The following is a 126,847-nucleotide window of genomic DNA, read 5'->3' on the forward strand; positions in this document are numbered from 1 at the left end:
ACTACCGATCTATATCTATCTATCTTAGCCCATATTATTGCGGAAGTCCATCAGTCACAAACACGTCGGACTGTGTGTAGGCGGATGGGGATGTAACCAGGTCACTGGGGTTCAGACTTTTATGATTTGATAGATTAGACATAATCAACATAAACTTGCTGCCCTTATTACTGGACTCTGAGTGTTTCTCTTTGGGGTCACTGTAGTCGTGCAGCAGCGTGTTTTCCATCCAAGGTGGCTCTCTTCAGGTGAGTGAAGGTCTGAAAGGTCAAGAGGGGAACCGGAAGAGGACTGTGATAGAGGGAACACTGTGGAGGAAGAGGGAGAGGGGAAGGATAATGGAGGTGGAGGTGGGGGGAGCAGACAGGCCTGCATCTGAGAATGATATTCGTGAGGGAAGTGAGGAGAGTGCCTATAAACAGACATCTGCTGTTTCCTTTTGTAAGCCTTGAAACTAAGTGACAAGAGCAGAGAGAGAGAGAGAGCGAGATAGTGAGAGCGAGAGAGGGGGGAGGGTAGAGATAGACAGAGTGAGAAAAGCAAAATAGACAGAGAAGCAAGAGAACATGCAGACACAAGACCGACAGAGACGGAATCTTTCGGTCTGGAAGAAATCGAAATTACCCCGGGCATTTAGAGCTAAACACAAAGAACCGTTTTTTTCTAGGTGTCTAGTGCTACTATATGTTTGTGAGTCCATTTAGTTTCCATTTAGAAAAAGACTCATGCAACATGAAGAGCAACATGTTGATGTCATATGGGAAAGTCCACTACAAAGAAGGAAACATATTTTTCTAAGGAGAACAACATGTGGTAAGAGCTAGTGAACCATATTCAAATACAATCTTTATTTATAGACATCTTCATCTGAATGGTACAATAAACAGCAGCACAATCCATTACAATTCAAGGACAAGTAGTTCACATTTACAATATAACAAATAGAGGACTAATACTCTTTTCTTCAGGGATATGGTTCATAATCTGAAGAGATATAAACATCCAATTATCAATCATTAATGAGCACAGATGGTGTCACATAGGCTGCGTTTACACGGGCAGCCAAATTGTGATCTCTTTTCTTTAACTTATTGTTTTTTTTTACTAATCAGATCAGCTCTGAAAAAGAGCTGGTGTGAAAAGATCTGAAACATTTCAGAATTGGGCTGCCTGTGTAAACGCAGCCATTTGTGACACTACTCCTTGTGTTGACTTACAAAACCTGGCTACAGATGGCTTTTCCTTGCAGTGTTACATCCTTGTGCTACTTCGCCATAAACTCAGAAACGGTAGTGAGTATATATTTTTTCAACGATTGATCCACCCACATAATTCGACTGAATACATATCAGTTACAAAATCGTTTTTGATTCAGTTAGATGTTAGAGATGTAATACAACAAAGATAATATAACAAAGATAATATAACTAAGATAACATTCAATGAGCTCTTTAGAAAACAAAATAATCACTATAGGATAAGCTATTTCTCAGAGAGGACCCTTAGATTTTTCTTACTTTTAACTCCACATTGTTGGGAAAGGGCTTGTAAGTAAGCACTTCACGGTAAAGTCTACACCTGTTGTATTCGGCGCATGTGACAAATAGCATTTGATTTGAGGCATAAAAATACAGCAGAGAGACAGGACATTCGTATTTCAATTTAAAAAGATATGCCTTACTGTGTTTTGTTCAGCATTACATTTTCAGTGCACGTACAAGAGGATTTGAAAACTGTAAACATTGTAAACATACGGTAGTACAACAAGTACAAAAGCACATGTGGCAAAGACATGGTCAGAATACACCAATACACCAGACCAGTGCTGACAGCTTCACTCCTCTTCCATGGATTTCTCAATCTCCTTTAGCTTCCTCACAAACTCCTGAGCCTCTCCGTCTCCTGTCCGTGCGTCCAAAATCCTCATGATTGGCTTCTCTGGATGGAGAGAGCAAACAGAGACGTAAGTGCATCCATCCAATGCCTGCCACAATTACCTTTAGATTGTACAGGTCGCTAGGTAAGATTACAGAAGTAATAGGAAACCTTTCCCAGACTTAACAGGCTCTCCTCCCTGGGGGCCCATTCCCGCTCAGTGAGGAGTAGAGGGGTGGTGTTATGTACTGTAGTCTATCCGGCGGACTGTCCTACCAGGGTTGGGGTCAATTCCTTTCAATTCAGTAAATTCAGGAAGTAAACTGAAATTACAATTCAAATGTTCCTAAATTCTTTTCAATGAGGAAAACGTGGAATTAGAATATGGGTTTACTTAATTAATTGACTGAATTGAAATCAAATTGACCCTAACCCTGCTCCCTACCGCTGGGTTTGCTCCGGGCCAAGTGCAGAATGGTCGGCTGGATGGTCTTTCCGGCCGCTGAGGCGTTGGGTCTCCCTGGCCAACAGAAGTCACTGAGCGGGGCCAAGGCCTCCCCGGCAAAATCGTTGGTGGACAGCCAATCATAGTCCATCACAGTAAAAGTCAGACAGGCAAACCTGTGCCTGTACTGCTCTGGGCTGACATGGCTGTGGGACAGCAGATGGAGGAAAATGAGTCAAACTGAAGTCTACATCTCCATGTTTTGCTTTTCAATCTAGCTGCTGTCAAGAGGGAATTATCATATCATCCACCAATTCCAACATTTCCTTCTATGTTAGTGCATACAGATGGCGGATTAGACACTCACAAATAGAAGAGCTCATCAAATACTGGGTGCAGGGTCTTGAGCTTCACTTGGGTGCGCTGGCTCTTGGCCATGGGGAAGAGGTGGTGGGGACAGAGCTCCACGATGACAAAGGGGTCACTCAGCCCTGTGTGGCACCAGAGAGAGAGAGAGAGAGGAACAGGAACGAATGAGGGGCTCATACAGAAGATTGGTTTGGCATTCTTTCTGCATATGGAGCTGCATGCCAATGGAACTCTGATATTTACCGTTGGCGTCCAAGGCAATGAGATCGGCAGCATGCAGGATCTCCACCGTGAGTCTCTGCTCAGAAGCATCATAGTAACACTTCACACTGACGCGGCCAAAGCGGGTGTGCTTCAGTGTTCTCTGAAAGGCAGATCCATATTATAAATCATACATAAACAGATGATTGATTGGATTGGATTGTTATACATCCATTCAGTATGATGAATCCTGGACATCAAATCACATTCTATTTGTGACATATACACGGTTACCAGATGTTAATGCGAGTGTAGCGAAATGCTTGTAGTAAGTGGACATGCCTGTAAAGTTGTTCTGGTGTTGTAAAATAAACCCGCTGTTACAGAATACAGCTAGCGACCACATTAGCATTAAAGAGATAAAGAAAAAGAAAATGTGTTGTGGTCTTTCAGCTCCTAATCAACACTCCCCCACTACACTAGCCTGGGGGTTAGAGTCACATGTGGCAGCCCAGCAGGCTGCAGACTACCTGCTGAGAGATCTTCTCCAGGAAGTACTGCTCGATTAGCTCAAAGGACGAACACTTGTTCAGCCTCAGCTCCTCGTCAAGAGCCTATAGGAACAGCAGTAAAGAGGGGGCTCGTCAGGAACCAGCTGAACAACCCCCACTAAAAGACGCTCTCTACCACGGTCAGGCATTAAGTAGCTAAATGGTACATAAACCCTTGATGCTCTCACCTTGTAGTCGACATGGTTCTTCAGATCTTCTATGGCGAGTCCCTCTCCATCAGCATAGAAGAACTGCACCAAGGCCTGAAAGGAGCATTGTGGTGGGGAAAGTCTCAGTTTTCAGGTTACATGTTCCGATACTCCGCTCTCTTTGACTGGCATGGCTAGCTAATTAGCGGTGGTAACTATAAGTAACGCCTTTGGTTGGAGCATATGTCAGAGGATATTAGCAGACCGGTATGTATCCTCGCTGACAGCGTGAAGCCCCCAGAAGGAGAAGGAGATCACCATGGAACACACCACATGTTCTACCCACGCAGCTTTGCATTTTCAGGACTTTTCATCCAAATCTGTCCTGTGTCCCTTGCCAGCTCTATGCTCCATTAGAATACAGGAACTGTCACATTGCCATTCTAGTGGGGACTCTCCTCAGCAGGGACTGAGCAGCCAAGAGACCTGATGAATACCAGTGGTATGGAAATTATACCACACAAGTGATTAGCAAGGATACAGTATCTGATGATGGTGAAAAGGAGGAGGAAGATGAGGAAGAAGGGGAAATAGGCCCCTACTGTGATTCTCCCTATCTCTGGGGTCAACTGAGAGAGTGAGAAAGAGAGAGAGAGAGACACACACACAGACCACTGACCTCCACAGTGTACTGGAAGCGGTTGTAGAACTCAACCTGGACTCCCATGTTCTCTGCCACCGTGTCGAGGATCATTCTGAGGAGCAGCTCCCACATGCCGAGGAGAACTCTGTGCAGAACACAGTTAGACAACAATCCGCTGTATGTCAAGTGATCCTAATGGCTAGATAATGACCAGTACTACAGCATGGTGTGTCAGAGGGGTATCGTTATTGTGTGCATGTCTAAGATGCTCATCTAGATAAAGACGTGACACAGCAGGTAATTACCTAGCCAGATTCTCCTTCACCAGAGACTCGCTGAGGATGACTAAAGTGTCACGTAAGTACTTCATGAGGGGGGACACGGCCTGAAACAGAACAATGTCACAGAACAGTGTCCCGTCTTAGGGGGAAGCCTATAGAGGAATTGTCTTATCATTTTACATTTACATTTTAGTCATTTAGCAGACGCTCTTATCCAGAGCGACTTACAGTAGTGAATACATACATTTCATGCATTTCTTTTTTTGTACTGGCCCCTGTGGGAATCGAACCAGAAAGGACAAAGAAAGAAAGCAGAGAGGTTGCTGCTACATAACAGAAGCAGAGCACAATGTACTGTTCAGTCTTACATCATCGTTGTTGATGGAGTCAGGGGACAGGCTGATGTGTTGGAGGTACCTCTTCAGCTCTGAAAACATCTAGACAAAAACACACAATATCACAATGCACTGGTTTACCTCTCTGTTCAAACCAATGTGACAATGGTTACCAGGCAGGACCCAATTTGAGTATGCCATATCATACAGTATTATGTAACCAGACCTGGGTTCACATAGTATTTGTTTTCTTTGAAATACTTTAGCTGAGCTGGATTAAAGTTGCCTGACGCAATGGAACCAATGGAATAGTCCCAAATGTGAAACTCCCGAACGTCTTGCACTCCAAACAAGCTCCATCAAACGTCCAAAAAAAACAAGAAAACAAATACTATTTGAACCAAGGTCTGTATAATTTATGTAACCCGTTCTCATGGAAACTGATATTGACGTGCATGACTGTGTCCCTTGCCTGTGTCAACATTCACAAGACCACAGGGCCAGATTGATTACCAGGACGTGTACTGCAAGCATGCGCTGACCAACTGGCAAGTGTCTTCACTGACCCTTTCCAGTTGGTCAGCTAACACTGTCGTAGTCCATGTGGGGTCAAACGACATAAGGAGGGTTAGCTCGGAACATTTGAAAATTGATTTTAAAAGAACTGATTTTAGCATTAAAAGACTCCAAAAAATGGCCAATAATTTCAGGTCCAGTACCATCGTTAGGCAGCGGGTGTGAAAGATTCAGCTGACTGCTGGCATTGCACATCTGGCTAAAAGACTACTGTAGCTCTGCTGGGGTCACTTTTATTAATAACTTTGATACCTTCTGGAAACAGAAGATACTCTACAGGAATGACGGAGTCCATCCAAATCATCTTGGCTCCTGGACTCCTGTCCACGCATTTCAAGGCTACATTGAAACAATAACTGGTAAATGATCCAGGACCAGCTCAGTTAATCCCTACCATTGTGACAATGAGTCATCATAATGCTGCATCAAATGTACATGATCTTAGGGGCATTGGCAAACACAATGTAAGTAATTTAATTTATGTACCCCTAATTGCACCGAACACATCTGTTTATCCTACAGCTATTGTAAGCAGTAATCATGAGCCTATAAACCAGAGTTACACTGTTAGCACTGAGGCGGTGTGCAATAGTAGGAAGGCCAATTTATGCAGCTCACCCTGCACTATCAGCTCCAATGTAAATAACATGAGTAAGTCTACCTCTGATAAGCTTCCCAGTAAAGCATTAAAAACAATCAAGCAACCCAGAGAAGTGCTAAAAATAGCCCATATTAACATATGTAGCCTAAGAAACAAGGTCCATGAAGTCAATAACTTGCTTGTAACAGATGACATTCATATTCTGACTATCTCTGAAACTCACTTAGATAATACCTTTGATGATACAGTGGTAGCAATACATGGTGATAACATCTACCGAAAAGACAGAAATGCCAACGGAGGCAGTGTTGCTGTCTATATTCAGAACCACATTCCTGTAAAGCTTAGAGACGATCTAATGTTAAATACTGTTGAAGTAATATGGCTACAGGTTCATCTGCCTCACCTAAAGCCCATTCTTGTGGGAAGCTGCTATAGACCACCAAGTGCTAACAGTCAGTATCTGGATAATATGTGTGAAATGCTTGATAATGTATGTGATATCATCAGAGAAGTATATTTTCTGGGTGATTTAAATATTGACTGGCTTTCATCAAGCTGCCCACTCAGGAAAAAACTTCAAACTGTAACCAGTGCCTGCAACCTGGTTCAGGTTGTCAGTCAACCTACCAGGGTAGTTACAAACAGCACAGGAATTAAATCATCAACATGTATTGATCACATTTTTACTAATGCTGCAGATATTTGCATTAAAGCAGTATCCAAATCCATAGGATGTAGTGATCACAATATAATAGCCATATCTAGGAAAACCAAAGTTCCAAAGGCTGGGCCTAATATATTGTATAAGAGGTCATACAATAAGTTTTGTCGTGATTAATATGTTGATGATGTAAAGAATATTTGCTGGTCTGTCGTGTGTAATGATGAGCAACCAGACGCTGCACTTGACGCATTTATGAAAATACTTATTCCAGTTACTAATAAGCATGCACCCATTAAGAAAATGACCAGTACTACATGTAAAAACTGTTAAATCCCCTTGGATTGATGAGGAATTGAAAAGGTGTATGGTTGAGGGGTTGAGGCAAAAGGTATGGCAATTAAGTCTGGCAGCCCAACTGACTGGCAAATGTACTTCAAATTAAGAAATCATGTGACTAAACTAAATAAAAAAGAAACTACACTATGAAACAAAGATAAATTATATAAAAAAATGATAATAAAAAGCTTTGGGGCACCTTAAATCCATTTTTTTGGGGAAAAAAAGCCAACTCGGCTCCTTTATTTATTGAATCAGATGGCTCATTCATCACAAAGTCCACTGATATTGCAAACTACTTTAATTACTTTTTCATTGGCAAGATAGGCAAACTTAGGGATGACATGCCAGAAACAAAAGCTGACGCTACACATCCAAGTATATCAGACCAAATTATGAAAGACAAGAATTGTACTTTTGAATTCCGTAAAGTCAGTGTGGAAGAGGTGAAAAGATTATTGTTGTCTATCAACAATGACAAGCCACCAGGGTCTGACAATCTAGATGGAAAATTACTGAGGATAATAGCAGACGATATTGCCACATCTTCAATTTAAGCCTACTAGAAAGTGTGTGCCCTCAGGCCTAGAGGGAAGCTAAAGTCATTCCGCTACCCAAGAATAGTAAAGCCCCCTTTACTGGCTCAAATAGTCAACTAATCAGCCTGTTACCAACCCTTAGTAAACTTATTGAAAAAATAGTGTTTGACCAGATACAATGCTATTTTACAGTAAACAAATTGACAACAGAATTTCAGAATGCTTATAGGGAAGGGCACTCAACAAGCACAGCACTTACACAAATGACTGATGATTGGCTGAGAGAAATAGATGATAAAATGATTGTGGGGGCTGTCTTGTTAGACTTCAGTGCAGCTTTTGACATTATTGATCCTAGTCTACTGCTGGAAAAACTTGTGTGTTATGGCTTTACACCCCCTGCTATAATGTGGATAAAGAATTACTTGTCTATCAGAACACAGAGGGTGTTCTTTAATGGAAGCCTATCAAATATAATCCAGTCAGAATAAGGAATTCCCCAGGGTAGCTGTTTAGGCCCCTTTTTTCAATTTTTACTAACGACATGCCACTGACTTTGAGTAAAGCCAGAGTTTCTATGTATGCCGATGACTCAAACTATACACGTCAGCTACTACAGCAACTGAAATTACTGCAACACTCAACAAAGAGCTGCAGTTAGTTTCAGAGTGGGTGGCAAGGAATAAGTTAGCCCTAAATATTTCTAAAACTAAAATAATTCTATTTGGAACAAAACACTAAACCCTAAACCTCAACTAAATCTTGATAAGGAATAATAATGTGGAAATTAAGCAAGTTGAAATGACTAAACTGCTTGGAGTAACACTAGATTGTAAACTGTCATGCTCAAAACATATTGATGCAGAAGTAGCTAAGATGGGGAGAAGTCTGTCTATAATAATGCAATGATCTGCCTTCTTAACAACACTATCAACAAGGCAGGTCCTACAGGCCCTAGTTTTGTCGCACCTTGACTACTGTTCAGTCGTGTGGTCAGGTGCCACAAAAAAGGACTTAGAAAAAAGGAAAATTGCAATTAGCTCAGAACAGGGCAGCATGGCTGGCCCTTGGATGTACACAGAGAGCTAATATTAATAATATGCATGTCAATCTCTCCTGGTTGAAAGTGGAGGAGAGATTGACTTCATCACTACTTGTATTTATGAGAGGTATTGACATGTTGAATGCACTGAGCTGTCTGTCTAAACTACTGGCACACAGCTCGGACACCCATGCATACCCCCCAAGACATACCGCAAGAGGTCTCTTCACAGTCACCAAGTCCAGAAGAGACTATGGGATGCACACAGTACCACATAGAGCCATGACTACATGGAACTCTATTCCACATCAAGTAACTGACGCAAGCAGTAAAATTAGATTTTAAAAAACAGATAAAAAAAACACCTTATGAAACAGCGGGGGCTGTGAAGCAACACAAACATTGGCGCAGACGCACACACACACACACACACACACACACACACACACACACACACACACACACACACACACGGATTTAGTAATGTAGATATGTGGTAGTGGTGGAGTAGGGGCCTGAGGACACACAGTGTGTTGTGAAATCTGTGAATGTATTGTAATGTTTTAAAATTGTATAAACTGCTTTAATTTTGCTGGACCCCAGGAAGAGGAGCTGCTGCTTTGGCAGCAGCTAATGGGGATCCATAATAAATACAAATACAAAAATACTGACATTTTCAGCCTCTCCCTGTCTGAGTTCGTAATACCAACATGTTTTAAGCAGACCACCATAGTCCCTGTGACCAAGAACACTATGGTAACCTGCCTAAATGACACGTCTGTAGCCATGAAGTGCTTTGAAAGGCTGGCCATGGCTCACATCAACACCATTATCCCAGAAACCCTAGACCCACTCCAATTTGCCCTAACAGATCCACAGATGATGCAATCTCTATTGCACTCTACACTGCCCTTTCCCACCTGGAAAAAAGGAACACCTATGTGAGAATGCTATTCATTGACTACAGCTCCGCGTTCAGCACCATAGTGCCATCAAAGCTCATCAATAAGCTAAGGACCCTGGGACTAAACACCTCCCTCTGCAACTGGATCCTGGACTTCCTGATGGGCCGCCCCCAGGTGGTAAGGGTAGATAATAACACATCTGCCACGCTGATCCTCAACACAGGGGCCCCTCAGGGGTGCGTGCTCAGTCCCCTCCTGTACTCCCTGTTCACTCATGACTGCACGGCCAGACACGACTCCAACACCATCATTAAGTTTGCCGATCACACAACAGTGGTAGGCCTGATCACCGACAACGACGAGACAGCCTATAGGGAGGAGGTCAGAGACCTGGCTGTGTGGTGCCAGGACAACAACCTCTACCTCAATGTGATCAAAACAAAGGAAATGATTGTGGACTACTGGAAAAAGAGGACTGAGCACACCCCCATTCTCATCGACGGGGCTGTAGTGGAGCAGGTTGAGAGCTTTAAGTTCCTTGGTGTCCACATCACCAACAAACTAACATGGTCCAAACACCAAGACAGTCGTGAAGAGGGTACGACAAAACCTATTCCCCCTTAGGAGACTGAAAAGATTTGGCATGGGTCCTCAGATCCTCAAAAGGTTCTACAGCTGCACCATTGAGAGCATCCTGACTGGTTACATCACTGCCTGATATGGTAACTGCTGGGCCTCTGACCGCAAGGCTCTACAGAGGGTAGTACTGGGGCCAAGCTTCCTGCCATCCAGGACCTCTATACCACACGGTGTCAGAGGAAGGTCTTAAAAATTGTCAAAGACTCCAGCCACCCTAGTCATAGACTGTTCTCTCTGCTACCACACAGCAAGTGGTACCGGAGCGCCAAGTCTAGGTCCAAGAGGCTTCTAAACAGCTTCTACCCCCAAGCCAAAAGACTCCTGAACATCTAATCAAATGGCTACCCAGACTATTTGCATTGCCCCCCCCCCCTCTTTTACTCTCTGTTGTTATCATCTATGCATAGTCACTTTAATAACTTTACCTACAGGTACATATTACCTCAATTACCATGACTAACCGGTGCCCCCGCACATTGACTGAATATAGTCTCGCTATTGTTATTTTACTGCTGCTCTTTAATTACTTCTTTCTTTTATTTCTTATTCTTATTCAATAATGTTTATTTTATTTATTTTTTAAGCTGCATTGTTGGTTTGGGGCTCGTAAGTAAGCATTTCACTGTAAGGTGTTGTATTCGGTGCATGTGACTAATACAATTTGATGACTGGTTACTAAGTATGACTGACAGAGAGGACTGTTCAGTGAGATGGAGGGACCTTGTTTGTGAGGTGGGTGATGAGGCGCTTGGCCTCCCTCTGTAGGTCCGCATCCACGTTGTAGAGCTGTCCATTCAGGGCCTTGTTGACCTGCTCCTTCCCCTCCGCCCCGCAAGACTCCTCCATGGCCTGCTCCACGCCCTGCCAGTCCAGGTCCCGAGGTAGGTGGCCCAGGAACACACGCACATGCTCTGTGTTGTTCAGGGCGATGCACAGCTAGCCCACAACAAGATCCAGGAAGTACATTAGTAGAGGGAAGAAGAGAAAGCCAGAGGAAAGGTCGAGAATGGTTGAAGGAAACAAAGGACGAAAAAGAGGCAGGGCTAAAAAAAGAGGCAGGTAGGGGATTGGGGGAGGGAGTGAATGATTGACAATGAAAATAGGCAGGATGGTAAGTAGACCAGTGGAGGCTGCTGGGGGCTCATAATAATGGCTGGAATGGATTCTAATGGACGGAATGGAGTGAATGAAATGGTATCAAACCCATGAAAACCATGTTTATGATACCATTCCATTTACTCTATTCCAGTCTTTATTATGATCCGTTCTCCTCTAAGCAGCTTCCACTGAAGTAGACCAAACATATTACGCTACAGACAACCCGCTGAGGTCTTTGTGTTGCCAGGGAAAGAACACTCGCTGACATTTACTTCCCACGTCATCCTGAAGCCCCCCTTCCTTCCTGCCTTCCCACAGGCGTTACCTGCACTGTCAGGCTCTTGATGTCTCGACCCTGCTGGCTCCTCTCAATCTTGCGCTTTATCATCTCTGAGTAACACACGGCCTCGCTGCAGAAATTCTGCAACACAGACAACATCTCACTCACCATCATCATCATCGAGAGTGAAACCCTCAATTAGCATTATTTTCTTTCTGCTCTGGTTGTTTGTGATTGTGGCTTGCCACCTGTAGAGCTTCTTACACTGTCTCTAAATGTGTAGCGTGTGTGAAAGCATGCACTTGTGTGTGCATGGGTGTGTGTGTGTTTGTGTATGTGTGGCGGTGGCGGTGGCACTCACGTCTGTCAGGCGGGTGACAAAGATGAAGGCCCCTGCAGAGTCTGGCCAGGACATCTGTTTCCAGAACTCCCGCACCTGGCTGAAACATGCTGTCACATCCACCGCCGAGGAGCTGTGTTTGGCCTGCTGTACTGGCTCCAGCTGTCCAGTACACACACACACACATTCTATGAACAACAACTTATAGAAAGTCATACACATGTACTGTACTAGAAATACACTGACACACAGGTACAGTACACAGAAACAAACTCATATTCAGAGTACATTAGATAGAAACATCATGGTGGGTTACGGATCATCAGTGGGTTCTGCAGAAGAAGTGTAATGGATATCCTGATTGCCGTATGTTTTCATGGAAAATCAATCTCTACAGACACTTCCATAAAACGCCTTTCTCACCTGGTCCATGTCTACTGCTCTGCGGATCCTGTCACAAGCCTTGTCATGGACTATCTGCAGCCACTTGTGGATAGACGTCTTGAACCAGTTGTGATAGCCAGTCAATGCCATCATCTTAGCGTCCCTGAGAGAGAAATACTCATTAACCACCTGACATTTAGCTAATCTACTGTATGTTCAAGCATATGGAGAAGTTCAATGCAAGATCAAATCACCAAGCAATAACAACATCTAATCCATTTTTCTGTTTTTCTAAAAGTGCAATGCAACCAAGCTGAACATCCACCATCCACCAGTCTGACCGGGGTGACAGGGTGTTCAAACTCACCTGAGAGGGAGGAACTCTCTGAAGCGTTTGAGTATTTTCAGAGACATGTAGAGCTCTAACAGAGTCTCTCCCATGGTCTGAGTTAGCCTGGAGCTCTCCTGTTCCAGAGTGCCACACACCTTCTCCATGGCAACGCTCACGTCGTCAGCGACCTGGGGGAGCACAGGGGTCAGTCACCCCATTTCAGAGGTCAAGGGTCAACGGTGAGGATACATGCATGTTGAACATACAGGAACACTATATGCATCAGTATACTGTATCGGGGCAGCTTGGGGCAGCAGGTAGCCTAGTGGTTAGAGCGTTCGGCCAGTAACCGAAAGGTTGCTAGATCGAATCCCCAAGCTGTCAAGGTAAAAATATGTTGTTCTACCCCTGAACAAGGCAGCTAACCCACTTTTCCTAGGCTGTCATTGTAAATAAGAATTTGTTCTTAACTGACTTGCCTAGTTAAATAAAGGTAAAGATAAATGTCATGTGTGGATAAAGATGTTGGCAGGTTCTATCCCTTTTGGTTTCAAAGGAATTCTCACCAGTTTCTCCAACTGTCTATACGCGATGCTGAAGAAATCCACTTTCACCGCACTGGGGGGTTTAAAAAGACAAAACAAAGAACAGGATTCACTTGTTATTTGACATAATCAACAGGATTCTACTTAAAAGTCAAGTTCGCCCTGTCACCGTCTTCAATTAACACAAACTGCAGGGACTGTCTGTGTACCTGTAGAAGAGCTTGTTGTAGATGTTCTGTCCCCTCTGTACATCTGCACACACTGCATCCACCACCTGGACCAGTCTCCTCAGCTGCTCCTCTAGAGCCTATAGAATCAACACACTACAGCTCACACACAACCCCGACGGGCCCACCCATGTGTTACCCAATAAATGACTGGGAGTTTATATATAGAACGCGCGACTCTCTTTATTTGGATGACTTTGTGTGTTATCAATTCTTATGGCGTCAACTTACCCCCTCCTCTGGTTTGAATTGTGAAATTGTGCTCTCGTACCACTCCACTGTACCTTTCTGTTGAAATCAAAGACTGCAGTCATTCGAGTTAGTCAGGCAACAGTGCTAACACTAACAGGTCTTCCTTATATTTACGTTGTACCTTGACAACAGTGGCAATTTCCAAATGCAGTTCATTTCGAAGGGGGCACACAGTCTTGAAGGCCGGCATGGTCTGCATGTGTCCTACACCCCTGAGTCACAAACACAAAGGGAGAGAAACATGGGCCTGTTATTGTAGCCCAACAACTCATTACTGAGTAAAAGACAAAAGGCACAATGCAAGGTGATTTGTAGGTAATCAAAACGACTGTTGGACACAAATGTTCCAAATGATTGCTGGAACAGACAATCCTGACTGACCTAACCTGTCATTTCTGTCAGCCTTTTAACGTTAAGGTGACTGACAGCAAGAACGATTAGTATGTGTTTGAGTACATCTTTTTTTGTGTGTTATCTGTGTCCACAATACACAGAGATCTCGGTAGGAGTGTCAATCACTGGGCAGACTTTGAAATCTCATTGGAAAAGGCCCTGCAGGATCTCGATTCATCTGGTCTGTGCGACACAGAAGTACAGTGCCCCGTGGGGCTGCTCACAGAGAAAGAGCATAGCAACATGAGCCTCAACATGAGCCTGCTTTTATTGGCACAGTCACCACCATTCAAGTAGAAAAGCCTCCTATTGGCTTGACTGTTCTAGGTACTCTGTCTGTGGTTTTATTCTAGTGACTTGGTTGAGTGTTTGGTCTGGTATGACAGCGCTGGCGAGTGTTTGATGCCGTGATATGGTGAGAGACGGGGGGGTGGTGGGAGTCACAGGTGGCTGATGACACCTTAATTGGGGAGCACGTGCGCATAGTAACGGCTGGAACGGAATGGTATCAAACACATGAAACACATTTTCCATATGGTTTAATGTGATTCCATTCCAGCCATTACTATGAACCATCCTCCCCTCACCAGCCTCCTGTGGTATGAGTTTACCTCAGCATGAGCTCGCAGCGTGTGACGGCGGCTGGACTGGCGCAGGGGAACACCTGGCGCATTCTCTTCATCAGACACAGACAGTGGTCCGTGTACAGCCTGAAGCTGTCCGACAGCTGCCGCTCCTGAACACAGGAAGTACATCATCACATCCCTCAACCTCACAATGATCAATCTAGCCAATAACAGCACATTCAGACAGACTTCTGGGCTTCAGTCTAGTTTCCAGAAAAACTATGGCACCGAAACAACCAGGTTTTGATTGAATAACAGATCCCTAGGTCATAGGATGATGGATGTTGAGTGGTGAGTTAATGAGGTGTCCTAATGCCAGACGAAAGGTGATTGTGAGCCAGAGGGGAGCTGTGAGGAGACAGTAGGCCTACCAGGTCTCCCTGCATAGCTTGGGGATCCCACTCTGCATCGATGGTCCTCAGCAGCCTCAGCAGCAGGGTGTAACACATCCTCTGGGACCGGTGGTGGCTGCTATAGCACTGCCAGCGACTGCAGACCAGAGCAATACATACTACTATACATCTACTGTACATAACATGACCCTCACCTCTCGGCTGAGATGAATGGTTTCAGACCTAAAAGGACTAGGAAGGAAAAGATGCAACTCATAAATAAAGATGTGAAACTTTATTGGCACAGGCTCCACCAGCTTGGCATAACTTAGATTTTCTCATTTGGACCACCGCAATACCTTTGGCATATGATCTACATTGAAGTGTTACTATTGTAGCTACTTACATGATGGCCTGTTGCAGGGGTGAGAGGTCAGTTTGCACAGCATGATGGGACAGCACAGTCCATGCTGGAGGACTCACCTGCCCATTCCAGTTATAAGGCTCTTTCTGGAGAGAAAAACAAGATGATTTACATGGATAGCATAAGGAAACCATCCAGAGCCATTTCTGTCATTTCACTTGATAATAGGATGCACTGTATAGTAGAGTTTCACCTGAATATGAGCATGCTCGTACTCCAGAATCTGACTCAGCATCTTCTTATGAATGACTTCTTTGGATTCCCTCTTACTCAGTGTAGTGTCTCTCTGGGGAACAAAATGAAATGATCAAGAGACTTGGGTAGACTACACAGGTACTGTGGAGCAGAGAGACTGTAGTAGCTACCTGGGTAGTGAAGAGCCTCAGAATCAGGTGACATTCTCCCTGGACCTTGGAGGCACTGGACCGAGGCTCCAGCTTAAACCACTTGTCATATCCCATCACAGGAATCTCCTACAGGCGAACAACAAACAGGCTAGACCAGGGATTGGCAACTTTGATGAGGGTGGGGACCACAAAAAGACTGAACTCATCATGAGGGGCAGCAGTTGCTCGCTGGTCTGCGTACCCACATCCTGTTTCACAGCTAATTTCCTGCAATTCTACACATTCTTCCATGGGGTGGAGAGAAATGTTAGCAGTTTTTAATATGATATCTGAGTGAGACTGATAAAAAAGTTTAGATAGCTGGCTGCTAAGCTAACTTAGCAATCTACATTTTTTTGCAGAAATGGGCTAATTGACTTGACTATCAGTGACTGACATAACAAGAGAAAAATTGCCAAAGTTCGAAACTGCACTTTTTCTCAACAGTAAGTTGAGACCCCGACTGAGTTCCTAAATATATATATATATATATATAGAGAGAGATTTTTTTTATATTGATCCGAGGGCCTGCCCATGGGCTAGACACTAAGCCAGGGAAAAAAGGGTTTTGTGCTCAAACAACTGAAACAGAGGTGCTGCCTTAAATAATAGTGGATTTCTTTAGAGGTGCGACACTCTCTCCATTATAAAACGATCATTTATTCTAAATCCATTAAAACCGAGTGACGTTCCGGTCTGATGAAGGTGAAGACCGAAACTTCACACTCTTTTATGATGGATTTACAATAAATGAATAACGGGTGTTTGCGCCTCTCTGATAGACAGTGAGCCAGGAATTAATAAACGTTAGTTAACACTTATAATACCTAATAGATACAAATATTAGAATAAACTGCATCAAGTAAAATGTATTACTACTGTATAAAATAAGAAACATTACCAGTAAACAGCAGTTGGGAAGTGAAAGCACTGTAACTTTAAAGAATTACATTCAGTGGAATGTTGATGCAGCCCAGGAAGTCATCAACATTGTCCTCAGATGATCCTGATGACGACGTCCCATTGGACCGCACCGATTTGGCAATCTGCTTAAAATACCTGGTGGGATAAGGCACTGATGAATACATGAAATATAACACAGAGCAATCAACCAGCACTGCGTCTCAATGACCTGACAGTCAAGACCTCCATTCACTATATTGAAGGTCCTATTTCACTGACTTTATAATTAGCAAATAGAAGCCTGTTCTACCTGCCCATTCCTCTAAGTCCACTGACTTCATTCAGTTTTTTGCAGGCCTCTGCGACGGAGACGTCATCGTCATGGTCCCTGAGAAGAAGAGGAAAGGTTAGTAGGACAGTTGGTTAGTAGGATGTTTTCAGGAATCTGGAATTTGGACTGAAAGTGGAAAGGCCCACACTGTGTTTAATCTTACCATATGTCCATATGCAGTAGATCACCGTGGACATCATCAATGTCACTATTGGAGGAAAGAAATAGAATAATTTAACATTGTTTAAACAAACATTGTTACCGTTAGGGCTCTGAGACACATACAAATGTCAAGCATTCTGCCAACAACTTCCAGAGTCGGCGTACTGTCAGTACTGTACTTACAAAACAAAGTGCTCATTCCAGACTGGGTTGAGCGTCTCTGGCTTGACCTCAGTCACCTGGATGCACGTGGCTGCTAGAACCTCCTTGGTACTGGACCTCTTCTCCAGCTTCTCCTTCCTCTTCCTGAAGCTGAACTTCCTCTCCTTCTTCTCCTCTGTCTCCCGGGGGCTCTGGCCCAGGAGGATTCCCAGCATGCAATAGGGGTCGCTGTACCCTACCCAGGCACAGTAAGGGTTAAACTAATATAGAGACACACTGAGATTATACTGTTAGAACGACGGCGATGTACCTTATTGAGGTTCAGGAATCAAAAGCAATTGGTCTGCTAGTAATAGCAGCCTGTGTCCTTTTAGACAAAGTGGTCCAGTGTTGTCTAAAGTGGACAGTGACGTGATGATGGTTCTAGTGTCTTGGTTGAACCACTGTATCATCAGAGGTTTTTATTTTTCTTCCAGACGGAAAGAACAATGTGTCTCACTCAATATAGTTGATCTGAAAATGTTCTAATCTTATTTCAATAATAAACAATTGCATTCATTGTCAATGGGGTGTTGGAGTTGGCAAATGGACACGATGACATTTCATATCCACGCACAGAAAACAAATGCTGCTTCCCATCAATAGCAGTAAACGAACACAAACACCCCTCACCATTTGCATCCTTTGCCATTAGATTTTTCCCTTTCATGACAGATACTCTCAGGGTGAAACTGGCTCTCTGCAAAACAAAGTGCACAAAGTAACAGTAGTACACAGGCTAAGAGTCATGCATTAGTGAGACATCTCGCTGAAACGATCCATAAGCACGCTGCATTCCAAAACCGGGCCTTGAACATGGCATAGAGTGCACTTTGAAAACAACAGCTAGTCTGTGAACTTTATTTTTATTCGGATTCTTTAACTCGACAAATACACTTTCATCAGTGGTAAACAAAATACCAGCAATCACTGCAGCGTGAGACGTGAGTCTGTCAAGAGAGAATAATCAATGTGTGTTTTCTTTGTCTGGTGTATAATGCTAGGGCTTTGTGTGTCACTAAGGTGGAAAGACACTGCTGTGCCGGCGAGAAACAGAGATCATTGTAGGATGGAACATTTAAATGGCACAATATGTTCTTCTCTGCACACAAGCTTTCAAGGAGTCTTGCAGAAGAGCCCAGCATCTCTTTCAAACTGACATTTGAAAGGTTGCTGGTAGTCAAGGGCATCATACAAAGTGGGCTTTCACAGATCATTATGTCTCCTGGTGCACAGTGAGCCTCACTATGGCTATCAATACACTCCATCAGCAGTCTCTCCGGGTACATAGGGCTGTTAGTGCTTTCCATGCATTTCAACCTTGTGAATGCAACGTGCTATACACTGAGTATAGCAAACATTAGGAACAACTTCCTAATACTGAGCCCCCCCCCCCCCCTCCCCCTCAGAACAGCCTCAATTCATCGGGGCATGGACTCTACAAGGTGTCGAAAGCGTTTCACAGGGATGCGGGCCCATGTAGACTCCAATGATTTGACACAACTGTGTCAAGTTGGCTGGATGTCTTGATACACATGACAAACTGTTGAGTGGTAAAAACCCAGCAGCGTTTCAGTTCTTGACACAAACCGGTGCACCTGGCACCGACTACCATGCCCCGTTCAAAGGCACTTAAATATTTTGTCTTGCCCAATCACCCTCTGAATGGCACACACAATTCAGTTCTCAATTGTCTCAAGGCTTCAAAATCCTTCTTTAACCTGTCTCCTCCCTTTCATCTACACTGATTGAATTGAATTTAACAAGTGACATCAATATGGATCATAGCTTTCACCTGGATTCACCTGGTCAGTCTATGTCATGGAAAGAGCAGTTTTGTAAACTCAGTGTATATCTAAACACAAAAGAAAGGCACATTATATGGTGCAGACTTGAAGATCCTCACAGTGACAACTCAGTGGTGCTATCTTGTTCATACAGCTTACATGGCCTGTGTCTGCGGATGGGAGATACAGGAAGTGACAGGAGAGGAGTCAGGAGATGGAAATTGACAAGATGGGAGTGGAACACAGCATCTCACCTTGGATTCTTGGACTCTCTGCAGAATGATGTCATGTTCCTCCTGACCCATATCAAATACCTAGGAGAGGGACGACAGTGGAAAAGGGTGCTCTTTGCAAGAGAGCCTCATAGGTCTGTGAGCATATTTGCAATACACATCCAACTATACTCCTGCCTGCATTATTACCTGTACGCTTTATAAATCCCATTATAACTTTAAAACTATTTGAAACAATAATACAATGATGATAAGCATTACATCCCTTGCCAATGATTTGCGTTCTCATAAGCCCGATCCAAGATGGCTGTACAGGTTCAATCTCACTATCTTCAAAAGTCCAAAGTGAACCAGGGGTCACTTCAAAGCATGGGGACATGTGCCCCGGTCCACCACCTCAAGCAGAGAGCGACAGAGGAAGCAAGGATGCAGCTTTGGAGTGACAGACTCTGAATGGATGTAATATTACAGCTGAACATCAAAACTCAGTGGGCCTGGGCTTTGATGTTTAATCAGCTCTAAGCCAAAGCACATCTGCTCAGTCTCCTACAGATGTCTCAAAGCAAACAAGGCTCTCTACCGCCAGACTGAACCTCTAGGATCAGTTGGTGAGGACAGAGATTAGAGGAGGGGTTTACAACAGGAATCACATGACAAGACAATCTGATTTCTGCTGTTGGTTTTCTAGGACAGTAATTATTTCAGCTTACTTGGCTCTTTCTGGTCTTGTCTATTTTATTAGTCAGTATTTGAAGTGTAAATTACAGCACACTAGGGTGCGTTCATAAGTGTGTGTGCTTATGTGTATGAGAATAAGTGTTTGTTGGTTTCTGCCGTGATGCGTGAGAGTTTGGCCAGGTGAGCTGTTCAGTAAACGGATTTAGCCGATCAAAGGAGTGTGTGTACCTTCAGTAGATAACTGAAAATGTCGCCTTCATTGGTGACGTACTCTGGCGAGGGCACGCCCACCCTGTTGACTACCGTGTAAACGGCCTCTTCATACAGGAGGTCCAGCTGGAAGAAAACAACCTCAGTGAATGCCTTAACCACCGTTTTTCTTTCTTAAAGCAGGGTCACTGCTAAATAAGAGTTGGGAAACATGTCTCTGTCAATAGAATGATGTGACCTTACTAGAGGTCGACCGATTAATCGGAATGGCCGATTAATTAGGGCCGATTTCAAGTTTTTATAACAATCGGTAATCGCTATTTTTGGACACCGATTTGCCAATTTCTTATTTATTTTTTTCACCTTTATTTAACTAGGCAAGTCAGATTAAGAACACATTCTTATTTTCAATGACGGCCTAGGAACGGGGGTTAACTGCCTTGTTCAGGGGCAGAACAACAGATTTTTACCTTGTCACCTCGGGGATTCGTTTTTGCAACCTTCTGGTTACTAGTCCAACGTACTAACCACCTGCCTTACATTGCACTCCACGAGGAGCCTGCGTGGCAGGCTGACTACCTGTTACGCGAGGGCAACAAGAAGCCAAGGTAAGTTGCTAGCTAGCATTAAGCTTATCTAATAAAAAACTATCAATCTTAACATAATCACTAGTTAACTACACATGGTTGATGATATTACTAGTTTATCTAACGTGTCCTGCGTTGCATATAATCGATGCGGTGCCTGTTAATTTCTCATCGAATCACAGCCTACTTCGACAAACGGGTGATGATTTAACAAGCGCATTTGTGAAAGAAGCACTGTCGTTGCACCAATGTACCAAACAATAAACATCAATGCCTTTCTTTAAAATCAATACACAAGTATATATTTTTAAACCTGCATATTTAGTTAATATTGCCTGCTAACATAAATTTCTTATAACTAGGGAAGTTGTGTCACTTCTCTTGCTTTCCGTGCAAGCAGTCAGGGTATATACAGCAGTTTGGGCCGCCTGGCTCATTGCGAACTGTGTGAAGTCCATTTATTCCTAACAAAGGCCGTAATTCATTTGACAGAATTATGACATAACATTGAAGGTTGTGCAATGTAACAGGAATATTTAGACTTAGGGATGCCACCCGTTAGATAAAATACAGAACGGTTCCGTATTTCACTGAAATAATAAACGTTTCGTTTTCGAAATGATAGTTTCCGGATTCGACCATATTAATGACCAAAGGCTCGTATTTCTGTGTGTTATTATGTTATAATTAAGTCTAGTATTTGATATTTGATAGAGCAGTCTGGCTGAGCGATGGTAGGCAGCAGCAGGCTCGTAAGCATTCATTCAAACAGCACCTTCGTGCGTTTGCCAGCAGCTCTTCGCAATTCTTCAAGCATTGCGCTGTTTATGACTTCAAGCCTATCAACCCCCGAGATTAGGCTGGTGTGACCGATGTGAAATGGCTAGCTAGTTAGCGGGGTGTGCACTAATAGCGTTTCAAACATCACTCGCTCTGAGACTTGGGAGTGGTTGTTCCCCTTGCTCTACATGGGTAACGCTGCTTCGAGGGTGGCTGTTGTCGATGTGTTCCTGGTTCGAGCCCAGGTAGGAGCGAGGAGAGGGACGGAAGCTATACTGTTACACTGGCAATACTAAAGTGCCTATAAGAACATCCAATAGTCAAAGGTATATGAAATACAAATCGTATAGAGAGAAATAGTCCTATAATTCCTATAATAACTACAACCTAAAACTTCTTACCTGGGAATATTGAAGACTCATGTTAAAAGGAACCACCAGCTTTCATATGTTCTCATGTTCTGAGCAAGGAACTTAAACGTTAGCTTTTTTACATGGCACATACTGTACTTTTACTTTCTTCTCCAACACTTTGTTTTTGCATTATTTGAACCAAATTGAACATGTTTCATTATTTATTTGAGGCTAAATTGACAGTATTTATGTATTATATTAAGTTAAAATAAGTGTTCATTCAGTATTGTTGTAATTGTCATTATTACAAATAAAAAAACGTGGGGGAAAAAAATCGGCCGATTAATTGGCATCGGCTTTTTTGGTCCACCAATAACCGGTATCGGTATCGGTGTTGAAAAATCATAATCGGTCGACCTCTAGACCTTACTGTAGCTAACAATGTGTGAGGTTTACGCAACAGTGTAGCTAGCTACAGCCGTGTGAGGATAGAGGCAAACTGGGTCAGGACACTAGATTCTAGTTGGGGAGCTAGATATGAGAAAAGGCCAATAACAAGTAAAATACACCTCCATCGCTAGAGCTTAATGTTCTACCCTAGGGAGCCCAGGCTACTCACCTCTCTCCTGCTGGACCGCTCTGGAACGAAGGCTTGGTCTACGTGCTCTGCTGGTGGTGCGGCTGTGTTACCTTCCCCTTCACACTGCGGAGACACACAGATAGATAACTTTAAACCTCAGAGCCACACAATCTCCCTTAAGCAGGCTCCATCACCATGACTGCTTCAATAAGGCTTGGAAAGGGTTGTGAGGTTAAGTCACAATGAGCTGTTATCGCCAACCAAACACTTTCGCTTTCAATCGCGGCACACAAGCAGACAGAGGCAATGAATGCATCATTGATTTTCTTTTGGTTCCCCTTTCACCACTTTAATAGCTGAAGAGGGTGGAAAACAAGTGGTCTCAGATAAACATCTTAATAGCGCCCCATTCAATCCCAGTCTCTTTCCTCTTGTGTGGGAAGTGAGGGGGTAGAGAGCCATGGAGAGCAGCTTCTTGTGACAGCTGAGCCTCCAGCCTTTTGAGCGGCCTTCTCAACCTTGTCCGTCTGTCCCCACAGCCCACTGTGTAACACAGAGTTACGAACGTACCGTAAGCTAGCTCCACAAATAGCTTGAAATGTACCAGACCGAGGGATCCAGTCGGTACCTTTTGGGTGGTTCAACCCATTGGAACGTTGTTAAGGAGGGCAGTCACATGTTTTGCGAAGCAGAGATCGTTGGTTCGAGCCCAGTCGGACAGTGGACGAAGTTAAGCTGTTAGCAGCACATTAACCCCCGTTACATAGACATAGCAGAGAGGACCGGCGAGAGCAAAGTATTTGTATAGCCTTTCCTCTATAGTCTCCTTAAAAAAAAATATTTTCATTTTAAGGAACTTCCTGCTTAAAGCCCCCATGCAGTCTTTTTTTTTTTTTTTTTTAAATCATCACTGTATGTCTAAAAAATCCCTGTGTGTGGTTACTTCATGAAAATAACTCCAAATATACTTTTTATCATTGCTCAATCTGATTGTGTGGGTATGTTGACACAAATGTAAATATATTTATATGCACAGCCCTGACTGGCAGATAGGATCGTCTAGACTCTAGAGCCTACCCCTTCAAAGTAAGAGAATACATATGCAAATAAAAGATGACTGGTCATTGGTCAGAATAATCAGATCAGATTGTGATGTCATGCTGTGGGCCAAAAACTCCATCCCACCTGAACAGGCTGAAATTCCAGTCGTTTTTTGTTGTTAGTTTTTTAAAGCTCCAAAACTAAAATGGCCTGTTATTTCAACCTCATAGCATGGAAATGTCTAGTTTTTTTTACAAGAAAATCACGTTTTTGACTGCACTGCCCCTTCAAATAAACATAAGGAGGTTTAAGGTTTACCTCAGCCTGGGCAGCACGCAGCAGATTCTCTTGTTTCTGGAGGATGCCATTCATACGCACAAAGAACTCTCCATTCCCCTCAGACAGCCTGTAAAACATACAGAGGGATAACACTGTCAATTAAATTCTCATTTGACACGTTCTGTTAAATATGATTTATGAATTTTCTGTTAAGATTATAGAAAAAAAAACTGTCCTAACGGGTTTATATAGAGAAATGCTTTCTTAACCCCTCAGTAAACACTGTTACTCACAGATGCTTCTATCGTCCTTAGTAAATGTGGATGAGCTTTATTATGCCTGGTTTCCATTTAGCAAAAGACTAAAGGAGACCTAATGCTGAGCTGTCAATCACAACCAGCAGCACATACAGTAGAGTATCATGAACAAACTGTTACATTATACATGATTCAGTACCCCTGGTCTTTCACTAGACTAGACAGACATTCCTTCCTGCAGCAACAAGTCTGAGGGGAATTGTCTGTCATTGTTTAACGGGTGGGTCTAATCCTGAATGCTGATTGGTTAAAAGCGCATTCCAGACGGTGTCTATTCCACAAGTTACCACCAGCGAAATCTATGACATTAAAATGCTTATTTACTCTGATCCATCTGACTGCGCAATCCACTGTCTCATCAGCCCAGGCAGGGAAGTTATACACTTGATCTCCACTATAAAAAGCATCTAGACATTATCTCACATTTCTTTTAGACTAACATTTCGTTTTCAACAGAGGAGATTTGTATAAACCAACATTTGCAACATTGTTTCAATGTTCAAATTCGATATACAACTGTCCCATAGTAATGAACGTGTAGGGGTCGGGAGTCGGGACGAGAGAGAGAGGCAAGCAGCGTTTCTCAGCCAGTCTAAATCATGAATCAGCTGGCATAATTTTTTGTGGATATTTACAAAGAAATGTCAATTGAAAAAAGGTCAAACGAAATGAAGTGCAGCTAGTTTGCAGTCTTTCCAGCTTCAGTTTCAAGTTATTGTCTTAGCTGTGTTGTTGGCTAGCTTCTCTAAACAACAGAGTCCTAACGAGAGAGCACATTTTCTATGCCAGCGAAATCGTGCCTCATTAACTCATTGTTAAATGTCACTAGAAAACAGTATAAACAAATTGCTATTGTTATTCTGTCTGCACTGTTTGACGTGACTGTAAGCTAGTCGTAGTTGGTTAGCTAGCAAGCAAGGGATAAGAACGTTGCCAGACAGTATGGCAATGGAACATTTAGAAAGAACGACTGGGTCGCGTCCATAGATACAGGACTGAATGACTGGGTCGCGTCTCTGGCAACCGAACCAATAGAACTAACGACCAGCCGGCTTGGGTAGCAACCCTAGATTTGTTTCGGGACTATATCTTGTGGAAGGATGAAATAGTATGAATAAATTGATTTTAATGAAAATATGTCAATTATTATTTTAATATGTTGGGAACCCGTTGTATAAACAGACTCAATAGTCTTGGTTTCTCAAATGATTGCCTGGCCTGGTTCACCAACTACTTCTCTGATAGAGTTCAGTGTGTCAAATCGGAGGGCCTGTTGTCCGGACCTCTGGCAGTCTCTATGGGGGTGCCACAGGGTTCAATTCTTGGGCCGACTCTCTTCTCTGTATACATCAATGATGTCGCTCTTGCTGCTGGTGAGTCTCTGATCCACCTCTACGCAGACGACACCATTCTGTATACTTCTGGCCCTTCTTTGGACACTGTGTTAACAACCCTCCAGACGAACTTCAATGCCATACAACTCTCCTTCCGTGGCCTCCAACTGCTCTTAAATACAAGTTAAACTAAATGCATGCTCTTCAACCGATCGCTGCCTGCACCTGCCCGCCCGTCCAGCATCACTACTCTGGACGGTTCTGACTTAGAATATGTAGACAACTACAAATACTTAGGTGTCTGGTTAGACTGTAAACTCGCCTTCCAGACTCACATCAAACATCTCCAATCCAAAGTTAAATCTAGAATTGGCTTCCTATTTCGCAACAAAGCATCCTTCACTCATGCTGCCATACATACCCTTGTAAAACTGACCATCCTACCGATCCTCGACTTCGGCGATGTCATTTACAAAATAGCCTCCAATACCCTACTCAATCTATCACAGTGCCATCCGTTTTGTCACCAAAGCCCCATATACTACCCATCACTGTGACCTGTACGCTCTCGTTGGCTGGCCCTCGCTTCATACCCGTCGCCAAACCCACTGGCTACAGGTCACCTACAAGACCCTGCTAGGTAAAGTCCCCCCTTATCTCAGCTCGCTCGTCACCATAGCAGCACCCACATGTAGCACGCGCTCCAGCAGGTATACCTCTCTGGTCACCCCCAAAGCCAATTCCTCCTTCGGCCGCCTCTCCTTCCAGTTCTCTGCTGCCAATGACTGGAACGAACTACAAAAATCTCTGAAACTGGAAACACTTATCTCCCTCACTAGCTTTAAGCACCAGCTGTCAGAGCAGCTCACAGATTACTGCACCTGTACATAGCCCATCTATAATTTCGCCCAAACAACTACCTCTTCCCCTACTGTATTTATTTATTTATTTTGCTCCTTTGCACCCCATTATTTATATTTCTACTTGCACTTTCTTCCTCTGCAAATCTACCAAATCTACCATTCCAGTGTTCTACTTGCTATATTGTATTTACTTCGCCACCATGGCCTTTTTTTGCCTTTACCTCCCTTATCTCACCTCATTTGCTCACTTTGTATATAGACTTATTTTTCTAATGTATTATTGACTGTATGTTTGTTTTACTCCATGTGTAACTCTGTGTTGTTGTATGTCTCGAACTGCTTTGCTTTATATTGGCCAGGTTGCAATTGTAAATGAGAACTTGTTCTCAACTTGCCTACCTGGTTAAATAAAGGTGAAATAATTAAACGTGATATTGCCCTCGAAGCCGGTGGTTGGAGGATATATTGGCACAGTTTTCCAGCCCCCGACTTCGTCTCGGGCCTAACAACACCCGTGCCAATACATCCTCCAAATAACGGCTTCTCTGGCATTATCACTTAAATAACGCGTGTGTCTGGGAACTTATGGTAGCCTAAGACCAGTATAAACAGACAGTGGATAGAAGGTGAGACAGCAGCCCATCTATGTGGTGAATCATTCAATAAGAATCATCTCACTGCACTACCTTTAATATGAAGCTCAACAAAGATTCAAAGCCACCCTACCATGTCTGCCATAGAACGTTATTCTAATCTAGGGAAGATACAAAATACATTCGATTTTTTTCTCTCTCTGAGCTGGTCAACTCCTGGACTCCTGCCACTTGCTAATTTCATAGCCCCAGTCGCCATGGTGATGAGGCACATTCGTGGTTGGAGGGATTCACTGGCACAGCTGAACACCTTGGGAATACCCCCTCCCCCTCCCTTTCTTCCCCTCCCTTTCTCCCCCTCCCCTCTTTTCCTCCCTCCCCAGACTAGAGGAGTGTTCTGGAATGAGTTGTATGGCAGAGCACCAGGAGCAACAATACAGGCCTGACACCTCCACCCCACCCCCCTGTCCCCCACCTGTCTCCTAGCCCAGACCCCCTGTCTCATTATGCAGAGAGAGGACAGAGGAGCTGTCCACATGGCCCCCTCTCAGTCACGCGCCTTTATTAACGCTGCCTGTCACATCACAGTGGGTGCGTGGCAGTCTGGTGGCAGCCGACACAGTGCCCACTGATCTCCCCATGCATTGCATTCCACGCCCCTGTCTGAGTCTGAGACAGTGTCTCCAGGGAGCAGGAGGTAGTGGGTGGTAACACCCCTGATTATTTGTGGCCATGGTACGTTTAGTGTGGGACGAGGATGACAGAGGAATGAGAATGTCTGTCTGTCTTGACAATGGAAGCTTGACAGAATCCCCAAAGAGCTAAAATACCTCATTTCTGTACACATCTAATTAATGTGCATGAAAAACATTCCTTCAATACAGTGACAAAATTGAAGGTACAGATATTTTATTTATGTTAGAAAATGGTAGTCTTGTAACATGTCAGCCCCATTAAATAGGTACTTTCATATCTGACAGCTAGCCTGACATTTTTGTGAAGGCATGCCAAGCTTGTCTGCTTTGTTACCAGGTTGGTTACATCATGAGTCATATGGTGATTAAATAGGTTATTTGAGTCTATCAACATTTAACACTATGTATCCAAAACAAGACTTTGGCTCAATGTTTAGTGTACCACCGGCACCTTTCGCTTTTAACCTTTGTAATTGTATTTTCTGACGTCTGGATTCTCTTTGCAGATTTGTGATTAAGAAAAACCCACAATCACAAATTATAGGGGTCTGTGTGAGTCAGTCAATCTCTTTCTCTCTCCCTCCTCTCTCTCTCCCTCTGTCTCACTCGCTCTCTCTCTCTCTCACACACACACACACACAAGCACGCACACACACACACAATTTTATGTTGCTAGGAAACAGCTTCTTCCAATACAGTTTATTATTAATATTCCATTTTATTTTGAATATTTATTCAAAAGCTTTGCTCATGTTTTGCTGTCTAAAAGGTGAATTATGAGATGAAACAGGCAACTAGACATGCAGACTCAGACGAACATATACAGATGAATATAGAGGAATACTTCATGTGTTTGGGTATATGCTGAAACATGACAACAACAAAAAAATGTTTACAAAATAAATGTTTTCTCTTACATTTATCTTACATAGTGTCTTACATATCTTACATAGTGTGACTTCCGCCGAAGTCGGCTCCTCTACTTGTTCGGGCGGCGTTCGGCAGTCGACGTCACCGGCTTTCTAGCCATCGCCGCTCCATTTCTTATATGTCCATTTGTTTTGTCTTGTTCCCTGCACACCTGGTTTTCATTCCCCAATCACACTACATGTATTTATTCCTCTGTTCCCCCTCATGTCTTTGTGTGAAATTGTTTGTGTTACGTGTTTTTGTACGCACTCTCCCGTGTTATTTCACGAAACCTGTTTGTATTGTTATACATTTGATGTTTTGTGACTGTTTTGCGCGTTATACACTTTGCCTTGTTGGCTGGAGGTTTTTTGACGCAGCTGCGTCCGTCTGTATCGCTCTCCTGCCGAAATAAAGTGTGCGCCTGTTCACAATTCTCTGCTTTCCTGCACCTGACTTCACCACAAGTACGCACACGCCTGACTGAATTTCACACCCACCATGGGTCAGCAGGAGCAGGTACCCCGGTCAGAGGAGTCGAGGAGCGCGTCCAGGAACACTCAGCAATGCTGCATCATCTCGGTGCCATGATGGATCGCGTTGTCCAGACTATGGACCGCTGGGAGAGACAGGAAGTCTCTCCAGCGCCTCGACCAGCGCAACCGGGGTTACCTCTACCCGTCCCGTCCGGATCCAGTTCCAGTGGGATGCGTCTCTCCCTTCCCAGGGAGTATGATGGTTGTTTCCTTGAGTTTTGCGCGCATTCCCAGCATAAGGCGCTCGTCGATTCAGGCGCAGCTGGGAATTTTATCAACAGAGCGTTAGCCCTTAGTTTAGGGATCCCCATTATTCCTGTGGTTAGACCTTTCGCGGTTCACGCTCTGGATAGTCAACCTTTAGGGTCCGGGCTAATCAGGGAAGCCACCATCTCCCTGGCCATGGAGACGCAGGGGGGTCACGAGGAGAGATCGGAGTGTCCCCATATTAATAGACATCATACGGGTTATGAGGATGCCGTTTCAAAGCTTCAGAAAGTATTTCCCAAAACACCACATAGAGAATGTTTGCTAGGTGTGAGTGTTCTGGTCTTTACTCCATTCTTAAATTTTATGATAATGAATTAAGACATTCAAATCCCTCTAATGGTGTTACAAATCAATGAGCTGGGAATAATTCGGTAATGCCTGAATAATTATGGCCCGTGTTTAAGGTGAGGACAGGACTTTGAAAAGAGCAAGTCATAGTCATTAGAAAATACAATCACCCTCAGGAAATGTCTGTCTATTGGTTAATAATCTCCTCTTCAGGGTACATTTCCTCACTGGGGATCTACAGTACTTCCTACATGTGATGTCTCTCTACTCACGACTAACATATGACTTCCTTCCAACCATGGATGAGAACCTACATTGTGATTATTTAGTTCTGACTGAAGAAACAACTGCGTATAATCTTTTCCCCCATGTGTGTTTGTCTCTGACCTGGAACTGACGTTACGTCAGACGCCCATCTGGGTAATTTACACACTGGGTCGTCTACACTGGGCCGGGCACTGGTGCTTTAGCCATGCCCCATTTGCATCCTTGGTATTAATGAGCGTCAGTGTGGATCATAGGTGTCGGCTCTCTCTCTATCCCTCTCTATGGCTAATGATGGACACAAACAGGCTTTCATGCAACCTAATGATGAGTGTCCAGCGGCTCAGTCAGACTTCACTCAGGGTTCGCTCTAGCAGTCTTCAGTGAGAGACGATGACCATGGTTGCTGCCTGCCTGGCAGAGGAAGACAAGTCTCTCTCTATCTCCTTCCTCCATCTCCCTCTTCCGCTCCCTCCTCCTTCTTCTCTCCGATTGGTGATAGAGTGAGTGATCGTTTAGAGCCATCATGGTGACACAGGGGCCAGGTCTAATTATAATCTCTCTCGTTGCAGTCCAGGTAGGTACAAAATGATGGATGGATGGATGGAGAATGTCACATTTTCAGTGCAAATCAATGGGTCAGATTGATGTGATACTGATCCAATTCATCTCCCATAGCTGGGTTGATAAAGGGGAGACGGGTTGATTGTCATACTTATTTTTTACTCTTGTGTGTATTTCTCAACATCAGTACTGTTAAGGTGTCAGCATGCCTCGGTCGAACCGAACGAGTGTGCTTGCATACTCCCTTAAAAGACCTTTGCTTGAAAAACTTGAAAAAGTGGCAATAGTACTGTTTGTTCATCTTGAGACGCCATAGCCAGTATGCACTTCCTCAAAATAACTCATGAAATGTGTCATACATTTTTTATTTTTGTTGAGATTTTAGATCTAAGACGTTTGGTGCAGTATTTCTCAAGTGAAACAATTTGCATAAAAACGAGTTGTCTCTCGTTGAATGACAACAAACACTTCATCGAAGAATCCCTACTGTTGACCAATCGCTGACAAAGGGACGTAGACTTAGGCTACCGACTTCGGCTTGCCTCGAGAGACATTTTTGTGTGCACGAACAGCCCAAAAAAACCTGTGCAGATGACCAAATGAACAAAACATCACAAAATGTTGTCATAATATATATAAACACACTGTTCCCAACCGTTTCGGATGGGAAGCATGCAGATGCCTTTACAAGACTTGTTTCAATATTAGGAGAAAGAACAATGTCTTGGGTTGAAATGGGGAGCCTTTAAAAAAAATCTTATTCCAATATGGAGTTAAGCCATCAAACACACTCAGCCCCAACATGGGGTTGGATGTCACAGTATGAGGTCGGTTGTTCGCTACTAGCTCATTCCTTTTGTAACAGGAAATGAAGCTATATAGGATACAGAGTCGAGTCCTAGAAATAGCAAAGCCTTTCTTTGAATTAACAATGTTCCGAACAAAATGAAGCTTTTTATGCCGTGAGAATACCATATGACATTTTAAGTAAATGTATGCGTGTGTTTGCACATGCATGTGTGCGTGTGTGACAGAAAATATATTTGTGAAAGAGGCAATGAAGGAAGCTAAAAGCACAACAACAAAAAAAGCACAAAAGAGCTTGGGATGTATTATAATGGAGTTGATAGTGACAACCCCCTTCCCCCCATGTAAATCAGACAGACAGACTTTCACATTTTGTTACGTAACAGCTTTATTCTAAAAATGATTACATTGTTTTTCCCCCCCGCATCAATCTATACACAATACCCAATAATGACAAAGCAAAAACAGGTTTTTAGAAATTGTTGCTAATTTATAAAAACGTTTAAAAACTGAAATATCATACTTTACTAAGATTATATGAAGACACTTTCAATATTGCAACACCTACTAGTGACTGTATACTAGTGATTGTAGTGCCCTTGACAAAAGACTAGTATATTTACATGGGCTCTGGATGGGCCACTCAAGGACATTCAGAGACTTGTCCCAAAGCCACTTCTGCGTTGTCTTGGCTGTGTGCTCAGGGTTGTTGTCCTGTTGGAAGGTGAACCCTCGCCCCAGTCTGAGGTCCTGAGCTCTCTGGAGCAGGTTTTCATCAAGGATCTCTCTGTACTTTGCTCCATTTATCTTTCCCTCGATCCTGACTAGCCTCCCAGACCGTGCCGCTGAAAAACATCCCCACAGCATGATGATGCCACCACCATGCTTCACCGTAGGGATGGTGCCATGTTTCCTACAGACGTGATGCTTGGCATTCAGGTCAAAGAGTTCAATCTTTGTTTCATCAGATCAGAGAATCTTGTTTCTCATGGTCTGAGAGTCTTTAGGTGCCTTTTGGCAAACTCCAAGCGGGCTGTCATGTGCCTTTTACTGAGGAGTGGCTTCAGTCTGACCACTATACCATAAAGGCCTGATTGGTGGAGTGCTGCAGAGATGGTTATCCTTCTGGAAGGTTCTCACATCTCCACAGAGGAATTCTAGAGCTCTGTCAGAGTGACCATCGGGTTCTTGGTCACCTCCCTGACAAAGGCCTTTCTCCCCCGATTGCTCAGTTTGGGCCGGGATGGCCAGCTCTAGGAAGAGTCTCGATAGTTCCAAACTTCTTCCATTTAAGAATGATGGAGGCCGCTTTGTTCTTGGGAACCTTCAAACCGGCAGTCATTTTTTGGTACCTTTCCCCAGATCTGTGCCTCGACATAATCCTGTCTCGGACCTCTACGGACAATTCCTTCGACCTCAGGGCTTGGTTTTTGCTCTGACATGCACTGTCAACTGTGGGACCTTATATAGACAGGTGTGTGCCTTTCCAAATCATGCCCAATCAATTGGTGGACTTCAATGAAGTTGCAGAAACATCTTAAGGATGATCAATGGAAACAGGATGCACCTGGTTTTGCTTTGTCATTATGGGGTATTGTGTGTAGATTGATGAGGAATACATGTAATTTAATCAATTTTAGAATAAGGCTGTAACGTAACAAAATGTGAAAAAAGTCAAGGGGTCTGAATACTTTCCGAATGCACGGTAGGTAGGTAGGTAGGTAGGTAGGTAGGTAGGTAGGTAGGTAGGTAGGTAGGTAGGTAGGTAGGTAGGTAGGTAGGTAGGTAGGTAGGTAGGTAGGTAGGTAGGTAGGTGCACTATCTATCTTCAAGGATGACACAAAAATGTTTGAAAACATTTTTCCATTGTGGTCCTCTTAAATAAATGGTTCAAACATTTACAAACAGACATAGTAGGCTTAGGCTACTAGGCATATAACACATATAACACATAACAAAACAAAAGACAGAATGACAATGTCATAGCCTAGAACATTGCATACAGACATCATGTTTTCTATTGGTCGAATGACGTTATGGTCGACATGGCTTTGAGTTGCTGTGGTAGCTTGTTCCACTCAACAGCGCCAGGATATAAAAATGTGTTCTTCCCAGATAGACTCTTACATGTAAAAACGATTTAAGATGCTAGTTACCACATGGCTTGACCTAGAAACCTTTACAAAGAAAGCACCAATATATATACGTTTTGATTTTACCTATGAAAAACACATGAATTCCCCTCACCTTAATGTTTCCTTATGCTGACATAAATTGACCAGGTGGATGAGTTATTTTATACAATTCACACGTTACTCTTAAAGATATTAGATTGGGAGTAATTAGCCATTTAAATTGGGAGTAATTAACACTGTGACAACCAACTCACGATACAACCAACCTATGATACAACCAACCTAGGAGATAACCCACCCCTGAGACAACCCACCCCTGAGACAACTCACCCCTGAGACAACTCACCCCTGAGACAACTCACCCCTGAGACAACCCACCCCTGAGACAACTCACCCCAGAGACAACCCACCCCTGAGACAACTCACCCCTGAGACAACTCACCCCTGAGACAACCCACCCCTGAGACAACCCACCCCTGAGACAACCCACCCCTGAGACAACCCACCCCTGAGACAACCCACCCCTGAGACAACTCACCCCTGAGACAACCCACCCCAATCTACCCTGTGTATCAATAGGGTTGGGTCGCTGTAGCGCCTCAAGTCTTTTAAAGAGCCAGTGTTTAATAATTCAACAGATCAAAGTAATAATTACAAAAGGTTCTGCTCAGAGCATCACAGGTGCTTTTCTACCTCGCAAATAAAATAGGCGCCGTCATTAACAATCTAGCTGTTCATATTTTAGGAGCAGGCTGTAACAAACAGACGTTGTTGGGTTGCTATAGAAACCTCAAGGTTCACATGCCCATTACTTATGGCTTTGACATTCAGCTGAAGAGGAATCAAAACAGAAGACTCGCTCCAAAGGATGAATGGAAAAACAATTGATTTATTCACCTGCGCCTGTCAATTCTTCTGCAAACAATTCATCTGCCAATATTCTTAGGATGACAGCTCATCACAACCATCTCAGTTTGGGGTTAATCAATCAAATAAATGTGTTAATCAATAACATAAGAAAATTCTGTTGACACGTATTGGATTCATTTGGTTCGTTCTTTTCCGATAAAAGTTCTGAAAAGTTCTAGAGTTATATATTAAAGATAAATGATAGACCATTTAATTATTTCTAAGTGTCGTTCCCCCCTAAAAACAATGTTCCCAATTCACTGAGTGTCTGACTGTGCATGTAGCTGGTGGTATTTTGGGATGTTTGATGTCTCCTTGGGGAAGACCTGCCTGATCGAGGCATTTTAGAAACAGGTCCCATCTCTGGAGTAGAGGAGAGGGACACATTAAACATATTGGGTTTGTCCAGAATATTTATAGTCCCCAGCACCAGACTAGGCCTTCTTCTCAGAAACAGAGGAACCTTTCCTTCATCCAGTCTGAATGTTTGTGTGTGTGTAGCTGTATCTGTCAGACTGACTGTCCCTGGCTAACCATCAATACCCCTCTCTCCACTCAAGCTACACCAGAGACTGACTGCCTTTTCAAACTGCCTATAAGGCTGACAAGAGACAGCTTTCGCTTTCCATTTTTTATAACTAGTTTCTTTGCAAGAGCTTTGAGATTCTATGTTGTAATGAAAAGTGCTAAATTATTATTATTACCTGAGTGAGTGAGTGTGTGAGTGAATATCTGTGTTAACATGCAAGTGTGCGATTATAACTTCTGTTGATTCTGTGTGCCACTGAGCCTCACCCGTGAGGTAGCTGGTCAGGGCAGAGTGTGACTCACCCCTGAGATAGTTGGTCAGGGCAGTGTGTGAGACTCACCCGTGAGGTAGCTGGTCAGGGCAGTATGTGAGACTCACCCGTGAGGTAACTGGTCAGGGCAGTGTGTGAGACTCACCCCTGAGATAGTTGGTCAGGGCAGTGTGTGAGACTCACCCGTGAGGTAACTGGTCAGGGCAGTGTGTGAGACTCACCCGTGAGGTAACTGGTCAGGGCAGTGTGTGAGACTCACCTGTGAGGTAACTGGTCAGGGCAGTGTGTGAGACTCACCCGTGAGGTAACTGGTCAGGGCAGTGTGTGAGACTCACCCGTGAGGTAACTGGTCAGGGCAGTGTGTGACGGGGACGCTGCTGGCTGCTGAGGCTGCTGGCTCCCTCCTCCCCCTCAGAGACTGGCTCCTCTGCACCTGCCTCAGAACACTGCTCTTCAGGTCCAGCAACGTCGTCATGCTCATTCACTACCTGGGGTCACAAGGAGAATAATTCACATGAACATGAACCTAAAACAAGTGTCAGGTTGTACAACAATGTTCAATAAATGTCTGAAAATCCTTGTAATTGTATATCCCAGTGTTTATTTGAACTATAGTTGGATATACAGTATCTACCACAGTGTTATATCCACTTGAGGAGCTTCCCTTTGGCTACATAAACACAGGGCTAATCACAGTAATCACACCCTCTTAACTCAATTATACTCAACCCATGGCAGAAGGTACGTGCTATTTCTGTCCAAGGCTGACTGATATCGTATGCTGGGTGATTTCATCATAGACTTGCTGGTTGGCCACTGGTGTGACACGCCTACCTGCAATAACTCTTATTAAAGCAATGCTCTCTCAAATCCTCCTCCACCGACCCCCGTCTACTGTAGCAGAGAGAAGTGCTGCTAAGATAGAAGTATCATCACCACAGATTCATCCCTGACTTTGTTCTTAAGGGTCCTACAGTGGATATAAAAAGTCTACACACCCCTGTTAAAATGCCAGGATAAATCATGTCAGAACTTTTTCTACTGTTAATGTGACCTATAATGTGAACAATTCAATTGAAAAAAAACTGAAATCTTCGAGGGGGAAAAAAGAAAAAGAAAAACCTTACAATAACCTGGTTGCATAAGTGTGCACACCCTCTTATAACTGGGGATGTGGCTGTGTTCAGAATTAACCAATCACATTCAAAGTCATGTTAAATAGAAGTCATTACACACCTGCCATCATTTAAAGTGACTCTGATTAATCACAAATAAAGTTCAGCTGTTCTAGTAGGATTTTCCTGCCATTTTCTTAGTTGCATCTCAGAGCAAAAGCCATGGTACGCAGAGAGCTTCCAAAGCATCAGAGGGATCTCATTGTTGAAAGATGTCAGTCAGGAGAAGGGTACAAAAGAATTTCCAAAGCATTACATATACCATGGAACACAGTGAAGACAGTCATCATCAAGTGGAGAAAATATGGCACCACAGAGACATTACCAAGAACTGGACGTCCCTCCAAAATGTATGAAAAGACGAGAAAACTGGTCAGGGAGGCTTCCAAGAGGCCTACAGCAACATTAAAGGAACTGCAGGAATTTCTGGCAAGTACTAGCTGTGTGCTACATGTGACAACAATCTCCCGTATTCTTCATATGAATGGGCTATGGGGTAGGGTGGCAAGACGGAAGCCTTTTCTTACAATGAAAAACATCCAAGCCCGGCTAAAGTTTGCAAAAACAAACATCAAGTCCCCCAAAAGCATGTGGGAAAATGTGTTATGGTCTGATGAAACCAAGGTTGAACTTTTTGGCCATAATTCCAAAAGGTATGTTTGGCGCAAAAACAACACTGCACATCACCCAAAGAACACCATACCCACAATGTAGCATTGTGGTGGCAGCATCATGCTTTGGGGCTGTTTTTCTTCTGCTGGAACTGGGGCCTTAGTCAGGGTGGAGGGAATTATGAACAGTTCCAAATACCAGGCAATTTTCGCACAAAACCTTCAGGCGTCCGTTAGAAAGATGAAGAGGAAGTTCACCTTTCAGCACGACAACAACCCAAAGCACACATCCAAATCCACGAAAGCATGGCTTCACCAGAAGAAGATTAACGTTTTGGAATGGCTCAGACCTGAATCCAATTGAACATCTCTGGGGTGATCTGAAGAGGACTGTGCACAGGAGATGTCCTCGCAATCTGACAGATTTGGAGCGCTTTTGCAAAGAAGAGTGGGCAAATATTGCACATCAAGATGTGCCATGCTAATAGACTCCTACCCAAAAAGACCGAGTGCTGTAATAAAATCAAAAGGTGCTTCAACAAAGTATTAGTTTAAAGGTGTGCACACTTAGGCAACCAGGTTATTGTTAGTTTTTTATTTTTCCCCCTCAAAGATTTCAGTTTGTTTTTCAATTGAATTGTTCACGTTGTAGGTCACATTAAAGGTGGAAAAAGTTCTGACATGATTTATCTTTGTCTCATTATTTTACATCACAAAAACCTGGCATTTTAACAGGGGTGTGTAGACATTTTAAATCCACTGTAAAACTGTGATACGATATGAGATTTCTAAAGAACAAGGCCATCGTTAGGTTCCACCTCTGAGTATGAGTCACTCTCCAGCCTCTGCCAGCTTGTATGGTGGCTGACACCAGTAGACGCAGTAACAGTACAATACTGAGGTAGAGAAAAAACTAAAAGGCACTAAAAGACAAGAAATGACATGGATGCAAGAGAGAGGGTTTGATTGACGGCAAAGTTTTTTCAGGGGACTGATATACACTCTTTTCATCAGCTGACAGCAAATGTCTTTCTTTTGTCACATCTCTGAGGGAACAGGAAGAGAGACAGACTGGCAGCTCTGTGTTCTGCCTTCTTTTAAAACAGTGAAAGTGACACATTAAATAACAGCTAGCTAGACAATATATTTGTAATAGGAATTAACTCAATGTAACTGGTCGAGGCAGATAGTGCGCTTGCCTCGTACTTTTAGTTAGAATGCCAATAGTATCATCGATGTAGGTATTCATATGTCTATGATGCCACCAGTGAGGAAGGTTCTGGATTGCAGTGTCCCTTGGATATGGGTCAAAAGAGTTACTGCCTATGAATGAAGTGGGTTTGAATCTCATGCCACTATTTCCTATACAGTGACAGCATGGTTAAACCCACATGATAAGAAGTACTGTTTTCATTTCACATTTTCATTTCTCAGGGGAGGCTTTTGTGAGAGAGATTTGTTCATATATTGGTCAATTGTGTGCATCGTTTCATGTTTCCCCAAGGTCATAGACACCTGATGCTGTTTTAACCGAGCAGACTACTAACACCAGATACCTGCTTGTGTCTCAGATCCAATACCTGACTGTTAGGTATACACTTGCAGCTCTGACTGGTGATAGTTAGCAAAGCATCACAGTCAGGGAGAAGCCTTCTTCCAGGTGAGCAGCTTATTTCAATTAGACGTGGCTGGCCTCCCAACTGGATGTCACGCTGTCTCAGTCATCAAGTCCCAGTGACAAAAACGGGTCAACGTGCCAAGGAAACACTCACAGCCAAGTGAATATCTCTTTGTCTCTCTCTCTCTCACTCTCTCACACACACATATATCACAGGTGCCCAAACCTTAACAGGGACTGACGGCGTTGCTCAACACTGTATTTCTCCTGTGAGAAGCCAGCGAGCCCCGGCAGCGAAAGGCTCCTTGCTGTTAGGGGATGGAGGGGTCTCTATGGTAACGGTGGAGGGAGAGAAAGGGGTTGGTAAATCCAGGTAGACAGAATTCTACCGAGGCAGGCTGCATAAATAATCACTTGATGTTATTATATCAGTCTTCCCCTGGCCAGGCTAGCTTAACACACCACAGCACCAATGAGGCAAAAGTGGGTCCCGATCCCAGCTGGATTCTCATCTCCTCAGCTCCATATTCAGGGAGGCTAAAGGACTGCAAATGCCCCATCATCAGACTCCCAGGGAGCCAGAATGACACGCTTCTTTCCAAAGCTAATTGTGATGGAGATAAAAATGGATTTATGACTCATATCTATAAAAAAATCTCCCATTCTGTCGCCGGGGACTCATCCTGCCGCTGATGTCATTATCATCCTTATAGATTGGTTAACCTACTGGTATCTATCAAATGACATCAGCCAGCCTAGACTGCTGCTGTAAAGTGTATCCATCAGTGGGACCCTGGAGTCTCACAGCAAGCTTTCTTGATCTCTTTTCTTCAGGCTTGAGTGAACAGATTCTGCCATGATATCATCTTCAAAATAGAGGGCAGGCATTTTTAGAAAATGTAATTTGAATGCCATTGTTATCAATTAGTCCCCAAGTGTTCTCTATTTAGCCATGTTTGGTGACGGTCCTCCCAGTCCCTCGGAATACAGATTGTTTAAATGATCTCGTTGGTCCTATGGGAGATCTACTTGATTATGTGCATGGACTGTACTGTATACGGCCTACTGTGTGTGTGTGTGTGTGTGTGTGTGTGTGTGTGTGTGTTTTTCTTTCTCTTATCCAATTGTATTTTCCACAGTTGTCATTTCTCAATATTATTGTGGTTTTGGGACATACACTGGAAGTCATTCTTTATATTATTTATTATGTTATATATGTTCAGGTTGCTATACAAACCACTGAAATGTCAAGAATCTTTTTCATTAACGACTGGCAATCAAATGGACATTCTGCAAAATGATAATTAAATAAAGATATCCACATGTTGACCTTCCGCTTTGTCAAAATGTAATTACATTCAAAGACACACAAAAACAACATCATTATGGAACAAACCCAATTAACAACTATCTATTTGATTTATGAATCCTTTGTGTGTGGGCCAAACAAGTGGTCACTCAGGCCCACAGACTGAAACCTGTGTGAATGGCTCATCTACAGATAATCAGGGAGGAAAGGACCTTATTGATTTGACAAGGGCTCACTTATGTCCAACACAAACATAACAGCTATACTAGAGTCCTGGGCATTGTGACATGGCAGACAGAACGTGTTGGGCTGGGAGCTCCACATCAAGCCTTTACGGCTCTTGTTGAACATGGAGAGAAAATTCCTCACATGGAATGGGGAGACATAGCAACAGTATCATTGGGATCTGTGTGCATGTCTAGATAGATAAGGGCTCTGATCCCCTCCAGGCTTTGGAAGAACCACCGGATGACAATCAGAGGTTCCACGGTAGCAGCTTATTCTCAGCAGCCCCTGCAACGCCAATGAGCCAATCTGTTAGGGTGATCAGCGGGCGCTCAATTCAGGATTGACATAAGACTGACACTTTGCATCTGAGATCGATAGGCAGTGAATATTTGTCAGTGTTGGTGGGAAAGAGTCTAGGAGCTGTTTTACAGCCTGGGTAAAGGCTTTCTGTTATAGTTAGGCTATACAAAGCCACAACCTGGCAACACAGCAGAAACTACTTAGAGAGCCACATGAACAAGGGCATACTGCAGGGAGCAACAATTCTCTATTCAATGACAATTCACTTTTATGACTATTCTCTGAATACACTGGGTACATGCAATGCATTACATGATATGTAAAACAATACCGACTGGTTATGTTATGTAGATAAGGAAGGTCTCCTCTCTATTCTACTCAACTCAACTCTCAATACAAACACAACCTCAAACACAACACAATATCAACCATGGTGACTATGACAGGATATACTATATTATATGAAAGGTTGCATGATGGTGAGGGTAAATGCTTATGAGCTCGATCCTTTACAAAACCATGATCCTGTGTGAAGTGACAAATGAATGATTCACGGCGTGTTCGTCTCTCTTTAGAAAAAAGGACCAGGGAACCCTTCAACCAACATAATACGGCCTGGATCCTTAGAATCATAGTCATAAGTAGGCCTACTATAAGGGCCAAATTGACATACGGACACATCAAAATGAAGTTACTCTCTCACTCAACCTTTTCACAAGTTGCTCTTTGGATGTTTAAGGAGAGAGAGAGCGGTGCGGGGAATAGACAGGGTTAGCCAGTGTTTTTATAGCACCAGTAGTGCTGAGAGAGTGACTCATAGGGCTAGACTCTAGAATCAAGTAGCCTCTAACCTGCAGCAGGAGGCTTTCTCAAAGCTCTGAGGGAAGAAACTGTACCACACAGACAGATTTAAACTGTCAATCAATAAGAGAATGGAATTTCTTTATAGCCATAGATGTAACCATAGATGTGGGAACAACCATTCAAGTGACTGTTGTGTTTAGAATAACATCTCCGCAACAGCGATTTCTAATCAACCGTGTTTTTCATATCTCAAACTGAAGTGACCGTTACAGAACCAAGCAATCAAACAATCACGTGTTACAATACATTAGGCATAACCCAAAAATAACAACACTTTCAAACTGTGTGCTAATGTTACTCTCAATACAGCACTGAAAATGCACTGTGCAGACAGAAGATGACTATACTGTAATTGTTCTCTTTGTTTAAGATTGAGAGACCTATTTTCTCAAGAGAACTCAAGGGGGACTTCTAAGAATTATGTGAAACAAAATGGTCAAAGAAAATCGGATTCAGCGTTTTCTGTCTTCTGGGACATTACGATGTGTGTCCAGAGGCACATTTTGTTAAATTATTTTGATTAGTGTAATATGATGCAGGATTAATTACAGGCTATGAGGCTACTCATGTAGGATAGGCAAAATTCAGTGGAGGAAATAATATTTTCTTCACTGAATGCATCCACTGGGTACATGATGATGAAATGTAATTCATTATTACAACTCTAAGTGATTACTTTCTAGGTGCAGTGGAAATACAACAACACCTGTCTGAGTTATTTGTCTCCTTAAGATACTTAACGAGCTCCTTCTAAGTGAACACTTAGGACCCCGCTTGTTTTTGTTTACCTCTAAAGAGCTTCATTAAAAAAGGAAATCATATTCCTGCAATCTGCATAACAGTCGTTCACCTCTCTGGTACATGCAAATCCTCTGAGCGCAGAGCATATTGCCACAAAGACCAGACTGATTATGCATCAACCCTCTTCATTGAAATTCACAAATGAGGGCCAATATCGCACAATAATTGGAGAGAGACCATCGGTACTTTCAGAAGTATTGTTAAAAGTTAAAAGGGAGGTTACCAGGAGTGATTGCTATAACGAACACATCAACCAACCCTACATCAGGTTAGTCAGTTTCCAAGACAACTGCATGATATATACATAAGAAAGGTTCTCTTGGCGAATACATCCCTCATGCAGAAAACTATGCTTCATGACAATTTAGCAGGACTGGATGATTGGGGAAAAGTATGCTCTACAAAGGATTCTGATTGTACAGTAATGGAGATTTGTTGAGAGCACTAGAAGTGTAACTATGCAGTTATTATCAATTCACACATCTAGCCTTTAAGTGAAAATAATAATTGATATACATACTTGTGTATTTAAAAAAAGGTGTGTGCATCTCTGCCTGTCTGTTTCTTAAATTATTTCTACATGCCAAATAAGAGTTTCAGTTCAGCAAGGTTGGGTTGCCTTGACCAATGCAGGGAACAGGTTGCAGCTTTTCTAAACGTATCAGTGACATGAACAACTAAGATGGAACAATAGGATGAAATCCTTTGAAAGATCACATGCAGAGTGCATGTTAGAGAACACAAGATCCTCTGAAAGATAGTCGACTAATTATAGCCTACAAATAAATGACTGAATAATATATTTGTGCGTACCATTACCCAACATCTTGTTGAGGAAATGAAATCACCTGTTCGTACTTTTTTTCTGGTCAATAATCAACCAACAGATCAACCAAAAGCATCATGTATAACTAGGATTTCATTTTAAAACCGAAATTAATATTACTGGATTCTGAGGGGATGGATAAACAACTTTTTCTTAGAATAATAAACTAGCAGCTAACAAAAAGATAACAAAACGACATTCATACACATAAGATTTACCGTGGCATAAAATATGTATCTGTCAACTTATTAAAATATTCGTTGATTATGCACGCAAGTTGGTTACAATTAAAATCAACAGGTATGAATGAAATGTCCCCTCCAAAATGTTCACATATTGAAACAGAATAATGCAAAGTGCTCTTTTCATCTTTAAAACAGACATGGAATAGAGAAGGTATACGTGCAACTAAATAAAGTTGAAATGCTGTAGATAATGAAAAATAATGCTCACCTGTAGCTTTCTCATTCACAGTTGCGATGTGCGTATGTTTTTGCTTGCGTCTCTGAGTTCCTGTTTTGGCACAACAAAATCGACGGAAAATACGTGCTTGTCTCTTTAAGATAGGAGATAGTCATCGGCCGCAATAAACGTTAATTTATTTTATTTGATCACAGACAAACGCTCTCATTTTTTCCCGGAGCCGTTTTCTTCTTCACTCATGCTATACCGGTGGTCTCCATATATAGTCACAGGAAGTGAAGGCACACTTTCGCCGCCTCGGGCTGTTGCGGAGGGATGTAAGAAATACACTGTGAGGAAGAGGGTAGATCCACCTGTCACATTTAGCTAGCTCTACCTGTGTCTACTGTCATAATCATCTGCTATAGCTTCAAAATTATACAATAATAAAGGATATTTTTGTTCAGCCAACTACACCAGCATTAACACAACAGGTTATTGTTTATTTGGTACAGGGAACAGTAGATGGAATACTTACCTGAAGTCAAACATTATCAAGTCAACCTGTAAACGGGCCAGATTTGGCCTGCAAGTGGTTTTATTATTAGACATAAAAGACAGTAAAACACCATGAAACCAACTCCAAGTGATTTAAATTTTGGAAATCTGTTCCCAAGTATTCCCACGCATAATACAGAGAAACATGTAACTGTACACAGATGTAAGCAAGGTTTGAAATGATTGTTTTAGTCAAATATTGTATCTGTTGGGCTTCTTGGGGTCAATTTGCGGTCTACAAATTATTTATAATTATGTTCCGGCCCCCTGACCATCCGCTCAAGAAACAAATCGAACCACGACTTAATATAGTTGATGATCCCTTCTGTGAATGATGGACATTCTAAATAATAGGCTATAACATGACAACAGGTATTGAGGTGGAACTGTCTGCCTCCCAACCAGATCCAAAATATACAAATTCTGGTAAAAGCTTACAAAACTCATGATATTCAAATAAGTGTGTACCTCAACTGAGTGAAGATGCCAAATAGACATCTATGGTATTTGTATTAAGGTCTAACATGGTGATTAACTTACAGGCTTGACATTTCTCAAGGTTGCTCCTTGTACTTAGACTACTGAGAAGAGGTGAGATCCTACAGAATTATACTGAAGACATTCATTAAAGGCATTGGGAGAAATAAAATTGACTGTGAGTTTGTTCCCTCATAACCAAACAATGAGTCAGGCAGAAAAAAAAGTGTTTTGAAATGTATAACGCAAATAGCATGACACAAGGTAGGTTCAGCGATGTGCACACTATCTATGGAATAAAAATATATCTTTCAGGTACACCAGACAATCTGACCTTAATGGCAATGTGCTGTTATAATCTCCAACTGGCACAGCCAAAAGAGGACTGGCCACCCCTCAGAGCCTGGTTCCTCTCTAGGTTTCTTCCTAGATTCCTGCCTTTCTAGGGAATTTTTCCTAGCCACTCTGCTTCTACATCTGCATTGCTTGCTGTTTGGGGTTTTAGGCTGGGTTTCTGTATAAGCAGTTTCTGACATCTGCTGATGTAAAAAGGGCTTTATAAATAAATGTGATTGATTGACAACAATTGTGTGGTGCAAAAGGAGAGGCAAGAATCAGAAGCATGTTTGACACAACTCCTAGGTCTCGCAAAAACATGTTTCAAACTGTCTATCGATTGGTTCAATAGTTCAATTTACACATCCTAGCATAGACCCCAGGGAATGAACCCGGTCATGAGGGTCAGGCTGAAGACGATCTACAATCACTCTGAATGACTGTCACTCAGGGGGTCAGAGGTTCCACCCCCCAATGGGATGTAATATTGAGTGACATGGAAATGTACTGAGTTACAAATATATATATACACTGATCAAAAAAATAAAGGGAACACTTAAACAACTTTACATAGTTGAATGTGCTGACAACAAAATCACACAAAAATAATCAATGGAAATCCAATTTATCAACCCATGGAGGTCTGGATTTGGAGTCACACTCAAAATTAAAGTGGAAAACCACACTACAGGCTGATCCAACTTTGATGTAATGTCCTTAAAAAAAGTCAAAATGAGGCTCAGTAGTGTGTGTGGCCTGCACGTGCCTGTATGACCTCCCTACAACGCCTGGGCATGCTCCTGATGAGGTGGCGGATGGTCTCCTGAGGGATCTCCTCCCAGACCTGGACTAAAGCACTCGCTAACTCCTGGACAGTCTGTGGTGCAACGTGGCGTTGGTGGATGGAGCAAGACATGATGTCCCAGATGTGCTCAATTGGATTCAGGTCTGGGTAACGGGCGGGCCAGTCCATAGCATCAATGCCTTCCTCTTGCAGGAACTGCTGACACACTCCAGCCACATGAGGTCTAGCATTGTCTTGCATTAGGAGGAACCCAGGGCCAACCGCACCAGCATATGGTCTCACAAGGGGTCTGAGGATCTCATCTCGGTACCTAATGGCAGTTAGACTACCTCTGGCGAGTAAATGGAGGGCTATGCGGACCCCCAAAGAAATGCCACCCCACACCATGACTGACCCACCGCCAAACCGGTCATGCTGGAGGATGTTGCAGGCAGCAGAACGTTCTCCACGGCGTCTCCAGACTCTGTCACGTCTGTCACGTGCTCAGTGTGAACCTGCTTTCATCTGTGAAGAGCACAGGGCGCCAGTGGCGAATTTGCCAATCTTGTTGTTCTCTGGCAAATGCCAAACGTCCTGCATGATGTTGGGCTGTAAGCACAACCCCCACCTGTGGACGTCGGGCCCTCATACCACCCTCATGGAGTCTGTTTCTGACTGTTTGAGCAGACACATGCACATTTGTGGCCTGCTGGAGGTCATTTTGCAGGGCTCTGGCAGTGCTCCTCCTGCTCCTCCTTGCACAAAGGCGGAGGTAGCGGTCCTGCTGCTGGGTTGTTGCCCTCCTACGGCCTCCTCCACGTCTGCTGATGTACTGACCTGTCTCCTGGTAGCGCCTCCATGCTCTGGACACTACGCTGACAGACACAGCAAACCTTCTTGCCACAGCTCGCATTGATGTGCCATCCTGGATGAGCTGCACTACCTGAGCCACTTGTGTGGGTTGTAGACTCCGTCTCATGCTACCACTAGAGTGAAAGCACCGCCAGCATTCAAAAGTGACCAAAACATCAGCCAGGAAGCATAGGAACTGAGAAGTGGTCTGTGGTCTCCACCTGCAGAACCACTCCTTTATTGGGGGTGTCTTGCTTATTGCCTATAATTTCCACCTGTTGTCTATTCCATTTGCACAACAGCATGTGAAATTTATTGTCAATCAGTGTTGCTTCCTAAGTGGACAGTGTGATTGACTTGGAGTTACATTGTGTTGTTTAAGTGTTCCCTTTATTTTTTTGAGCAGTATATATATATATAATTTCACCTTTGTGTAACCAGGTAGGCCAGTTGAGAACAAGTTCTCATTTACAGCGGCAACCTGGCCAAGCTAAAGCAAAGCAGTGCGACAAAAACAACAACACAGAGTTACACATAAACAAAAGTACAGTCAATAACACAATAGAAAAATCTATGTATATGGTGTGCAAATGTAGAAGAGTAGGGAGGTAAGGCAATAAATAGGCCATGGAGGCGAAATAATTACAATTTAGCATTAACACTGAAGTGATAGATGTGCAGATGATGATGTGCAAGTAGAGATACTGGGGTGCAAAAGAGCAAGAGGATAAGTAACAATATGGGGATGTGGTAGTTGGGTGTACTATATACAGATTGGCTGTGTACAGGTACAGTGATCGGTAAGCTGCTCTGACAGCTGATGCTTAAAGTTAGAGAGGGCGACATAAGACTCCAGCTTCAGTGATTTTTGCAATTCGTTCCAGTCATTGGCAGCAGAGAACTGGAAGAAAAGGCGGCCAAAGGGAGTGTTGGCTTTGGGGGTGACCAGTGAAATATACCTGCTCTAGCGCATGCTACGGGTGGGTGTTGCTTTGGAGACCAGTGAGCTGAGATAAGGTGGGGCTTTACCTAGCATAGACTTATAGATGACCTGGAGCCAGTGGGTTTGGCGACAAATATGTAGTGAGGGCCAGCCAACGAGAGCATAGAGGTCGCAGTGGTGGGTAGTATATGGGGCTTTGGTGACAAACGGATGGCACTGTGATAGACTACATCCAGTTTTCTGAGTAGAGTGTTGGAGGCTATTTTGTAAATGACATCTCCGAAGTCAAGGATCGGTAGGATAGTCAGTGTTACGAGGGTATGTTTGGCAGCATGAGTGAAGGAGGCTTTGTTGCCAAATCGGAAGCCGATTCTAGATTTAATTTTGGATTGGAGATGCTTAATGTGAGTCTGGAAGGAGAGTTTACAGTCTAACCAGACACCTAGGTATTTGTAGTTGTCCACATATTCTAAGTCAGAACCGTCCAGAGTAGTGATGCTAGTCGGGCAGGAGGGTGTGAGCAGCAATCAGTTGAACAGCATGCACTTAGTTTTACTTGCATTTAAAAGCATTTGGAGGCCTCGGAAGGAGTGTTGTATGGCATTGAAGCTTGTTTTGGAGGTTTGTTAGCACAGTGTCCAAAGAAGGGCCAGATGTATACAGAATGGTGTTGTCTGCATAGAGGTGGATCAGAGAATCACCAGCAGCAAGAGCAACATCATTGATATATACAGAGAAAAGAGTCGGCCCGAGAATTGAACCCTGTGGCACCCCCATAGAGACTGCCAGAGGTCCGGACAACCGGCTCTCCGATTTGACACGCTGAACTCTATCTGAGAAGTAGTTGGTGAACCAGGCGAGGCAGTCATTTGAGAAGCCAAGGCTATTGAGTCTGCCGATAAGAGTGTGGTGATTGACAGAGTTGAAAGCCAGCTTTTGAAAGCTTTCAAAGATTTTAGAAAGGCAGGGCAGGATGGATATATGTCTATAACAGTTTGGGTCTAGAGTGTCTCCCCCTTTGAAGAGGGGGATGACCGCGGCAGCTTTCCAATCTTTGGGGATCTCAGACAATACGAAAGAGAGGTTGAATGGGGGGGGGTTATCATAGATTATCGTACATGACAATGTTTCCTATCCTCAGGTGCAGTTGGCAGCTGGGAGGAAGTGCTCTTATTCTCCATGGACTTTACAGTGTCCCAAAACTTTTTGGAATTAGTGCTACAGGATGCAAACTTAAATCCTTCCTCACACCATTACATTTTACATTTATCCAGAGCATACATTTTTATTTTTATTTTTCATACTGGTCCCTGTGGGAATCGAACCCACAACCATCGCCGCAGGAAGACGACTGAGCCACACGGGACCCAATGCCAGGCATTGATCTGTATGAGCTGTTAACTCAGAATGTGTGAACTCTGAATTGGTGTGAACTTTGAATCTCCTATACCCAATGCTTAACGCTTAATTGGCCCACATAGAAGAAAAGGCTTTCTGCTTGGTGTAACAGTTGTCTTTGGAAGAAGGAGTAGACCAAAGCACAGCGTGGTACGTGTTCATGATGTTTATTAATAACTTGAACACTGCAACAAAAAAACAAAGTGGAACAAAACGCAACAGCTCTGTCAGGTGAACACACCAAACAGAAAACAACTACCCACACCAACCCTGTGGGAAAAGGCTACCTAAGTATGGTTCTCAATCAGAGACAACAAATGACAGCTGTCCCTGATTGAGAACCATACCCGGCCAAAACAAAGAAATACCATAACATAGAAAAGGGAACATAGAATGCCCACCCTAGTCACACCCTGGCCTAACCAAAATAGAGAATAAAACCCTCTCTATGGCCAGGGCATGACAGTACCCGCCCCCCCCCACCAAAGGTGCGGACTCCGGCCGCAAAAACCTGAACCTATAGGGGAGGGTCTGGGTAGGATTTTCTCCGTGGTGGCGGCTCTGGTGAGGGACGCAGACCGGGGACCCTCGCCGCCGACCCCGGACTGGGCACCGAATCTGGCAGCTCCGGACTGGCGGGCGACTCTGGCAGCTCCGGACAGGCGGGCGACTCTGGCAGCTCCGGACAGGCGGGCGACTCTGGCAGCTCCGGACAGGCGGGCGACTCTGGCAGCTCCGGACAGGCGGGCGACTCTGGCAGCTCCGGACAGGCGGGCGACTCTGGCAGCTCCGGACAGGCGGGTGACTCTGGCAGCTCCAGACTGGAGTCAGGCACAGGACTCAACAGGCTGGGGAGACTTGCAGGAGGCCTGGCTCTGGGCGCAGGCACAGGATTCACCAGGCTGGGGAGACATGCAGGAGGCCTGGCTCTGGGAGCAGGCACAGGACTCACCAGGCTGGGGAGACATGCAGGAGGCCTGGCTCTGGGAGCAGGCACAGGACTCACCAGGCTGGGGAGACCTACTGGAGGCCTGGTCCGTGGAGGAGGCACAGGATAGACCGGGCTGTGGGGGAGCACTGGAGATCTGGTGCGTAGGCTTGACACCACTCTTCCAGGCTGAATGCCTACTTTCGCCCGGCACGGGCGGAGTGCAGGCACAGGATGAACTGAGCCCTCCCAGCGTCCCGGAGACACAGTACACAGAGCCGGCGCAGGATACCCTGGGCCGAAACGGCGCACTGGAGACCAGACGCGATGAGCTGGCACAATCCGCCCTGGCTCGATGCCCACTCTAGCATGGCACTTGCGGGGGGCTGGCCTATAGCGCACCAGGCTATGAGCGAGTATTGGAGACACCGTGCGCTTCACCGCATAACACGGTGCCTGACCAGTATCACGCTGCTTCTGCTAAGCACGGGGAGTTGGGTCAGGTCTATCGCCTGACTCCGCCAATCTCCCCGTGTGCCCCCCCCAAAAAAAAATTGGGGGGCTGCCTCGCAGCCTCCTCCTGCCGTCTCAGCCGATCCTCCCAGAAACGCCATTCCGCCTTCGCTGCCTCTATCTCCTCCAGTGGGCGGCGATACTCTCCCGGCCTTGTCCACAGTCCTGCCCCATCCAGGATCTCCTCCCAGGTCCATGACTCCCTTTTACCACACTGCTTGGTCCGTTGGTGGTGGGTAGTTCTGTAACGGTTGTCTTTGGAAGAAGGAGTAGACCAAAGCGCAGCGTGGTACGTGTTCATGATGTTTATTAATAACTTGAACACTGCAACAAAAAAACAAAGTGGAACAAAACGCAACAGCTCTGTCAGGTGAACACACCAAACAGAAAACAACTACCCACACCAACCCTGTGGGAAAAGGCTACCTAAGTATGGTTCTCAATCAGAGACAACGAATGACAGCTGTCCCTGATTGAGAACCATACCCGGCCAAAACAAAGAAATACCAAAACATAGAAAAGGGAACATAGAATGCCCACCCTAGTCACACCCTGGCCTAACCAAAATAGAACGTAAAACCCTCTCTATGGCCAGGGCGTGACACTTGGGTGATGTTTTTTCCCCCCAACTCAGTTTAGCATAGCTGATGGCCACACGCTGTTAGCTACTTGGCTAATTAATAAAAGGAAAATACCATGTAAAACACATCATACTATGACACTTTCTGTATTTTTTAAGTCAGTGGTGGAAGAAGTATTCAATTGTCATACTTGAGTAAAAGTAAAGATACCTTAATAGAAAATTACTCACATAAAAGTGAAAGTCACCCAGTAAAATAGTACTTGAATAAAAGTCTAAAAGTATCTGGTTTTAAATGTACTTAAGTACAGTGATGGAAAAAGTACCCAATTGTCATACAAGAGTAAAAGTAAAAGTAAATGCTATAAATCAAATCCTTATATTTGTCATGACTCCCGCCGAAGCCGGTCCCTCTCCTTGTTTGGGCGACGTTTGGCGGTCGACGTCACCGGTCTTCTAGCCATCGCCGCTCCACCTGTCATTTTCCATTTGTTTTGTCTTGTTTTCCCGCACACCTGGTTTACACACCCTCATTACTCTATGTGTATATTATCCTCTGTTCCCCCCATGTCTGTGTGTGGTATTATTTTTTGTTACGTGTGTGTCGCTTCAGGCTGGTTTTGCACCGGATATTGTTATAACCCGTGGGTTGGTTATTTTTACCATTTTGTGTAATTTGTGCGCTATCGCTTTGTTCCTTGGGCCGGAGTGTTGTGACGCAGTTGCGTCTGGCTGTTCCTCTGCCTGAATAAAGTGTGCCTGTTCACTCGTCTCTGCTCTCCTGCACCTGACTTCCTTCGACCAGTTGCGCACACTCTGACAATATTAAGCAAACCAGACCGCACACATTTTCTTTTTATTTACAGACAGACAGGGGCACACTCCAACACTCATAGATCAATACTTGTGTTTAGTGAATCCGCCAGATCAGAGGCAATACGGATGACGACGAGTTATATTGATAGGTGCATGAATTGGACCATAATGCTGTCCTGCCTGAGCATTTGAAATGTAACGAGTACTTTTGGGTGTCAGGGACAATGTATGGAAGTACAAATTTTGTTTAGGAATGTTATCAAAAACATAAATAGTAAAGTACAGATACCCAAAAAAACGACTTAAGTAGTACATTCAAGTATTTTTACTTAAGTACTTTACACCACTGATGAAAGTTCTATATATTGAAAACTCGATTGCTAACAAGCAAAACATTTTGGGACTGTATCAATAGTGGACTAACCTGGAGCGTTGGAATTCTCTTCTGATTTCATGGATAGGTAGAATATCCCTCTTGAAAATGAATGTTTTACCTAGACTACTTAACCCAATCCAAATCATCCCGGTCTTATTTTCCAATAAAGTAATAAAATGTTTAAATGGCTGGTTAAGTTCCTTTATATGGAGAAAACACAAGCCAAGACTTAAGATGGCAATATTGCAGCTGCCAAATTCTGTAGGGGTCTTACATCTGGGGTCACACATCAAGTGGTGTGCCCACTTAAGGCATATTACTGACTGGATAACAAATGATGACTCCTCTGGTTAGATATTGAGACTTCTTTTTCAAAATACCCCTTGCAGGATCTTTTATTTTTCAGAAGCTTCAAATCTATAAAAGATAGCTGCAATAATCCCATTACACATAATACCCTCAAAACATGGAATTCAGGGAAGGCCCAAACTAACCTCTGCTCTTACCCCGATTCTTAACAACCCTGATTTTGTAACAGGATTGCTGGATGTTGGCTTTAACCTTTGGCTTAATAAGGGCATAGGCAGACTAAATTATTTATTAGCTGACAAGATTCTAATGTCATTGGAGCAGATGGTTGAGAAATATCAGCTCCCAAAGCAGGACTTTTTCCGCTTTCTACAAGTCAGACATATTTTGAAGAGCACCATCTTGGTTGGCAACCCTGATATGTCTGTCATTGAAAGAATGCATTTTTTCACACAAAGGAAATGTCTGTAAGTTCATTGTATGATGCTTTAAGGCCTTTTTCTACTGTAGACACACAAGGGGTCAAGCCAGTGTGGGAGAATGAACTGTCTGTTACTATTCGACGAGGAGATGTGGGAGGACATTTGGAGATATGCATGGTCCTTTTCCAAATTACAAAGATACTGTTCTAATGTCCTTCAAGAAATTTAACAAATTCTAGTGGTCGACCTAGAATTGGTCCCGGTTTCTTTGCTGTTAGGTCTCCCTTCCTCTACTTCTGTGGGTAAGAGAAGGTTGTAAAACATCCTTACCTTCGCAGAGAGGAAAAACATCCTCTTACATTGGATTGCTGACAAGGTCCCATCTTTTAAAGGCTGGCATAAGATACTATTTCAATGGGTTCCATTGGAATATTTGACTTGTACATTACATTCTAAAACAGATCAATTGTACAAAGTGTGGGAACCTTATCTGAATTACCAATAACCTGATTTATCAGCTATTATGCTGCAAGGATTCTCTTAGAATGGTTGTTTACTTGTCTCATGATTATACTGTACGTTCCATGTATTGGGGATAATTCCTTTATTTAAACCAAGCCTTAGTGTTCAATTTCCATCTGTTTGTTTGTTTTTTATTCTTATTTTATCTTTCTGTTTTATCTCTTAATATGGAAGAAAACTTACAATAAATGAAACAAATACCAAAAGACAGTTTTTGAGTGGTATTTTGGCTCTAGCCTAATATGGGAAGGGCTGCTACTAAACCAGACTTTGGCTCAGAAAATAACCATAGCTGGCTTCCTCCTTGTGAACCTATAACGCACTTGAAGGATGGCCCCCAATACTGCCAGCATGACTTTTAGGGTTCCGTGTTATTTGATGGTGGGCTGTATGGCGTGCTGTTGTGAATAGGCTGCAGGATATCAAATCCCATAATAGGGTAATACATGCTACACCCATCTAAGGACTGGCTCTCTTTTTCCTAGCTTTTGACAGGTTTTCAGATCAGAAGCTTTTTCCCTCTGGATTATGGAGGTTATTTCGCCTGCTTATTCAAATGCTGTCCAAGAGTCCCCGCAGGGGTTCTGAGTCACAGCATGGGTGTTACCACCTCCTGGGCACTGCTCAGAGGTGATCTGTTGAGGACATCTGTGCTGCAACCGTCTGGGCATCCATGCACACATTGTGGGGTTTTGTAATTGGATTATTACAGACTTTTAACTAGTGTACGTGGCCCCAAGCCTCTGTAAGGTCTCTCCTGTGCCTTGAGAGTGAGTATGCCACATTATTCAGTGTGATTGTAGATCATCTTCAGCCTGAGTTAAATGTATTACATGTTCTTCCCCTCAGCCAGGAAACCAAGATTTCATATTGTAATCAGACTTTTTGCAATAGGCCCACAATTACTCTTTTAGAGAAGTGATAAACTACATGAGAATATTGTCAGCAAGGAAAATGTGTTTTTCTTTCACACACAACAACAACACGATGGGAACTTGAGAGGGTCTCCTTCCCAATTCCCATGAACCAGCATGGAGTAAGTGAAATGCACCATCACCAACAACCCTTAGCTTCCCTGTCAGATACTACACATCGCTCTCTCCCTCTCTCTCGTTCTCTTTTGCGCACACATATTAATTACGCGGCTGCTGGGGTGAGGTGCCTCTCCACGTGGAGCAATTATTCCACACACAGCCGGTGAAGAAAAATCTCCAGTCAGGCACCATTTCATGGCACAGGGATGGACACTTCCCAAATAGAACCACTTAGCGCCAGCGGAAAAGCCAAGGCGCAACAGGATCTTGTGATTAGGCTGTTCACATCCATTGACCTGCTGAAGGAAAGGCGATTCAAGGGCACTTTTAATTGACTTCAGTTATGTGGACGGAATTATATTGAACGACAATATAAACACAGCATGTAAAGTGTTGGTCCCTTGTTTCATGAGCTGAAATAAAACATTCCAGAAATGTTCCATACCACAAAAACCTTATTTCTCTCAAATCTTTTCCACAAATTTGTTTACATCCATGTTAGTGAGCATTTCTCCTTTGCCAAGATAATCCATCCACCTGACAGGTGTGGCATATCAAGAAGCTGATTAAACAGCATGATCATTACACAGGTGCAGCTTGTGCTGGGGACAATAAAAGGCCACTCTAAAATGTGCAGTTTTGCCACACAACACAATATCTCAAGTTTTGAGGGAGCGTGCAACTGGCACGCTAACTGCAGGAATGTCCACCAGAGCTGTCGCCAGAGAATTTAATGTTCATTTCTCTACCATAAGCTGCCTCCAACATCATTTTAGAGAATTTGGCAGTGCGTCCAACCCGGCCTCACAACCGCAGACCACGTGTAACCACGCCAGCCCAGGACCTCCACATCCAGCTTCTTCACCTGTGGGATTGTCTGAGACCAGCCACCCGGACAGCTGATGAAACTGAGGAATATTTCTGTCTGTAATAAAGACCTTTCGTGGTGAAAAACACATTCTGATTGGCTGGGCCTGGCTCCCCAGTGGGTGGGCTGGCTCCCAAGTGGGTGGGCCTATGCCCTCCCAGGCCCACCCATGGCTGTACTCCTGCCCAGTCATGTGAAATCCATAGATTAGGGCCTAATGAATTTATTTCAATTGACTGATTTCCTTATATGAACTGTAACTCAGTAAAATCATAAAAATTGTTGCATGTTGCGATTATATATTGCTCAGTACAGTTGTTATTGCTCAGGAGCAATGTAAAGAGTTTGCCATGCCTATAGCGAAAGGAGAGAGGAAAAAAAGAGTGAAGAAGACTGTGGGCAGACAATGGCATTAACAGATGAGTTGGTTATTTTAATATTTCCTCTTTAATAATGAAAATTAATGGCCTGCCCCAGTCACTGACAATTAGAGACTCGGAGTTCAGCAAGGGTTAGACTGTGATTGGACTGTTGCCCATTTAAAGAGCCCCTCTAAACGTAATTGTTTGTCTGCTGCTAGGTGCCTTTCTTCCTAAAGAAAGGGTTCTACCTGGAACCAAAAAGGGTTCTCTAATGGGGACAGCCGAATAACCCTTTAAGAACACTGTTTTTCTCAGAGTGTGCCTGTATCGGAATACATTTTAATGGCTTGTCGCAGCACTTGGCCTCCCGGGTTCCCGGAGTCAGAAATTAGAAATGAAAGCACAGCATTGAAAGAGGATGCAACAAGTCCAGTCAACGGGTCCTCTTAGGCCTTTGAAGTTGCAGCTAGATGGAGCACCTGTACTCCCTCCTCCACCTACTCGTCAGGACAGGTTGTGACTCTCTTCCATTTGCTGATGAACCTAGTATAGTATTCCCTCTCCTGCCTAGTCCCACATCCCAGTTACCAGGTTTCAAAAAGTAAGATTGCTCCACAGCGAATAAGCATGTTTGAATGAATATGCAATTAATTTATTCCATGTTTTATCTGGTTTGTGTTCCATCATGTCAGCTATCCTAACTCTAAATCTGCAGAAGGGAACAAAGGATTGTCCTTGTTTTGTGCTTAGTGATAAGACACAGGGTGACCCTCTGGCCGCTCCGTTTCCACGGCCACATCATTAGTGCACCGCCCCAGCTGGCTGGAACTGTTTGAAGTGGCAGTGGCACAATATCTTTAAAATAACAAGCCCCTTAGTTTAGGGAATAAGGAGGGAAAAATAACTTTGGGCAAAAAATGATTAGCTTAAATCCATGTTTAATGACGCCCCATAAAGCCACCCTGCAGATAGTCATTAACAATCTTCCATTTCACCCAATTTTTGTTCTCACCCTGAAATTATTTTCAGTAGTGCTATTTGAGCTGATCCACATCCCATGTTTTATTAATGTGGGGTTGTCAAAACAGCACAAGTAGCTAACATTGACTTAACACTGACTAAATCAATAGCCATCCACAACACACCACCTTGTCACTGAGGTGTAACCAAGGTTTGTATCATGCTTTTTAACGAGTATGACACCAAGGAGATTTTCTGAAAGTGATTGCCTTAGTGGATGAACTGAGCTGATTAGAAATCTGACTTACAGAATTATGCCACTTCCACTCAAGGAACACCTTATGGCATCGGCTTGGTTCATCAACACAGCGACACTCATTTTGGTTATTATTCATGTACACAGTAAGAGTAGCAATTTGAGGCGGATCAGAGGAAACTAAGGAATAATGGACAACAAAAAAACTTGGCAGTCTGTCAATGACAATCAGACAGAAATGAGTCACTTCAAAACACACAGCCTGATAAACATGTTGGTCATGTAATATCAACACTGATTTGTGTTCCTGAGCAAATCTGGCACAAAACAGGATGTATAGCTGGTGTGCATGACGGTGACTGCACTAATGATATAATTTGCATCACAAAACCAGAAATTTGCATGATGTGTTAATTGCTAGCTGTAACCAGAATGTGAAACGCAATCATAAGGGCCCATGGGGTTAGCGTAGAATGAAGAGGATTCCCTCTTTGAAAAGGTGTGACATGCACACACACAGAAGTCAATTACTATTCCCTAGTTATATTGATTAAAGGGATAAGAACGAGATTTTGGCTATTTTGCCTTTTTCTACCTGCCCAGTCAGATGAACTCATGGATAACATATCTTAGTTGCCAAAATCTCAACGATCCCTGTGTTTAAGGGATAGTGCAACTAGATTCAGTGCGGGATGAGTTTTCCTTGAGCAGATGGTCAGGGGGCCGGAACATAACAAATATTTGCAGACCGCAAGAATCCCAAAAAGACATTTGACAAAACAATTTCAAAACTTGCTAACGATCACATCTCTATTATGCGTGGGAATACTTTGGAACAGATCTCAAATTAAAATCACTTGGAACTGATTTGTTGGTGTTTAAGTCTTATGTGCAAAAAAAATAAAAAATGTACCTAAAAGAATGAATGTAAAAAAATCACAGGCCGCCAGGATCTATAAACCTGTTACATCCACCCTTAAAAGGGTCCCTTATGTAGGGTTACTAGATTGTCTCATAGGTATGGTCTCGTTTGAACGATCCTGACAGTCAACCAAAACCTATTACTAATATAATCCAGTATCCTTACTGTGCACAAACAGCTTTAAAGGTAGACTTTGGGCACGACAAACAGTCCAACTCCTCCACTTTCTCCATTTTCAAACAGAAATGGGGTGTGCTTTTAGTGTTCATTCTGGTCATGCATGCAGAGACCGATGTACAGTTGAAATCAGAAGTTTACATACAACTCAGCCAAATACATTTAAACTCAGTTTTTCACAATTCCTGACATTTGATCCAAGTAAAAATTCCCTGTTTTAGGTCAGTTAGGATCACCACTTTATTTTAAGAATGTGAAATGTCAGAATAATAGTAGAGAATGATTTATTTCAGCTTTAATTTCTTTCATCACATTCCCAGTGGGTCAGAAGTTTACATACACTCTATTAGTATTTGGTTGCATTGCCTTAAATTGTTTAACTTGGGTCAAACGTTTCAGGTAGCCTTCCACAAGTTTCCCACAATAAGTTGGGTGAATTTTGTCCCATTCCTCCTGACAGAACTGGTGTAACGAAGTCAGGTTTGTAGGCCTCCTTGCTCGCACACGCTTTTTCAGTTCTGTCCACAAATGTTCTATAGGATTGAGGTCAAGGCTTTGTGATGGCCACTCCAATACCTTGACTTTGTTGTCCTTAAGCCATTTTGTCACAACTTTAGAAGTATGCTTGGGGTCATTGTCCATTTGGAAGACCCATTTGTGACCAAGATTTAACTTCCTGAATGATGTCTTGAGATGTTGCTTCAATATATCCACATAATTTTCCTACCTCATGATGCCATCTATTTTGTGAAGTGCACCAGTCCCTCCTGCAGCAAAGTACCCCCACAACATGATGCTGCCACCCCCATGCTTCACGGTTAGGATGGTATTCTTCGGCTTGCAAGCATCCCCCTTTTTCCTCCAAACATAATGATAGTTATTATGGCCAAACAGTTCTATTTTTGTTTCATCGGACCAGAGGACATCTTTCCAAAAAAATACAATCTTTGTCCCCACGTGCAGTTGCAAACCGTAGTCTGGCTTTTTTATGGCGGTTTTGGAGCAGTGGCTTCTTCCTTGCTGAGCGGGTTTTCAGGTTATGTTGATATAGGACTTGTTTTACTGTGGATATAGATACTTTTGTATTGTTTCCTCCAGCATCTTCACAGGGTCCGTTGCTGTTGTTCTGGGATTGATTTGCACTTTCCGCACCAAAGTACGTTCATCTCTAGGAGACAGGACACATCTGCTTCCTGAGCGGTATGACGGCTGCATGGTCCCATGGTGTTGCGTACTATTGTTTATACAGATGAACGTGGTACCTTCAGGCGTTTGGAAATTGCTCCCAAGAATGAATCAGACTTGTGGAGGTCTACAGTTTCTTTTCTGAGGTCTTGGTTGATTTCCCCATGATGTCAAGCAAAGAGCCACTGAGTTTGAAGGTTGGCCTTGAAATACATCCACAGGTACACCTCCAATTGACTCAAATGATGTCAATTAGCCTATCAGAAGCTTCTAAAGCCATGACATTTTCTGGAATTTTCCAAACTGTTTAAAGGCAGTCAACTTAGTGCATGTAAACTTCTGACCCACTGGAATTGTGATATTGAATTATAAGATAAAGTGTAAACAATTGTTGGAAAAAATACTTGTGTTATGCACTAAGTAGATGTCCTAACCGACTTGCCAAAACTATAGGTTGTTGACAAGAAATTTGTGGAGTTGTTGAAAAACTAGTTTTAATGACTCCTACCTAATAGGCTGACCACACCGCTCGCATCGCATGCACATTGCAAAATAAATTTAGAAATCTGTTATTCACTTATTGCACACACAGTGCTGGCGCTCATCAACAAGCGTCTGCGGTGCCAAGGGCTAAAATTGAACACCTTTCTATTTCTGATGCAGGCCACGCTGCAAGTTCTGCCTCTCCCATCTCATTGGTTACACCCACGTGGGTGATTGAAAGACAAACTGTTGCGGGGGTCGGTGTGGTAAAACTATGAATGTTTAGATGTCAATCACCATATAAATACAAAGATGAAAAGGCCTGGAAGGACTAGAAACGATTCTGTTGACCATTTTATGTGTGGATTGTCAGAGTAGAGGACCTTGTGCATTTCAGGTAAAATAACTCAATGTTTATATCCAAGGACAAATTAGTTAGCAATAGCAAGCTAGCTAAATAGGACAAATTAGCTAGCAAGTGCAAGCTAAGTAGCTAAATTGCCATAGATGTGTAATGCTTTTTGACCTGTTCCCAAATTAATGTAATTGGTTCTGAGGTTGTTTTGATATTTTAACCTGCGTGTCGTGATCGCGTTGTGTAGGGGGACAAAAGAAAATTATGCACGAAACTATGCACGTGCCCAGCCGGTTTGGGCTCCGTGTTAAGTTTACATAAACTGCCGACTTCAACTGTAGCTGGTTCAATGAGCCAGTAACTCGTCCAGTATGTATTGTCATTTCACAGAATTTGGTTTTTGGACAGAAGCAATTGATAAATGGCACTTATAGCCAAATCTCTTATTCAACCATTTGTTTAAGCATTAAATGACATTGAAAGACTGATTTGATCAGGTACACCGTCTGAAGCCGTTATTTTTACCCAAAGTCAACCTTCAAGAGTAACAAGCATTCAACTGGCAACACAATGCATTGGGAAAGATGGAACCAAGTCCATCGACATGTATTAACACTAGCGTTGTACAAACAGTTTTATTTAAATCTAAATATTTGGACCAAAACAACTTAACAGAGTCTGATGCAGATACACTAAACTACCTTTGAATGGATTCATTGAGGCCTGTTTCTCTATATCTTTATCAGAACATAGAATTATTTTGCCTAACATTGAATACATTAATAAAAATCAACAGAAGTGACTCCCATTTCATACAGTCTTTTCTGACAAGCGTGAGCTCTTGAAAAAGAAATACCACAGTTGGAGTAAAGAAAATCCTTTGTGGTGGCGGCGTAGTCCACCTTCAAATCCAGGACTTCCGAGTCAAAAAAAGCAAAGGGAGTATCAGTATGTGAGTGATGGACAGAAATGGCACACATTCAGTTTTAAAAACAGTCCAGCAGGAAATAGGTGAGCAATGGACATAGTTGGGAGGCAGACAAAAAGGGGGCAGAGACAAAATCCTCAGCAAACCAATTTCAATCTTGCGTAGTCTTGGAGCTTTATGGAGAAAACTTTTTGGCTTGTGCTCGAACCCTTTTTTCATATTCCACTCTGTTTTGGCTGAAATGAAAGAGATGGAGGCATGTTATGAGGAATGGGATATTTCCTAGAAATATCAAGTATCAACTAACAGTTTTTCAACAATGTTGGCAAACAGCTAGACAAACTATTGGCCAGGATGGGCACTAGCTAATGAGAAGATTTTGCCAGCAGCTGTGCGTATCCTACTCCGACTGACATTTGACAAACCTTTCACTTAATTAAAATATCTACTGGCTCAAACCCACCAGTAAATTGTATACGCCTCAGCTTGTGCAGGATCCTGGATATTTGGTTCATTTAGGAGCTCTTGGATTCCTAACAATATCTGTGGATGAAAACAAAGTATATGGCAATTTGTGTTAGCAACCTTCCATGGCTTCAAGTCAATTTCACCAAATAAGTAATCACCATGAAGCCATGCTGCCCTCTGCAGCAAAGCCGTTTACAGTGCAGCCAGAAGTCACCTGTATACATGAGTACAGTTCTTATCCACACTGACACAAAGATCTCATCTAAATGTAGCCACTCCATAAGCATTTGGACAGTAAAGCTAAAATGTTACTCTATAGCCCAGCATTTTGGATTTGAGATCAGTTAACATTTATTTAACTAGGCAAGACCGTTAAGAACAAATTCTTATTTACAATGACTGCCAACACTGGCCAAACCCAGACGATGCTGGGACAATTGTGCTCCACCCTATGGGACTCCCAATCACAGCCGGTTGTGATACAGCCTGGATTTGAACAAGGGTGTCTGTAGTGACATCTAGCACTGAGATGCAGTGCCTTAGACCGCTGCGCCACTCGGGAGACCAATGAGGTGACAGTACAGAAAGTCACCTTTTATTTAAGGATATTTTCCTACATATCCGTTTTACTGTGTATTAGTGAATAATGGTAAGTGCAGTTAGAGGCACAAAGATCTTACCTCTGAAAATTGGTAATCTCCTGTTATTGTAATGGTGAGAGTCACATGTTTTGTTGTAGCCTGACTGGAATCATTATTCATGACTTCTTAAATCATGGCATTCTCAGGATTAATTTACAAGTGTTCAAAAACCTCAACACATGTGGTATTGTGTTTAGATTGCAGATTTTTTAAAATCCATTTTAGAATAAGGCTGTAACGTAACAAAATGGACAAAGTCCAGGTGAATGCATTATCTACGGCAATTACCTCATTCCCCTGCACATCGGCTCTACTGGTACCCAATGTGTATAGCCAAGTTAGCGTTACTCATTGTGCATTTATTAATGCCTTCTATAATTTCTGGATCTTTCTCTGTATTTTTGGAAAAGGGGGTACTAGATAGAGTGCTTTCATTTCTAAATGATTAAAGCAGATCAATATGAAAATACTCAAATAAAATGTGACATTCTGTTCCGTCGCATCATATGAAACATTTGATCTCAAATCCAAAATGCTGGAGTATACAGGCAAATTTTTTATATTAGCTTCACTGTCCAAATACATACTGAGAGGAGTGTATATTACTATTCCTAGGGTTATAGGCAAAGAAAAATCTAAAACCAGAGAAGTGGTCTTGGATGAAAGCTCTTACTTGTTTGATAGTGATGGCTGGCCTCCAGTCTTTGTCCTCCTCTAAAATCGATAGACAGACTGTACCAGAGGGATATACATTTGGATGGAACAAAGGGGGCTCAAATTTGCCTGCCATGAGCGGAGAAAATAGAATTATTAGCACAATATGGAAAAATTCCAGATGGCACTTATTTGCAGTTCATTAAACACCGTGATTTTCAATATACATCTCCCTCTATCCACACTGAGGTTGGAATAATACTGAACATTATGATAATGACCTTTTAGTATAAGAGCGGTTTGAAAAGTGACTGAAATTTCAGCCTGTTTTGGTGGGATGTAGTTTAAGCCTGCCTGGTAAAATGCGTTAAAAGACCAATAAGGAGAGTTCAAACAGCTGGTTTTCTGTTTGCCCCCTACCCACTCACACCACCAGTCCAAGCAAAATTGCTCGCCGCAGAAGCTATTTTGGTTTGTTTTCAATAAAAAATGGCCAACAAGGCAAGAGTAAACATGTCATCCCCACTAATGCAGCACCCCCTAGGGGCAATCACTAATTTTGTAAATGACAGATCCATTTGTCAAGATGCATCACTCACCCAAGTTGGGTCAAATAGGTCCCGTGGTGTCAGATATTGCGTGGGTTAGCTAGACCAATTTCCCTGAGCATGTGTGCCAAATTTCATCACTGAGTCAAACAGCAATAAAAACATATGCCCGTTATAGCGTCAATATGAATGCTCTTGCATATGTTGAGTATTGAGTGTTTGCAACATGCGTACCAAATTTTGTTACACTATGAACATGCTTGACTTGACCGACATGTAGTGGACCACATTCACGTAAACATTTTATTTAACTAGGCAAGTCAAGAAAAAAAGTATTTACAATGACGGCCTACTGCGGCCAACGCTGGGCCAATTGTGCGGCGCACTATGGGACTCCAATCCCGGCCGAATGTGATACAGCCTGGATTCGAACCAGGGACTGTTTGTGACGACTCTTGCACTGAGATGCAGTGCCTTAGACCGTTGCGACACTCAGGAGCCATCAATAGTGGCCATGTTTTAGGTACTAGTGTGAAAAATGTTGCATTGAGACCTTTGGCCATAGATGCCATATCATGTTTCATGGAGATCAGTCATTCGGTGCCATAAGAGTAGCACCTCAGTGGTATCACACATTTCTCAATGGCGGACCTTATGGGTCCCAGAGGCAAATTAATTCCTTATGAGGGACCCATGTAACGAATTTCATGACTTTGTCAAATGGGGTGAGGGGCATGAGCTTTTAAAGTTAGCATTTTCTTGTTATAGGTCCACCATCTGGCAATCAGTGTAATATTGTAAATGCTGGATCTATGGCAAGACGCATCATTCACCCACAGTAAGGTACTTAACTGTTAACCAGAAATTAGACAGATAACAGCTGCATTGGACTTTTAAAGAGAAAACATACACTTGGGAGGTGAAGAAGGATAGTCATCCTTGAAGAGCATTCGGAGTTTAAACAAGCCCCCCTCCCATGGGGTCTGTGGAGAGAAATACAGCAATTTGGTCAACACTCCAGTAACTGTAGAGTTGTTTATAGTGAAGCAATGAGAATGTCACACAACTTTGGTAATCAATTAACATTGGTCATCCAGCAGCTATACAGATGTTAGTATCAGCACCTCAGTGCATTTAATATTTCCTACAACCAATTAATACCCTGCTTAGTTTTATTAAAACTAAATCTGATGTCCAGTGTAAAAACACCATACAGTGCCAACTTATTAAGCTGCACAGGAAGTGATTGCTTCCTCCAGTCTGAACATAGTGGTACCTACAATACATAGAGAAAGTTCTGCTCTCACTCCAGAGAGACTCTTACCCCCTTCTTTCCAGGGATGGCACACTCCCAATTCATCAAGTTCATTGTTCCATCTGGGTTTTTTGTTGGCACAGCAACAAACCCCTAGGGAGAGGGAAGAGATATTGTTCAACACGTTAAATGTTTTTATTTATTCATTTATTTCACCTTTATTTAACCAGGTAGGCAAGTTGAGAACAAGTTCTCATTTACAATTGCGACCTGGCCAAGATAAAGCAAAGCAGTTCGACAACATACAGAAACAGAGTTACACATGGAGTAAAACATACAATCAATGATACAGTAGACAAAAATAAGACTATATACACAATGTGAGCAAATGATGTGAGATAAGTGAGGTAAAGGCAAAAAAGGCCATGGTGGCAAAGTAAAAAGTATAGCAAGTAAAACACTGGAATGGTAGAATTATAATTTGAAGTTCAAAGTTAAAATATAAATAATATGGTGCAAAGGAGCAAAATAATAAATAAAATAAATAAATACAGTAGGGGAAGAGGTAGTAGTTTGGGCTAAATTATAGATGGGCTATGTACAGGTGCAGTGATCTGGGAGCTGCTCTGATAGCTGGTGCTTAAAGCTAGTGAGGGAGATAAGTGTTTCCAGTTTCAGAGATTTTTGTAGTTCGTTCCAGTCATTGGCAGCAGAGAACTGGAAGGAGAGACGACCAAAGGAGGAGTTGGCTTTAGGGGTGACCAGAGAGATATACCTGCTGGAGCGAGTGCTACAGGTGGGTGCTGCTATGGTGACCAGTGAGCGGAGATAAGGGGGGACTTTACCTAGCAGGGTCTTGTAGATGACCTGGAGCCAATGTGTTTGGCGACGACTATGAAGCGAAGGCCAGCCAACGAGAGCGTACAGGTCGCAGTGGTGGGTAGTATATGGGGCTTTGGTGACAAAACAGATGGCACTGTGATAGACTGCATCCAGCTTGTTGAGTAGGGTATTGGAGGCTATTTTGTAATGACATCGCCGAAGTCGAGGATTGGTAGGATGGTCAGTTTTACAAGGGTATGTTTGGCAGCATGAGTGAAGGATGCTTTGTTGCGAAATAGGAAGCCAATTCTAGATTTAACTTTGAATTTTGATGTGAGTCTGGAAGGAGAGTTTACAGTCTAACCAGACACCTAGGTATTTGTAGTTATCCACAAATTCTAAGTCAGAACCGTCCAGAGAAGTGATGCTGGACAGGCGGGCAGGTGCAGGCAGCGATCAGTTGAAGAGCATGCATTTAGTTTTACTTGTATTTAGGAGCAGTTGGGAGACCACGGAAGGAGAGTTGTATGGCATTGAAGCTCGTCTGGAGGGTTGTTAAGTGTCCAAAGAAGTGTCTAACTCCATGAACTTGCCAACTACAGCCCTGCCCAGAATCAATCCTTAGCCCCTGACCCTCTATGGATGCCTAACTCAATGTGTTTAGTTGGCAGCGCTGCCCTGTTAATGGCTCAGTCACCTGTAACATAGGCTATTTTATTCGTTCCAACAGCCATCAGTTATGCAGTACATGTTCAGATGTAGGCCTATGCTTGTATTGTCCCCCTGTAAGAGTTATGCTGGTGACAAATCTCCCACTTGGGCTCAATAAAGTTTATTCAACCAGGCCAGGGCAGTACAGCTCTGCTTAGCATAGTGTAAAACATTAGGTGGAATAGACTATCCAGAAAACACATTTCCACAAGCAGGTCTTCCAAAATGACACATGCCCTTAAAGAACCAGCTAGGCTTCTACACAAAAGGCACTGTTGACATGAAAATGGCTTCCACCCCAAGTTCCTTGATACTCACAAAAGGATGGTCTTTCCTCCAGGCCTTTCTTTCTTGTGCAAGACGACTTAAGGCTATACCAGACATGACTTGAGGACTCCCTAAATCAAAAACAAGAGATCAACAGTGGTGTACAGCTCTATTGAAATAAACAATGCAGATGTGATGCACAAGTTCAGCCCACAGATCAGTTCAGGTGGTTTTCGTTTCTCTGGCACATGATCAATTCATTTTACTAGTCTCTGGATAACAGCACAGCCAAATGTGGTGCTCAGAAAGCTCACAATGCTGCAACCACTTCAACTAGGTCACATCCACAGGTTCCAAGGGGCACAATCAGACACCTAGCATAAATGTGTTCAATATGAACTCAGTATTTCATATTGTTTATCATTGTAATGCGGCTTGTTGCTCGTGTGTGTAGTAAAAAGGTACCACTGACTTCCATTCAGGTAGGCTCTAAGTTCTCCTACACTCTTAGTAAAGGTGCAATCTGGTTCATCAAATGTACCCATAGAAAACCCTTTTGGATCCAGGAAGAACCTGAAACCAAAGGGTTCCCCTATGGGGACAGCCGAAGAACCGTTTGAGCCCTTTTTCTCCATCTTAGTGTAATGTAAGCATTGACTGCATAAAACAACTTAAAGACCAAACAAACTGAATAATCTGGTGGATACACTGGTGAAAATATTTTACTTCACATTATCTGGGAAGCCTGGTTATTGTAGGTAGCTGGGGGCCCTGTGTGTAGAAAAGCTATAACAAATATTTTAACTAAACAAAGATGGACCACACTCAATTCCAATGGGAACCAATGAGTCATAGTGGGCAGAACAAGCAAGATGGTGGGCAGAGCAAAGCTAGCGAGATCCTATTGGCCAGTTCTAGCATACATCTGAATACTTCCGTTAGGGAACGCCTACTCAAATGCGTGTGTGCAATAACTCAATTCGACTTGCACTCCTAAACAATGCGATTTGATAAACTTTGGCTAAGGCTAAAGTCTACTGATCTTAGTCCACTCTGTTCAAAACATATTCTAGTTTTGGGAAAATACTGTTTTGAGATCAAATGTTTCATCGATGAGAAAATGTGCAGAATATAGGCCAAAATCGATTTCGTTAAATCTTCTCCCACTGCGCGCCAGTGGGCTTCCTCACTACCATATTTGGTAGAGAGGAAACGCCAAGCGATGCTTCATATTTGAAAATCCAATGTAAAATCTGTCTCATTGTTCCATCTGTAGCTATAGTATTGAAGCTTCATACCAGACTAACGCAATTCATTTTTTGAATGTGCTACTATCAATATGCTGACAAAACTGAGAGACCTAAAATATAATGACAGGAGGAACTTTGGCCTTGAGTAATAGGATTTTTTTTTTTTTAATCTCGCAACCGAGATATCTGTTGGCTGTTTAGGTTATCACTCAGCGGAATGGTACAAAGGAACAGGTAACGCTGGTTGCAAATGTAGCGAACTAGCATGTTAGCTATAGCAGCTTTTGTTGACACACATGCACCATAAAGTATGTATTGATTGGATAACTACTGCTGTAAAAGTTACAATTGTTGTCTTTCTGTTGTCCAAAGCGAATATGCAACTCTGCGCAATGTTGGCACGAAAAGCCGCTAAACAAGTATGCAACTGAGAGTGCGCAGCAGTCACATTTCGAGGCTAGGTTAACTACATAGAAGTCCAGTTTAAGATGCCTTAGCCATTTAAATACACATATCCAGCCGAGATAAGAACATGTGACGTTTAAGATTGACGTAAATGCAGGTGTTTCAGTCTTCCGTCTGAATAGTGTAGTTAGCCAGCCAACTACTTTAGCCTAGCTAATAGTAGCAAGCCTTCTGGCGTTCGCTTCATAAACCCCAAACCAAAAAAAAAAAAAAAAAAACTTACACCGACTACGGATAAAAAACAAAACATTCTCAGTAGGCGACAAAGACTTACCTTCAGTGTGATAAAAATCACTATCTATATTTTTAAAAGAGCACTCGTGTAGCCCAATTTTTTTTTTATCTAACTCGAGACAAATCTAGCTAGGCTAGTGAAGTTTCCCTCCTGAAAAAAAAAAATGAAATTTAGCCTAGGCTAAATAGGACCTGATTACTTGCTAGTGCCTGAAAACAATTAGCGCCAATGACTTAATATGACAATTAGTTCTCTACAAGGTGTTGCTTATAAAGTAAGAGTGGTTGTAATCAAATTTGCTACCGTCACAAATGTATTATGAGACAGCTATTTAACAAGAACAAACAAGACAAAAACATGAAACAATGAATATTCTGTGAACTATGTGGTGACACAACTAATACGATGAATGTATTATATTTTGCAGAAAATGCAAGGTACGGTGTATGTTGGTACAAATTATATGATCATTTTGAGATTTTAATCATGACTTTCAGGCAAAGCATTGGACAGCTATGCATTTAAAGAGACAGTACATCCAAAGTTAGGGACTGAGTGTAGCCAAAATATTTCGACCCTACCATTATGCTTGTTTACACTGAGCTGCACTGGGGTCTGGCTGCACTGGCTGCAGTAGCTACTGCTAGTTAGCATGAGGACAAAAAAGGGCAGTTTTTCAAAAAAACAAACAGTATTTCCTTCTTCTCGATGTATCAGTATGGATAAAGGAGTTCAGTGCTAGTAGAGCTCACCAGCTTGTAGTCCTAAAACCCGGAAATTAGTTACAATGACGGTCTACCCTGACTCCCAATCACGTCCGGATGTGATGCAGCCTGGATTCGAACCAGGTACTGCAGTGATGCCTCTTGCACTGAGATGCAGTGTCTTAGACCACTGCGCCACTCAAAAATTAGTAGGGAAAGTTTAGGGTCTTGGAATAAACGCAGAAAATAAGGTCTGAGGTGAACACTGGCTTAGGAGATATGATACGTTTTGTTCTATACGATAGTAGCAGTCCGTTAACATGACTTTTATGAATTATGAAGCCTTTGTGCTTTTTTTACAACATAAATTCTTAAACGTTTGCAAAATGTGACGTTAGCTTATAAAGATTATCTCATAGAACAAAATATATAAGATCTCCTAAGCCTGTGTTTACCACAGACCTTATTTTTGCCGTTCATCCAAAAACCCCACAAAAATGACATTTATATTCCTAATAGGCTTTGTCCAACGGGCCACGGCAGGGTTAATGACTACAAAATGACACCATTACTATTTCTCTCTATACCCCATGCCTGCATTGACGTACGTTTTCTGACCCATATCTTACTCTGGCTCAGCTGTCTTAATTTAACCATGATAGCGTTCCATCCCCAGTGCAGCTCACTGTAAAAAAGTGTAATAGTAGGGTTGGAATCTTCTGGCTAGGACTGTGCAAAATCTTAGTTTATGACAATATTTTTGGGAATCACTCGAGAGTATTTTCCTACTTAAATATTGCATTCTGTGTGGAAATAGATAATGATGCATTAATAAGCGTTATAGTAGCTGCTAAACATTATGATGACAATAATCACACTACTTCGTTTCTAACACATACAGATGATCCCTTCATAAACGAGGTTTGTTCACAAAACCTGGATCGTGTTTAGGAGGCTACAACCAGCAACCAGAACGGAACTAGAACATCTTTGGTGCATCGTAGGCTACTGAAACTTTCGTGTTAAATTGATTGACCAGAGTTCCTCGATGTGTTTCTATCTGAACGTTCTACAATGTTGTGCCACAGAGTTTCTAACCCCAGAGGCGCAACATCGCGAGACTTCCGGGAACGATTGCGAAACAGACCAAGCCGGGGTTTGAGAAGTCAATGAGAAAAGTGAAACATTCTTCCTTAGTTGTGCCTTCAGATTTCGAGAGAATGTACAACCTAGATTCGAGTCAATGTCTTAAGTAGTGGAACATGTTTTTACTCCAACCTCGTGAAAGTGACAAACTGACAAGTTAATTTACACAAAAAACAACTTGATATTGAAGGAGTGCCTTTGACAGCATGTATGTGCACAGTCTGGACCATTAGACCCGATGACATTGCCTACAAGTGTGATAGGGGATTTCTATAGAGTACCACCTGAGTGGCGCAGTGGTCTCAGGCACTGCATCTGTTCTAGAGGTGTCACTACAGACCCTGGTTCGATTCCAGGCGGTATCATAACCGGCAATGATTGGGAGTCGCTTAAGGCGGCACACAATTGGCCCAGCGTCGTCCGAGTTAGGGTTTGGCCAGGATAGGCCGTCATTGTAAATAAGAATTTGTTCTAAACTGACTTGCCTAGTTAAATAAAGGTTAAATAAAAACATTTGAAAAACACAGTATGAGTAATACCCATATAGCCTAGTGGTCAAACAGGGAAATGATTACAATTGTTTTTCCACGATTCATTTATCCCATAGGTGATTGTAGAAACACTTAAACTAAGGGCTGTGTTTCATGTAGGCGTACCCTGGCATGACATTTTGATAACAGTGTATATTTTGATAACAGTGTAAATCTCTCTAGGACAATGTTACGTTTATCAATATATTACCCCCCAAAAATGAAACGCTAATTAGCTGCTAATGTGGCTGTCATAAAGAACTGCAAATGCCATGGCGATCTGGACGAGCCTGCCGAATCCAAGCAAAAGGTAAGAATCTCTGGATTAACTATCTAATATTAGCTAAATGTAGTAATGATTAAAATTGGCTACATTTCTTTAAATGGACAATTCTGTGAACGGTCTTGTGCAAGTTTTAAATGGACACAATACCTGTTAGCTAGAGATGACGTGCAGGAGCTTGCTGGGATTTGTAGTCTTGCATGATGTCTACTTTAATGCTAATTAGCATTTTTTTCAGATCTGAGAGAAAATAAAGCTGAATATATTGATAAAAGTCACCTTATCTGAGAGATTTACATGGTTATCAGAACGTCACACCAGGGTAAGCCTTTTCAAAACACAGCCCTTATTTTAATTGTTTCTAAATTTCCCTATAGGAAAAATGAATAGTGGAAAAAACAATTGGAACCATTTATCTGTTTAACCGCTAGGTTTTATAGGTATTATGACACCTCCACTTTGGGGCTCTATGAGTAGCAGTTTCTGCACATCTTCGTACTGTACTGTTTGTGCACTACTGAATGGAGCTTTGTGTTTGAACAGTAGCTCAATATGATTTAACTCTGTGATGGACCAAACTTGAGTCTGTCATTTGATATTTATCTAACTAGGTAAGTCAGTTAAGAACAAATTCTTATTTACAATGATGGCCTACCAGTTTCTAAAGATGCTTAGTTATTACCATATTTCCTTTCAAGTGCACCCTTGCTCTATACAGTGCATCTAACATATTGATGACAGCCATGTGGTTAGTATTTCTCTATGGCTCTGCAACAGTTTGTTCAAATACAATACAAGAGTTGAATTCATTACCATTTATTGATTAAATCCACCAGGTCTAGCATCACCATAATTTCCATTATCCCCAGTCAAAACGTGCTATTACATGTATATAATATAGTATGTATACACAGTAAGCATAAAAAATATAAAACATTTGATACTAATATAGAGGAACAGCAGTGATCAAATGGAGCAAATAACAATTGTCTGCCTCTGTTCATTTTTAAAATACATTTAACGGAAAACTGGAACAATGTCCCATTAGAAACCCATAGCAGCCTCAGAGGGATCACGTGTCTTGATAAGCATTCTAGAAAATAACGGTCAAACAGGAGCTGAAGTGTCACAGTGGAGTGAAGTGGTGTCCTGCAGAGCTGAGGGCATGGTGGAAGGTGCATCAGGCCATCCATGCAATGGCTGACACCCCCTTCTGTGTTTAAGAATCTGCTGTCAAAGGACACCACACTAGACACACATGGCCCACACTGTTCAGAATGTCTTCACTGTCACTGCAGGGTGGACACAAACAGTGAGCCCTCGTGGTTATGGGCATCACTGCAACAGATTTCACATGCACTGTGAAGCCTCAGAGGCAAAAGAGGCACTTATCACCACAAGACAACTCAGTGACCAAGAAAAACTGTCCACGGAAAATGTTGGAAAACTATCCGTCTGCGTACTAGATAAATGGCTGACAGCAACTATCTGGGATATGTAAACATAGTAATATACAGATGTTTAAACCAGCCAAATTAGAGCATTGTGTCACAAGGGCAAGGTAAGTAAGATCCGGATTATAAAACACTAGACATGTAAACTTTACCTTGACCAGGCAACAGGAGGGGTCCAATTGACCTTTACAGAGATTATTGCTTGTATTCCACTAGTTAAAGCCCTGTGTGTGTGTGTGTGTGTGTGTGTGTGAGGAAGAAATAGCATACACTGATAACACATCTGAATATTATTATACTTTCTCTACGTACAACTCCTCATAGATATGCATGTAGACTACCGAATTTCCTTATCCCTGACAAAAGAAATTCAGATTAAGGTTGAAATTCAGACATTGATTTGGTCATTGAACAAAGGCAACATTTTCCAAAAGAAATGTTTTCATATACGGACAATGTTAATGTATTCAATAAGTAGCTCAACCATCTACAAATTGAACCATGGTAATGACTACATTATAATATCCAATCTTTTCATCAATACATGACCAAAGCATTTTAGCTTAGAACGTGTATGATTGAAAACTGCCCGTTTGGTATAATTTTGCTTGGTATACAGCCCTGTCAAAGTTCAATATAGTCAAACCGCAGAAGCGTAAGGATCGTGTATACACACACAAACAAGCAGATATGCACTAATTCATGCAAGAGACAAAAATGCTTTTCTTTCTCACGGAAAACAGGCCCTTCGCAACACCAGCCGATAACAGTCACTGTCATATGTCAATGTGGGAAAAATGTGCCTATCAAATGGCTCTAGGTACAATGTCCTCTAAAACATAACAACGTGTTCCAGTTCCACAGTGGCTGCCTAACAGGTAACCCAACTAAAACCTGCCAGAGTCCAGGGATGGAAGACAAGTTTTAGTCCTTTAACATCTGGCATTCCCTAACATCACCTCAACCTCATTATCATACAGTAACCCTGGTAGAAGTAGTTATAACAATGTCCTCCTTCCCAAAAAAACTGATAATGTGCAGGTTGAATGGATATTTGGAAAGGGCCATAAATAAATCGGTTTAAAGATATGTAAAAAATAAATAAACTGTCAATACAGTCTTCGCCTCTAACAAGACAGTATGAATCTATACAACTCCATATAAATAGTCTTAAATATTTAACTTTTAAAACATGCTTGCCTATTAATTTCTCAGAGGTTTGATTTTTCTATGTGAAGGACTGGCATAATGTAGTACGCACAGATGTTTGAACTAATGTCCCACCAGACAGTGCACACCTAATGCATCTTCCCCAAAACTATTAGAGACCCTGAGTAAACGATGGACCAAGTATAAATGCTGTGGACAATATGATAAGTGTTAAGGCCCTTCTCTCTGTGTGAAGATCTACAGTCCAGTTTAACTATGTAGGCCCAAAAACTGAGTAACGCTATCGATTGCACATTTTGATTTGATGTCTGAAAGAAAAATGGTGTGTAGACTGCAGTTAGCCAGCTTCTTCAGCGTGCCATAACGCTCCTCAGAATGTGATGTAGTTTGTGTCTTTATATCTGGACATCATAGCAGGACGCAATCCTAAGGACTGAACAGTCTCTTCACATTCGAGAGCCTTGTTCTTGAAGAATCTGCAAAAAAAAATGGTCAGAGCAAAATAAGATGTTTAGGCCTATTTCATACTAAACAGTATGTTCCAAAAAACCTTTGACAAAAAGTATTATGAGTTAGCATTTAACAGGCAGGACGAAGCCTAAAATGTTCGTTTTTTGTTGTTGTTGAGGAACGGATTTTTTTTAACCAGGAGACTGGAAAGCGGGGAGACTAAGGCTATGGAGAATTCCATGAACTGCAGAAGCTAGTGACAGGAGGTCATTAAATATTAAAGTAGTTTAAATCATTATCGAGGCATTACTCTTGTCTAGATGATGATTAGCGGGATGCTCTCTAGGTAATGGGCTCATAGGGATGAAGGGGCACTTGGAGAAAGGTTTAAGACCACAATGGCAGGGGTCTAAGCAAAATCTCACCCATTGTCCCCTTACATTCAAAGGTAGATACAGTCATTGGCAAAATGTTTCTAAAAATCCTTGTATTTGTCCTCTGCAGGAAATGCAGCATGCAGAGAAAGGAATTGCAGGATCCATGACCAATAAAAATATTATGCGTGCATTTATGTTAGACAAAGCCATGTGAGACAACATGTATACCAAACTCGGTGTAACTCACAATACATGGTTGTAACAATGGTCAGGACGTTGATGAAAGACATGAAAGATGTTTTTGTTGCAGTGCTGGGATACTCACCTTGGCCTTTTCACTTGGTTCACTGCTTGTGCCGTATGATTGGTTATGTAGCTCCTTAGAGACAACACACAGGAACTCTGCCTGGTCTTCGTTTCCATAGTTATATGAGGAGCCAATACTGACCAACTGAGGAGAAAGAAAAAAGGGGGGAACCAATGAGAAGGGAAATGTTTCTAAGGGACTATAGGAAGCATGCACACATGGGAAATCTAATATTTCTAACAGCTTGCCAGGCACAGTCAAAACAATGTAACAGATTACAGTAGACAATTTCTATTCTACTTAAGGATCATTTTTAAATAAAATGTCAAAGTAACAAACACTGACTTTTATCTAGGACACCTGAGCACTTTGAGCTGTTACATTGCTCATGAATGTTTAGTATCCCTTGGATTAGACCGCAGGGTGAAATCTGTCATTAAGGTGGTAGCTAATTCAAATAAACAGACTCCACTATACAGTAGGCTCCCATTTTCACAAAGCTGCCACAAGCAGAATGCCTAACATTCTGTCACCTTGCTGGCTCCCAAAAAAGGAAACGTGAGTAGCAGCCTGAGCCCACTCATGAGTTCTCTCTGAGGGGAAGACCCTAACACCCTGCAAGGTCTAGAGAGAGGGGGCTAGTAACAGAAATGCACCCAGTACAGGGTGTCCTCCTGAATGAACAGAAACAGCGACATCCCCTTTATCTGCTGTTCCATAAAGATCAGACAAAATCTAACTCTGGCAACCTGGCCTCTGACAGAAACTAGTGTCTGTTTGAACCAGACACAGCCATAGCTCCTTTCGCAAATGGTCAGACTTTCACAAAAAGAAATACAGTACCACAATAACAGCTATGTAACCAAATTATGCTACAAGGTTGTATTTCACAAGGACTACAAATGAGGACAATTATAGTATTTATGTTATACACTGAACTCCGCATCATCCGTGGACAGTTAATCAACTAACACAAGTCTAAGTGCAGCCAAAAGGAACATTTCTGAAAATAGGAGGCAGAACACTCCCCAATCTCTTCCTTTTAAGATAATTACCTGCTCAAACTTCCAACCATCTGACATGGTGGAAACCATTTGTGTTAGCTCCTCTTCTTGGCACTGCAAGACTCTGTAGACATGTTTTATAGGGAGCTGTGGAGAGAGAGAAAGAGGCAATGTTAATTCACATGCAACAGAGCAGCAAGTGCTCTCAATAGGCTACATACGAATCACACACACACACCCCCCCCCCCACAGCAAAGCATAGCCAGTATGTGCCAATTCCTGACCTCATCTACCTGGCAAGGGTAAGGATACTCTGGACTAATGCCAATACATCAACAAGATCTGGAAATCCCAGTAGCTAAGCGGAGCTTGTGCCCAGAGTCATTGCCGTATTAGACCATGTAAACAGAGGTGATCCTTGGGAGGGAGCTTGCTAAGGATGTGCCTCTGGCCAGTAGTTAGAGGGCCTTAGAGGCCCCCCCACTGCCCCTTTAATATCTAGAGCTCTGTATTAGTGATTACAACAGGACAGTCTCAGGGAAGAAAGAAATCACCCAGATAGCAATGGCAATTTTAGTCAAGCCCACACACCTGAACTGTTTTGCAGTCCCTCTCCCTGATTTTGTCTTTAATAAGCCTGATCAAAGAAGGGATATTGTAGAATTCAGCCTCTTCCAGTACACCTTGAGGGGAACAGAATGTATTTAACCAGTTATTAAAACCCCAATCATAGAAAACAACTATGTATGCTAATGAGAACTGCTGTGGTGTTAAATGTAATACGTGTGATTGTTAGCGTGTGACGTGTTGGAGCGAAACGGCAACAAAGATGACAGAATGGCACAACCCTTCAGACACGTCTCAGCATATCCCCAAGACATTATCATCATACCTTCCTCTGCAAGGCCTCTATTGAGCACCAGTTTCCCATGCCTCAGGTAGTTGAGCACTGGACCAAAGTACATTGGGTCCCGGTCTATCAAATAGGCACCCGTTTCATCCTGAAGAAAGAGAAGTCGATAACAATGAGAAAAGCAGACAATCAATAACAAAATCAGGGGAGATACCATTGACGATTTTTGTACAGTGACAAACATCGAAACAGAACTGTGGAATCGCATAGTAAGCCCATAGCCAATCCATGGATACAACAGCTCTGTGTCCAGATCTTGGAGCAGCGCCAACATGGGGTAACTGACATTTAGCAGGTCTCATTATCCCTGAAGAATCACCACAGTGGCCTTGCTCAAGCCTTCACACACACCATCATTAGCAAGAATCAATACAGAGGGCAGAGATACAGCTCCTTACCACATTTCATGTGCCCAGTGTAGACTACAGACATTGGAGACTTTCCCCTCAAATTCAAATGAGGAATGCTAATCAGCATAGTTTCGTAAATATCCTAGATAACTATGGGATGAAACTATTCTGCTGGGATACTGTGATCATTGCAACGGCATCTGTATGACCGAGCCAACTTGTCTTGTAAGGTCTTTTGCCAGCTTTTAAATGTCATTCTCCTGTTAAATGATGCATGGTGACCTTTGAGGGTTGGAAATCAGGATGGTAAACACGTTCAACATGTGGATTATCATACTTTCTCTTACAAGGGCAACGCTCCTTTTCCGGGGGGGCTCATTTGCACAATTGTATATTATAAGCCCATTTATATATATATATATATATATATATATATATATATATATATATATGTGGTTGGCTAGATAACTAACTTGCCTGTTAGCGAGCTGACAGATACTAGTACTGTACGATATACTACGAGTAGAAACGTGCTGTCTTCCAAATTAATATTTGTTAGTTAGCTACTGTAGATCTGTAGTCAGGAGGGTTATCCAGATTAAAAACAGGAAAACAAACTAACGTTGACTAACTAGCTAAATAACGTTACGTTCTTTGGGAGTTAACGTTGGCCAGCTGAACTAGCTAGCCTGTACTAGTAACGACATTAGTAACGTTAGCTAACGTTGACCATCTAAATTAGCTATCCGTTTGGCTTACTTCCTAGCTAAACAACTAAAATAACTAGCTAACTAGTTAGTAAATCGGTCTAGATATGCTAGCTAGGTAACGTAAGTTAACGTTAGAACATTCACATGGTGTGTAAAACAGACAAAGGTTAGCTAGTTAACATTAGCCAACTAGATAGTAACGTTAGCTTGCCAGACAGATATCCGTACCTTGTCAGAGTCGAGGTCGGGGTCGGCCTGGCACAGACGGTACAGGAACGATTTTGAGTCTCGGCACAACGTTTGCCTCGTTGTGAGAAAGTATGTCCCACCGACATTCAGACGAACCCATTTGGATGCTCCGATCCCAGGTGATTGCATTCTCTGTTCCGGAGACAGGGCGGGACACTGGTCAACTGAGCCGCTGAAGTCAGGGCTCTTCTCCGCCATCCCAGCTCCTCTAACCTGGATGCGTCGCTAGCTAAAGTTACAGGAACTGAGTTGAAGCGGGCCGGGAAACTGGGCCAGGCATCGTTATGAAGTACGGCAATCCAAGTTTGACAACCCCCACCCACCGGTTTCCAGTTTTTATTATACATCCGTCAGATTCCACAGTCAAAATTGGCTACAAATGTTTTATTTTTTGCTCTTAATTTAAGGTTAGGGTCAGGCATAAATTTCGCAGTGTGGTTAAAGTTAAACTTAACTTTAAAATGACATTTTAAGATAATAAATTGTAGAAATGGGCGGAGTTTATAACTTTGTGGCTACTGAAGCTAGTGATGACCACTCCCTGCATCCTTCTCATAATAATCATTTTTGCAGTTGGGACTCCATGACTTAGAAAAAGGTTTGGTCCCCAAATAATCATACTGAGCCTTCACCCAAGCTAAGTATAAATAAACACAGGACGTTTGCCAAAATCCCACATGCTTTTATTACCAAGCCACCTTATATATATATATATGCTGCATTCTTCCAATTATCAATTTGAAACTTGCACACAACAAAATAGGCCAGGCCCACATATATTTATGTAAAACATAACCATGTCACCATCCATAAATAAAATATAGATTACAACAAAAAGTAGCAAAATATCATAATTTACCATTATCAACTATTTACATTCAATTGATTTACATTTAAATTATGTAAACATGGAGCTGGGACATTATCCAAATGATTACCACATTTGAACTGTTTGGATAACATGAGGATGAATCAGCAAAGGATAGAAGCCTAAAACAAATACAAAATATACATCTTACACTTTACTTGCATCCCATTTTGTACATCACAGCAATGGTCGGTAGAATAGACTAACAAAATATCTGTCTAACATTTACAATCAACTTCTCCCAGAACTGAGAACAGCCAAAACAGGCTACAACATCCTCCTTTGCAATTTTGATGAACTGTTCAACCAACATCCAAGTCAACTCCTCATTTCTAAAGCAGCACCAGCCCATGTGGTTTGACCAAAGTTTATTCTCTGCTACAGAAGACAAATAGCTTAAGAGTACCAAGGCCACCATGTCAGACATGAGACCATCCAAGCCTAAGAAATCATCAGTTAGAATAGTTGCAATAGCCATTCTACTTCCTTGAATAATAGGGCCTTTCTATACCAGAATGGCTTTAGATCCAGCTGAATGTATCAAATTCTGCATTACAATGGAACATGCCCTGAACCTGCTGCCCTACAAGAAATTAAATGTGTGGAGTAATAGGGAAACCGACTTGTAAGCTACATTACAGCTAGGTGTTTTAATTCATTTATGAATTAACGCCTTCATTCTCTGTCTCCTGTCATAACAGGGTAAGACCTGTCTTCAAAAGATAGTGCACCCAACCTACATGCATGAGTTAAAATGCGTGTTATAGATCTTTTGCCACACTTCTTGAATTTTGTTGCACCATTTGTCAGCATTCCCGCACGGGTCCATCAGATAGTATGTTCTGTTTGGCTGCAAAGAGGAAGATAGGTCACTGTTACTGATAGTTTTATAAAGAGAGTTTTGTTAGCTAAGGGTGAGCTATTAGTTGCAATAGACTAATTCATTACTGTATGGACAAAGAAGGTCTTGAAGTTCTTGGCCTCTGGGCGCAGTGCGGGGGACCAGGGGATCTCTCCTTTCAAAACCTTGTTAACTGGGTCCACATAGTAAAGGTGTGGTCCCTCAGTCAACAATAGCTGGCGCCGACGTGCAAACAGCCCCTGTAAAAGCAGAGAGCGATTCTCAGACATAAAAAATAAATCCCTTGCCTGTAGGTAAAGTCAGTATAGTTCAAGATGTCCCAAATTGATTCCTGGCAGCAATTGCAAACTACTGCCAGAGGAGGGCAGTATGTTGCTTTAGGGTTGGAAGAGTACAGTATCAAGACATTCACTCCTCCCCTTCAAACTGAAAAATAGAACATTACTGTACAGTATTTTAGGATTACATAAATCCTTACCTTCCTTTTGTCCACTGGTCCCATCTTGAGGATCAAATTATTCTCCACAAACTGATTCCTTAATAGATAAAAAAAAGTGAATTCCCCAAATCTTTCTTGATACAGTTCACAGTATATCATATTATTGTTGGCGTTGTATTGTCTTTAGGTAAAGTGCTTCATGTTTACAAGATATCAAACATAGAATTGTGTAAATATTGTAAGTACACATAGGAATCCCAACAGATGAGCATGAGATCATCAACTACAATATGTGTCAATATTATGGTGAGATAATATTGACAGTTAATCAGTCTTCTGACACTCTGTCCACAAAAACATGTTTTGCTCGCAAGGACATCGCTGCAGGCCTACCAGGGGTTTCTGCTTGTCTGCTTCTCAAGCAGTAGCCGCTTCACCTCAGTGGAAAACCGCAGGTCCAGCTCAAAGGAGTTGTTGTCCAGGTCATGAATGTACTGCTCGATGTTGCTGTTGGGCCTTTGTGCAGGGTTGGAGTTGGGGATGGGACTGGGGTTGGCCACAAACAGTGGTTGAAAGGAGCTGGACTGGACAACCTGCATGTTGCTGAACTGGCTGAGGAGGTCATCATACTGTGGATGGAACCATGTCATGATCAGGGTGTTTTCAGTACAGATTACAAAACAAGGACACGCCAACTTGACATATTGGGGAAACAATATGTCAACAAGGATTTGTGTCACCCTTTAATCATAATATGTCAAGAGGGAAAAACCTACGTTTCCATAATAGTCCTCATCATCCTCAGCCATGGCTGGCAGGTAGGGGGTGAGTTTTGGGGGTGTCTGTAGGTGAAGGTTCTCCCATGTGACGGCCTCAAAGAAAAAATGGGCTCTGAGAGGGTTGTACCCACCCATCTCCTCACAACCTAATCGGTTGGAGGGATCCAAGCACTACCACAAAAATAAAGCAATGCTTAGTTAATAATGAGACTCATTGGGTCTTAGTATGAAACTGAGGAACAACATCCGAATGTATTTTAATAATTCATATGATTAGACTCACTAGAAGCTGTTCCACTAGATCCTTCGCATTAGGAAAGAATTGATCAGGAAATTCATACTCCAGTTTAATAATCTTCTGGAATTTCAGGTAGTCATTCCTGGTGAGCAAATAACATCATCAACCACATGGACAGACAGAAGATCATATGAGAGTGCAAGGCACATGTTAGAACTTGTGTCATAATGATGTCTTCTTTGGGGCTTGATTGCCTGGAAGTGGAAGATGCATACAGTATACACAACTGTCACTGTACTTGGCTTTGAAAGGACTTTGAGGTAAATGTGTTGGTTTATTGTTGAACCATGAAGCTGCTGCCATGTGACAGTGTGACTGGGGTTTCTTCAAGCCTCCAGGCACTCAATGCACAAACAAGTCATAAACACCACAGCCATAACTTCCTGTTATTTCACACAGTGTTTTTAGACAGCGATAACAAATAGACTAAATTGTTTACCAAATCACAAAGTGCGCTTCTGCAATGCCCCTGACAATGATGCTTCTCAAATATTTTACCGGAATAAAAGGAAAATAATAATGTATGACACGCAACTTACCCAGCTCTAAATGGCGGCAATCCTGCAACCAACTGGTAGATGATACAGCCTAAACCCCAAAGGTCAGAGCTAAAAGACACCAGAAAACATGACAGAATCAGTTAACTTTTTTCAGTGTTGAGTTTTATCATAGTGATGTAAACATGGCCAGAAATACACGAGTCTTGTTCCCAGCTGCATAAAGCATGGCAAGCGAGGCTAGAAGTGATACAGTAACAGAGAACTACACAGATAACTTGAATATTGGATTCATATCAGGGTACTGAATTCGAGTCAAACTACCTTTTGCAGGCAGATTTCTGAGTCAGTAGCTCTGGAGAAACATACTCAGCTGTTCCAACAAAGGAATTTGCTCTGTCTGCAAAATAAAACAATCATATGAACTATAAGTATGGACAAATTATTCACATGACACATTTGGTACCTTCACTGAAGATATCTTGAGTAAATTGTGCTTAAAATGGCACTATTGACTCATACCTATTCAAATGATATTCTGAGCACTATATAACTAGCAATTTGCTATAATTTGCTTCCATATCTATGAAGTCCAGAGACCATTGTGCATGTTCCTATAAATAACAAAAACACGTTTGTTAGCCTTTAGAGAGGTATAGATAGATAAGTTAACCGCAATACGATAAGGGGTAAACAAACCAATGTACTGTACTTAGTCTATCAACAAACTGGAGGAAAATTACACAAAGACAAAGCAATATGTGTTAAATTACTTTGTGTACTATCTGATGAGAGTTGTTTTGCAGTTCCAAAGTCTGTTATTTGAATGTGCATGTCCTCATTCAGTAAAATATTCTCTGGTTTGAGGTCCCTGTAAAGAAAAAGCCACACCATTTAAAACCTTCAAATAAAATTCATATCATGACATTTTAACAAACATAATGCAGTGGTAAATCTAAGCGCTGGCGATAGCGCTATAGGTTCAGGGGTGTGTCAGAAATATTTTTGCCATTTTCACAGACGGAATTATAACTACAATAGCTGGCAGTGGCGCAAAAGGGCTAGGTTTTGATGAATGAACAAGTTGTAGGTGTGACGAGGGCTTGGCCACTCACTGGCCAATCAATGCGTTCCATGGCTTAATGCTGCATGCGTTTGTCTCAAGTTCTGTTGGTTATTGACAGTCTTTGTGTTGTCATCACTTCCAATTCAGCTGGAGGCACAGAATATTCTTTCGTCCTGGTCCATTTTGGATTGATACTAAAGTTTATTAAATAGCATAGGCTACAGTAACGAGTCTGCTCAATAGCCTATGTTTGGAGTGTTGGAAGTCAACGTTGTTGTAATTGGTTTCAACGAGCCTAGCCTAGCTTATATGTCTTTATGCGTCAAACTTTTCCTGAATAAAAGAAATACAAGGCTCCTGTAAATTGTATTGTATGTGTGAGGCACATCCTCAATAAGCAAAATATAGCTTAGGCCTACCATTGATACTGCATTATAGGACTGAATAATTTAAATACGTTTGGAGGAGTGCGTCTTTGGTAACCAGATGAGAGGCACTCTTTGGAGCTGGGGATCGATACTTGAACAAGTGAAATCAAGTACGCAGGTCGGCATATGTGTGCATGTTTTAGGATGTGCAGTATATTTTCAATTCAAGTGTCTTTACCCATAACATTTGCACGTCTATTCAATACTAGGTTCCTGTCGATTGTATCGTTATCTGTGTGCTAGGCAGATTCTCCAAAATGTTTATATAGTATGCAAGTATGTGAATTGTGAATAATGAAAAAGCAGAGGGCAAAAACCTCAAATGTTTACTCAGCGCAAGTGAGCTGATGTTAGATAGGTAAATTGCCGAACCTGGCATTAGGTCTGGAAAATGCCAGTGCGCCAGTTTTTACATGACAAAATTGCAAACTAACGTGCGTTTGACACTTGCGCCTCCTTAGCGGCAGCCGAAAACAGAGCCCACAATTTCTAATCAAGGAACATTATAAAACTTCCATAAAAAAATGATACAAAAATATCAAATAAATTAATGTTTGTCAAACTTAATAATACATTGTGAAATTGGTCTTACCTGTGAATTATGCCTTTAGAATGCAAATACTGTAATGCACATACTATTTCAGCAGAGTAGAATCTAGTGCACGTCTCATCGAATGAGCCTATTTTGCGAATGTATTTCAGTAATTCCCCATTTCTTGCATAGCTTATGCCAAAATCTAACAGCAGGCAGTTAAGGATAATGGTATTAAGATCACAAAATAGATGAGACCAGATATTATTATGCAGAAGTCTTGAAGTAGGCCATGTTCTGATTATTTCAAAGGATACACAACCTTTTCACATCTTGAAATGTGAAGTAGAGCTTGACGATAAATGGATGGTCTAAGCTTGACATGATATCCCTCTCTCGCGTCACGCAATGTGCCTTGTTCTCCTTCCGGATGTGCATCTTCTCCAGAATCTTCACTGAAACACAATTCAAACCGATATGCTTCACTCTGTGTTTATGACTGAATCAAATTCCAGTTTCCTCACTTCAAAGAGCATTATTGTTTAGCACAAATGCATTTAAGTTATAAGCAGAATCCAGGACAGTCACTTGAGGATCATCAGCATCATGCAACAAGAGAAAACATATTTGTAGTGTCTTACTAGCATATTCCTTCCCTGTGGCCTGTTCTCTTGCCAGCACAACCTGAAACAAGTTTGCAATCAACAAAGATTTTTTTTAACAATCCATCAACCCTTTACCAACAATAGAAAATAAAAAGTAATTAATATGACTGCAACTGTAATCTGTAAGCCCCACACACAAAATACAACACCATAGAAAATGTACGAGGACTTACTGTTGAATAGGAGCCTTCTCCTAGAATTCGACCAAATTTAAAGTCCTCTGGCTGCTTTCCAAGCTTTGGGGAGGCTTGAGGGCCCTCCATTCTTAGGTGGAGGAACAAATTGGAGTCCAGGTGATTCTTACCATAGAAGGTGGAGGGGAGGAACACAGGATGATGCTGGACAGAATAGGAACGGCATCATACCTTAAAGGATGTACAGAGACAGAAAAACAACAGTCGCATAACAAAAAAAACGACGCTACACCACACTTTCCCTCCCCTCTCTCTCTCAACACACACACACACACACACACACACACACACACACAACCACCATACAGCGAGTAACCCACAGCTGATAAACTAGCATGCTGCTTCCGCACAGGGAGGGTTCTTGTTTATGGGTTTTTTTCACGCATGACTACAGGTGCTGTTCCAATTCCTTATAATTACCATTTCATTATTCAAGTAAGACTCCAAGAGAGAAAGGGTCTTTAATATCTGAGATATCTACTGCAGCCCTCATCCTCTACATACAACACATTCTGTCAAAGGTCCCCAAAGCACACACATCCCTGGGTCACTCCTCTTTTCAGTTCGCTGCAGCTAGCGACTGGATCCAGCTGCAACAAACACTCAAACTGGACAGTTTTATCTCAATCTCTTCATTCAAAGACTCAATATGGACACTCTTACTGACAGTTGTGGCTGCTTTGCGTGATGTATTGTTGTCTCTACCGTCTTCCCCTTTGTGCTGTTGTCTGTGCCCAAGAATGTTTGTACCCTGTTTTGTGCTGCTACCATATTGTGCTGCTGCCATGTTGTTTTGCTACCACATTGTTGTCATGTTGTGTTGCTACCATGCTGTGTTGTCATGTGTTGCTGCCATGCTTCTTTATTTAACTAGGCAAGTCAGTTTTAAGAACAAATTCTTATTTACAATAACGGCCTACCAAATGGCAAAATGCCTCCTGCGGGGACGGGGGCTGGGATTAAAAATAAATTAAATAAAAATATAGGACAAAATACACATCACGACAAGAGACAACACAACACTACATAAAGAGAGACTTAAGACAACAACATAGCATGGGGTGGCAGGCAGCCTAGTGGTTAGAGCATTGGGCCAGTAACCGAAAGGTTGCTAGATTGAATCCCCGAGCTGACAAGGTAAAAATCTGTCGTTCTGCCCCTTAACAAGGCAGTTAACCTTAACCCACTGTTCCTAGGCCGTCATTTTAAATAGGAATTTGTTCTTAACTGACTTGCCTAGTTAAATAAATAAATATATATATATATATATATATATATATTTTTTTTTTAAACATTAATAGCTGTTGTTTATCTTATAGAATATTAACCTGGGACAATCATGAAGTTATGGTAGCAAGTTACTTTCATTAATTACTTTTATTAGGCTAAGTGATCGTCGACTTAAGCTACAACAGAACACACAAGGTTTAGAGACACTGGTGAATGAGTCCATTGAGAGAAGCAACCATCAAAACAATAGAAACACAAGCAGCATGGCGCCCATATCTAGCAGCACCTATCCAGTTTTTTTGTGTAGGGCAGGGTTCCCCAACTGGCGGCCCATGGGCCTAATTTGGCCTGCATTTCATTTTATTTGCCCCACCCCCAAGTTTTCTGAGCAAAACCCTCCCCCCAAAATATATATATTTAATTGTTGGACATAAAAGACTAATAACAACAGCAAATCAGCTCCAAGTGATTTTTAATTTTGTAAATCTGTTCCAATAGTATTCCCACCCATAATAGAGATAATGTATATTTCATCGTATACAAAATGTAAGCAATGTTTGAAATGATGTTGTATTGAAATATACAGTACCAGCCAAAGGTTTGGACACACCTACTCATTCAAGAAGTTTCTTTATTTATACTATTTTCTACATTGTAGAATAATAGTCAAGACATCAAGTATGAAATGTTTTTCTAAATGTTTTACAATTTAACCTTTATTTAACTAGGCAAGTCAGTTAAGAACAAATGTTTATTTACAATGACGGCCTACACCGTGATACAGCCTGGAATCGAACCAGGGTGTCTGTAGTGACGCCTGAAGCACTGAGATGCAGTACCTTAGACCGCTGCACCACTCGGGAGCCCTGGTTATTTGTGGAAATAACACATATGGAATCATGTAGTAACCAAAAAAGTGTTAAACAAATCAAAATATAACTTCTATTTTAGATTCTTCAAAGTAGCCACCCTTTGCCTTGATGACAGCTTTGCACACTCTTGACATTCTCTCAACCAGCTTCATGAGGTAGTCACCTGGAATGCATTTCAATTAACTGGTGTGCCTTGTTAAAAGTTAATTTGTGGAATTTCTTTCCTTCTTAATGCATTTGCGCCAATCAGTTGTGTTGTGACAAGGTAGGGGTGGTATACAAGAGATAGCCCTATTTGGTAAAAGACCATAAGTTCATATTATATCAAGAACAGCTCAAATAAGCAGAGAAATTACAGTCCATCATTACTTTAAGACATGAAGGTCAGTCAATGCAGAACATTTCAAGAACTTTGAAAGTTTCTTCAAATGTAAAAACCATCAAGCTCTATGATGAAAATGGCTCTCATGAGGACCGCCACAGGAAAGAAAGACCCAGAGTTAACTCTGCTGCAGAGGATAAGTTCATTAGACTTAACTGCACCTCCGATTGCAGGCCAAATAAATGCTTCTCAGAGTTCAAGTAACAGACACATCTCAACATCGACTGTTCAGAGGAGACTGCGTGAATTAGGCCTTCATGGTCGAATTGCTGCAAAGAAACCCCATCTGAAGGACACCAATAAGAAGAAGAGACTTGCTTGGGCCAAGAAACACAAGAAATGGACATTAGACCGGTAGAAATCTGTCCTTTGGTCTGATGAGTCCAAATTTGAGATTTTTGGTTCCAACTGCCGTGTTGTTGTGAGACGCAGAGTAGGTGAATGGATGATCTTCGCATGTGTGGTTCCCACTGTGGAGCATGGAGGAGGTGGTGTGATGGTGCTTTGCTGGAGACACTGTCAGTGATTTATTTAGAATTCAAGGCACACTTAACCATCATGGCTACTACAGCATTCTGCAGCGATATGCCATCACATCTGGTTTACGCTTAGTGGGACTATCATTTGTTTTTAAACAGGAAAATGACTCAACACACCTCCAGGATTTGTAAGGGCTATTTGACCAAGAAGGAGAGTGATGGAGTGCTGCAGCAGATGACCTGGCCTCCACAATCACCCGACCTCAACCAAAATGAGATGGTTTGGGACGAGTTGGACCACAGAGTGAATGAAAAGCAGCCAACAAGTGCTCAGGATATGTGGGGACTCCTTCAAGATTGTTGGAAAAGTATTCCAGGTGAAGCTGGTTGAGAGAACGCCAAGCGTGTCCAAAGCTGTCATCAAGGCAAAGGGTGGCTACTTTGAAGAATCTCAAATATTATATTTATTAAACACTTTTTTGATTACTACATGATTCCTTATGTGTTATTTCATAGTTTTGATGTCTTCACTATTATTCTACAATGTAGAAAATAGTAAAAATAAAGAAAAACCCTTGAATGAGTAGGTGTGTCCAAACCTTTGACTGGTACTGTATATTTGAATAAAACATAATAATTTCAATGTTTGGGCTTCTTGCGGTACATTTTTAGTCTACAAATAATCACATAACAATAATACATTACTGAAAATAAACTCTTTAATCCCACCCCTCAGCCACGCTCAGCCCATCCCACCTATCACCATAGACCACTCTTGTTTGGTTTCCATGTGCCATATATTTTTCAATTGTGCTGTGATGTTTTACATACATTTTGAACCTTTCTTATCGTATAGTATCCACAGACTGTGAGCCAAATATGAAAACCTTTCCTACGAGTGTTATTATATTATTTATTGACTGACTGGTTAAATAAATCAATTGTGCGCCAGTTTTTACATGACGAAATTGCAAACGAACACTTACTAACATGCTTTTGACACTTGCAACTCCTTAGCGCCAGCTGAAAATAGAGCCTACAATTTCTAAACAAGGAACATATAACTTCCATTAAAAGTTATTCAAAGATACAAAAATATCAAATAAATTAACGTTTATCTCAAACTTAATAATACCTTTTGAAATTGGTCTTACCTGTGAATTATACCTTTAGAATGCAAATACTGTAATGCACATACTATTTCAGCAGAGTAGAATCTAGTGCACAAATGATTTGTTATTATTTTCCAACCTCTGACCATCCACTCAAGAAAAAAACAAAAACAGCCTGTGACTGAATCTAGTTGATAATCCCTGGTGTAGGGTACTTTCCACTCCAGACACCTGCCACAGAAAGCAGTGCTACAACAACACCATGACAAAACTATAAACCACAGAAACCAGAAGGGTATGTCCCTTTGCACATAGAAATGTACAATTTAGAAGAAAACAGCTCTTACTGTAAAAACAAAAAAGTTAATAATTAACTGGGACAATCAAAGCCATCTGTCCTAGAGACAGGAAATCATAGCCTAGTCTGGCAGTAAACAAGCCAATAAAAGTAAATTACCTGTGTTCTAGGAAACTTAAACACAAGGTCATGAATCTGTATTTTTAAACAACATTATTTTATGAACGGATTAAGATCATTGTGGTTTCCTGTTGTGACACGTCTTGCCTAGGTGAGAAAGAGAGCTTCCTTAAATGTTTGTGTTTAAGCTTATCCATAGAGCCCCACAGTGGAGGTGTCATAATAGCCATAAAACCTAGCGGTCAAAAATGGAAATGGTTAGAATCGTATTCTACCATTCATTTTTCCCATAAGGGATTTTAGAAACACTTAAAATAAGGGCTGTGTTTCGTGTAGGCTTACCCTGGCGTGATGTTTTGATAACCATGTAAATCTCTCTTGGACAAGGTGACTTTTATCAATATATACACTACCATTCAAAAGTTTGGGGTCACTTAGAAATGTCCTTGTTTTTGAAAATTGTCCATTAAAACAACATCAAATTGATCAGAAATACAATGTAGACATTGTTAATGATGCAAATGACTATTGTAGCTGGAAATGGTAGATTTTTTATGGAATATCTACATAGGCGTACAGAGGCCCATTATCAGCAACCATCACTCCTGTGTACCAATGGCACGTTGTGTTGGCCTTCTTTAGACGAGTTGAGTATCTGGAGCATCAGCATTTGTGGGTTCAATTACAGGCTCAAAATGGCCAGAAACAAAGAACCTTTTTCTGAAACTCATCAGTCTATTCCATGCGAGAAATTGCCAAGAAACTGAAGATCTCGTACAACGCTGTGTACTACTCCCGTCACAGAACAGCACAAACTGGCTCTAACCAGAATAGAAAGAGGAGTGGGAGGTGAGGCCCTGTTGCACAACTGAGCAAGAAGACAAGTACATTAGAGTGTCTAGTTTGAGAAACAGACACCTCACAAGTCCTGAACTGGCAGCTTCATTAAATAGTATGGGCAAAACACCAGTCTCAACGTCAACAGTGAAGAGGCGACTCCGGGATGCTGGCCTTCTAGGCAGAGTTGCAAAGAAAAAGCCATATCTCAGACTGGCCAATAAAAATAAAAGATTAAGATGGGCAAAAGAACACAGACACTGGGCAGAGGAAGATTGGAAAAAAGTGTTATGGACAGATGAATCTAAGTTTGAGGTGTTCGGATCAAAGAACATTCGTGAGATGCAGAAAAAAATGAAAAGATGCTGGAGGAGTGCTTTACGCCATCTGTCAAGCATGGTGGAGGCAATGTGATGGTCTGGGGGTGCTTTGGTGATGGTAAAGTGGGAGATTTGTACAGGGTAAAAGGGATCTTGAAGAAGGAAGGCTATCACTCCATTTAGCAACGCCATGCCATACCCTGTGGACGGTGCTTAATTGTAGACAATTTCCTCCTACAGCAGGACAATGACCCAAAGCACAGCTCCAAACTATGCAAGAACTATTTAGGGAGGAAGCAGTCAGCTGGTATTCTGTCTATAATGGAGCGGCCAGCACAGTCACCAGATCCCAACCCTATTGAGCTGTTGTGGGAGCATCTTGACCGTATGGTACGTAAGAAGTGCCCATCAAGCCAATCCAATTTGTGGGAGGTGCTTCAGAAAGCATGGGGTGAAATCTCTTCAGATTACCTCAACAAATTGACAACTAGAATGCCAAATTTTGCAAGGCTGTAATTGCTGCAAATGGAGGATTCTTTGATGAAAGCAAAGTTTGAAGGATACAATTATTATTTCAATTAAAAATCATTATTTATAACCTTGTCAACATCTTGACTACATTTCCTATTCATTTTGCAACTCATTTCATGTATGTTTTCATGGAAAACAAGGACATTTCTAAGTTACCCCAAACTTTTGAACGGTAGTGTATTTTTGGCTCTATTTACTCTCATATTAAAAAATGCTAATTAGCATCAAAGTATACATGCAAAACTACAAATCCGTGAAAGGTCCTACACGTCATCTCTAGCTGACACCTTTGCTAACAAGTCAATTTAAAACTTGCACAGTTCACAGAATTGTCAATTGAAAGAAATGTAGCCAATTTATTCATTACTACGTTTAACTAACATTAGATAGGTAATCCAGAGATTCTTAACTTCGCCTCAATTTGGTAGTCTCGCCCAGATCATCATGGCATTTGTAGTTCTTTATGATAGCCACATTAGCAGCTAATTTGCATTTCAATTTTTTTTGGGGGGGGGGTTAATCCAGGCGAATATATTGATAAATCACCTTGTCCTAGACCTAGAGAGATTGACACGGTTATCAAAACCTCACGCCAGGGTAAGCCTACATGAAACAAAGCCCTTATTTTAAGTGTTTCTAAAATCCCCTGTGTGAAGAATGAATGGTGGAAAAACTATTCGAACCGTCTCTCTGTTTGACCGCTAGGTTTTATGGGTATAATGACTGTGGTACTCTATGACCCTATAATATTACAGCTCTCAGAAGGACTGTAGCCTTCTGTATGTGTGTGGGTAATTGGTCTCCATCAGGGAACTAGATTCAGTAGCGGGCTGTTTTCTTTCTTGTGCGTATGGTCAGGTGGCTGAGACATAATTACAAACAATTCGTAGACTAAAAAGTGACCGCAAGAAGCCCAAACTGACATATTTAACTCAAACAGAATCCTTTCAAACCTTGCTGACATTTATATACGATCAAATACAGTGTATCTTAAATTAAAATAACTTGGAGCTGATTTGCTTTTGTTTTAACAGTCTTTTATGTCCAACAATAAAAAATAAAAAAAACATTTTAAATAAGTTTTTCTTACTCAGAAAACTGGGAACGGGGGGCAAATAAAAATCAAATGTGGGCCAAATTCGGCCAGGAGGCCGCCAGTTAGGGAACCCTGGCCTACATCCTCTGCCAAGAGAACTGACCTTTATGGCACAGGTCGGTGGTAATACTCTAGCAGATAACCAAAACCAACATCATTACTATGTTAAATGAACAATCCTTCTAGCCGACTAAACTCAACGATTTATGATCTATTTGAGCCCTGACTAACGTTAGCGTGGGCAGACTGCAGCTCCGACGTCACATAAAATAACGTTATTTTTTTTTTTTTAACTACGGATTTCAGCACCCAAGAATAGCCCGAATTTACACAGGACAATGTCATTTGTAAATGGGGACTATTCTTTGGATGCTGAAATCCGTAATTAACATTTTTTTTTAACTGACCTCGGAACTCCAGTCCGCCCACAACTAAACGCTGCTCAACTCCATCATCGTTGAGTTTAGTAAGCTAGTGCTGCCACAGTGTGAAAAATGTTGGTCTGTCAATCAATTTAAATTAGACATCTTTGCAAGCCAAATTTGCGAAGACATCTGCACACACGGATGTGCTAAGGTAGCAATATAGCTAACGTTAGCTAGTACCAGTGCTAGCTGCTGACTGTGTTAGACCGAACATGAAAGTGAATCTTACCCGCACAAGCTAAGCTGCCTAGCTAACTGTTAACGTTAGTAGTATAAGATCACCATTGCCTGACTTTCACCATTCCCACAACCAACTGACAGGTAATGCAACACAGGCAGATACTCACTATCTGGCCAGTGGTTGCTTGCTGACATGGATGGAAGTCCTCAAGCAAGCTAGCTACGTACTGGGTTCTTTTCCGAAACGTGACGTCATATCACAACAACACATTTTACTCACGTTCATTTGTAGCACGCGCGTATGTTTTGAAATTGCACCAAGAATGAAAGATGAAGCAAGTTGAAGACCATTGGTGGGCTATACATATATATTGTTGCAATTGCCTCTACTGATAACTATAGCTACTTATCCACTGTTTTGCGAAATAGAAAACGATACATATAAACCATACCAATGTATTATTGTATTTACAATAGCGAACAAGTAAGTAATACAAGACAAATCAAAGGACATAGTAATTACAGGATTATTAAACTACTTTCAAAATATTACATATAGCTGCAATTGTCATCCAAGAAACTGCACCTCGCCAATTTCTCCTATAGATAGTAGCAAGTGTTGAGTCGCAGCATCCTCTGGTGGTTAACTCACATACTGAAGGATCAATGGCTCTAGTGGTGCCATCAGTGCAGACAAATTCTGAAATGAACTGGTCCAAAATAGCTATTTAAGCTATCACACAATTGATATAGTAATTTAAAAAATGTACATTATTTCAAACAGACAAAACACATTTCATTACAGTATAGTATACACAATTCTACATCAGAATTACAAATAAGAAACTGCAAATGATCGTAAGACAACATTATGTAATTTAGGCAATTATAAAGACTATAACACCCCTTGCTCAGTACATTTTCACAACCCAAGAGGTAGGCCGTCTGTGTCCTATTGGCATATGATGTAACATTTGGTAACTTCACTCAGTGGCACAGGTTTCCTCCTTACCTGGTCCCTCTATGCAATAACTCTTCAAGGGATGAGTAGAGACCTCTTTGGGCACAACGGTGGGGATAAAACCTTTAGAGGTTTCGTGTAGGATACAGTAATCAGTGCAGGTGCATTCTGGCTCACTAGATACAGGACTATTAGGCAAGCTGCTGTCAGGGCTGAGTGTTAAGTCCTCGCATCCAGAGTCCCCCTCGCAGGCGACCGAAGGGTCCTTAGAGAAAGAGGTGACCATCGCTCCAAACTGGAGCTCCAGGGGAGAGCAGGGCAGCTGGGTGTAAGGGATGTCCCCTGGACCATTTCCATTTGGACTGTGACTGCAGACTCAGTCCATCTCTGAGGGACCAACATAGGGAGTGTGAACTTGTGCTAGGGGATATGGGGTTGTAGCTGAGCAGTCCTGGTCCTCTGCTATAGGTTTGGCCTCAATAATCAAAGTATCGATGGTCAGGAACTCTTCTGTTTTGTATGTTGGTATCATATTGCACTCTGACTCAAGCCAGTCCTATAGAGAAAAAAATTATTAAAATATTAACTTTATCCCAGGGACCATTTTGAAGACGTTATGAGGACCACTTTGGGGAAATAATTAATTAATTAGTAGACTTTACCTGGAAATGTTTGTTATAATCTTTGTAGAGAGTTTGGAAAAAAGGGGCTTGGCACATCATAGAACGTTTTTATCTTCATTCTATGGCCCAAACGATTATAAATGATTTGTGTTTGTGTGCTTACAAATCAGCCTCGCTCTCTCATGACACAATTTTTAAGTTGTAAAATACAAACAACAGAACTCCAGCAATCACACAAACTGGAAATACAAACTTGCTGAGGACAAGGACTATAGTTGGTTCTGCTGAAGGAGAAACATAGTATATGCATCAATGGCTGTGTTTAGAGAAGCAGTCAAATTCTAATATTTTTTTCCACTAATTGGCCTGTCTAAACGCAGCCTAAATGGTTTCTCCATGGCATATTTTGGGACAATAACAAAGAGGAGATAGGTAAGAGTGGTATATGATTTAACTAGTTTGTCTCCAAAGCAGATCTCTCTCACCTTCCTTTGCATCAGTCCTCAATTGCACCAATGCACTCCACGGACTCCACTGTCCTTTATATTCAGAGGACTTATATAGCTCAGATCTCACTTTCAGAACATATGTGGTATCTGGCTTAAGTCCAGATCTATCAATTAAAAGAGATTTGTTTTGAGGGGACACACAAAACACCTGAGAAAAAAATCCGGGAAACAATTTATCAAACAACCATTGACTTTAACAAGACATTGAAGCATGACTTTATTACAATACACTTTACCTCGCCCTTATCGCCATGGTATTTGTAGAAGCAGAGTTGTTAATGGAAGGAACTCTGTTATATATGGATGGTGTTCATATCCACTCTGCCAAGTGCATTTGTAACCCTCTGAAGTCCACTGGACAGCGAGATGACTTGGAGCTGTTGGTTGAACTGATGACAGAGAGTTAGACATTACACTTATTTGTCAGCTATAGAAAAATATATTTTGCACAATCATAATTATTTCATGCAATTTCCCATGAATTGCAAATCAATATAATCTTCACAGGGAACTTACTATTTCTGGATGGTTCGAAGTCTGTCAAGTTATCATAGTTTGATTGGCAGTCAATGTTGTAACAAAGACGTACATTGAAACAGTCTACGCTATTAAATGAAGCGTTGTTAAACCTTACATTCTCATCAAAATCGGCCACAAATGTGCAACCATAACTGTTCCCCATCTCCACCAGTGGACATTTGTTCCTGTGGAAAAATGTTCATGATTTTTGTGATTCAAATGATATTAGTAATTATTTATCCTCAGCATAATCTTTTTTTTTTTTCATTTAATGTTGCGTATTCATCTCTCCACTTCATGCAATGGACAGAACCAAGAGATTCATAACATAAGAATCCATTATCATCACACAATAAGGCTCACACAGCTTCATCAGGCCTGATGAAATTCAACCAGTAGTGGGTGTTGTTGACATCTGCAGGCTTGTCAGTGATGTTCAAAGTACAGGTAATTGTAAACCAATAATCAGATACACAGGCGAGTCGATCTGTCATTTCTGTGAAGAAACACACCCTTTTTTCACAACTCATGTCACCTATGTTATGATCTTTTACTCCTGTACATGAATCTGAACATTAACAAAATGGACAGTACAATGGAATATTGTACAGTACTTCCAGAAGAACAGCTCTCTGATAGTTGGATGATGTTCCAAACTGCACAAAGTGCCAGTAGAAGCTTCATCTTAGCATGAGTCTGTAGGGCTAAACATGCATAAGTCATGTATAATGTGCAAATTATGCATTTTAAATGTAATGTGGAAAGTACACAATGGAAAACATTTCTAATTACTATCTAATTGCTCAAATTAACCCATCATAATATTTTTTATGAACATATGTCTAATATTTTCTATTTCACATTGCACTCTTGCAATAAAAAAAAAAGGTGTTTTGTGTTGGTGTATAAGTCACAGTCAAGCATCATGAATAGAATGAACTAAGTTATAGTTTATTATAATATTCCTCAAAATTCATATAAAAATATGTTTTATCATACTCTTCAGTGCAGTCAAATACATCTGTTTCACCCTTCTCAAAGATTGTTAACGGAAACTAGACAGTTGTTCAACTCATTGTGATAACAGTGCAACGGCAATATCTAGATTATAGAATTCGATACCTAGTGGCGAGTCTATTTATCAGATGTAGCCTACCGCTGCCAAGCTTTTTTTTTACTACCACACATATCTATAATTTCTTATCAGCAAATTAAAATTGTAAAGAGAAATGGTCTTTTTCATTTGCATACAATGACAGAACTGCATTAAAGCAGACCTAAATCTGTGTTCTGATGCATTTTTGTATCGTACAGAAAAAGGACACTAATATCTGAATGTTGGAACGCTCCCATTACTTAATAAGATTGTTTTGACCACTGTGGGACTTCATCATGCATATGAGAATTTTTTTAAACTTTAAATGGGCAATCGTTAGTTGAAACAATAACAAAGCCACCAGCCTCTGTTTTGGTAATAGCTGAGGGATGGGCCTGGAGAAATGTAACCACTCATAAATTCATAGGCAGTGCTATTGATGCAATGAATGACCATCCAATATATCGACATTTTAAGTATATTTTGAGGCTATACAGTTTTTGTTTCCACTTACAATGTTTACAAACATTGGAGTAAAACAAGCTTATATTTTGGGTTCTGATTGGGTACGACAGTTGAACTAAGCTCATGAGGCATTTAAAAGTTATATTCTTCAAGAATAAATGAGTTTATATAATTAATTTATAAGTAAAAAATTGATCTAGCAATTGCGGATTGTCCCTTTAAAGAATTAACAAGCGATTGAAAATGAATGCAAACTCCTCAATTGGATCCATTGTCACAAACATAAGAAACATTAGAAGACAAACATGATATAAAAACAATACCCTTTCTACAGGGAATTTGCATGAGAAATGAAGCCGTAAAAAATGATTAATTACACGAAGGCCAAAATCTAGGCCTGGGAAGGCCAAAATGACTTATCTACATCTATTCACATAACGCAACATGACAACTATTGTCAAACAATATTATTGTATTACTACGATAAACCATTTTTATGTTTGGAAGAAATCATTCGTACTCCACTTTAAAAAAAAACATGATGACAATATGAACAATATACCTATGCCAGGGAAAGTAAGGAATTTTACAAATATGCTGGAGCACTGTCAGTGACAGAGGTGGTGACATCACATCGTCCTGTTCTGTCCTGAATTGGTTGAGTCCTCTTGCATAGTGTTACCCCTCACCCACTGTTTGACATATTCAGAAGGGGAACTGCCTACCCCACTCAGTAAACCAGAGTCTATCTGCTCCTCAGACTCAAAGTTAGAGTTCACAGGGCTGCTACAGTCAGACTCAACAAAGACTCCACTGTCAATGGTGTCCACACTGTCCAGATCCAACACCAAGGGAGGGTAGCCGTCCTCTGAGTCCAATGAAATCTGCTCTGGTTGATGGTTGCGGGCCTGTAGCTGGAGCTGCCACTTCATAGCAGGCAGGCCCGTTGATGTCCGTCTTCCACTCTGCCCAGATAACCCTCCTTCCTCTTCTGCCCCAGCACCAAGAGGCCCCTCCGCCTCACTGTCCATACCTCCTCTGCTGCCTCCAGTATATTGGGAGAAGCTTTCCCCACCTTGGCTGCACTTGTATGTCACCCAAGAACTCCCTGACAAAGCTCCTTCCTCCCCAGACACCATCACAGTATCGATGGAGATGTGTCCAGCGGAGTGACAGGTGCCCTGGTCCCCACTGCTGCTGCTGCTGTCTTCCTCCACACTCAGCCTGGACAGCCCGAGGATGTCTAGCTGCTTCTCAGTCATCATCTGTGTAGATGGGTTTTTCTCCAAGGGATCCAGCTCACTGAGGACGAAGACAGGTCCAACCCATTTCTGCAAAATATAATGATAAAATGGATGATTAAGGAGCAATAGGTACACTTGAGGTGAAAGGTAGGCTCGCCCGGTCCAGAAACAAACCCTTGCCCCTATAGGCTCATACAGTATATATATATATATATACTGTATATATACTGTATATACAGCATGCCATTTAGCAGATGCTTTTATCCAAAGCGACTTAGTCATGCATGTTTAAATTGTTCATGTATTGGTCAACCTCGAATTGCAAGCTCCATGCTCCACCAACTGAGCTATACTTGAATGCAAAAGGCTGAATGAGAGCTTATCACCTCGGTCGTCAATATGAAGATCAATCACAGAAAGAATTACCTTTTTTATTTTTTAACATTTAGAAATGTTTATGAAACTGATGGCAGTTATTTTGTACAACTCTGAACCCTTCCAGAGCAAGATGTTGCCCACAGATATGAATGGACAAGCTTTTTCACGAGAATACCTTATCTGGGGGAAGAGCAATTCAGCAGAATCTAATCACTGTTTTTAATCTGAAAAGACAGCAGTAAGTGGCCATACGCCACCACTAACAGCTGTCAGAGAGCTAAAGAGAGAGGGCATTTAAAAAACATCTACCTGACTCTGCTTATCATATATTGACAGAATGCTTTCTTTATATAATGTAATTTGCTGTGAAGTAATTTTTATACTATATAATCAGGGACTTTATGTGCGTTCATCACTGACATTGAGCTTATGCTATAAGACATCTACCTGACTGTCGTTAGTATACCTGACTACCTGACTGTAGTTAGCATAGTTATTACAGCTATGTCATGCTCCTCAACTATAACCAAACCCTGTGGACATCCTCATGACTATGAACTTCTCACAGAACATCTGTGCAGTTCAGAGAAATGTATACTGCTTAGTGAAAGGGCAACATAGAGTAAGTACATCCTTTATATAAACGGATTAGTTTAGGTTTACATTGGGTTGAGCAGGGATACGATCTAATGTGTCTCATGTGTGACAGAGAAGTGAAGATACCGATCTACAGTTCTTGTAGTGCGTGCAAGATCAGTGTCTTATATCTGTGGGCTGCTGCAAGAGGATGTTTTCACAGGTTCCAGTAACTCTGGTTTATCTTTCAGTAGCTTTTTCCTGCCTACTAAATCTTTTGAAATGATGTGACTGTCATGGACATGGCCATAATTACATATGAGGACACTGAAGCAAATTCAGGGTGTAGCCCCAACTGGGACTCAAACCCTGGTCCAGCAACTGTCAAGCCAACACCTTAACTAATACACCAAGAGGTCCAAACCTCTTGATGAGGTCGCTAGGTGTTGGGTTAAGGTCACTACATTACCAATTACCTTCAGGAGAGTGTGTCTCCACGCATCTCAATACCAAATTCCTCACGTGTACACTGCTTTCTGATGGCCACCCTTGCTCCATCCCACTTCTGACACCAGTGTAGCAAATTTGGGGGTGTAGCCCCAACGGGGACTCGAACATAGGTCCAGCGACTGTCAAGCCAACACCTTAACCATTACCATTTGGGCTCCCGAGTGGCGCAGTGGTCTAAGGCACTGCATCTCAGTGCTAGAGGCATCACTACAGACTCCGGTTTGATTCCAGGCTGTATCACAACCGGCCGTGATTGGGAGTCCCATAGGGCAGTGCACAATTGGCCCAGTGTAGTTAGGGTTTGCCCGGGGTAGAGTGTCATTGTAAATAAGAATTTGTTTTTAACTGACTTGCCTAGTTAAATAAAATAATATGCCAATAGGTCCAAACCTTTTGGCTAGGTTTTGGGTGAAGGTCGCTACAATATAATTTGTACACAATAAAGAAACTAAATTATGAGTCAACATCTAAATATTGCTCCCAGCGTTGATGCGAGCTCAGTTAATAGAGTATGGCGATTGCAACATCAGGGTTATGGGTTCGATTCCCACGGGGGACCAGTACGCAGAAGAGGAAAACAAGTTTGAAATGTATGCACTCACTACTGTAAGTCGCTCTGGATAAGAGCGTCTGCTAAATGACAAAAATGAAGACGATTATATTCTTGATCTGACCGAGTTCTAATCGCGCACGCCTCTTTGCCAACGAATTGTTCGTTATGTTCACCTTCGTCCCCCGGATTAGCCTTTTTAGTAGCACATTCACCACTCCCTCAAACGGTTAACTCCACCCTCTCGCGGAACAGGTCGGTCATGAGACGTGAAACGAGCTAACTAAACTCGGAGTCGGCTCATTGAATAGGTAGGCAAAACTAGAGATGCTGCTCGGCTTCAGACAGTGTTTGCGAGATGCCGTACAAAAGGCGATTTTAACAACCGTCCCGAGACTCCTGCCGTGTCTACAGACATCCCCAAAACAAACAAAAACCGACTTTCGGGGGAATGAGAGCACAACTGGTAAATAGTCAGTCAGGTGGCTAGCTGCCAGTAGAGACTTCTATTGCAGTAACTTTGAAGAGTCAATGCTATTCGGAATCCTTGTGACGTCCCTAACGCATTACAGTTTAAATGTAAAATCGTTACGGTAAGGATTTAGGTTAGGGTAGGATAGCACTAACCAACGTTGAAGTGCTCTGGCTAGTATTATTTAGCCAGATTGAAGGATGAAGTAAGAAGCTAACGTTAAACGGAGCCTACCTCAGCAGGAGCAACATATAGGCTACTAAGTTCTCATAACAACTTTGCTTAACAGAGAGTATGCTACTGAGACACTGGTGTGGTGATCGAGGCTGAATGCAGAGGAGAGAGGGGAAGCTAGCCGAGAGAGAGGTTTGTACAGTGGTTCCCAAAGTTGGGGTCTCGGCCCCATATTTGTACTAGTCTTATCAAACAAAGTAGGAACTTAAAAAGAAGATATGTTTCAATATGAACATCTCGACATGGCCTACATTAAAATGCAAACAATACAGTTATACTTTTTCGTTTATTGGGGAATGTTCATCTTATCCATTACCCATTTTTTTTTTACCACTACATCACTGATATAAATACATAATAATTCATGTGAAATGTGATATGATTATATCTGTGTGCAGTGGTGGAAAAATTACCCAATTGTAATACTTGAGTAAAAGTAAAGATACCTTAATAGCAAATGACTCAAGTAAAAGTCACCCAGTAAAATACTACTTGAATAAAAGTCTAAAAGTATTTGGTTTTAAATTCCTTATTTTACACAAACCAGATGGCACAATTTTCTAGTTTTTTTAATTTATTTTTGGATAGCCAGGGGCACACTCCAACACTCAGACATAATTTACAAACGAAGCATGTGTGCTTAGTGAGTCCACCAGATCAGAGGCAGTAGGGATGACCAGGGATGTTCTCTTGATAAGTGTGTGAATTGGACCATTTTCCTGTCCTGCTAAGCTTACAAAATGTAACGAGTACTTTTGGGTGTCAGGGAAAATACCTGGAGAAAAAGTAGATTATTTTCTTTCGGAATGTAGTGGAGTTAAAATAAAAGTTGTCAAAAATATAAATAGTAAAGTAAAGATACCCCCAAAAACGACTTAAGTAGTACTTAAGTTTTTGTACTTCAGTACTTTACACCACTGTCTGTGTGCTCCAGTTGGATGTCTGTTTGTGCGGAGCTTGATTCGTAATGCCTAGGAACACAAACTGAACACTATCCACTGAGTGTACAAAACATTTGGAACACCTGCTCTTTCCATGACAGACTGACCAGGTGAAAGCTATGATCCCTTATTGATGTCACCTGTTAAATCCACTTCAAATCAGTGTAGATGAAAGAGAGGAGACATGTTAAAGAAAGATTTTTAAGCCTTGTGACAATTGAGACATGGATTTGTGTATGTGTGCCATTCAGAGGGTGAATGGGCAAGACAAAAGATTTAAGTGCCTTTGAACGGGGTATGGTAGTAGGTGCCAGGCGCACCGGTTTGAGTATGTCAAGAACTGCAACGCTGCTGGGTTTTTCACGGTTAACAGTTTCCCGTGTGTATCAAGAATGGTCCACCACCCAAAGGACATCCAGCCAACTTGACACAACTCTGTGAAGCATTGGAACGCATTTGACATCTTGTAGTCCCGAAAACTTGAGGCTGTTCTGGGGGCATAAGTGGGTGCAACTCAATATTAGGAAGGTGTTCCTAATGTTTCACAAAGACTCAGTGTACGTCATTTGAGGAAAGCGATATCTACAGTATGTAAAGAGTTGATGATTGTATCATTACAAATGACTGAACAATCGCTGATGCTACATGTCAGTGAGAATCATTTCTCATATTTTCCCCCTTTCAGGGCTATAACATTACAACTGTATTGCTAATAGGCTATGTGTTTGTAGATCGATTGAGGTGAATGAACCTACAGCAGCCAAGGTGATAATGGCTGGGGTCATTTTTGCTTATTTTTGCTGTTCTCCGAATAGCATTTGAAAGTTTTTTAATTGCATAGAAATGCAGTAAATAAGCTTCAACTTAATTTTTTTTAATCTGACCCCAATTTAACTCAAACCTAGTTACGACCCAGGTCACGGACACATCTTGGAGTCTTTTTCTGAGACCTTTCTTAAAATAATTTCAAAGGACAACTTGCAAGATTGTGGTTTAGCAACTGGTGTTCTGTCAGACACTCTGCAGCCACAGAGGAAGTAAAAGATTTCAGCGCTCTTTTCAAATACTTGCATTTTCACACTTTTATGTGCAAAGATTATATCTACATCTACCCATAAATGATTTACCATCTTTTTTTTTTTTTTTTTTTTGTGTGTGTGTGTGTGTGTGTGTGTGTGTGTGTGTGTGTGTGTGTGTGTGTGTGTGTAATAGTTATACTCTGGATAATACGAAAAGGGATCTTTCGGACTGATCTCAGAACAAGTCCACATTGTGCCCCACCAAAGCCCAGCCCAGTACAAATTGATAATGGCATTCTGAATAGGCACTTGTTTTGACACCATGGGTTGTTCACTGACTTCAGACACAGAATCTATGTCTCTCTCTACACATATTCTTTCAATGTTGGCCTATCTCAAATGTTTTTTTTTTTAATGCATGGCTTTAATTTTCCAATGGACATCACTTCCCCCTACTGGATATTGATGTAACTGTAGTTGAGAAACCAGCAGGGGCCTCATTTATCAAAGGTACGTATGCACACAAAAGACTCTTTCGTGCGCCACAAGGGAATTTAAATAATGGTTGGCTAATAAAAACATAGCCGAGTGTTAAAACAGATGCATTTGCCGTCGGCAAGGAGATAGTCTACATGCTGCTATGCTATGTTTCTTTGACTTTTATTATATGGGCTTGAATCATAATCGTATTTGGAGGTAGGATGGAGACATGTTAGCTGGGTGGGGTCAGGGGAATGGGATGGGAGGGTGGGGGTGGTTTTTGGAGGCCCACTTCTTTTTTTGTATTCTTTTCCTGTACATTCTGAATTTATTATTACTTAAACTGTAATATGATACAAATTATGTTTGTTTTTCTTCCGGAGTGGCAGCCCACAGGTACAACACAAAAATATATGTGTGAAATAATGAATGGGAAACATATGAACAGAATATTAAATTATATGAATATTGTACCTGTAGCCCTACCCCAACTATAAAAATTTAAAAAAAGACAACAAAAAGAAAAGTGGTCCAAAAAATAAAAACAAAAAGAGTACACCTGGTTTGTATGAACGTTGAGGCTTGGGCACTGGGGTAGACCTGTTTTATTTGAGTGTGCCCATGGATTTACTTCGTTTTTATGAGTAATGGGGTGTAGGGATACACAAGGCTCATACAGGCAATGGGTCTGGATGGATGTCTATTTGCCTATTAAAATCTTTTCTGGCAGCAAGTTTGTGGTAGGAATAAAAGTGAGTGGGGTTTTGGCACGTGTTATACCACTGTATTATGAGTTTATCTATGAAATGATTAGTGGAATACTTGGGGAATACAGGCCTAGGCAAAGTGGGGAACAGGGCTGTGATAAGCAGGTAACAGGGATGAGGTATTTTGGCAAAGGAACTGAGGTCTTGGGGTAAGAAATAGGGCTTATAGGGCAAGGATACATGTTAATCGGGATTTAATTGTATCAATATTAGGGTATTGGCATGTGGGTCTTAGGGTAAGGGCATTGGGGTAACAGGGCCGGGGTGTGTGGGTAACTGGGTGTAGGGTTAGTGGGTTGAGGTACATAGATATCGGGGCTGAGCAATAGGCGTTAATGTCTTAATTTTATTATAGGCATAGCACTGTATGTTTCCATAAAACATACTTTTTCACAAACAGAAATTATTCATATCCCTTGATTTATTCCACATTTTGTTGTTACAACCTGAATTCAAAATTGATAAAAATATGTTTTACTCAACCATCTACACATAATGCCTCATAATGAAAAAGTTAAAACACGTTTTCAGAAGATTTTTTTTTTAAATGTATAAATTAAACACACAAATATCTCATTTACACTCCTGAGTTAATACTGTAATCGCCACCAAAGGTGCTTCTATCATCAGGGGCCTCATTTATCAACTGTGTGATTACAGCTGTGAGTCTTTCCACACCTGGATTGCGCAACATTTTCCCATTATTATTTTCAAAATTCTTTAAGCTCTGTCAAATTGGTTATTGGTCATTGCTAGACAACCATTTTCAGGTCTTGCCATAGATTTAAGTAGATTTAAGTCACAATTTTAACTTGGCCACCCAGGAACATTCACTGCCTTCTTGGTAAGCAACTCCAGTGTAGATTTAGCCTTGTGTTTTAGGTTATTGTCCTGCTGAACAGTGAATTTATCTCCCAGTGTCAAAAAGTGAATTGCTTTGCCAATTGTTTTGCAGTATTACTTTAGTGCCTTGTTGCAAACATGATGCATGTTTTGGAATATTTTTATTCTGTACAGGCTTCCTTCTTTTCACTTTGTCAATTAGGCTAGTATTGTGGAGTATACAATGTTGTTGATCCATCCTCAGTTTTGTCCCATCACAGCCATTAAACTCTGTAATTGTTTTAAAGTCACCATTGGCCTCATGGTGAAATCCCTGACCTGTATCTTTCCTCTCCTGCAACTGAGTTAGGAAGGATGCCTGTATCTTTGATGTGACTGGGTGTATTGATACACCGTCCAAAGTGTAATTAATAACTTCACCATGCTCAGAGGGATATTTAATGTCTGCCTTTTTTTTTTACCCATCTAACAAGAGGTGCCTTTTGCGAGGCATTGGAAAACCTCCCTATATATCTGTGTTTGAAATTCACTGCTCACTGAGGGACCTTACAGGTCTTATATGTTTGGGGTACAGAGACAATCGAAAATCATGTTAAACACTACTGAGTCCATGCAACTTATTATGTGACTTGTTAAGCACATCGTTACTCCTGAACTTATTTAGGCTTGTCATAACAAGTAGGTTGAATACTTATTGACTCAAGACATTTCAGCTTTTCATTTTGAAATAATTTGTAAAAAGAAAAAGAAAATCGAAAAACATCATTCCACTTTGATATTATGGGTTATTGTGTGTAGGCCAGTGAAGAAAAATCTCTCCATTTAATCAATTTTAAATTCTGACACAACAAAATGTGTAAAAAGTCAAGGCCTGTGAATATTTTCTGAAGGCACTGTACTTTTCACAATACAATAATAATAAAAAAGCAATATGGATTGCACTAAGGGTTACTAATGGCATAAGATTTGCATAGTGGCATGTCTTGGAAGTTAAAACATTCTGCCCACACCTCCACAGAAATGTTATCAAATGTGCTAATGCGCTTTCTTGTAGAAACGGACATGACCCAGTTACAACATTTCCAAATCATATAGTAAATTGTGGTATTGTCCAGGTGGGATTGTAGCGCTCGTTCCCGAGTTCACAAATATAGTATGGCTCTGATTTATCAATGAAAACATGCGTATATTTTGTTGCATAAACAAATCCTAGAACCTCCACGTCTGCATTAATTTAGTAAGAAATGTACACAGTTGATAAATGAGGTCCCTGATGATAAACGGTACTGGGTGTACACTTTAGACCTAGATGACAGAGGCTGTTGAACTTTTTAATGTTTTACCAACACATTTGTTTCCTTCATCAGGATATAATTATAGTAATGGGTGAAAGTAAGTCGCCATGATCCGGTACAGAGTACCAGCAAAATAAATAGTGGCATTACGCCATACCGGTAAAACATGAGCCCATCACAATAATTGAAATGAAGATGGCAAGAAAACTGTAGGCTAGTACACCACAATTTATCGTTGCCGCCTGTCAGTCGCAATAGAAATTAGCGAATTTACTTAAAAACGTGTGGTATACGCTCCAAAATGCTGTGTGGTTCGATGTGAACAATGACATTTTGCCAAGGCAGAGATGACTGGCCAAGGCCGAGACAGAAACGCGCGTGGGTAGCAAGACGCATCAGGCTACAAGAGTAGACCTGAAATGACAATCCCTAAATGTCATTGTACTTTTTGGTGTTTTGTAGCCTAACAGATGTCTCTTTCCATTTTCAAATGGCGGGGGCACAGTGCACTGCTTGGATGCTGGGATTATTTTTGTGGACAAACGTGCACAAGTAGCATATCTTTTGAAGAAATTGGCAACAGATCTTAATGCGAATATCAAAGAATCCGCATAAAACAAATATGCGCATTTTCCCGCTAGAGATGTGTTTCCATCAACTTGACTTGTTACATATAAAAGGATGTGCGTGATGGTGTAATGCACATAAAAATAACGTTAAAATGGGTTGCCATCGCATTTTCAACTCATGGTTTTCTCACAAAATAATGTGTGTGATAATTTGTGCCAGGTAGCCTAGCAGTTAAGAGCGTTGGGCCAGTAGCAGAAAAGTTACTGGTTCGAATCCCCAAATCTTCTACTTGAAAAATCGGTCGATGTACCCTTGAGTAACGCACTTAGCCATAATTGCTCCTGTAAATAACTCTGGATAAGAGTGTCTGCTAAATGACAAAAATGTAAATATCGTTCTAGCCAAGGGGTTCCCAAAGGTTTTCACTCAGTGCCCCACCCCATCCAGCATTGGGGAACATCCCGCGCCCCCCACCTATATTTCTTTGGGCACAAGCACTGTTTATGACACAAACTGTTCATACCCGTCTTTATTTCCTGAAATTCTACACATTTTGTCATGGGTTGCAGAGAGCATTTAGCAGTTTTAAAGCTAATTTTCTTGCAATTCTCTACATTTTGCCATGTCTAATATGTATGCATGTGATATTTGAGTGACTCGAACATTGCTACAAATTATATGGGCTAAAAAAAATACCTAAACAACGTTAGCTGACATGGGCTAGTTTATATGGACATTTATAACACGTTATAAATAGCTCTCTAAGGTATGCAATTACTGACATGACAAGAGGAAAACTGATGATGCACTACCCATTTTGGAAATGATTCCTTGTGCATTCTACTATTACAGCTTTCAAGAGTAAATTGAAAGTCGGACTGAGTTCGCCCACAGTTTGGGAACTACTCACCGCGCTGTTAGCTAGAGCGCACCTATAGCCTACATGATGAGATTATATGGAGAAAAGAGCGAGATTTAAAAAAAAAAAAAGCACTTTCACCACCATGTGAAGTTAATCATAATGTATTTAATCTGTAGTTTAATAAACTAAACTGCATGTTTTCTAAACTGCAAGTCATAGTGGGAGGAACGCACAACATGTCATCGCGTGACTCCAAGTTTACTTCGAAATTATGGTTATTATATCAATATTTGCACATAAAAGCGTTTCCACCGACATTTCTCGCACAAAAAGATCTCACCTTGTCTAGCATATTTTGTTTAGTCGACATTTGGAAAGTTTAGCGTTTCCATCATGCCTGTCATTACATTTTTATCTGACGTACTTTACCCGCATAAAAACGTTGGATACAAACCTGGTTAATCAGATGAAAACATCATGACTGGTTGTATTCATGTCAAATTAAAAGGCAATACATTTTACATTTAAAAATGACATGTTTTTACTATTCACTAAGCATAGTGGATATGACCCCTTCATAAGAGTGTCAATTGTTTTGTAAATAATAGAAATAGAAAAAACAAATCTAAAAAGATAAGTGGTTACCTTTCTGGAATATTGGCGGAAAATATTTAAATATAACCCTAGCAAACGTCTGAGTTTAGATTTCTACCTGCGGTATTTTCCATTAGGGGGGTGAACTGCTCTGATGTAGTACGTCAGTTCAATGTCTACTGAGCATCTACCCACATATGAGTTGAAAAACAAGCCCTTGAAGCCCCTGCAGACTGAGTCATTATAATGCCCCCCTCTTATGTGTAGTCATTGTGGGATTTGATTATGGGAAAGTCCCATTGTTGGCCATGCTGAAGTTCCCCCTATAGGCAACACCTGCTGGAGGGGTTTAGAACAAGTCCCACAGATGCAAGGAGTTATTTTTGCTTTGCCTGTATTTTTACCTTAAAATCCCCTCCATATGTGTGGTAGAGAGGCTTGAAAAAGTCCTCTGGGCTTGGGGAATAGTTCATCAAGTGTAGCCTCTTCGGCCACAATCTGCAGGGAAAAGATGTAGAGGCAAAGTGACAAACAGGTTGTTTTCACAAAGGAAATGATATGTGAATGTAATCTATGACATAAGTGACATAAGCAGAACTATTCAGGTCTTCACAAATACTCTTTCACTTTTCATTTCTGGGAAGATGGAATTTTTCTCTATGCAGGTGTTATAATATGTTTTATAGGGTAAGTGGTTTAATAATGTAGAAGCAAAACTAACCTAACTATCATTGGGTTAGGTTTGGTATAATAATAATGTAGAAGCAGCTCTGACTTCCTGTGCCTTCTCACCCGTATATCTACATTGTGTATCTGCAAGTAAAGAGCATCAGCTGTGGTTTCTGTGTATGTGGGAGGTTATGCCAGGAAAGTGTATAGTGTATTCACACTTTCTGTAAAAACACCAAGAGGCTGAACATTCCTAGCCTGGCCGCAGATCAATTTGTGCTTTAGCCAACTGTTGTGTTTGTTCAAGGCATCTGACGAAAGTCAGAGAAGTTGGATGTAACACATATGATAGTGACCAGGCTAGAACATTTCATTTATTGGCAGACCTGAATAAATTGAGGATACAAGTTGGTGTCTGATCAAAAATGCTTAGCAAACACTAACACTTACTGTTACCTGAATGATCATAAATAAGGCATACTCACATTTTAAAGAGGTAGCACAGGCAGCACAGGATCAAACAGGGGAGAATGGTCAGTAAAACGGGCCACTGCCACCATAACTTATCATCCCCTTCTGTAAAAATACACATAGTGTTTAGAGAGAGAGAGACATTTTACTCCATTTTATACATTACTGTAACCTGAAAAATGAAGTCCCAATCCAATATATCCAGGAAAAGCATGTAACGCAGATCAGTCAAATCTAAACTGCATTGATGTACCTGTAGTCCTCCATTCTACGGTGGAGCTCCATTCACTCCAGGGACCTTGGTAGTTACTCACAGGGTTCACTGAGGCCTGGACATTTGCCACATACTCAGTTCCTGGTTGCAGTTGAAGGCTGTTTAGCACTAGGTACCTCTGGTCCTCTCTTACAGGGTAATAGACTGGATCCTGTAGGTCAAAAGAAAAACTTCTATTTAACACTTTGGGGAACCTGGTCTTTCACATACTGTAATATTTTATTGGAAACATGTAACATAGCAAATATATTTTGTTTACCTTTAAATTGTTATTATTTGTTGTAATCCGCACCCTGTACATGAAATATTCATCAAGGTAAATGCTTTCATCCATCTGCCAAGTGACGTTGTAGCTGTCAATGTTCTCTGTCACTTGTACATTGACTGGATGGTGCGGCTTCACTATTGAAGAAAAGGCAGAGAAGCTTGGGTTGGAACCATTAAATGAAAAAGGCATGGATTCAAGTGCACAAAGCTCAATCATTTGTACCATATTAGCTTTCAAATGCGGGTGATACATAAGAACCCAGGACACACAGTCCACATCACACAATAATCCTCATTGGAAAGACTCTTCAATACTGTCACTTCAAAGCTGTGCAAAGTTCAAAACTGCTGATAAAAATGTGTCACAGCAGAATAGGTCTTAATAAGACACCATACTCAATCCAGTAATTGGCTGATAAGTGGCTGATAAGATGACCTTACTGCTAATGATAAACACTTCTTTTTCATGCCATATCTTGTCACTGAATCAGAGGCAATGTTCAGGGGAAAGTACAAACCATCCTAAGACGTAGGTCGACTCCACTTACCTAATTTATACAATTTCCAGTCAGTTGAGTCATCTGTTTTCATTTTGTCTTCTTTTCCTGTGTGCTTTACTCTTGCAGTGCACTTAGTGTTAACGGATATTATATCGAAAAAATCTTCTGGTTGTATTATACACCAGCTTTGTGAGGGTGTTATTTCACAGCTATCATTCACTTGGTCTTCAAAATCTCTGAAAAGAGAGAAGAGTGATTAAAATATTCAAATACAGCTTTTGTGAAGAAAAACAAAACCAAATACGAAAATGTTTATGTAACATTCAGATGTTTTTCTTAAAATGATATGTTTAAACGTTACAGTACATAAATATGTATAAATGTGATCTCTTAAATCGATCGGTGCAAGGCCAGAAACACAGCAGTGAAAGAGAACAGTGTGTACCTGCACTCTGCCTCGATGAGAATGGGAGATGAGGGCACTGTGCCTGAGCAGGAACAGTTCAGGGATGTATTGTAGTCTGTGGTGCAGGTGACATTGCAGGAACATGCAACTGTGAATGCAGGAAAAAAGGATGATGTGGTCAGTGTGATGCCAGTGCCATGGTACCCAGACTCATAGTCTATATAAGGCTCTGCTGGTACCCTGATGTGATAAAACATTTCCTGCAAATCTAACCAATTACCACTCATAGGAGATAACTATCTAGATATGTGTTTGAGAAAATACATCACTTGAAAATCAATACAATATATAGCACAAAAAGTAGATGAGAAAAAGTTAAACGTACCATATTGAATCAGGTAACACAACACCAGTGAGCTGATTAGCTGCTGTTTTACAGCCATGAGGGCAACAATGGACAGTAGTCTGTTCTGCTCACTATCTGAGATCAATGGCACCTGAAAGCCTGACAAACAATAAATCACATATGTCCTTGTGTTGGAGTTCATTATTTGAAGTAAAATAACCATTACTGGAAGTGTATGAAACAAATATATAGTATTGTGCTGGAGTCGAGAAGAAGGAGAAAGTTTAATTTAAGACTATCACTTTCATGTCAAGCAAAGGTTAAGTCCAGAAATGTAAGCTACAAATGCGTTTACAAAAACACCAAACCCCACACAAAGAAATCTAACAATGGTAGACAACGCTAACGATAGAATAAAGATATTGTACTTCAATGTTATTCATGTTATTCAGAAAAATACTATTCAGATAGTATTCTTACCTTATTGGTTCTGATAGATTCTGCTAACCATGCCACATGGCATCATCGTTCGAGTAGTTCTAAAGCCAAAAGAATTCATTAATCTCTGTCACAGACTGTGTGATCAAGTTCAGTGCATAATGACATATCTGACATATTGAAAGTTGTCATCTGCTGCAGTGTCACTGAGGATGTGGTTGTTTTGTGGCTACCCTGTGAGCAATGTAGGAGGTCCCTTCCTACCCTTGCTTCTGTTTCGCGAGATAATCCATCTGTGAGAACAACGTTTGAGACCTACTCTATATATACAGAAGTATGTGGACACCCCTTCAAATGAATGGATTTGGTTATTTCAGCCACACCCATTGCTGACAGGTGTATAAAAATCGAGCACGCAGCCATGCAATCTCCATGGACAAATATTGGCAGTAGAATGGCCCGTACTGAAGAGCTCAGTGACTTTAAACGTGGCACCGTCATAGGATGCCACCTTTCCAACAAGTTAGTTTGTCAAATTTCTACTAAGCTATATGGAATTGTTTAAAGAAGGTCATAACAAGGATCATTTTGATATGTGATTTAGAATTTTAACAACCCTTGAAGTATTAAAGAAAATAAATAAAAAAATATTTGATGAAACTTTATTTTTGGCCTAACTACTATTAGCCGATACATGGAAAAACAGATTCCCTAAAAAATCAAAAATAAATACAAAAAATTATTAATACATGGAACGACAGATACTCCCCCCCAAAAAATTCGAAAGGATATTTGTTCTGAAGTGTCTGTCCTCAGTATATCTGAGCGATATAAGACAGATCAAGAAACATTTGTAATTCAATTGTACATGTATTTAACTACTTATTTTTGGCACTAAACAGTCTCCATATTTACAGTGCCAGTCAAAAGTTTGGACAGACCTACTCATCCAAGGGTTTTTCTTTATTGTTAATATTTTCCACATTGTAGAATAATAGTGAAGACATCAAAACTGTGAAATAACACATGGAATCACGTAGTAACCAAAAAAGTGTTAAACAAATCAAAATATATTTTATATTTGAGATTCTTCAAAGTAGCCAGCCTTTGACTTGACAGATTTGCACACAATTGGCATTCTCTCAACCAACTTCATGAGGTAGTCTCCTGGAATGCATTTCAATTAACAGGTGTGCCTTGTTAAAAGTTAATTTGTGTGTAGAATTTCTTTCCTTCTTAATGCTTTTGAGCCAATCAGTTGTGTTGTGACAAGGTAGTGGTGGTATACAGAGATAGCCCTATTTGGTAAATGACCAAGTCCATATTATGGCAAGAACAGCTCAGATAAGCAAAGAGAAACAACAGTCCATCATTACTTCAAAGACATGAAGGTCATTCAATATGGAACATTTCAAGAACTTTGAAAGAGTCTTTAAGTGCGGTCGTAAAAACCATCAAGCGCTATGATCAAATCAAATCAAAGTTTATTTGTCACGTGCGCCGAATACAACAGGTGAAGACCTTACAGTGAAATGCTTACTTACAGTCTCTAACCAATAGTGCGAAAAAAAGGTGTGTGTGTGTGTGTGTGTGTGTGTGTGGGTAAGTAAAGAAATGAAACAACAGTAAAAAGACATTTGAAAATAACAGAAGCAAGGCTATATACAGACACCGGTTAGTCAGGCTTATTGAGGCAGTATGTACATGTATGTATGCGTTAAAGTGACTATGCATATATGATGAACAGAGAGTAGCAGTAGCGTAAAAAGAGGGGTTGGCGGGTGGTGGGACACAATGCAGATAGCCCGGTTAGCCAATGTGCGGGAGCACTGGTTGGTCGGCCCAATTGAGGTGATATGTACATGAATGTATAGTTAAAGTGACTATGCATATATGATAAACAGAGAGTAGCAGCAACGTAAAAGAGGGGTTGGGGGGGGGGGCACACAATGCAAAAGGTCCGGGTAGCCATTTGATTACCTGTTCAGGAGTCTTATGGCTTGGGGGTAAAAACTGTTGAGAAGCCTTTTTGTCCTAGACTTGGTACTCCAGTACCACTTGCCATGCGGTAATAGAGAGAACAGTCTATGACTGGGGTGGCTGGGGTCTTTGACCATTTTTAGGGCCTTCCTCTGACACCGCCTGGTGTAGAGGTCCTGGATGGCTGGCAGCTTTGCCCCAGTGATGTACTGGGCCGTACGCACTACCCTTTGTAGTGCCTTGCGGTCGGAGGCCGAGCAATTGCCGTACCAGGCAGTGATGCAACCGGTCAGGATGCTCTCGATGTTGCAGCTGTAGAACCTTTTGAGGATCTCAGGACCCATGTCAAATCTTTTTAGTTTCCTGAGGGGGAATAGGCTTTGTCGTGCCCTCTTCACAACTGTCTTGGTGTGTTTGGACCATTCTAGTTTGTTGTTGATGTGGACACCAAGGAACTTGAAGCTCTCAACCTGTTCCACTACAGCCCCGTCGATGAGAATGGGGGCGTGCTCGGTGATCCTTTTCCTGTAGTCCACAATCATCTCCTTAGTGTTGGTTATGTTGAGGGATAGGTTATTATTCTGGCACCACCCGGCCAGGTCTCTGACCTCCTCCCTATAGGCTGTCTCGTTGTTGTCAGTGATCAGGCATACCACTGTTGTGTCGTCTGGAAACTTAATGATGGTGTTGGAGTCGTGCCTGGCCATGCAGTCGTGGGTGAACAGAGAGTACAGGAGGGGACTGAGCACGCACCCCTGGGGAGCTCCAGTGTTGAGGATCAGCGTGGCAGATGTGTTTCTACCTACCCTCACCACCTGAGGGCGGCCCGTCAGAAAGTCCAGGATCCAGTTGCAGAGGGAGGTGTTTAGTCCCAGGTTCCTTAGCTTAGTGATGAGCTTTGAGGGTACTATGGTGTTGAACACTGAGCTGTAGTCAATGAATAGCATTCTCACATAGGTGTTCCTTTTGTCCAGGTGGGAAAGGGCAGTGTGGAGTGCATTGGAGATGGCATCATCTGTTGATCTGTTTGGGCGGTATGCAAATTGGAGTGGGTCAAGGGTTTCTGGGATAATGGTGTTGATGTGAGCCATTACCAGCCTTTCAAAGCACTTCATTCCTATGGACGTGAGTGCTACGGGTCTGTAGTCATTTAGGCACGTTGCCTTTGTGTTCTTGGGCACAGGGACTATGGTGGTCTGCTTGAAACATGTTGGTATTACAGACTCAATCAGGGGCATGTTGAAAATTTCAGTGAAGACACCTGCCAGTTGGTCAGCACATGTCCGGAGCACACGTTCTGGTAATCCGTCTGGCCCCGCAGCATTGTGTATGGTGACCTGTTTAAAGGTCTTACTCACGTCGGCTACGGAGAGTGTGATCACACAGTTGTCCGGAACAGCTGATGCTCTCATGCATGCCTCAGTGTTGCTTGCCTCGAAGCGAGCATTGAAGTGATTTAGCTCGTCTGGTAGGCTCGTGTAGTCTGTAATAGTTTGCAAGCCCTGCCACATCCGACGAGCGTCGTAGCCGGTGTAGTATGACTCAATCTTAGCCCTGTATTGACGCTTTGCCTGTTTGATGGTTCGTTGCAGGGCATAGTGGGATTTCTTGTAAGTTTCCGGGTTAGAGTCCCGCACCTTCAAAGCGGCAGCTCTACCCTTTTGCTCAGTGCGAATGTTGCCTGTAATCCATGGCTTTTGGTTGGGGTAGGTACGCACAGTCACTGTGGGATGACGTCCTCGATGCACTTATTGATAAATCCAGTGACTGATGTGGTGTATTCCTCAATGTCATCGGAAGAATCCCAGAACATGTTCCAATCTGTGCTAGCAAAACATTCCTGTAGTTTAGCATCTGCTTCATCTGACCACTTTTTTAAAGACCGAGTCACTGGTGCTTCCTGCTTTAATTTTTGCTTGTAAGCAGGAATCAGGAGGATAGAGTTGTGGTCGGATTTACCAAATGGAGGGCGAGGGAGAGCTTTGTATGCGTCTCTGTGTGTGGAGTACAGGTGATCTAGAATTTATTTTCCCTCTGGTTGCACATTTAACATGTTGATAGAGATTTGGGAGAACTGATTTAAGTGACCCTGCATTAAAGTCTCCGGCCACTAGGAGCGCCGCCTCTGGGTTAGTGGTTTCCTGTTTGCTTATTTCCTTATACAGCTGATTGAGTGCGGTCTTAGTGCCAGCATCTGTTTGTGGTGGTAAATAAACAGCCACGAAAAGTATAGCTGACAACTCTCTAGGCAAATAGTGTGGCCTGCAATTTATCACAAAATACTCTAATTCAGGCAAGCAAAATCTAGAGACTTCTTTTGAATTCGTGCACCAGCTGTTGTTTAAAAATATGCACAGACCGCCCCCCCCCGTCTTACCGGAGTGTGCTGTTCTATCTTGCCGGTGCAGCGTATATCCCGCTAGCTGAATATCCATGTCATCATTCAGCCACGATTCCGTGAAACATAGGATATTACGGTTTTCGATGTCCCGTTGGTAGGATATTCGTCTAATTTATTGTCCAATGATTGCACGTTGGCGAGTAATACTGACGGTAACGGCAGCTTTCCTGCTCGCCTTCTGCGGGTCCTGACGAGGCATCCGGCTCTTCGTCCTTTGTACCTGCATCGCTTCCTCTTGCGAATAACTGGGATGTTGGCCCTGCCGGGTGTTTGGAAAATATCATGTGAGTCTTGCTTGTTGTTGAAAAAATCTTTGTCTAATCCGAGGTGAGTGATCGCTGTCCTGATATCCAGAAGCTCTTTTCTGCCGTAAGATACGGTTACAGAAACATTATGTACAAAATAAGTTACAAATAACGCGAAAAACCCCCACATAATAGCACAATTGGTTAGGTGCCCGTAAAAGTGCTGCCATTTCTTCCGGCGCCATTTTGGAAATGAATCTGGCTCTCACGAGGACCACCACAGGAAAGGAAGACCCAGAGTTACCTCTGCTGCAGAGGATAAGTTCATTTGAGTTACCAGCCTCAGAAATTGCAACCGAAATAAATGCTTCACAAAGTTCAAGTAACAGACACATCTCAACATCAACTGTTCAGAGGAGACTGCTTGAATCAGGCCTTCATGGTCGAATTGCTTCAAAGAAACCACTACTAAAGGACACCAATTAGAAGAAGAGACTTGCTTGGGCCAAGAAACACAAACAATGGACATTAGACCGGTGGAAATCTATCCTTTGGTCTGATGAGTCCAAATTTGAGATTTTGGTTATTATGTAGGGCGGAATTTGAGACAGAATATCCAAAGGAACATATTATCGGTCCAATGACGTTTTTATCTTCATATCAAATCCTTTCTGGGTAACAATTATGTACCTAACAATGATTGTTTTCAATTAAAATGGTCAAATAGTAACAAAAATAGCTTCTTAGCAAAGGGCAATTTCTCAAGCAAGAGTTTTGCTAGGACTGTCTGGGGGTGGCCTGAGAAATTAGCTGCTATTGGCAGAGGTTTGGAGCTCTCTTTTGTATTGGTATATAATTCACCACATGGTGATGTCACCATGGAAGGTGTCGTGGAAATTCTAATCAAAAGGAAGAAAGACTGCAGATTCTTCAAAACAACAACTTTTTATTATAAGATTTGCAAATCTGGAGCTGGTTAACAATCCACTCAACAGTGCAGCGTTAAGAGCCCAACAAATAAGAGTTGGGTCTCAGCCTTTATAGGAAAATACAACCTCTGTCTATGTGGCAGTTTAGCAGGTGTGTGAGATCATGGTGGGAACATAGCGCACAAAGAAGTGATAACGGCAGTTTTGTTACTCATTTCTGCTGATAGAATTGTCGCTGCTGCTCAAGTTAGCCACTGTTCTCTTCATATCTTCACACAGCTGTGCCCTTGAAAGATCCGAAAAGAAATGGCAGGTAATCCATAGAAGAAGACGAGTAGGTGGCCGGTATGTTGCAATAAACTGCAATAAAAGAATACATATGGTTGCCACGGTAATTTCCCTGCTGACCGGATGGGCGTTGGAGTGGGCTACGGCCGTCTGGGAGAGAGGAGAAGAGGAGCTGGGTTCCTATGAGAGGTTCATGGCTCTCTTCAGGGCAGTCATCGACCGTTCTCCAGAGGGCAGAGGGGGAGGTGAGCGACTTTTACAACTCCAGCAGGGTGCTCAAACCGCTTCGTAGTACACCCTCACCTTACAGACTGTGACAGCCTCCAGAGGATGGAATGAGCTGGGATTCCACACTCCATTCCACAGTGGACTGTGTGAAGAGGTCCAGATGGAGTTGGTATGTCAGGATGACAACATACCCTTGGACACTCTCATCGGAATGGCCATCGGTCTGGATAATCTTCTTCTGGAGCGCCGGTGTCAACCTCGCCACTCACCTCCCACCTTTGGCTGTCTTGAGGCAGAACCTGAACCCGTGGAGGTAGGGGCCACACACCTCTCCGTGGCAGAGTGGCGTCGCCGGAGACAGCTGGAGCTCTGTCCCTATTGCGGCCAGGAGGGGCACCAGCTTCAGTGGTGTCCGGTACGTCACAACCCGGGGTCCACTAGAGAAGAGGGGCAGCCCCGTGTCCTTCCGTCTCCCAGAGTAGGCGTGACTATTCCATTATCATCATTTTCCACCAAACCCTTCTATTCCCACTTCACTGGCTGGCTGTCCCTCGACTGTTGACTCTACAGCTTTAGTGGATTCCGGTGCCGCGGGGAACTTTATCGACCAAGCCCTCGCCTCCTCCCTGAACTTAACTTCATACCCACACTCCTCTCCTTTTCCTGTCCAAGCCATGGATATGTAACCATTGGGATCCGGCACAATTATTAGTGAAATAATTTTATGTGGTATAATTCCAACCTCATAGTGTGGAAATATTTCTAAAACCTTTTGACTGCACTGGGCCTTTCCAACCATGGGTCTGCTGCAGGTGCCTGACATATCACTTCCTCTCTGCTTCACCTCATGTCAAAAAGTCCTGCACATGTGCTATATGTGCGCAAGCAAGCGCTAACTTGTGGGCGACTTTTATTTTGACAGAGGAAGAAGGTCTGCAGACCAACGTTTGGAAAGTCAGTTTATGAATTAATGGGTCATTCCACTAATTCGGTGCCTTTTGAGAAGTGTAACTTGGTAAAAAAAAGTTTTATTCTCAACTTCATAAAGTTCTAACATGTTCATCTTCATAAACATGTTGTCCCATCTCAAGAGGTTAAATAAAAAAGCAAAAATACTATAGTAAGTGCCTATTAAGTGCTAAATAAAGTAACAGGGTTGACGATTTCTTCTTAAATCAGCCATAAATCCACTTGTGACAGGGGGAATGGAAGCTTGTTGTGTGAAACAGGGAGTGGCAATTGAATGCAAGCTTCACAATGATTCTTTTTTTTATGAGAGGTTCATGGCTAGCCTGTCTATCTATGGGTTACAGGGTTGACGTGTTATGCTCCACCCACTCACTTTTCCACCACCAAACACCAGAAAATTGACAGAAAGAATAGAAACAGCTCAGCTGGTTTAACTCTATGATTTGACTATTAGATGTTCAATATTCCTTTTGAAAAAAAATATTTTAAAAGGAATAATTTCGCAATATTAAAACGAGAGTTCAGTTCACATAATAGGGTTGACCTTAAAATGAGGGACACACGTAAATGAATCACTAAATGAATAATCTTCAGAAATTACTTTGTCAAAGCAACAAAATAATTACGGCTTTACAATGATGGTGAAACTTTACTTTACCTTTTACTTGACGATACTGTCTTCATTCTCATTTCGGAAGGGACCTGTATCTTGTAAACGTATTTGTCCAGTTGCAGGTGGAACTCAGATAACGAGGACATATTCAGAAAGACATTAAATCCACTTTTTGTACCGATTTAGAAATGGCATCGTGTGTGTGTGTGTGTGTGTGTGTGTGTGTGTGTGTGCAAATCTTTGTGTTTGGCTCGCACTGTGGCTGCAGTACTGAGAAATGACGTGTTCCTGCAAAGATGCTCGGAAATGCGAGTTATGGCTATCACAAGCTAAAATTTTATTTCATTTGATATCAGCTACCTCCTCCCATCTTTCCCGTCTTTTCAAAACAGTAGGCTACTACTGTATCTCTTTAATAAAGCTCAATAAATGCAAAAGGAGTGGCAGTCCCACTACTTTAAAAAAGATGTAGACTATAGGCTGGAGAATGTTTTATGTATGAGCCCGTCTGATATGAATGACAGTCATCCAATATGCTGTAATAGAAATAAGGCCATGCTGATAAATAAATAAATTGTCCTTCAAAATCTTAAACGGCACCGACCGCCACTGATGTACCTTGAGGCAACCAACCTGGTGACACACTCCATTTAGTATGATATGTCACAGTACGTTTCGTATGGTATGTATTCATTTGTGGATGTCCATCACCAATTTCATATGATATGTTATGAATGACAATTGGTATTATATGTTACGAATTTGATAAACATACAATATGTTACGAATTTGCTCAATGAACTATATGTCTCAAATTTGCAAAACGTATGATATGTTACGAGTTTTAGCTAGGTGCTAATGTTAGCTAGACTAGGGGTTAGGATTTAGGGTTAAGGTTAGGTTTAAGTTTAGGAGTTAGGTTAAAGGGTTAGGGGAAGTGTTAACTAAAAGGGTTAGGGTTAGGGGAAGGGTTAAGGCTAGGGTTAGAGGAAGGGTTAGCTAACATGCTAAGTAGTTGCAAAATAGATAAAAAGTAGTAAGTAGTTAAAAAGTTGCTAATCAGCTAAAATGCCAAAGTTGTCCGTGATGAGATTTGAACTCACAACCTTTGCGTTGCTAGTTGTTCACGTTATAGCCTAAACCTATGGATGTTACATTGAGCTGGTGAATGGAATATGAATGACAGTCATCCAATATGCTGTAATAGAAGTAAGACCCTGCTAAAAAATAAATCGTCCTCCCTAATCTTAAACGGCACCAACCACCACCGATGTACCTTGAGGCACCCCCTGGGCAACCAACCTGGTCTCAGAGCAATTCATTATATTCTGTACTCTCCATTTATACTGAACAAAAATATAAATGCAACATGCAACAATTTCAACTATTTTCCTGCGTTACAATTCATATAAGGAAAGCCGTCAATCGAAACTAATTCATTAGGCCCTAACCTATGGATTTCACATGACTTGGCAGGGGAACCACCATGGGTGGGCCTGGGAGGGCCTAATGGATTAGGCCCACCCACTTGGGAGCCAGGCCCAGCCAATCAGAATTCGTTTTTCCCCACAAAAGGGCTTTATTACAGACAGAAATACTCCTCAGTTTCATCAGCTGTCCGGGTGGCTGGTCTCAGACGAACCCACAGGTGAAGAAGCTGCATGTGGAGGTCCTGGGCTGGCGTAGTTATGGGGTCTGCAGTTGTGAGGCTGGTTGGACGCACTGCCAAATTCTCTAAAACAACATTGGAGCCGGTTTGTGTTGTGTGACAAAACTGCACATTTTAGAGTGGCCTTTTATTGTCCCCAGCACAAGGTGCACCTGTGTATTGATCATACTGTTTAATCAGCTTCTTGATATGCCACACCTGTCAGGGGGATGGATTATCTTGGCAAAGGAGAAATGCTCACTAACAGGGATGTAAACAAATTTGTGCACAACATTTTTAAGAAATAAGCTTTTTGTGCATGTGGAAAACATTTATTTCAGCTCATGAAGCCAACACTTTACATATTGCGTTGATGTTTTTGTTCGATATAGAAGATATGTTACGTTTCGTATGGTGTGTATTAATTTGTGGGTGTCCATCACCCATTTCGTATAATATGTTATGAAATACAATAGGTTAAAGGGTTTTAAGCTTAGGGGAAGGGTTAGCTAAAAGGGTTAAGCTTAGTGTTAGAGGAAGGGTTAGCTAACATGCTAAGTAGGTAAAAAGTAGTAAGTTATCCATTAGCTAAAATGCTAAAGTTGTCCGTGAGGACATTTGAACTCGCATTACATGCCCATCCATCCACCTCGACCAACCACCCTACTTTCGTTTTTTCTTTAAGTAACCATATGTCTTATGTAACCATACCAAATGTAAAATATCATACTAATTTGGGTATAGCAGATTTAAATGTACTATGTTACGTCTAGTCTATGAGACCAGGCTGGGGCAGATGCTCAGTAGAAATTGAGATTATGTAGGCCTACTACATCAGAGCAGTTCTCCCCCCAATGGAAAATACCACGGGTTAAAATCTCAATTCAGATGTTTGCTAGGGTTATGTTTAAATATTTTCCGTTTAGAGGAGTGTTTTGAACTATTCCAGGAAGTCAGAAAGGTTTGGGTAACCACTTATCTTTTTAGATTTGTCTTTTTAATTGATTATTTACAAAATTGAAATGTATGAAGGGGTCATATCCACTATGCTTAGTGAATAGTAAAAACAGGTCATTTTTTACTGTAAACATGTACTGACTTTTAATGTGGCATGAACACAACCAGTCATGATGTTTTCATCTGATTGTCAAACAAATTACTTGAAAAAGTAGGCTACCTGCGCACATTCATCCACTAAAATAATCCCAGCATCCAAACAGTTCATTGTTACAAACAGCAAAAAGTGTATGAAAATTATGGGATTGTCATAATAGGTCTACTTTTGTAGCCCAAATTGATTGATGAGTCTTGTTGCCCACGCGTGTCTTGGCCAATCATCTCTGCCTTTGCAAATGTGTGTTAACTTCGAACCACACCGCATAATACCTATAGCACACGTTTAAATCCATTCGCTCATTTCTATTGCGACTGACAGGCGGTAATGATACATTGTGGTGTAATAGCCTACAGTTTTCATGCCATCTTTGATTAAATTATTGTGATGCGCTCAAGCTTTACCGGTATGGCGTAATGCCACTATTTATTTTGCTGGTACTCTGTACCAGGAAACACCCTAACTTCAACAAGCAGGGTTGAACATGAACAATTAACTGGTTAAAACAAATTTTTATAGCTGAAAGCTCAAATAAACGTTGAAGCAGACTATCATACCATCACATAATATTCACACGCCTTTCTCAATCAAACCGGTATACATTTTCAATCTCATAAAGCAAAATAATAAAATGACAGAACCTGCAGTGAAAAGGGGCGCACAGTTCTCGATAGTAAGCCGGTGACCAGTGCTCTGGCTTTTGTTACCTGCTGATTTGAAGAGCTTCCTACTAGTTATCATAGTCGTATCGTAGACGGGAGCAACGTGGATTGTTTTTTCTCTCACATGATTTTATTTCAGGTAGGAGAGCAGTCTACACAATAAATAACTAATATTGATAACCATCTAGATGTCACCTTGATACATGGGAAATAGCGTGGGAAATTGTTACCTAGTAGCCAATATCAGGGTGACAGTCACAGTAAGCACACACATACGACACATGAAGCAACAGTACACCCATCATCAATACTGGCAATGCACAATTATTTGTTGAAAAACTATTATTTGTTGTAAAAATCTATGAAATACAACTCAGTGTAACGCCCTGGCCATAGAGAGGGGTTTTTGTTCTTTATTTTGGTTAGGCCAGGGTGTTACATTGTGTGGGCGTTCTATGTTCATTTTTCTATGTTTTTGTATTTCTTTGTTTTGGGTCGTGTGTGGCTCCCAATCAGGCACAGCTGTAATTCGTTGTTGCTGATTGGGAGTCACACATAAGTAGCCTGTTTTTCCTTTGGGTTTTTTTGGGGGGGGGGGATTGTTTTCTGTTCCGTTGTTAGTACCTGACAGAACTGTCGGCTGTCATTTTGTTTATTTTGTCAAGTGTTCTCTGTTTGTATTAAAATTCATTCAAGATGAACACATCCTCCGCTGCGCCTTGGTCTTTCTCTAACGACGGCCGTTATACTCAGACTCATCCTCTGGCTTCAAAACAGAAGTCCAAACTCTCGCGGTACTGTATCTCAATGTATGGTAGTGGCGTGGTAAGAAAAAAAACACAGCTCAATCAAAACCGTCTAACCTAAAGCAGAGAGCTTTTGACACACCCACTCCTTTCCACATGCCCACTACTTTCCGTTTGACACACCCACTCGCCTATACTCCGGTCGCCATATTGGAATGCAGCTACCTCCTTCTCAACCAGAAGGTGTTATCGGACAGCTAGATATACCTACTCACATTTTGGAAGCTAATAGATTGCATTTATTTAAAAGATGAACCATAATAATTATAATCAGAAGATGATATTAACATGTACATTTATTGACAACAGAATAATTAGCATAATATCTTCAGATTATGCTGTAAATAATGCTGTAATTGATAATTGCACACCCAATGTAGGCTACTGCCCCTTTAAGAGCTAGCGTTGATTTTGTACCCTATGTTGTGACCAAATATGTTGTCGTTTCACACTATTCAAACCCACAATGGAATAAAAAGTTTTTGAAGCTCACTTAGCCGAAAGATCACATATTGCAAACTAACAATCTAAACATTGCAGTACAAAACTCCACATATATTTTGTAATGTCTGTGCATCCTTCACAATCGCTAATCAATATTCAAAAACAGCACATCATCATCTTCTTTCTTTTGTGGCAATGTGAGGGGTTATGGCAGGGGAAACAGTGCTGCAGTAGTCTAGTGCAGGGGTAGCTCTTACCCTACCAGGTCCAGAGTCTGCTGGTTTTCTGTTCTACATGATAATTAATTGCACCCATCTGGTGTCCCGTGTCTAAATCAGTCCCTGATTAGAGGGGAACAATGGAAAAAATGCAGTGGAACTGGCTTTGAGGTCCCGAGTTGAGTTTGAGGGGAGTGTGTGGTGCGGGAATAATGACAAGTGAACCTGGGAGCTTTGTGTTCACATTGCCCTTAAAAAGGGAACCAGACTGTGGAATTCAAGCGAACCGAACAGACCACCACTCGAGATGGCCTCAGTTCGGTTCACTTCTGGGGATCTTTTGAGGGGTCTGAGTTCCATTGGAGTGTTCACACTGCACAAGCAATTAAGAGAACTGCACTTAGTTCACAAAAGTTGTCTGAAAGGGACCAAGTGTAGTCTACAGCGCATTTTCTATATTTGCAGGTAAGGGTCAGGTGCATGCCTCAGATTTTCCCTTTATCACATATAGTCAGGTGGTTGGGGATGGGTTATTAGCAATTGTGGGTGGGGGTGGGTAAACAAACAGCTGACCTGCACACCACTATCAGACAAGTCTGTGGGCATGCTTCATAGTGCAGATGTGCTTGAGCAGAGATCCATGAAGCTGCAACAGGAACAAGACTAGTCACAAAACGTGGCGAGGCTTTCAATTGTGTAGGCAACGCCATGCACATTTACATAGATAAAACCCTAAACATCCCTTGTCTGTCACAAATGTTGGACTCATCAGACAGCATTCTGCAGTGATGCGCCATCCCATCTGGTTTACGCTTAATAGAACTATCATTTGTTTTTCAACAAGACAATGACACAACACACCTCCAGGCTGTGTAAGGGCTATTTGGCCAAGAAGGAGAGTGAGTGATGGAGTGTCACATCAGATGACCTGGCTTCCACAATCACCCAACCTCAACCCAATTGAGATGGTTTGGGATGAGTTGTACCGCAGAGTGAAGGAAAAGCAGCCAACAAGTGCTCAGCATATGTGGGAACTCCTTCAAGACTGTTGGAAAAGCATTCCAGGTGAAGCTGGTTGAGAGAATGCCAAGCGTGTGCAAAGCTGTCATCAAGGCAAAAGGTGTCTACTTTGAGGAATCTAAAATATATTTTGATTTGTTAGGTTACTACATGACTCCATATGTGTTATTTCATATATAATATACACACTACCGTTAAAAAGTTTGGGGTCACTTAGAAATGTCCTTGTTTTTGAAAGAAAACCACATTTTTGGTCCATTAAAATAACATCAAATTGATCAGAAATACAGTGTAGACATTGTTAATGTTGTAAATGACTATTGTAGCTGGAAACGGCTGATTTTTAATGGAATATCTACATAGGCGTACAGAGGCCCATTATCAGTAACCATAACTCCTGTGATCCAATGGCACGTTGTGTTAGCTAATCCAAGTTGATCATTTTAAAAGGCAAATTGATCATTAGAAAACCCTTTTGCAATTATGTTAGCACAGCTGAAAACTGTTGTCCTGATTAAAGAAGCAATAAAACTGGCCTTCTTTAGACGAGTTGAGTATCTGGACCATCAGCATTTGTGGGTTCAATTACAGGCTCAAAATGGCCAGAAACAAAGAACTTTCTTCTGAAACTTGTCAGTCTGTTCTTGTTCTGAGAAATGAAGGCTATTCCATGCGAGAAATTGCCAAGAAACTGAATATCTCGTACAACGCTGTGTACTACTCCCTTCACAGAACAGCACAAACTGGCGCTAACCAGAATAGAAAGAGGAGTGGGAGGTCCCAGTGCACAACTGAGCAAGAGGACAAGTACATTAGAGTGTCTAGTTTGAGAAACAGACGCCTCACAAGTCCTCAACTGGCAGCTTCATTAAATAGTACCCGCAAAACACCAGTCTCAACGTCAATAGTGAAGAGGCGACTCCGGGATGCTGGCCTTCTAGGCAGAGTTGCAAAGAAAAAGCCATATGTCAGACTGGCCAATAAAAAGAAAAGATTAAGATGGGCAAAAGAACACAGACACTGGACAGAGGAACTCAGCATCCCGGAGTGGACTCTTCACTGTTGACATTGAGACTGGTGTTTTGCTGGTACTGTTTGTTTTTAGTCCTGTCCTTCAATCTATCCCATGACCCTCAATCTATCCCATCTATTTCGGATGTCCATCCAGTGTGAGTTTCTATTTGCCATATATTTTTAACTGTGCTTTTTCACAAAAGTTTTGAATTTATATAAATTTTTCGTACACAGTATATATTAGTTATCTTGTTATTAGTCCCACCCTTCAGCTCCATTTAACACCTCCCATCTATCTCTTAACACCATCCATATTGGATTTCTATTTTCCATATATTTTTCAACTGTGCTGTGATGTTTAACAAAAGTTCTGAACATTTCTATTCTCATAGTTTCTACAGATTGTAAATTAAAGATAAACATTTTTGCTAAAAGTATTATTATATTTTTGATTGATTGACTATGACCTTTCAAATCACCCAGTAGTGCTATCTGCATAGTTAGCTCCAGGTTTAATGTTGCAATTCTTCAGCCATTTCTGGAACTGTGACAAAAAACAAGCTACAGTACCAAAATATATGATCGAATGACTCTGTCTCTTCACAGCAAAATCTGCAGAGCTGAGAAGGTTGTATCCCCCTTAATAATAACATTCTATTGGTTCCAAGAATTTTGTATAATTATTTAAATTGAAAATACAAAGTTTTGAATCTGGCGTTGTTTTGTATATCAGTTTATAAACCATGTGCCATGGAATTGGTACATCGAAAATCTATTCCCAACTATTTTGCAATCTGCACTACCGGTCAAAAGTTTTAGAACAATTCAAGGGTTTTTCTTTATTTTTACTAACAAAAATGTCCATATATTTTTGCTAGCTGCATGTTTGACATACTTTAACTCCACCAGTCCTATTTATGATATAATTTACAAAGATTATACCTTTTTTTTATAATGTATTTTTAATCAATTAGTATACTTGAGTTGAATTTGTTGTATTATTTGTTCTGTCTTTTCTGGTGGATTAAACTGAAATTGCAACCAACTTTCTATGGCTTGTTTTAAAAATAGCGATATTTTGGAAATGATTTCATAAAAAAAACAAAAGTGAGAGATTATAATCTGAATAAAGGGAAAAAGGTCATTCTTGAACATGGGGTGAGACATTCTTACTAATTTGCTAGAGAACCAGTTTGGATTTAAGTATAAGTGTTGTATGACTGACACCTTTAGTGAGAGGTCTAATGCTTTAATATT

The 126,847-nt window shown here is 41.7% G+C and overlaps 5 protein-coding genes across 12 annotated transcripts; all 5 read right to left on the reverse strand.

The window, feature by feature from the left end:
• Positions 1–829: 829 nt before the first annotated feature.
• Positions 830–43,596, reverse strand: baiap3 (BAI1 associated protein 3). Of its 5 annotated transcripts, XM_045720526.1 has the most exons (34): positions 43,367–43,596; positions 35,517–35,669; positions 23,937–24,024; positions 22,617–22,700; positions 20,296–20,403; positions 19,411–19,470; positions 18,003–18,069; positions 17,352–17,565; positions 17,170–17,214; positions 16,986–17,063; positions 16,723–16,831; positions 15,752–15,859; positions 15,580–15,672; positions 15,369–15,472; positions 15,002–15,119; positions 14,616–14,740; positions 13,733–13,823; positions 13,591–13,647; positions 13,342–13,439; positions 13,154–13,205; positions 12,624–12,775; positions 12,296–12,419; positions 11,894–12,034; positions 11,578–11,673; positions 10,875–11,090; positions 4,883–4,951; positions 4,539–4,618; positions 4,270–4,378; positions 3,630–3,704; positions 3,421–3,504; positions 2,933–3,053; positions 2,688–2,811; positions 2,321–2,526; positions 830–1,938 (listed from the first exon to the last, which is right to left on the reverse strand). In XM_045720526.1, exons 2-34 carry the CDS (start codon positions 35,660–35,662, stop codon positions 1,835–1,837), a joined length of 3,546 nt encoding a protein of 1,181 aa, XP_045576482.1. In that variant the 5' UTR covers positions 35,663–35,669; positions 43,367–43,596; the 3' UTR covers positions 830–1,834. The 5 variants fall into 5 exon arrangements, with proteins under 5 accessions (XP_045576482.1, XP_045576484.1, XP_045576483.1 ...); XM_045720528.1 differs by lacking the exons at positions 23,937–24,024; positions 35,517–35,669; positions 43,367–43,596 and adding an exon at positions 23,206–23,683; XM_045720527.1 differs by lacking the exons at positions 23,937–24,024; positions 35,517–35,669; positions 43,367–43,596 and adding an exon at positions 23,148–23,683.
• A 16,576-nt stretch (positions 43,597–60,172) lies between these two features.
• ube2ia (ubiquitin-conjugating enzyme E2Ia) lies at positions 60,173–68,293 on the reverse strand. Of its 2 annotated transcripts, none has more exons than XM_045720532.1 (7): positions 68,015–68,293; positions 66,077–66,156; positions 64,295–64,378; positions 63,881–63,953; positions 62,442–62,500; positions 61,123–61,202; positions 60,173–60,895 (listed from the first exon to the last, which is right to left on the reverse strand). In XM_045720532.1, the coding sequence occupies exons 2-7, from the start codon at positions 66,140–66,142 to the stop codon at positions 60,835–60,837; spliced, it is 423 nt and encodes a 140-aa protein (XP_045576488.1). In that variant the 5' UTR covers positions 66,143–66,156; positions 68,015–68,293; the 3' UTR covers positions 60,173–60,834. The 2 variants fall into 2 exon arrangements, with proteins under 2 accessions (XP_045576488.1, XP_014059724.1); XM_014204249.2 differs by having other exon boundaries at positions 60,303–60,895; positions 62,442–62,551; positions 68,015–68,292.
• Positions 68,294–71,438: 3,145 nt separating this feature from the next.
• LOC106607354 (BTB/POZ domain-containing protein KCTD5) lies at positions 71,439–77,924 on the reverse strand. The gene is made up of 6 exons (XM_014204248.2): positions 77,602–77,924; positions 76,293–76,401; positions 75,992–76,083; positions 75,452–75,547; positions 74,415–74,540; positions 71,439–73,738 (listed from the first exon to the last, which is right to left on the reverse strand). Exons 1-6 carry the CDS (start codon positions 77,818–77,820, stop codon positions 73,709–73,711), a joined length of 672 nt encoding a protein of 223 aa, XP_014059723.1. The 5' UTR covers positions 77,821–77,924; the 3' UTR covers positions 71,439–73,708.
• A 364-nt stretch (positions 77,925–78,288) lies between these two features.
• Positions 78,289–92,389, reverse strand: pdpk1a (3-phosphoinositide dependent protein kinase 1a). 2 transcript variants are annotated; one of them, XM_014204242.2, is made up of 14 exons: positions 92,300–92,389; positions 84,230–84,421; positions 84,033–84,075; positions 83,709–83,846; positions 83,452–83,596; positions 82,139–82,236; positions 81,690–81,765; positions 81,408–81,476; positions 80,854–80,950; positions 80,568–80,741; positions 80,185–80,420; positions 79,831–79,888; positions 79,439–79,591; positions 78,289–79,340 (listed from the first exon to the last, which is right to left on the reverse strand). In XM_014204242.2, the coding sequence occupies exons 2-14, from the start codon at positions 84,317–84,319 to the stop codon at positions 79,227–79,229; spliced, it is 1,491 nt and encodes a 496-aa protein (XP_014059717.1). In that variant the 5' UTR covers positions 84,320–84,421; positions 92,300–92,389; the 3' UTR covers positions 78,289–79,226. The 2 variants fall into 2 exon arrangements, with proteins under 2 accessions (XP_014059717.1, XP_014059718.1); XM_014204243.2 differs by lacking the exon at positions 92,300–92,389 and adding an exon at positions 88,368–88,651.
• A 3,285-nt stretch (positions 92,390–95,674) lies between these two features.
• On the reverse strand, positions 95,675–111,418 carry il21r.1 (interleukin 21 receptor, tandem duplicate 1). 2 transcript variants are annotated; one of them, XM_014204241.2, is made up of 9 exons: positions 111,054–111,418; positions 110,613–110,732; positions 110,267–110,375; positions 109,870–110,057; positions 109,314–109,456; positions 109,034–109,205; positions 108,795–108,885; positions 108,045–108,138; positions 95,675–97,636 (listed from the first exon to the last, which is right to left on the reverse strand). In XM_014204241.2, exons 2-9 carry the CDS (start codon positions 110,668–110,670, stop codon positions 96,935–96,937), a joined length of 1,557 nt encoding a protein of 518 aa, XP_014059716.1. In that variant the 5' UTR covers positions 110,671–110,732; positions 111,054–111,418; the 3' UTR covers positions 95,675–96,934. The 2 variants fall into 2 exon arrangements, with proteins under 2 accessions (XP_014059716.1, XP_014059715.1); XM_014204240.2 differs by lacking the exon at positions 111,054–111,418 and having other exon boundaries at positions 110,613–111,045.
• Positions 111,419–126,847: the final 15,429 nt, after the last annotated feature.

This window comes from Salmo salar, chromosome ssa06 (assembly GCF_905237065.1).
Source record: "Salmo salar chromosome ssa06, Ssal_v3.1, whole genome shotgun sequence".
NCBI lineage: Eukaryota > Metazoa > Chordata > Actinopteri > Salmoniformes > Salmonidae > Salmo > Salmo salar.

What these genes read in the sequence shown, in the direction of transcription:
- baiap3 (XM_045720526.1), bottom strand. Translation starts at nt 35,662, where the DNA reads ATGAGCATGACGACGTTGCTGGACCTGAAGAGCAGTGTTCTGAGGCAG. An exon ending in AAGCTATGCAGGGAGACCTG is followed by an intron (nt 14,741 to 15,001) that starts GTAGGCCTACTG and finishes TCCTGTGTTCAG; the next exon opens with GAGCGGCAGCTGTCGGACAG. An exon ending in ATAGACAGTTGGAGAAACTG is followed by an intron (nt 12,776 to 13,153) that starts GTGAGAATTCCT and finishes GTGCTCCCCCAG; the next exon opens with GTCGCTGACGACGTGAGCGT.
- LOC106607354 (XM_014204248.2), bottom strand. Translation starts at nt 77,820, where the DNA reads ATGGCGGAGAAGAGCCCTGACTTCAGCGGCTCAGTTGACCAGTGTCCC. An exon ending in CCGACCTCGACTCTGACAAG is followed by an intron (nt 76,402 to 77,601) that starts GTACGGATATCT and finishes CTCTTTCTTCAG; the next exon opens with GATGAAACGGGTGCCTATTT. An exon ending in TAGAGGCCTTGCAGAGGAAG is followed by an intron (nt 76,084 to 76,292) that starts GTATGATGATAA and finishes GTTCCCCTCAAG; the next exon opens with GTGTACTGGAAGAGGCTGAA.
- il21r.1 (XM_014204240.2), bottom strand. Translation starts at nt 110,796, where the DNA reads ATGGTTATTTTACTTCAAATAATGAACTCCAACACAAGGACATATGTG. An exon ending in GTGTTACCTGATTCAATATG is followed by an intron (nt 110,376 to 110,612) that starts GTACGTTTAACT and finishes CTGCATTCACAG; the next exon opens with TTGCATGTTCCTGCAATGTC. An exon ending in CAAATAATAACAATTTAAAG is followed by an intron (nt 109,206 to 109,313) that starts GTAAACAAAATA and finishes TTTGACCTACAG; the next exon opens with GATCCAGTCTATTACCCTGT.
- ube2ia (XM_014204249.2), bottom strand. Translation starts at nt 66,142, where the DNA reads ATGTCTGGTATAGCCTTAAGTCGTCTTGCACAAGAAAGAAAGGCCTGG. An exon ending in CCATCCCTGGAAAGAAGGGG is followed by an intron (nt 63,954 to 64,294) that starts GTAAGAGTCTCT and finishes TTCTCTCCACAG; the next exon opens with ACCCCATGGGAGGGGGGCTT. An exon ending in GAGGCGTATACAATTTACTG is followed by an intron (nt 60,896 to 61,122) that starts GTGGGTTTGAGC and finishes CTTTCATTTCAG; the next exon opens with CCAAAACAGAGTGGAATATG.
- pdpk1a (XM_014204242.2), bottom strand. Translation starts at nt 84,319, where the DNA reads ATGGAGGGCCCTCAAGCCTCCCCAAAGCTTGGAAAGCAGCCAGAGGAC. An exon ending in GACCAGTGGACAAAAGGAAG is followed by an intron (nt 79,592 to 79,830) that starts GTAAGGATTTAT and finishes CTGCTTTTACAG; the next exon opens with GGGCTGTTTGCACGTCGGCG. An exon ending in AGACCTTCTTTGTCCATACA is followed by an intron (nt 79,341 to 79,438) that starts GTAATGAATTAG and finishes TCCTCTTTGCAG; the next exon opens with CCAAACAGAACATACTATCT.